We start from the raw sequence: 142,208 nt of genomic DNA, 5'->3' as shown, positions 1-142,208 counted from the left end.
ATTAATACTAAACCCTAAACAATAATCACTAAAACGTAAATTCAAGTGTTGTGATATTTTTGATTTAGTGTATTTTATCCAACTTAGTGTATTTTAAGAAATTTTAAAATTCAAACTGATTAAAATTAAATATATAAAATCATTTCAGTAGTATACATTTTTTAATAATAGTTTTATAAGGATGTCGAAAAACAGTATTGCATTTAAATGATTATGTTCAAATATGACTTTAGATTCTTGAAGTATATAATAAATTAGGTTTAACAATATATTTTTTTGAACAAGGGTTTAACAATATATTATACTCTATAGGTTTATAAACGTGTATTTCAAAAATAGCATTGTCGGGTAATACATATGTGATATAAGAATAAACATCATATGCTAATAGTATACCAATATCTTTTTTTGAAAAAAATATTACAATATCTTTCATGCTAGTATAACAATATATATAGTTCTCTGGTGTTGTTATTTTACTTTTTGAGTATATTATACATACTAGTATAACGAATATAAGCCATCATTTTCGAATATATATCTTGTTTAAATCGTATTATTAGTTGGAAAACAAATTTGAAAAGATACACGCACCACATCACAAAAAGTGCATAATCATAACCACTCATTATGGTTTTAGTAGAAGATGGAGACATGACATTCACTTGTGGGCTCTCCGAATCTAATTTACTATCAGAAGTATCATGGGTCCCCACAAAATTGGGGAAGCCATTTCTTCTCCAAATCTAGCCGAAAATATTATTTCTCCCAAATGATTTTAGTAAATAAAACACTTTTAGGATTCATGATCAGTACTGATTTAACAAATCATCCTTTGATGAATGAAAGAGTATATCTTCATTTCTTGCTCTTTGATTCGAGGTCACACAAAATGGTACATAGCGTTTATGAACCAAAATTTATGGCTCGCTCAAGTCATTAAAGTGACTTATAAAATTAAACACATGTAAACCTAGTCAGTATTAGGTTCTAATCCTGTTAGAAACTACGTTGCTACTGTTTGAGCAGACGAGATGAAACTATGTCTTAAACTTCATTAAAAAATTGGTATCGGATTAGCTGTGAATGTACTGTACTGTCCCATTAAAAATTAGTTTAGCTTGACCCATATATCCCAAAGTTAAAAAAAAGATTAATCACTCGTAAAGTTTTCATACAAATTAAATGTAAGATATAATAATATTTGACAATCAACCGTGAGACTGATGAGACTCCAAGGAGGATCTCTTGTTTGATATGAAATATGCATGGCATTTGTATCGTGCAATAATGTCCGTTCGTTGCAACGTCTAACGGACTCTCTAAGATAATTTATAAAATTCAGTATGCTTTATCTTGCAAGCCGAGATTTATGTAAATGATTGACTGAAGTTGAGAGAAAATGATTGAATGAAATCCAAAAGCAAACATGTAAAATAAAGAGAATTATAATCAACAGGAGAAAAGTTTTCAAAGTAAAATTCTATTGATCCTGTGTTCATATATCTAGCTTTCTTGAATGTTTTACACTTCCAATTTGTCATCAAGAAGTAATTGGTCGTTTCGGTAAACTTGATTATGCAATTTTTTTTTACTTTCCACTATATATGTTATGTTATTTGCTATCGAGTAAAAAGTACGTTCTGTTACAAAAAACAAGTACTTTTTTTTTGCTAAAGAAAAAACAAGTACATTAAAAGCTCCCTAAACCTCTCCCTACTACTTTTGTGAACATCACTACTATTTTTTTGTGGAAGAGAGAAAGAGCAGGAAACCTCTTCGTTTTAGAAACATTATTATTACCTACGAATACGATATTTGTCTTTCATAGATTATGAAACTCATGACCTGTACATAATCATGATATGGCACATTGGGATGAGAAGAGAGAAGAGAGAAGAGGGAAAGAGCAATAAAGTGTCCTCATGTATTTCGTGGGAAGAGTAAATGATATTTCAGACCTCCGTAGTGATTAAAGTTTGAGGAGGACCCATCTCATTCACGTCTTCAGCTACTTCTACATTTTTGTTTCTACTAGAATCGATTTTAATTTTAACCCACAACCAAATAGAAATATAAGATATAAGGATAAATAGAAATATAAATAAAATGTCATCCTTCTAAAATCCTTAGATCCTGCTTCTATAGTACAAAATATTTGCTAGTTTATGGATATTTTCACAGTTTCCCATTGGTATGTAACAGAGATATTTAACTAATTTGACATAGCTAAATACAGTACTATTTAGGAAAAAAGTAAAGAAAAAGACATAGTTAAATACACAACGATATAGCCGTGTCCTAGTGCGTAGTGACTGCCGGATTACCGAGACGCAAAACGTGTAGGCATGTAATACGCAAGTAGGGTGCAGGCAGAAATTATGAAATTAAATTACCGTCATGCAAATGTAATAAAAGCACACTAGATTTTGATCCGCGCTTTCAAAGCGCGGATTTATGTTTGGTGAAAATTTTATATAATCACATTTATATAATACGTCTTGTATATGTATTTATATAATCCGTCTCATATATGTATTTTATATCCAGATTTATGTTCGGTAAAACTGTATTATACATGTATTTTTAGGTTTTTAATTTTGAATTAGATATTTTAAATATAAATTAATATAACAGTTTTATAGTTTTGATCGGTGTTTTGAAATTCGACTGAGACTTGCGGTTGAACGGATTACCGATTGATCAAAGATAAATTCAGTTCGGGTTTGAAAAAAAAAACAAAATTTAAAAATCCAATAAAAACTACTAAAATCGAAATCCGGTTACCGGTTGAACCACTGGTTAAACCAATAAACAATTTTTATTTTTTATAAATAATTTTTGTTAGATAGTTGGGATTATATTTAGGAAAAAGCAGTTTAAAACCAAACTATTAAATAGTTTGAGAAAAAATGATGCAGTTTCAAACATGTCCGGTTGGAAAAATATTAAAATGATGCAGTATCAAACACGGAATAATCACATACCAAAATTGAATTAGAAAACCAGTGGTTAATGACAAACCAAAAACAATTAGAAAAGAAACCAATGCAGAATGTCCAAAATGTCATTAATGAATACAAAAAAAAGCCTCTTTAATAGGAGTAAATAGAGTAAAAATCCAAATGTGCTTGTACTTTAATAGTATAGATATAAAAAGACAAATATGTAATAGAATTAGTTCTTTAAAGAACTTTGAAATTTAAATGGCGAAAAGATTGTTAGCTCCAAAATCCCTTATTTTAATATTTTTAAGTCAAAAAATGATTATCAACTACATTAATAATACACCACTATATGATCGCACATCTAAATAAAAGTAATTTATTAAAACTTATACGAGATACATGAATCACATGACAACACCAAAGAATTAAAATGTGTAATGTTATTAACATCATAAATATAATTTTGATATTGAAAATATGTTGAACTTAGAATTTGGTATTACCAAATAAAATTTTCTTTAAAAACGGATGATTACATATCAAAAGCAAAAATAACGTACATAAATCAAATATTCAAAATGCAATATTATACATCAAAAAGAACATGAGATAACATGTTAAAATATGTTAAACATCATCGAAAACTGACGGGTTCTATATCCAACACATTTTCTTTCTATCGAAATTATATTAACAATATAACACATAGTAGTTCATAAAGTGTTGTCATAAAATTAATATAGTTTGCATAGTTTTTAATACATTATTTTCATTCAAATATCTGGTTAGGTGCCGTATTGTCTGTGTACTAGCAGTGATTTTTCTTTTAGAGTTTGAATTTTAATCCTTTTTTTTTGAAAATTTGACTTTGAGTTTTGTTTGCATGTAATTTTTGGCATTTCCTCTTAAAAGGAGAGACGTCATTTATTTATGATTATAAAATGAGATCTTCATGAAGATGAAGATAAACTAAGAAAGAAAAGAGAGATACAAGCAACTAGAAACGTTTTTGAAGCAGTAATTACAGATATAATCAGGAGGTGCAATAAAGATAGGACAAGACTTAGGTTCACCCCTTGTGGTGAACCTTCAAATTCACCACCTCCCTAATAACCAATCAAAATGCCAACTAGACTAATTATAAAATAATTTAAAAAATAAATAATATCATATTTAATAATACTAATGTCAATATTTAATCCCTAAATTCAAATTATATACCCTAAATCCAAATTCTAAACCTTAAATTTTAAATTATAAACTCAAACTCTATACCCTAAACCCAAACTCTATACCCTAAACCTAAATCTTAAACCCTAAACCCAAACCATAAATTATAAACCAAGAAAACTAAACTTTAAACCCAAAATTATATCCTAAACTCAAACCATAGACCCTAAACCCAAATCCTATACTCTAAAACCAAACCATAAACCCTAAACCCAAACCGTAGACCCTAAACTCAAACCCTAGACAGTAACCCAAACCATGAACTCTAAATCCAAAATTTAATTCTTAACCTTAAATTTCAAAAGAACAACATCAATATTAATCCAAATATTTAGGGTATAGGGTTTGGATTTTGTATTTACGTTTTGGGTTTAGAGTCTAGGATTTGGGTTTAGGGTATAGGTTTGGGTTTAGAGTTCAGGTTTTTGGGTTTATGATTTATGGTTTGGATTTAGGGTATAGAACTTGGGTTTAGGGTATAGAGTTTGGGTTTATAATTTAGAATTTAGGGTATAGAGTTTGAGTTTATGAATTAGATAGTGATATTAGCATTATTAAAATTGACACTATTTATTTTTTTAATTATTTTGATTTTTGAAAAAATTATTTAATATTTTTAATCATTAGTGTAGTTGGCACTTTGATTGGTTATCAGAGAAGTGGTGAATTTGAAGGTTCACCATAGGGGGTGAACCCAAGTCTTGTCCATAAAGATAACAGTAGTTAGTGTTTTTTTTTTTTGCTTAAAAACAGTAGTTAGTGTTACACGTATCTTTTTTTTAAACATAGTGTTACACGTATTATTATTGTTTTATCTTTTGCTTATCTTTATGATTCTTCATTATTCGTATTGAGTTATCTCTTAGGAAATGCTATCATCAACGCACGCCCTTGCGTATATCAAAGAACCATTTAATGCTGGGTTTCAAACTATTTTAGCTCGTATTTGTAAACTTAGGGTTTTGCTTGTTTCGTTCTCTGAAACCGATCGTAGGACGTAGATGTAGCATTTAGCCATTTAAGGCATATTGTATTTTGTTCCACATTGCGACTCTTAATTAGTGTCAAAATTTGCAACTACATGACAAGTGTGCATGTGGGTGAATGAAGAAGTAGAATCTCGGGCACGGAGAAGGCGTGTCCGATCATTGAAAGCCGCCCACCATTTTTCTTTTATTTGGTTCCCAAAGCCCAAGTACTGATCTCTGCTCAGTTTGCAGATATTTTGTTTCGTGAACTACTCTCTTTGCTCTCTTTCTCAATCTCAATCTGTTTTGATTAGTTTCCTTAAAAATCAATTAGTATTTTTAAATGGAAATAAATTTCACCGTTTGTACATTCTTTTAGTCTCTCAAGTTTTATTGTTTGTTTGTTTCTTACTAGTAACTATCGACGCCAACCCATGACTTCTTAATTGGGAGCACATGAAGAATATAATCAGTGTTTCGTTATATCATACCATATGAAATATATTTCTTTCAATCTATTTTTTTGTCTTTGGTGAATTTAAGAAATAAATAGACCAAGACAAAACCGTACGAACATTAGGAGCATGTCATAGTCTCCTTAATATATATCCGTATATAGATGAAACTGAATAGCATCTTGGATCCTTGTCTGTCATATCTAAAATTAATATCATGCATGCATAAGTAACCTTCAGTTACATTACTATGTTTGATATACAAAATTACTGATTCGTACATCTTTCAATTTCGTTTTAATTTGCTTGCTTAGAGTCGAAAAACCAAATTCTACATTGTATAATATATATATATATATATCTATCTAGACCTCTATACCTTTAACAAATGAAACCATACTAAAATTTCGAGATCAGTTCGAAATTTGACGCTAAAGATCATGTTAGTATTAGGGTATAAAAGTAAGAAGAAATAGTCGTTATTTCAAGGCAGTTATTTCATGGGATATATCTTAGGGAAAATTTGGAGAAATACACTCAAATAAGATTATAATTTGAAAACTACATCCTTATTTAATTTTTTTCCGAAAAATACACTTATATATATATATAATTTTACCTAATTGTCCAATCTTAATATTTCTAATATATTGTTTAAAAATTGTTTTTTAAATCCAACTTCTAATATATTGTTTAAAATTTACTTTTTTAAAACAAAAAATCGTTAGAGAATCTAGCTAATATCCTTTTAATATATCTACACAATATTATTCCCATATCTTTTTAATAATATCTTAAAATTTTTATTATTTTGAAAAATAAAAAAATCAAGACATGTATCGTCTTCTCGTCTCCTTCTCTCGTATCCTCTCCATTTCTGTTTTTTTTCCTTTTTTTCTTAGTTTCACAGATTCTTCCTCATAGAGGTTTGTTAATTCATTTTTAATTTTGGTTCTATTTTATTCTTACAATAATTCTGTTTTAGAATATCATGATGCATTTGGCTAGAGTTTCAAGAGAGTGGAAGATGAACAAAGAATCATGGAAATTTAAAGAAACTTCTTTTAACAACGTGACTTGTTTATATAAGTTGAAGCAAATAAATAAAGGGATGTATAAACTTCATGATAAAGTCAAAACAAAATCATAATTTACATATTTATCTTTGTTATTGTAAAATGGTAAAATAACATATTTATCTCAACACACATATTTATTTTAAACAAAATAATTTTAACGATACTATTGTATTAATTACGAATTTATATATTAATTTCAAAATATCTTGGATAAAAAAGTCAATTCATAATTAAGAAAGTGTATTTTTCAAAAAGTAAAATAGAAAATGTAGTTATCAAATTTCATATCCTAAATAGGGTATTTTGCAAATTATCCTTATATCTTATATAAGCATTTCACTAAAAAAATATTATCTCCTTAATTAGTTGATGCTGTTTTTAACTATTGAACTATTTTTTATACAAAATATTGATTTCTATAAATTTCGGCTACAAACAAAATTAAAACGAGAACAGACCCGTTACTACAAAGACATGGTCGGTAAACAATATCTGACAGCCAACATATTAACTTCAAACCTAACGTCTACCTGGTCTTGTCTTGGCTCTATATTCTTAAAGTTTTGTTTATTTTCCTAAAATCCTATTGGATTATTATCATCATTAATATATATAGTATATACGGAGTGTAAATGTTCATGTACAAAATAGTTCAAATTTTTGAAAGGGAAAATTCAAACGAAGAGTGGCTCCCTCAAGAAACCATTTGAGTTTGAAACAAATTGAGGCACCACAAGTATGCCATCAGTTATTTATTGCCTTGGATCAAGTTCCCCTTCTATAACTTTAAAGACAACTTACAAAAGAGGTTCATATATAATATATATACTGTATTTCATTTTGCTTAATAATATATACAGTTCTTAAATTCATATTTTATTTGGGGGTTGCTTTAAAAAAAATTAAATTGGGTTGCCATCTGATCACGTATTTATGAAACAAAGATAGTCATAACCGAACTAAGTATTGGAGTGTAAAAACAGAAAAAAAAAACGACTAAGAAGCGGAGGTTAGTTTTGACTCGGCTGCGACTAGGTTTGGAATTGGTTTATCAACCGTAGAAAGTGTCTAAAGGTTAGTGATGTTTTTTTTTTTAAATGACCTTTATTTTGGTTAAAAAAAGAGACCTTTATTTATTCTTTCTTCTCCACCTCCAAAAGAGACATCGTTTAAAGTTAGTGATGTTAATTGTTAAATAGTCGATACATAATGCGAATGTACAGGATAAGATATCATTCAACTGATTGTCTCACTAGCGAGGGCGCTAAAATAAATGTGAAATCAGTGAATTTCAAACACCCTTTTCTTTATTGTATATGTTTACTCGAAAGACGTGATTGGTCAGACCATTCGCAACCAATATCTATCTTATTAAAACAGAAAATTCTGTTGGACCTAACATTTATTTTGTAAGTTTTTAAATTAAATACACCTTTATACTTTATAGTTAAACTTACATTAAATCATTAATGTTTCTTTCTTTATACTACTATCTATGTTTCCAAACAATATATTTATTTCTTTATACTACTATCAATGTTTCCAAACAATATATTTTTATACTACTATCAATGTTTCCAACAATACAATAATTAATCTTAGTTATGTTATATCTATCATTTTCTTTTTAAAATTTTGTAGAAACGTCATAATTTCATAAAATGTAAAATAATGAACTTTAAAATTTGGAGTATAAGATTACAAATTATGAAATTATTACAATTTAAATCAAATTAGATTACATATCGGTCATCCAACAGTTCAACCGGTTAGTCTCGGGTTTTAGTAATTTTTTTAATATGAATATTTTAAAAACCTAAATTGAATTGTCAGATCTCCGAATTAACCGGTATAATCACAATCGGGTTGAATTTAAAACACTGATTTAAATGCAAAAATATTTTAAATACACACTTTTAAAGATTACCAAAATATTTGTTAAGTTATTAGTGAAATTTTTCATCGTAAAATATTCCGCGCTTCCAAAGCGCGGATCAAGATCTAGTATGTACTTAAACTAAATACAAAAGACGTACATGTCTTATTTTTAATTACTATTAATTAATTAGAAACGTTACATCCTATGTCATACAGTTTTTGAAAGCTTTTACAAAATAAAAGGAAACATAACATAAATCAGAAACAATCTGATTTAACGCTCCTATTGACTTATGTGTTCGCACTCGAACAAGTCTAACCGCGTCCAGAGTAATTTCCACGTCTTTTGTTTCCCCGACCAAGACGTACATATCTGTGTTGTGTGCACCAAGAAAAAGAAAATAGAACATACTTAACGGTGGAGATACTCACTCAAGTATCTCATCAATAGAATATCAATACTTGTAATATTATTCAGCTATATATTTGATTCTAACCTTTTTAATAAAATTGATCATTGAATATATGACATTTGTGTCCCATGGTTTTGTGATGGAGTTCCTAATTGAGATACCGATTCCCACAAAATCTTCATTCTCTTCTTTAGATACTCTAACGTGAGACTAGCAATGGACATGGCCTAATACCGAACTTCTAATTATTCATTATTTTACCCAACAATCCATAAAATAATTTCATAATTAAGTAATTTATGTATCATTCCCTTTGCATATATGCAACCTTTATCTCTCTAATATAAGTATTAATCAACGGACCCTATATTTATGTATATATGTATGTTTAATAGAAATGAAACACCCAAAAACCTAGATTTTCTCCCAAATTCATCCAACGGCACAAACCGCATAATAAATAACCCTAAAAAATATAATACATAAATATTGAAATTTGATAGCGATATTTAGTCCTCTATGAATGCGAGTCCCTCATATTTACTCCTTTTGGCATCCACTGTTTTTTTATCTCTTTCTCTCTCTCACAACTTGATATGTCTCTGTGCGTCTCCTTCTTTCTGTAAATCTTTCTTTTATTATACTTTTTGTATCCAAAAGCATAAGACAAAAAAAAAGAACAAGAAAGAGAGAGAGAAATATCTAGTCACGATGCCGGATTTTCTTGAAGAGTGTGAATTTGTCGACACTTCACTAGCCGAAGATGATCTGTTTGCCATCTTAGAGAGTCTCGAAGGCGCCGGAGAGATATCTCCAACGGCTGCATCTACACCTTATAAAGATGGAACCACAAGTTCCAAAGAGTTAGTAACTGATCCAAACTGCGAAACTTCATCTCCTAAGAAGAAGAGGAAGAGACTAGAAACCGAGAAAGAAGATGAAGAAGAAGAAGAGAATACGCAACAAAAGATGTCTCACGTAACCGTGGAACGCAACAGGAGAAAGCAAATGAACGAGCACTTAACCGTTTTACGTTCTCTTATGCCTTGTTTCTACGTCAAAAGGGTACAGTTTTGTACATCCATACATTTTTCCGAGTCAGTACTTAGGTATACGAGCTGTAACTAGTCATTATTGTTAAATATTTGGTCACTAAATCTTTTTGGTTTACCTATCACATCAGTTCTTAGAAACATCAACTACTATTTACAACAAAGTATCATATCTGTGCTTTTTAGGAACAATGACAATTATAATGATATTTGGTCCCAACTAATCATCTCTATTTTTTTCTCTCTTTTAAGTTGAAATGTGATAGATATATAATGTCTTTTTTTTAACGCAGATATATAATGTCTATATTGACTTATATTATTATTTTTCCTTTGAATCATAACAAAAGGGGGACCAAGCATCGATTATAGGAGGAGTTGTGGAATACATTAGCGAGCTGCAACAAGTTCTTCAATCTTTAGAAGCCAAGAAACAACGTAAGACATATGCGGAAGTCCTAAGCCCGAGACTAGTCCCGAGTCCTCGTCCTTCACCACCTGTCCTAAGCCCGCGAAAACCACCTCTTAGCCCGCGCATCAACCACCACCATCTCCTTCTCCCTCCTATAAGCCCTCGAACACCTCAGCCTACAAGCCCATACCTGGCCTATCCTCCGCAACTACCACTCATCCCACAGCCTCCCCATCGTTCTTATAGCTCATTGGCCGGTGGTAGCAGCTTAGGGGACCCACCTCCATACTCTCCAGCTTCATCTTCTTCCTCTCCTTCAGTTAGTAGTAACCGTGAGAGTAGTGTGATAAATGAGCTCGTCGCTAACTCAAAGTCGGCTTCGGCTGACGTGGAAGTGAAGTTCTCAGGAGCTAATGTGCTGCTCAAAACGGCGTCGCATAAGATCCCTGGACAGGTTTTGAAGATAATCTCTGCTCTTGAGGATTTGTCTCTCGAGATTCTTCAGGTTAATATTAACACCGTCGATGAAACCATGCTTAATTCTTTCACCATCAAGGTATGTTCGAATAATCATCCTAATTAACTTCCACTGGTTTTATTGTTTTTAATTTGTAATGAGTGTATAATATATAGTTGGGGGAAAACGGTAGGGTACTGTAATAAGTAATAAACTAATAATTGATTCAGTCACATAAATTTATACACAGTTCATAGAATATAAGAAAATCAGTGTAAGATAAATTAATAATTCTCATATATTGTATATACACAAAAATTCTCATGAACATAAGGGTGTGTTAAAACTCACATGCTGATGTGGCTTACTGGTTTTGCTTATTGGTCAAGACTCGAAGCATGTTAAAATACTTTAAAACCTCTTTATGAAATTTTTGTTACACATGTTTCTTTATAAATTAGACTTATTTAAGTAAATAAATTATATTAATTATAATATTAGTATTATTAGATGCACAAATTCCTACAGTAAAGACTTGACACAATTGTTGAAAACGAATACTCTATATCAGTTTTATATGTTGCTATGGTATGATTGACAATATATATCTCTCTCACTATTTTCTTTCGATAGATTGGAATTGAGTGCCAACTAAGTGCTGATGAATTGGCTCAACAAATTCAGCAAACATTCTGCTAGTAAAAGAAGGGTTAAATACATCTTCCACGTAAACCCTAACACGAAATCAGTACGTACTCACTTCCTCTCCTTATTATCCTTTAATTTATTTTCAAACCTTTCTACAGATGTATGCAGATATTGATTTTTTTTTTTTTGAAAACATATGCAGATATTGAATAAAATTGTTATTGAAGATTGAAAACAAATATTTACTAAGTATGACTAATATAAGTGAGTTTATAAAGTTACCAGCTTCAAATATAACAGCGTCATCACTTTTTTTTAAGTGTAGAATTATACAGTAACAGTACTCCATGCAATGAAAGAACGACAGTGTATAAGATCATTAATCTTTTTTATTCTCTTCTAATATCGGGTATTCTATATTAAAAATTTAAATCTAAGTTTAAGGGTTTTCTTAAAAGTTACCCACAACTAGACTACTATTGTCCGAACTCACCCGATCTCATCAGAGTTAGTGTGATAAGTCAGTCATTTCATTCAAAACCCTGGTGGGGGAGCGCAATGTGGCCCGATACTGGTGAACTTTCAACTGAAAAAATGATTTGGACAGATAATTTCAGCCCAATACTGATTGATCGGTCGTACCTTGTTATCTAACGGGCTATCCTAATTGGCACTGATTTACTATTAGGCTTACAATTCCGGTTTATGTGTGAATTGTAGGATTTCATATCGGTTTATAACAATTTATATATCTACAAATTTATGTCTAGAATCTCAATTAAATATTAAAATAAATATAGATCTTAAGATTTCGTATATATGTTTTTAGCATTCCAAATGTATACAAACTAGATCGAAATGGAATGTGAGGGCCGTAGCAAACTACATTTTTATCTTATTGCTTTTGAGTATAGTTATGATTTATTGGGCCAAGCCCAAACAATTACAGCAACCTTTATCGTGTATGTGTACATCTTTTTTCTTTTATATATGTCCATCATATGCAACATCTAACTATAATTTAATCCGTCCCCGGGTGCACATATATATTTGATTTAATTTATATTCAACATAAATTAATAAATTACTGGTTTTATAAAAAATTCTCATGTGTATTTTTATGCTTTGTAATTTACATATAGAATACAATATATTATTTTATAATATAAATGTTTGGTAATATTTTTTATTTGTACATAAAATTATATTAATATAACTTGAAGTAATTTGATGTAATTATACTATTCATATATAACCTGTTTTTAATTTGTTTTAAAATAAAACAACATAGTGAATTTTTTTTTTTTTTGCATTAGTTTTCTATTTATTAATTTTATGATATTTTATTTCTTAAAACAAATTGAACTCTCAAAATTTTTATATTTGACTAAAATAAATAAGATAATATTATATTTAAAAATTATTTATAAATATATACTATGTATTCAGTTTGCGTTTTTATTTTCACCATAAAGAAATAAAAACCATTGTAACTAATTAATTTAAATTGATTTTAAATGTTGTGGCAGAATTTTTAAATAAAAGAAATACAAAAAAAAATACTTAACTTTTTGTAAATGTAATGGCTAATTATGTAAATAAAAATAAGTACTCAATGTTTCCAAACAATTATCATTTATCTTGTTATCAATGTTTCTAAACAATGTCAAAAGATACAACAGCTTTTATAATATAGACTAGGGCTATTACGGCGCGTAGCACCGGTTTTTTGCTACATTATATTTTTGTTTCTTTAATACAATGATTTAAATACATAGTTTGGTTGCTAATATGTTTTTAAACTAAGCATATAGTACCACAATATTAAATTATTAAAATTTGTTATATTAATCTTCATTTGGGCAATATCTTTAACGGTTATTGTAGAATCATAAGTATTTACCCAAATATTAAATTGCTTCAATATGTTACTTTAATAAATATTCAGGCTCAATATCAATTATGTTATCAGTATGTAAAAGCTTCATGAAGCTTCTAATCAAATTTTAATTAACATTTCTTAAAATGTTTGACTTCAGATAGAAATAATAATAATTTTATGTGTTTTTAGTATTGTAAAATTAAGAAATTATTTTGTAGCAAAAAAATATGTTTCTACATGTATGAAACATTTGTATTTCTCCAAAATACAGTTATTTAAGTTATAATCATAAAATTTTGAAAGTTAAAGGAGTACACTAAAAATTGAAAGTGTTAATCAAATGCTTTTAACTTTGAACATCACCGACTCTTTACTATTTTTACCTTTGTAATAGTAATTAGAAGTAAATTGTTCTATCTCACCTCTATTCTTCCTCTATGACAGAAATTGTTATTTTTTTTTAATTTTAATTCTGTATATCGAGAATATATTTTAAAAGAATACATCGGATTATAACTCAACTCTATTATAGAATCCATATATTTTAGAGGTAAAAACATTAAAATTTATTGGAAGATTTGTTCCCATGATGGTGGAACTCATGTTGACCGAGTCCATAGTTGGTGTGTTGACAGTGTTGTGATACACAGGATGATTTAGCTAGAGGTGGCCGTCCATAACAAATTGAACTGTTGAGCATTGTATGGGGTTAAGGACGTAACTGGTCTAACAAACACCTGTCTCATTGGGTGTCCATAATTCATTGTTTTGTGGTTTCTTGTTAATGGTATTGTTCTCTATTACTATGATATTTGTGTAAATACAACTTAGGGGTGGGGTTAGAGTCTAAGTTAGCATATGGTGGAAGCATAAAAAAACATATTTATTTTGTATTATTAAAATCTTGTTTTTGGGTTACTCTCAACACGTATATTTTCATTTGAGTAAAAGTTCCATCAGGTTATACTGTAACTCGTGAAGTGATATTTTGTGGTTGGAAGTGAAAATTCGAAATCTGATTGCAGAATGAGTACTTCTCAAGAAATGCAGAATCGATAATTATAATATAGTTATCCAATAACGGCGTCTATCACCGATTGTTGTTGTAAAGTTTAATCTTTTTGTAACTGAGAATGTGGAGAAAACAAAGAAACCAAACATTGCAATACGGAAACCCTTAATGTCTGAGCTAGTAAAGTGTAAACAACTGGATAAAAGTAAAGAACTTAAGTGCAACGAAGCTCAATTGTGTTCTCTCCCATTTGGTTGTCTTCATTTCTCAAACCATACCACGAATTTAAATAGTTTGATAACTTAATAAAAATTTGCCAATGATAAAATGTTTTTATTTATTGATCAAGTTGCAAATATGGAGATTAAACAAAGGCTGAGAGTTTTCTAACAAAGGCACAATGCCAACAAAGGTTGGGAGCAATAGCAGAGTTTTTAGGTCGAGAACTTAAGCAACTAACTCCAGTTTTCCCTGCTATTGGAATCAGGTGTTCATCTGCAGAGCTCCTGTTACAATTTGGCTGGACAGCTGCTGCTTTTGCAGCAAATAGACCTGTGGGGTTCAAGGGGGATGTCATCACTGCCGGTCTTCTGGTCATTAGCACCTGACTTGGTTCCATCATATCAGTTTCTAGAGACACATGTGGCACCATGTTGTCAAAAGGATTGTTGTTTCTTCCATGTCCATGTGCATTAAAAAATGTAAATTTACATTTGGACAAAGAGAAGTGCAAAGTATGAGCTAGATAGGATTATGAAGAAACCGTCCATGTGCATGTGAACATCACTGATGATAATATCGAAACCGCTCTGGTTCTACTGAGGCAGAGACAACACAATCTTTGCTCTTTTACATTTGGTTAATATAATAACAGAAACAGAGTAAAACTTTAGTCAAAGATTAAAGACAAATCAAAATACATTAAAACCGAACTTAGGATCAATCAAGCATCTCCAGATTTTGTGAAAATAATTCAATGAAAATGTTTTTTTTTCTTCTTTTAAAATAGCTCAATGAGTAAAACTTTAATCAAAGATTAAAGACAAAGTAAGATACATTAAAAAGCGAACTTAGAATCAATCACGCATCTCCAAGTTTCTGATAATAATCAGTCATAATGATCTTTTGAAGATTAAACAACAAATCAAAATCTTTGAACCAGATCACAACTAATTATGAAACAGAGCACTGAGCTTATGTACATATACTCGAGTAAGTTTCAAGTGGAATCCGTACGTTTTCCCTAAAATTTCTTGGAGAAACTGTGGAATCTCAGATTTCAGGGGTCTTCCACACATGCAGCCTGCATAATAGGAAACACAGGAGACACGTCAACGTTGAGGGCAACGACCAGACTTCAAATCCGAAAGAAAGATAATAATGATACCATTGTTGCAGGAAGTGTTTATAAGGGTGGTATATGATTGAATCTGGTGAAGCAATGAGCTTTGGAGAGATTTCATCAGTATTTATAGAATCACAAATTATCACAAATAAGGGGTTTGCGATTCGCGATGAAGGTTGAGAAAGAGGTCACTAAAATCAGCGTAATGGGAGAGCATAGTGGAGGTTATTAATGGAGAAACATTATGAAATGGTTTCAATGATGAAGGAAAACGTTACACATGGGTTCTTCAATCGCCAGAGCGTAAAATAAAGAAAGGAGAAGATGAAGACGCTGGAAGAAGGAAAAGCGGTTAGTATGGCCAAATCTTTTTGGAGAAGCTAGGCTAAAATTGGGTTTAGAATTCTTTGGCTTGCTAATGAGGCCGACTTTGCTTGCTAAGGCTTTCCTGCAGAGAATTTGTGTAGTGCTGACGTAGCGCGATTTTTCCTTTTCTCCGTGCTGACGTGGACGCCTGAGGAGAGTTTCATGTCTACTTTATTATAATAGATACGTTAATAACAGTACACAAATATTACCGGCTTATATCATTATTTTCAAACTCAAATTTATGGTTGATTTAGTTTGCTTAGGTGTGCGACCTGTAAAATTATACAATATTAATAATTAATAATTAATTTTCAATATATAGATTATAACCAGTTTCTACCAAAATATAATAATCACTTAATATTATACTATTGTGGAAACTCGATGCAGGGCCGGTCTGGATATAAGACGCCTAAAGGAGACCCAAAAAGTGATGCCCTTTAATTATAACTATTTTTGCTATGTTTTAATTAAATTTTGTTAACATCTACCACTTTCTAACTTTTTTTTTAAAGTTTGCAGACTTCTGCAAGTAGACCTCTGGGAGATTTTTCATTTTGTTAAAAATTTCAAATTTTTGTTTCTACAATCTAAATAATTTTTTTAAATATCAATAAATTTGAAAATTTCCAAAAATTTGTGATGTAAATAATAAGAACTTATGAAATAACACTGGAAAACAAAAAAAGGAGAAGAAATTGTATATGGAATCTGGGAGAGTCACCTATTCCAACAAAACAAGATTATAGCATTCTCACGTTGGAGGTTAGAATAAATGTTAAAGACAGTTTTTATAGCATTCTCACGTTGGAGGTTAGAATAAATGTTAAGACATCTAGTGCGGTCCCATGGACAATAGAGACAAATATACTCTATAACTCCCTCCGTAACTAGGATATATGAGAAGGAGATTCAAGGTGGAATGAACCAACTTTTTAAAAAGGTGTTAGGATATATATACAAGTATTTGCAATATTAGATTATGACATGTAGGACAGTGATTTGTGCTATTATCATCGATGTATCAAAATAATGCCGTGCCACGACTTGCAAAGCTTTGAAACAAAAGAAAGTCGTCTATTACATAATTGTAACAACAATTTTGACTTCAGTTGATACAAACTATTGGAAAATACTAAAATATAGTCCAAACTCCAAACATTACATAATTGTTTCCTATTTCTTTGAGTTTAACAAATTGTAGAAAACGAATAGACCATGATGGAAAATAATTGAATTCACATGAAAAGAAATTAAAAATAAACATTGGACAGTTTATTGGCTGTTCTTAGAAAAATTAGTCTCCTTAGAATATTAACAAAAAATAAAGATAATAAGGGAAATTTTAAAATATAGACTAATTTAGCATGCCTGTTTTAATAGAATAAAATCATTTAGTCTCATATTTAATTTTATTATCTTTTCTATTTATCAAAATTAGTAAAATAAATAGTTTTACAAATCCAAAATTAGTAAATAAGAAATTGAAAAGTATACATATAACGTAATCGTTTTTTATTTGTTTTAAAACTTGTTAAGTAAAAGTTTCAATTTTTTTCTACGAATAAATCAATTTTTATCGATTGTATAAACAAAAATAGAGAAAAAACTAAATTTACTGTCTCTGAGATTTGCACCATTAGATTTATATTTTATGAAAACAGACACAGTAGAAATTAAATTACATGTTTTTGGATTATAAACTTTTATTAAGTGGAAAAACAATTTTGCAAGTTTTCCATATTTTACTTTTTGTATTTTTTTGTACTTTTAAAGTACATTTAATTAAACATAAAATTAAAATTCTACTATATATATGAAATATATAATAAGTAAATAGGTAAATCTTTAACACCTTGAATCCTTCTAAGCCCTAAGTAATCTATATATGATCTTACTCTTTAAAAAGTTCATAATTAATTTTAAGTATATTCTAAGTATATTCTAAATTTTAAACCACAAAAGCTTCCATCTGTCAATTAATTTTGATAAATTTTTAATATCAAATTTTATTTCTTTTCATTTAACGACAACTAATTAATTTTTATACTTTAATATATATATTTTCAAAATAAACCCATTTAATATTTTCATTTTTTATTTCAAAATTTTAGTTTTTCGTTATGTTAGTAATAAAATAAATTAAAAAAATCTCAAAATATAAATTATTTAAATAATTATTAGTTTATTTAAATAATTATTAGTTTATTTAAATAATTATTAGTTTATTTAAATTCGAAAAAGTTATAACAATTTCAAAAATATTTCTTAAAGTTTTCAGAAATTTGTTTTTTGAACATTTTCTAAATTTATAAAATAAAATGTCTGAAAAATTCCTAACTAAATTTTGATAGGATTTATAATACCTAAATTTACATAGTTTAGCATAGTATATAAATTTTTGTAACTAAAGATGGAAAACTATAAGAAGGATTGAATTTGTAGAAACTTTTAATTCTGTTTAACGATTAAGATATTTTAATGGAATTTATTTTAAATTTTTATTTTCTCTCTGAATTTAAAATTGAATGTTTAAATAAATAATTATTCTTATTAATTTTAAGATTTTATTTTTTTTTGAAAATTTTGTTTTCATATAATTAATTAGATGATGAATGTTAACTTTTTAGTTTTTATTAAGGCAAGAGTGTTAAATTGACGCAGTTGTAACAAATTATGTATTAAAATAAGTTAAATAATTAATTTTTTGTCAAGGATTTTATTTCATAACTCTCAAAACAGAGTAATCAAAGAACTTGCTATGCATTGATTAAAATAGAATAATTATCTACAATATCAAAATAAGTAGCAGAAAAGCTTTTAGTTTTAAAAAGTATTAAAATTTAGTTAGCTATTTTATTGATTTTTTCTTAACACGAACCGACTGATTTGTAAAAACTAGAGGCCAGATATTTTTATTTTTATTTTATCAAAGAGGCCTAGATAATTTACGTTATTTAAGGACCTTAAGAAAAATATCTCATTTAATGCAGTTTAAATTCTGTCTTAGTCACTATCCAAGGCATGTTGTTGACAAAAATAATTTTGTAAAACTAGGCATCTTAACTGCTCATACGAAATAATGGAGGTTTGATTTTTGGCAATGTATATATATACTTTTTTTTCAAACTAATATATATATATATATATACTTTGGAGAACTTTTCTACGGTTTTAAGTGGTACTTTGATAGATTTCTATTAAAATATTCATAACAACAGACCCAAATTCACCAGAAATTATCAAAAATCCATTAAAAGCTCAAAACCACACCTCAAGCCCTTTCTTTTTGTTAGTATTTAAACTGATTGTCAATGGATTAAACAACCTTGAGCACACTGATCAACAGATGATTGCTAAATGGTACCTTTTAATTTCTAGATACGAACTGAAAGCTATATTATTAAAACAAGAAGCGCAACAAAAAGACATACAGACATAATAATTTCGTTACGCTAATTTTTGAAAACGTTACCGCTAGATAATACTACAACTAAACATCTATCAATTTTTTTTCGTGGCGGGGGCAGAAAACAGAATAATAAAATATAATGACATCAAAAACTAAGAACGATAAATAGAAAAACGTGGACGGTGTGGTTTGTTTTTTTTGTGATGAAGTTGGCGTCGTTTCTCAGCAAAGCCATCACTATTTCTCATTATCCAATATCTCTCTATTTCTTCTGGTTGTCTTCCTGGCACTCTTCCTGCTATTAAATCCCACCTAATAATAAAAATTATATTTAATTTGTTAGCATTTGAATTTATTTCTCAATTCAGATTCCATTTTAGAGCAAACCAAGCATTTATTCATAAGTACCTAGCGATAAAGAAAAGCAAAATAGTTTTTTTTTTACTTTTTAAATGAATGTATGTGTACGTGTATAATTTAATGAACGCGATAGCTTCATAGCTTTAATTAAACGTTTTAAGAAAATTAGTGGACGCCATGTGCTTCATCTACAACATGGTACACTGTACCACTATAAACTTAAGTAAATACGTACATGCCTAGATTAACGTTTGTTAAAATGGAATTAAGAACCAACCAATGTATACAATATCATTTTCCTTTGTGCCGAGATAATTGATAGAAAAAGAAGGAAGTGTTACCTGTCACCGACAAGTCTATACATTCGACAGATGAGATCTTCTTCTTGTTCTGTCATGTTGATAAACTCCCATTCGATGCTGCTCACTTCTGCAGATATTTATATTCAACCATTTAAACAAATGATGAATTAACAAAAATATACTTGTTTTTTTTTTGTTAAATTAGAAACGCGTGTACTCCTACGATTTTTGTAAATACTTAGCACGAGGTGTTCAATTAATATATAGAAGTGAAGATTGCCTTGTTTTGTACATGTACTCTCCTAAATAAACCACAAGGTCATTTCGGATCCCAGGAACTAAATTTATAGTCGAAGCCAAAAATGCTTTCAAGATATGCAAAAGCATTATTCTTTCTCCCACCCATGAAAGATTACGCAACAAGTAAAATTCGGTGTAGAAAGGGTAGGGAATAGAAGGGACCTTCAGAGTCCTGGAGAGTAACTTTCTGTTGCTTACGACGGCGATGGCGGTTGGTGTTATCCATTGCTATTGAAGGTAGTAAGAAGAAGAAGAAAATAGAGGTAAGTTAAATGGAATTTGAGGTTTGGTTGGAGAATGCAATAAAATAAAAATGTGAGAGATGAGAATTATATAGAGAAAAAGAAGAGAGGAGGAGAGAGAGATGACGACGAGGAAATGCCCAACGAACAGCCTTTGCAAACTAATAGTAAGAAATGTTATGTGGTCTTGTTGACCTATTAGCCTTTATGTAGACTTGTCGTTGACACTTACATGTACACATGGTGAAGTCTTTTTGTTTTGTTTTTGAACACATATGGTGAAGTCTTTTGTTGAGTTTTGTAAGGATTAAGTAAGAATTAACGGATCATAACTCTTAATCTCTAAAGAATGCGTAAAATATATTCTATATTAGAAGTTTAGAAAACTTGGAATAGTATATAAGAGGTGTAGACCAATACAATCATTTTTAACTGGTTTAGGTTAGAAGTTTCATAAAATTAACATGCTATTAGAGTTAGAATACATAATCTAACTCATAAGTCACTTGACGACATGGACCTGGGATTGATGGTCTGTTAAGGGCTTCTTATGGATTATGTAGTGATTATCCGCTCACTGATAATTAATTTCAGGTTGACTTGCAGTTCCATGAAATTGTGTTTATGACGAACTATTATTAGACTTTTATAAAAGATAAGGTAAGTTACAGTTAAGATGCGTAGACTTAAAGAGTAACTAAAACAAGTTAATTTCATATGGCTTATTAATCATACAAAGCGTTAAAAATGAAAATATTATATACCTTTTTCATATTGCACTAGCTATTTATTTCCTATCTTGGATATTCCTCTCAGTTTTTAGATATTTCACGATTATTTATAATTAATAAAATTTGAAACGATCAATCTTCTTTGTTTCCCAATAGATTTGTAAGTATTTAAAAGCCAACTTTTTCTCAATCATAGGTATTGGCAAACTTATTTTTTACATAAATCCAAATTTGTGAACCTTCTTTTCTTATGTATATTTATAGATACAATTTATTGTTTGAGTTTGGCAGAGCAACATCTACGACTTTATTGTAATTTTCTTGTTGTTTCCATCTTTTGTCAGATCTACTTTCTTTTTCTAAGAAATTAAGTTCTTATGAAATTATTGGTTTTCTCATGATTTTCTTTTGTACGGTTAGGCATACATAAAACCAAAACTAGACATAATGATTTAGTCAAAAAAAAACTAGACATAATGATATGATTGTAGCTGTAAAAAATGTAGTGTAGAATTTATCTTGTATAATTTTTTGATGTAGTTGTATCTAATGTAGCTGTAAAAATTAAATAAGAGAAATGATGAAAAAATATACTATTAGAGCAATGTTTTAAAAAGAAAATAGTTTCATACATTCATATTTTTTTTCTTTAGAAAATAAAGTTTCTACAACCAATTTTTTATTTTATTAATTTTAGTTTTCAAAACTACTTAGAACACGATTGATAATTTAAGTAGTTGTAGATAGAAATTAAAATTAAAATCACTAGTTACAACCCAACCAATCACCCCATTGTAACAATTTCTGAAACTCTCGCTTTGTAACTACTTTTGAAACTCTCGCTGGTCTCTCAACACACAACTGGGTGAAAATATGAATTCACCGCTTAGCTCCATCTTAAGGAAAGCTTAATCTGGAAACTTCAGCAATTTATTCTAAACCAAAGAGCATATTGTAATGTATTTGGCTTCTGAAAATGAGTAATTCTTCAACACATGGTTCTGATAGGCATCTTCCAAATTATATTTGTAGCAAAGACACGCATAGATTCTACATATTTTGATTCCTAAACCTCCGTTCACGATTTGCTTTATAAACTTTCTTTCACGAAATTTTAGGTTTCCCCTTCTGATATGGTGAACAATCCATAAAAACGCTCAAATAAAGCTTCAGTCTCATGAAGCTATTTTTTTGGAAAATCCCAACACTCAACACCAGAAGTTTACTACTAATTACTGAATTCATAAGTTGTAAAAGACATTTCTTATCCAACTTAGAAATACAATTCTGGCTTTCTCTACCACTAGTGATGTCTGATATGCAGGGTTTTAAACCCTATAAATTCTTTGTACGTCCACAGACAATAAACAATGAAGTATCAGGGTACCCAAAGTATTATATAGATCGAATCCATAAATTTATTTTTTTAAAGGATTAAACCTAAAATTATTAAAGACACATACTTAATCTGTGGGTGGAAGGTGCAATCTACGATAAGTCGGACATATCGACAACCGTGGTAAGCAGATGTGGCTTAGTTTTCATAGCAGAAAAATTGAATTTCGAATTTGTTTGCATCCAATCCATCTACTACCATTGGGCCAAGACCCGCTCAGAATCCACAATTACCAATGTATCAATATGATATTTTTTAAATACATATTTGAGAAAAAATGAGTTTGTTATTACAAGTATAAAATAAAAGTAACTAAGAATGCAGAATAGAAAAGGGAAAATTGCATTTTAAATCATGAAGTTGGCAAAAGTTTATATTTTAAATCGTGGAGTTTATCTGTTAACATTTTAAACAGTGAAATTTGTTTCAATAACATATTAAACATTGGAACTAATTTACTTGTTTCATACGTTAAAATTATGACCAGTAATATTCATTACTAGATCAAAAAGGTGAAGCGGCAGCTTTTTTTTTCAAAAAAAAATATTTTAACTATTTTAATCATCAAAAACAAATAAAATTAGATAAAATTTTAAAAGAAATTCTAATAATTCAGAAATTTATAAAAATAGAAAAATCAGAAAAAAAATTTAGAAACTAAAACATAGTAAAAATTGATAAAATTATTTTAAAAACTTAGGAAAATTCTAAAAATTCGAAAATTAATAAATTAAAAAAAAAATTGAAAATGACAAAGTACTTAAACCCAAATCTATTTGGTGTTTAGGTCCATGGGCATTTGGATCTTTGGTCGGATTTGGATCATAAAGATTTGGACACAACAAGGTACTTAAATTTTTTTCGGTTCGGGTTCGATATAGCATTGATGGTGACAAATCTAATCATATCATTTTAAAAATATATTATGAGATATAGTAAGATTTTAAAATTTTGATGAATATTAAAATTTTAAAACTTTTTATTTTTATTTTATAAACTATTTTTGAATTTTTAAATTTTAATTTGTTTTCCATTTTCTGATTTGTTTCTAATTTTTTAATGTTTTTAATTTTAATTTTATTTTATTATATTTTGAATTTATAAATTTTTTTATTGATATTTTCTGAATTTGTATCAATTTTAGATACTATTTTGAATTTTATCTAGTTTTATTTGTTTCTACAAATTAAATAATTAAAAAAATACTAAAAAATAAATTACAACGTCATCTATTTTGATCTACTAATAAACAGTACCAGTCACAATTTTGACGTGTGAAATAATTAAATTAGTTTCGATGTTTAATATGTTATTGAAATAAGTTTCAATCTCTAAAGTGTTAATGATTAAGTTCCAAGATTTAGAATGTACATTTTTGCTAGTTTCATAATTTAAAATGCATTTTTCCGATTAGAAAATGTAAAGTAAACCGTAAAAGAATATGTTTAGAGAAATTCACATGAATTATGTATAAGTTGACATGATTGACGGTTATGTATATACGAAATCCTAGATAGACCCTTTGAAACTTTCAATATGTTTTGTATTCTCTCATCCATCTATACAAAAATTGCATCATGTAAGAGTCAAGATCCAAACCTGAAGCAAAAGTTTTTAAACCCTTGACCACGAAACTTCCACAAATACTCGATTTATTAACCTTTGATTTTGGTTCACATTTATTTTGCTATCATTCAAAACCTGAACGACCCAACGTAAATTAACTAATTTCATGCTTCTAATTTTTTATATGAATAATTGTTTTAGAAATTTTAAAAGAAACTTCAGCCAAGAAAGTTAGACTGATGTTTTTAACTATTTGGAAAATTATACAAAATAAAAATGAAAATTTTATAAACTAATAACATAAAATTATTTATCAATAGTATAAATTCACCTAATTATAATTTTAATATTCTTTATATTATTTAAACTTATCAATAGTATAAAATTATTTGAAATGATTGTAAATATTTAGATTTATTTTATTCGTGTTTTATATTTCTTTATAGAATGAATATCGTTTTATTCATATAAATATAAATAGTCGACAATGTCACCACATGTTATTCATGGCATTTTTTTTGTAAAAATGACCCCAAAAAAACTGGATATCTTGGGTTTCATGTATTGTACAAAATTTATGCCAGAACTATGTAGTAATACAAAACGATATATTTCGGCTAAAAATTATTTCAATAAGTATGATACAAACTAAAAGTATTATTTAAATATATTAGCATTACTTTTATTAAAGACCTAAATTTAATTAAAATAAAAGTTCACTTTTGTTAAACTAAATGAAACCAAAATCATAACAAATATTTTTATAGTTTCAAACTTATAACAAACTACAATTAAGACTCTTAAAAAATACAAAACAAATTTCACCTTCAAAAAGAATGATTGTAATCAATATTATATATATGCATGATCCAGAAAACAACCAATTGTGTTTTAATTTTAGAATCTACTATGACTAAGACAGTACATATGACTCAGTATAGCAATATAATTCCTTCGCTGGCGGAGTACTGAAACCACTTACACAAACGATTTACAGTGATTCTGGAGAAATTTAATCTCTCTCATACATTATACAACTAAAATCTCTTGATTTTAAAAATTATTTTCAGAATCTATGATAAGTTTGAAAGGGGCCATCAAAATAACGTATTAAATGATGTAAAAAATAACGTATTAAATTCGAGTGTGAGACATCATATAAGTACGCTTTTCAATAAATTTTGCAAGAACTTCACGATTCCTACCATAGCATTTATGGGCATCCCCTGTGAATTATTATCAAGACAGTTTGCAATTTTGTTTGGAATAAGAATGCTATTTTAACTGTTTATAATGGATAAAGATACTATTATTTATCGAAAAATTTGGACATAATCGGTTTTGGAAGACTTTAAAAATTGTGGCATCTAATTATGTTGACCTACTTTTATACTGAATATGAATTCACATTTATATTGTTTTCATATTAAACAATATTTTGTTGTATATTTATGTGAAAAAGTTGATCTCAAACTGGTTATATATATTTGATAGATAAAACTGGTTACAAGATTACGCACATTTGAATGTACATAAAAGAATGTATAAAAAAAATTATAGGGTATTGTCTTTATAAATCTGCATGTGTTTCATTTCACAATTGGCATTTCTTTTATTAATTATTCAATTTTTGTTGAACAATATTAAAAGACTTATGGGTCATTTTCTCTTTCTACTTTAATATTAAAAGACTTCTGCAGATTATTATTTTCTGTTGTTGAACAATAAATTAATCATCAAAAGGAAAAACTGCTAAAAAATAGTTTTGGAACTAAGAAAGTTCAAATAGAAGAAAATGAACCGAATTGAAACATGGTTGCAGCCGAGATGGTACGTCACTTTAACTAACATTCTTAGAATATCTTCAACCTACATGTATATTTATATATTTTCTTTTAAAATAATTTGTTTTTGTTATAGAAGTAAAATTTGTTTCAATGTATATTCTATAATAAAATCCTTTTATTTTATTGGAAAATATAGAAAAATCTTAATTTTTACATTTACATCTAGAGATGAAAATAACAATTTCTATAAATTTTTTATAAATAGAAAAATTCTATTATAGATGCATATATTCAAATAAATTTATTATTATAATAATTTTTTTTTCTTTCAAAAGAATATATAAAAATATAAATAGAGACGGGTTGAAGACGGTTTTAGTCCCAAATGACTATATCATAGCTTATAACTTATCGAATGAGTCCACATATAAGTGTACGGGCCCCCATATATGTAAATATAGTATTTTACTATTTTGTCAAATCTGGCCACTAAAATATAAATATAGTATTTTACTATTTTGTCAAATCTGGCCACTAAAATACCATTGAAATACCATAAAGTTTTAAGCTATTAAAAAATTGTTGAACTGGAGATGTTTGATTGGTTAACCACATTGTTTACAACTGTTAAAGGTGGTCCATGGCTCCATGCAATGAATGTTTCTGATGTTTTCGGTAGACACTGTGGATCACTTAACTGCCTATATATTTGACAACATATGAGTGAGTAGATTCATTTTCATTTAGCCTCTTCCACTAAATATATGAGTGAGTATATTCATATAGATGTGACCTAGACGCTCTCATTAAATGGATCGTGAGTTATGAGCCTAAACAATAAACATAGATGTGACACAGACGCTCTCATTAATGGGTCATGAGTTTTGAGCCTAAACGTTGAATGACACATATATGTAGTTGAATTAATGTTTCTTTTCAATATGCAAGAAAACATGCCTGTTGTTAAAGAAAAAAATTCATGCAAATTTGTGATATGTTCGCAATGGATTTACGAGAAAAAATAGAAAACTTGCAAATTTCTCGCAAATTTACGAAAAATTTGCGAGAAAAATTACAGAGTCTTCCCAAATCACTCGCAAGTTTGTGAGAAAATGTTTCCCTTGTAAAATTACATAGGATGTGCAAAAATTTTGTATGTCTATCTTGTTTCCTTACAATTCTCTCGCAAATTTATAATGAATTTACAAAAAACATCCATGATATATATATTATTACATTTCTCTCACAAAATCAAATAAAATTAATAAATAAATATATTTAGTTAAAATATTTAGTGTTTAACAAGTACATCAAAAAATACATTTGAAAACTTAATGAATATCAGTCGACAACTAAATATTTAAGAGATAAATATTTTTCGACACTTGAACTAATATTACGAAGTACTAACATCAAAACACTATAATTTATGAAATAAATATACTTCGAATAAATTTCTAATAAAAATTGTAATGTTTATGGTAACTAATTTTTCAAAAAAACAAATAAAATATATATTAGTCCACCAAAAATATAACAAAACCCCAAACGAAATCTTAAAGACATTGACTTATGTATTTGCAAGGAATTTGCAAGGGATTCCTCGTAAATCCCATGCAAATTTTGCGAGGAAATTAAACTGAATCCCTCGAAAATTGCAGGGGATTTTCGAGAGATCGCTTTCAATTTCCTTGCAAAATCATGTTTCAGACACTTTCATCAATGATTTTGGTGTTGGAGAACACATTTTATTAAAACATTTAATGATTAGACTGTATGTCGACATATTTCATGAAAATTTAATCAATTACGGTTATGAATTCCATTCCGACACTTAAATTAGTATTCATACTATTTAACACACATACACTATAATTATGAATCAATATACGTCAAATTATTTTTTGGAAAAAATTTATACAGATTTTTATGTTAACTAAAATTTCCTAAGATTAAATTAAAAAATATATATTTGTCCACCAAAAACGTAACAAAACTTTAAAATATATTCATTTATGAATTTTCAATGGTTTTGCAAGCGAACTCTCACAAATCTTTTGCAAAACCTGGAATCCTTCTCTTCCATGCATCATTTTCTTCACATTAGAAAAATTAAGAATTCAGAAAAAATATATAATTATTACCGTTAACTACGAAATAAATAAATTTTAACCATGCATCATTTTCTTCACATTAGAAAAATGTTTTTAACTATAACTATGAACAAAAAAACAATTAAATTTACAATTAATAATAATAACAATAATAATAATAATAATAATAATAATAATAGTAATAATAATAATAATTCAAACTTCTTTGTTATTTTCTCTTAAAATAAAAAAATTAAGTATTATCTATCAATATTTTTTTTAATATTTACAATTTATCAAGATTAGTTATATACTCCCTCCGTTTTTAATAAGTGTCACTTTGACACTTTTCAGAGAGATTAAAAAATTGTATAATAGACTACTATATTCATATTTAATGCATGATTAATTAAATGAAAATGATTTAAATAAAAATCTATTAGTTTTTCAAAAAGATAAAAATGGATTTAATGTACAAAGCTGCATTAAAATTGTAGAATGATACTTATTTTGAAATGAAAGAAAAAAATCTAAAATGATACTTATTATGAAATAGATGGAGTATTAAATAAAAATTCAAAAGATTAAATCCTTACAGAATAATGTAAAATCCAATCAAGTCATGGAAATGTTTGGACTATTTTTCTTTTATAGAAACATGATTTTTAATATATATTCAATCGTTAGTTATCCAAACATCACTTCTTTGTGTTTTTTTAATATTCAAATATCTTATTTATTTTTTTAAATTATGAAAAATAAAAAATAAGAAATTATAAAATAAATATATACTAATGATAAAAGAAGAATTTCTGTATTGATACATCAACATTTTTATTAAATAAGAAGTTAACATATATGTACTAATATAAAACTATTTTCTTTGAATTTAACTATTTGAAAATTATTAAAATATAAACATAAAATAAATAAATTTATCAGTTATATGATTATATCACATTCCTATAAGTAAAAATACCACATTATAAGATCATAATTAAGAAGAATAGTTTTAAAATAGACAACTAAAGAAGAAAACATTGAACTGTAAAATCATAAACACATAAGTTTGTTCAATAAATAATTAAGAATACATTATTATCAAAAGTAAAAATATGAAAATAGAGAAAAGAACATAAATAAACAGCTTAAAACTAAAAATGAAATCAATAAAACATATATGCAAAAATAAAATGATAAATCGTCACACTAAAACTATTTAATCTAATATTCAAATAAATGATATATGTAATATGTAAATACTTTTAAAGTATATATGAAAAGAGTATTAAAATCATAAAACATTCAAAAAAAAACTCTTAAAATAAAACATAGGAATAGACTGATAATCAAAATAAGCGTATAATACATATTATTTACTACAGAAACTAAAACACGATACACTTTGTTTACAAAAAGATATACATATAACACAATATTTTCTCATAGTTCGGAACAGACCTCTGATGGTATCGTTGTTAAGTGTAATTTGTATGAATATAATATTGAAACTATCTATTCTATTAAAATATGAACATGATCTACTGATAAATGTTATATCCAGTTATGTATTTTGTTTATTTAAAGGACTATTCTATCAAATTAAATTAATATTAAACAAAAATATAATTATAAAAATATGATTTTTTATCAAAAAACTAAAAAAAAAAAATATAACCGTATTTTGAAGGGTGAGTCAGAATCTAGTAAGTAATTAAACCTAGCGAATATATATTTGACCATCCATTATAAGAGAAAAGAAGGATTGTTTTTAATAACTTGAAAGTAACGAAGGTGAAGGCCCGACTATTTGACGTTCTTCGATGATGTAGTTTTTGTATGTGTAACTACTTACTAGATGTTTGGGTTTGCAATTCGCTCTTGTGAACTATATATTTTTCTGGAGATTTTAAGGTGTTTTCTGCTTCCACCAGCTTTTTGAATTTTGCTTTCGTATGTTTTCCAGTTTAATCGATCGAAATCAGATGAGAAAAATTTGACGTCCCATTTTTCAAAAAAAAAAAGAAAATTGGCGTCCTTTATTGTTGGGACATAAGAACAGTGTACCGACTCATTCTTTATCTTGGAACCTTCGAACTTACAACAGATTAGGACTAACTAAGAGCAGCTCTATTGATAGGATGAGATGAGTATATAAGATGGGTATCTGTCAGAAAACAAATTAGAAAAATGGAAAATGGGAAGAGAGAGGGTCATACTGTTTCTGTGCAGAGATTTGATTTGAACATTTTTACATACTTGCTTTACAAGTGACAGTCTCTTATTTGTTTAACTTATTATAAAAAGAGAAAATTTTAATTATTTACTAAAAATATACTAAATAACCATACAAAGACAAGATGAGAACCCTTAACATATAAATATGCTATTATGATGTATCATAATACTCCAACGTCTCACAGTTTGTCAACTCCTTGCTTCTTAACACCTCTCAGTAATGGGATGTCACTACAAAAAAATGATTGAATTGTATCACTTAAATTGTATCAATTATGTAAATGATTTTATATTAAATTACTTATTTATAAATGACACAAATATATAAAATTTAAAATCAGTTTATGTAAGTGATACTAATATTAACATCAATTCAATAAAATGATATAAATTTTATTAAACTGTATCATTTTAAAATAAGTGATGTTAACTTGCATCAGTTAAATAATTGATATATTTATTTTATTGCTGAACGTCATTTATTAAAATGATTACGTAATTTCATACTATATATATATAGGATTATGATGTATTAAGAGTAGTATAGACGTCTTGGTCAAAGATTTGAGTATCTGACTTTCTAAACTAAGACTTCAACTAATTCATTCGTTAACTTTGACCAAGCTAAAAAAAAAACTTTGACCAAGCTTTGTCATGAACATATTATCCCTATATAAAAATATGGTATAACTTCAAACATTCATAACAAAAACATTTTTACAGAAAGCAAAGCACGTAAGGTGCATCTAATCTTAGAGTCAGAGACTCTGCACTCTACAAAGGTACTTAAACATAGCAAATAATGATTTTTTCTAAGATCAGCACGGTGCAGTTAGAGAAGAACACAGAAACTTCCTCTCAACAGACCTGCACCAACACTAGTCATAAACGCTAATATACTTTGTTTTCTATGGTTGTATTTACAACGTTAGAAAGACATGTGATAAAGTGTTGTACTGTATAGTACAATTAGGCCCATGAGAGATCTGTCCGTATAAATTTCATGCGTGCATTCTTGATCCAAGGAGCAAAAGCAAATTTACTACAGCCAAACTAACTTTCACAATTATTTTTTTTAAAAAACTTTCACAACGATCACTAATGATGATGGCGGTAGTTGACGGAAGGTAGGCATGCATGCCAATTTTGCCAACGACATACTTTAGAGGATGTGAGAGAACGGATGAGTTTTAGAGTTAGACCAACCCAAAGAAGGTCTATATCCCAATCCGAGAGCCAAGTATTTCTTATAAACCTTCTCTTTGAGCATTCGACAAGAGGAGAAGGAACTTATAGAGAGAAAATTAATATATTCATGAGTTCTCTCATAGGCAACAGCAACATTCATATATTCAGTTCTCTTTTACCCCAAAAAAAAAAGATATTCAGTTCTCTCGGTAACCTTCCTTCCATACTTTCGTACTCCGTCGGTGCAATACTGCTTCTGTGTTCACTGTATTGGTTTGTCTCATTTCACTAGTGTTCAAACTAAATCTCCAGACTTATATACTGATCATAAAATGATTAAAATCATTTAATGTAGACATTTATAAATTGTTCCAGAACAAAATATATAAACCATAGTACTTTAGTATATTTCAGCATGATATATACGTTGTTCTTTTTTCTTGCTGGAATAGTATATATATCACATACATTGTTGCATCTGTGTGTCTTAAATCTCTATTGTACCAGTAAAATGCCCAGCACTCGTGGGAAAAGGAAATCAGGTTTTTTAGGCTGTATAAATATGGGTTTAAGAGTTTGTAAATTATTATCACATCATTAATAAGAAACCCTAAACGGGTATTTTGCCTCAATACGTTTTCTTCTCTATTCTTCTTCTAACCTAAACGACGGCTGTTCACAACACATATGTATTAAATAATAAAATTGATAAGTAGAACAAAATATCCAATAAGTATTCTATACTAGAAAATAATGCTTTTTACTTACAAATATTAAATAATTAATATTTTATTACTATTTATAGGAAATGTTATTCTATTTAGCAGTTCCATAACAACTTGGGTCATCTGCTGACAAAGAAAAAAAAACTTAGACATCCAGTTGTCGAAAGTTTCGTGCCTGGCCCATTTCAATTGAGTCTTCTATGCTAAACAATCAGGTCCACTCCTGCCAGGATCAGAGGTTTGGTCTCTTTTCTTTGTGTCCCTATATCATTTGTGTGGCATCTTTTTTTCCTGCGTTCTCTACAGGGGCGAAGCTAAGTTGAGTGAGTGCACGTGTTGTTTGAAGAGAAAATCGCACATTGGAAATATGTAAGGGACATGAATGATATAAAATCCCCTATATATTATTTGAGGAGCATTCATTGAAAATAACTTTGTGTTGATGTGTGATTTACATGTGTGCCATTTACACGTGTCAGCTCCACAAGCACTCTCATCCCTTAAATTTAAAGACCCTTTGCTAACTAGAATAATTACAGGAATTGCCATTGATCAATATATTATAACTTTACTAATATAGTATAAGCTACTTTGTTATTGATTAACCAAACAAATTAAAACGTAAACGTTTAATGCTATGACTTTATTATTTTTCTATCTTGAAGATGAATGATTTTATGATCTGCAGATGAATTATTTTCTTATATACACGTCAAGAGGATTGTATATTAAACGTTGACCCCTAGACAAAAATAAAAAATTATGTGCAAAGTCTCAATCCTATGTAGTATATTCACAATGTTAGAGAATTCTATTATATATTCATCCAATTTATCTTGATTTTTACACATTATACATATACTTCACATTCTTTTGTTAGTTGAGGTTATAACATATAGTATATGAATTTATTATATTTACGAGTCTGTTATGAAATTATTTGCAATTTTTTTTATAAAGAGAAATAATTAAAACCAAACTATAACATGGGTTCTGATATAAAATGTCTAACTATATATAAAATGTAACCATCAAGAAGTTCTATATATAGTTAGACAATATATATATATATATATATATATATATATATATATATATATATAAACGTGTTATAATAAGGATGTCTAACTATAGTGTTTACATAGATAGTGTAATGTCTAACTATAATGTCGTCTATATATCAAGTATCAAATAATAATAAAAAAACAAAACAAAACTGTAATTGGACATATACAGAATTCATATAACCTACCAAATTTATTATGTTAACTTAATCAATTTTAAAATGTCTAACCTACAAATCTGGGTGGCATTAAATAAAACGTGATTTGCAAAGACAAATGATATCCCCTATATATTATTTGAGGAGCATTCATTGAAAATAACCTTGTGTTGATGTGTGATTTACATATGTGCCATTTACACGTGTCAGCTCCACAAGCACTCTCATCCCTTAAATTTAAAGACCCTTTGCTAACTAGAATAATTACAGGAATTGCCATTGATCAATATATTATAACTTTACTAATATAGTATAAGCTACTTTGTTATTGACTAACCAAACAAATTAAAACGTAAATGTTTAATGTTATGACTTTATTATTTTTCTATCTTGAAGATGAATGATTTTATAATCTGCAGATGAATTATTTTCTTATATACACGTCAAGAGGATTGTATATTAAACGTTGACCCCTAGACAAAAATAAAAAATTATGTGCAAAGTCTCAATCCTATGTAGTATATTCACAATGTTAGAAAATTCTATTATATATTCATCCAATTTATCTTGATTTTTACACATTATACATATACTTCACATTCTTTTGTTAGTTGAGGTTATAACATATAGTATATGAATTTATTATATTTACGAGTCTGTTATGAAATTATTTGCAATTTTTTTTATAAAGAGAAATAATTAAAACCAAACTATAACATGGGTTTTGATATAAAATGTCTAACTATATATAAAATGTAACCATCAAGAAGTTCTATATATAGTTAGACAATATATATATATATATATATATATATATATATATATATATATATTATATATATATATATATATATATATATATATATATAAACGTGTTATAATAAGGATGCCTAACTATAGTGTTTACATAGATAGTGTAATGTCTAACTATAATGTCGTCTATATATCAAGTATCAAATAATAATAAGAAAACAAAACAAAACTGTAATTGGACATATACAGAATTCATATAACCTACCAAATTTATTATGTTAACTTAATCAATTTTAAAATGTCTAACCTACAAATCTGGGTGGCATTAAATAAAACATGATTTGCAAAGACAAATGATATCGTGTTTGTTAAAAGGAAACTTCTAATAAGTTTGATATTTTTTTTTACGATTTTGGTAACTAAATTTGCTGATTAAACTCTCAATAATCTGTGGTGCCATTAATTGGCTTAATTTCTGTATATTATTAGGGAGTTGATTATGATTATACTCTTTTAACAAAAATATGATTGTTTTATATAAGAAAATTATATTATGGATTCAAATTTTTGTAATCAATTAATAATCGACTGAATTTTTTGAACTTAATTTTTTCATATAAAAGGAAGTTTCATTATGGTGCCTATCTAATTTAGGTTAGTCTTAGTATAATTATCGCGCAAGTTATGTGAAATTAAATAGGTAATATTATCTTTAATTACAGTGATCTGGAGATAATTACTATTGCCCCACATGTATTTCACTTCTTAGTATGAATATGTGGTTTTTATAATAAAATCAAAATTACCACACCCTTCTCCTCAACTCAAATGATTAATACAAACAATTTCACAAGCAAACTCATGGCTTTTTTTAAATTCATGTCCGAATTTTATTTTATAGTCAAGTTAAGTGTTCATAAATATGCTATTATTTTGAGTGCGACTGTCTAAAGTTGTTTTTTGTCTGAAAATATGAACCAAATATTTATGGGGTTGTAGTAGGAATATGATTTCTTGAATAATATATGATAAAACCTACGAACGGAAGCAATGATTTCATTGACCATAAGATCCGGTTCTTTGTAGTAAACATGGAGTAAGTATTTCACATTTGAAATTAAAAGTTATGCATTTAATTAGTTTTATATTTTTTTGTAAATTAATTTGGTAAGCAGCTATGTTTAGTTTGGTAAACTAATTCTTAGTTATTTCTTTGTATATGATTGCAAATCAGAAATTCTAAAGATTTTTTTCGTGGCATTTTGGTTTTATCATTTTTTTGCTTATAATTTGTTTCTTGCGTAATTTATTTTACTACTATCTATGTTTCTTTTAATATTATAATCATACTTTTTATTATGCAAACAATAAATCTATTTTATATGTTTTGTTTTGAATTAAATTCGAAATAAATAGGTTGAAATTATTGCATACTATTATATATTTTAACATAAATTAAATCTAATTAACACATAACCAATTACACAAGTTTGTTCTATAAAAAATATTTGTACATTGTATATACATTCACAATTTCGTTCGATATGTACCATTAGATCTAATATTTGTGCTTATAATTTTGAAAATTTCTAATATCGTTAAATTAAAATAAAAATCTTTCACTCCGCACAGGGTGCGGATTATCACCTAGTATTGCAGTAAAAGATGAAATATCTAGTTCAGTTTCTGTTAAGACAAACATAAACCATATATATCTTCTGCACCTATGCTCGTCTATAACCCACAAAAAATTACTTGTCTACTTCGACGTGGGTGGGTGAAAATGGACCTTTTGTTTCTATAATAACTGATTCATAAACGCAAGTTAACATCAGTCATGTTTCAGATCTCTGGCACCACGAAAACAAAATACAAAACTAGAAGCGACTGAATTGATCAATTCGATGATAAATGCAACAAAAGCCCAAAATCTAAAATAGACTCGAGTTACCACACTTTTCTATATCACAACTGTCCAATTCGATCTATATTATGAAAATAATAATAATTAAAATAAAAGGAACATTTTTATAAAATAGGTAGCTAGACACATAAATTACGAATTATTAAAATAAAGCTAATTCATTTTAATACTTATTTATTAAAACTGAAGTTGCTATATTGATACTCATTTCCAATTACACAGAACGTATAATGATTATTTTACATATTTTATTTATATATTATTATCGATGAAAACAAAATTTACATTATTTATAAAACTAGTTTTATAATGGTGATGCAAAAATTATAGTAGTTTAGTGAAAATATTTGTATTAATCATTGTAATCGATTTAAATGTGTATCGGTTGTAAAAATAGTGTTAATTTTTATATCAATTAATATAAATGTTAATTCTAAAAATATGTTACTATTTTATCATTTATTATAGATAACCAAAATAAAAGTATCTAATTTGCAATATTATTTGATTAATGTGACCCACTCTTTTTGTATTGTGACACTCATCTAAACTAACATGCCATGATGGTGTGTCTTATTCGTGGTCCAAGTTTTCAGGAGTCTAAAATCTACCAATATGAATACAATACCAAAATATTCGTTTTATTAACTGTTTGCATATAAATGACAGCAGTTATCGAATAACATTATCGAAATAGGAGGCAATTATCAAAATCAGGCAACGAATTCATACAACCCCAGAGTAAATGTCAAAGTTAAACTTGAATAGTAAAACTCGAAATCAATTCCAAGTATATAGGCCAAATAATTAAAAACATAATTCAATACTTTGACAAAAAGGATAAATCCAACAAATAAATATAGTTGATTAAAAATTAAAATATGGTTTCAGGATATAAGACGATAAGAAAATAGAAAAAAACGACACAACTTTAACTACAGTAAACTACATGCTAATTGCAATATATGTCTTATGTCTCCATGTATTGTTCCCCTCTCGTCGTTACGGTAAAAAGCTATATATGCATCGTTGCAATTATATAGTCACAAGGCAAATTTCCCACTACGGAAAGAACTAATTTTAAAGAATTCAGTTGTGAATGATTTTGGCGAGAACCTGGTCTGGCATCCAATAATAAGATTATAGCCTAAATCTATAACATTCTTAAAAGATCTTTACCCTCTACCGAAATCAAGCCAACCATTAATTTGAGATATTGTTCAGACAAGAATAAATATTTGTCGATGAAGCTAATTAATGTGAAAGTGTGTGCAGAAAAAAAGTGGTACAGATTAAAAAAAGTTGCTACACCAAAGTTTAGCAAAAAAAAATGGTGTGGAATACACGCTGTTTTACTTGTTATTCTTCTCATTTCTGGCTAGCTCCCTTTGGATGGCCTACGGTTTACTCAGTCATGGTCTCTTTCTTGTAGTTCGTTTTCCTAATACACTCTCTTTCTTTAATTTATTTTATTAATTTAACATAATTTTGTAAAGAAAGTCCATTATGTATAGCCACCTAATATGGTGGAAACTCCATTGGGGACTCTCCAACTTATACGCTATTTTAACTAAAAGAACACGGAGGCACTCGGGATGCTGTATCTGTAATGTTGATGCAGCATGGGATGAAAAAACAATGAACTGTGGCATTGGCGGATTTTTTCAGGCTGAAATAACATACCGAGACTCTCCTCCTTTAGTGAATTTCGCTGCTCTGTTTCATCGGCTCTTATGGCTGCGGCTATTGCTATTCCTTCGGCGGTTATGTATGATGTTTCATCAAATGTCAAATTTTTCATGAAGATGAGTGATTCTCAATCTTTTGTGAAGATGCTGAGGGAGAAAGGCTCATTTCCAGCTTTGTTTGGGATTTTATTTGATATATATCACTTTAGCTTTTCTTTTGATCCATATCTTTTGTTTTTGTATCTCGCTTAAGTAATGTGCAAGCTGATTCAGTAGCAAAGTCAACCCTTTCATTGCTAAACTCTTCTTCCATTGTTAGAGTGTAATCCCTTCTATGAAATGAAGTTGTTATTTGACCAAAAAAAAGAACGAGGCACAATTACAACAATGGTACTGAGCAAATAGGATGAGTTCACTAGAGCCATGTAGTTGATGTTGATCATTATGGTGATGGCAACGAGAAGAAGTTCATTAATACATGTGTTTTTTTTTATAAACCATATCGATTGATTCGATCGGTCCTAAGAAGAACGTACTTAATGGTACATAATAGACTATCCCAAAAACGTATCGGACTGTCTGACTTAAAATTTGAAATGTCCTCTAATTAATACCAAAAAATGAACCAATAATTTATTACGGTCTTGTAAACCACCTACGTCGAAACTCAAACCTAGACTGGCCAACAATAAATGTTAGTTAGGCTCAAGGTCAAAGTTACAATTTTCTTGGATGTGTTTTTTCTCAATAACTCCTTTTGAATCCAGAGATTTCATGTAAACTTCAAGGTCTCGTGGGTTGTGCATGTGCTTGATGTTACATCTCAACTTGTCGAGCATGTGAATAAACACAAGAAGAGTTTTTGTTTCCCCCGACAAAGTATCCAATGTGTCAACGAAATATAAAATAAGAAAAGAAAAACCAATGATAAATCGATAGTCTCTGATTGATATTATCTATTTTTGTAAATTGACTATAATATTAAGAAGTTGTATTGCTTAGTTGTCATGACATTTTTTTTTCGACATCTCATGAAATATTTGTTGATTTGTTTGGATTTTTTGTTCACAGTTATTTTCTTATAGACTATCGACAGTTCACTTTGAACTTTTTTATAAATATGTAAATAATATATAGTTTATCACTTTAAGTACAAATCACTTTGAATATTAAAGTGATAAACTATATATTCTTTATAATAATTTTTTAAAATAAATTAAAATTCAGTGTTATTAAACTTATAATTTTAAAATAAATTCACAGTTACTGAAAATATAAAAAATAAATAATTGTAAAATAAATTCACAGTTATTGAAAATATATAAAATAATGAATTTGAATAGATTTTATAGAGACATGGTTTCATAATTCCAGATTGGATTTCCGAATTTTTTTTACTTATATAAATACAATTTTCTTTAGTCAGAAAGAAAAACACTTTCTTAATTCGCCTAAAAATATTTAAACGCTCATCAAAAATCATAGATCACTCCAAAAAAGTGTTTAGAACAACTATGTGGTAACGAGGACTGCTCTTACATACGACGTGTGTCCGGAAACAGAGGAACATATCTTCCTTCATTGCAACTATGCAAGGCAGATATGGGCATCTGCGATCTTTGCCTCCCAAATGGACCCCTCAACCCCGCCGACTTTCATTGATGCACTGAAGTTTGGTAAGATAGCAGTAGGCCTACCTCCATTGGGTGTAGTTGCTGATATCTTGCCTTGGATTTGCTGGTTTATTTGGCTTGCGAGGAATCAACTTGTCTTCGAGAAAGATATGTCACACCAGAGGCAACGATCTCCAAAGCTATCTGGAGCGCCAGAGAATGGAACTTGGCTCAACCTATAGCCATCAAGCAACCGCAAAGTCCTCCCAAAATGTTGGTCACTCCCAATCTGGATGATCTAACGGTTTGTTTCTCGGATGCAGCATGGAGACATGATCTTAATATGGCAGCTTTTGGATGCATCTTCACCGACAAACAGGGCAATATTATCTACCAAGCATCGCGAACAGAGAAGAATGTCTCAGCACCACGAGTAGTGGAAGCTTTGGCTCTTCGATTTGCACTCCTTACATCCCTCTCCCAGGGCTTCTCAGAAATTTGCTTCAACACAGATTGTCAGGCGCTGGTCTTAGCGCTCTCCTCGACTGCTCCTCCGGCGGATCTCTACGGGATCATCCTGGACATCGAACACCTATCCTCCTCGTTCTCGTTTGTTTCATTTAATTTCCTTGCTAGACGTTTTAATTATGCAGCAGATAAACTTGCAAAATCTGTCCTGTGTAATACTACCTATTCTTTTCCCTAGTCAGAGGCTTGAGCTTTTATCCTAATATATTTGGTGATAAAAAAAAGAACAACTATGTGGCAAGTTTTCGGATCCTCCATTAGAAAAAAAACGTACATGGGCTTTGGCTCGTACTCCTAATTCAAGCTTACAGAAAAAAACTACAACGTTACGTAAGTAGTAACAATAGGCCCACAGCTATTTTCAGCCCAATAACGAATACACCTCTTGAAAACGACATCGTTTAACCTTTCCTCCTAATCCATAATATCCCCAATCTCTCCATCTTCTTCCCAAATCGCGAAACCCTAATTTCTCTCTGCAGAGGCTTTCTTCAGGTAACACTGTTTTTCTCATCATTCTCCAATTACGTTTAGTTATTTTCGATTTTTATTCTATCATCTTTAATTTCATCGTCGCGATATTGATTTTTTACCATCAGCTTTTTTTTTTCTGATTTGATCGTAGATCGCTGCTCTAGACCCGATGTCTTCCGTATCAAGCCAGCAACAGTTCCGTTACACGCAGACTCCTTCAAAGGTTCTTCATTTGAGAAACTTACCGTGGGAATGCACGGAAGAGGAGTTGATCGAGCTCGGGAAGCCCTTTGGCACTGTTGTGAATACAAAGTGTAATGTTGGAGCTAATAAAAATCAAGCTTTCATTGAGTTCGTAAGTAGTCAAGAGAGAGAGAGAGACATTATCATTGTTATTCTTACAAAAAAATGTTACTGAAAGTTTGTTTCTTTTGACAGGAAGATTTGAACCAAGCTATTCAGATGATCTCGTTCTACGCGTCTTCGTCAGAGCCTGCTCAGGTTCGAGGCAAAACTGTGTACCTACAGTACTCCAACAGGCAGGAGATCGTGAACAACAAGACGGCGGCGGATGTTGTGGGGAATGTTCTTCTCGTTACAGTGGAAGGGGAGGATGCTCGCATGGTCAGCATTGATGTTTTGCATCTGGTAAGTTGATTAAAAGAAGCACCTTTCTTTTTTTTCTTTAGAAGAAGTATACATATTTGCTGAAAGATTGTTCTTTTAAGATGTTCTGATAAAACTAGATTCTAGGACTTGGGAACTTTCTTTTGACGTGAATGTAAATGGATCGGCAGGGCCATGTCAAAGGCAATATCTTCAGTGGCAGTCTATTGCATTAGGAGAAAGAGCACATGTGTGTTTGTTTCCTTTCTCCTTTCCCTAACACTGACTCTCTCTCTCTCTCTCTCTCTCTTCCCTACTCTTTTCCCCCCCACTCACACTTCCCTTTTTTTTATCAAATACTTTGATAGGCTTTCTAAGATATGATCTTAAATCATTGTAAATATTATTTTTGTTTGGTACGATAGGGTGCAGCTCTATCTATCTGCACATCTCTGTGATAGTGTAGTTAACATTTATGATTGTTTGATATCTTCGAAGAAGGCACAAATCATTTGCCTTCCATATAGTGTAGACATCCCTCAAACTTTACCACACCATATTATGTTAGTTTAATTTGCTATTCCAACTCTTGTCATACTTTGCGAATTTGATATGTAGAAGTGTGAACTGAGCTTGTCTTGGAATAACTACAAACGTTTTGCACTGTAATCTTTAAAGTCGACCCTTCGTGTTTTTGTTGTTGTTCTGATTACTGGTTTGCAAATGCAGGTATTCTCAGCCTTTGGTTTCGTCCACAAGATTACTACTTTCGAGAAAACAGCTGGATATCAGGTATAATACCTACCTAGCCTTCACTTGTTTCTTATTTCATGGTACTAATGTTGTTTATTGTCTTAATTGCTCTTAGGCACTTGTTCAATTTACTGACGCTGAAACTGCAACCTCTGCAAGAACTTCCCTCGATGGAAGAAACATCCCTAGGTGCCAGTTGTTAATAATTTTTAGACACTGTTTAGTCTGTAACTTGTTATATGACAGGCTTACTTATTACCTACATTTCTTTCTTGGCATTAGTTATCTACTCCCTGAGGAAGTCAGCCCATGCTCTCTTAAAATCACATATTCAGCTCATACAGATTTGACTGTCAAATTCCAGAGCCATCGGAGCAGGTATGTGAATTCACACGGTGTGTTGAAACATGTTTTGGTTTACTTGGTGACTGCCATGATAATAATAAATTAATTGTTTCCTCTCTAATTTTGCAGGGACTATACTAATCCTTACCTTCCTGTTGCTCCTTCAGCCATTGATAGTACTGGTCAGGTAAGCAATTTGGGAACATTCTCTTTATTGGAAATTTATAAAAATATGCTTGCTACTTACCTTGAACCACTTGCTGGTAATAGGTGGTTGTGGGTGTAGACGGGAGGAAGATGGAGCCTGAAAGTAATGTTCTTCTTGCATCCATCGAGAACATGCAGTATGCAGTAACCTTGGATGTTCTACACACAGTAATACTCGCTTCATCATTGAATCTTTCCTTGTGAAAATATTAGTTCGCTCTTACCCATTTTTTTTTCAATATATGAACGAGTAGGTTTTTGTGGCATTTGGAGCAGTTCAAAAGATTGCAATGTTTGACAAGAATGGTGGGGTACAGGCATTGATTCAATACCCAGGTAAAAAATAATAATATTCATTGACGTTGATCTGTAAGAGCAAAATCTCAAATAAGCTGGTGGTTTTATTTATTTCTGTTAAAATCAGATGTTCAAACAGCTGTGGTGGCGAAAGGAGCATTGGAAGGACACTGTATTTATGAGGGTGGGTTCTGTAAGCTACACATCACATACTCACGCCACACCGACCTCAGCATAAAGGTAAGTAGTTTCACAAAAGTATTCTCTCTTTATATATATAGTTTGAAAGTAAGGATTTTTGGATTGCAGGTGAACAACGATAGAAGCAGAGACTACACAATGCCTGACCCGGCTGTTGCGATGGCTCCACAGCCCGGGCATAATCCATACCCGAGTAATTCACCGCAGTACCAGGGAGCAGATGCGAGCCATTACCAGCAGCAGCAGCCACAAGGGGGATGGGGGCAGCAATCAGGAGGGCAAGGTCACAATCCCTACATGGGAGGACCACCGTCGATGCATCAAGGTGGTCCGGGTGGTTATATGCCGCCACACCATTACGGTAGTGGCCCTTCTGGTCCAATGCATTAGAATGAAAAAAGTAAACGAGTCCTTTTTATAAGTCGAAAGACAGAAGGTGTTTAATCCCTCTCTTTTACACATTCCTCTGTTTTCTTAGTTTTGTTGTTGTTCTGTTTATGGAACACGACTTGTACTTCTGTCCAAAAAGATCACTATCATAAGATTCATAACCATTCGGTTTTATCAACAATTTGTCTTCTCAGAAATGTGATCACTTAATCTTTGTCTCTCTGACTCACTCACTAACTATGATTATTGGCTAACATTGAGAATCTGGATAAGGTTATATTTACTAATTAACCCTTATCTTGTGGCTCCCAACTTCCCAAAGTAAAGTCTCTTTTGTCTCTGGTAATAAAAAAGGAGCAAGGGGTAAGGGTGAAGAAGAAGATATTCGAAAACCCCTAAGTAACTAATTAACTCCAATGTCTTGTTCCACTCTTCAAGCTTCTCCACTCCATTCTTCTTATTCCTTTCAACCTCTTCATCGCCCCCTCTCTTCTCATCTTCTTTTCTATGTTTCAATCCTCATTCTCTCTCGACTTTCTACCGTCTTTCTTCGACCTTTATACATCTCTAATGTTAGAAAATTCATAGTTGTCTTCGATTTCTAAGTTATTGTTGTTGTAAATGTAATAATCATCGGTTGCTGTGCAGCTTCAAGAGCTGAAGCATCGTGCATCAGGCAATATGGACGAATCATTTGTGAACCCCGGTATATATGCGAAGCAACCGTTGCATGTTACCATGGTAAGCTTCTCTTATATTGAATTTTTTCCCCATCGTGTGAGGTAATACTAAAGTGTGGATTTTCATATATATTGAAAATGGTCAGATATGTATTTGTGTGTGTTTATCCAGCATGAGAAGCAGCTACACACGTTAGCAAAAGCGTATGAAAACGTCAACCGCAGGTCCGCAGAGGACATAAAACGTATATTCTCCTTCCAAACCAAGAAGCAGAGAAGTTACAGGAGCAACAAAAAGAAGAAGGAGACTTGGTATTATTGGCCTAGTGATCTCATTCATAAACACCCGTTGGGTGAAAAAGTGGGCAAAAAGGGTAAGCCTTAATACATAACAAACAAAACATCTTGTGCAACCAAAAAAAAAAAAGAGCAGGTGAAGTTATTGATCTCATGTTATAAATTAATGTCGTTTTATAAAGAAAAAAAATCATTTGCTCGTTAGTGTCACTTAGGACCTGGAACCTTTTAACCCTATTTTATATTTTGTTCGATTATATGATAAAAATGCTAAAGAGCATTGAAAGGAACGTTATTACTGTATAGTTTTTATCATCTGTTGTGTTTTTTTAAAGGCGAAAATCTAATTACAAGCCCTCTTGATGTCAGTTTTAAAGCGAAACTGGCTGATGAGATTTAGCAAGGAAAAAAATATAAACATCAATTTGTATATGGAAGCATTTTTAATGGAGAGCTACCTGACTACCTGTCCACGTGAGCGATTCGAATATTTAAGTTTCATCATTCCAAACGGACAAACGTATAGTAAACTCATCTACTCATGTAATTACAAAAAATTCTCCTATAACAAAAAAAAGGAAAAAAAACTTTATAAATGTAAAAAATAGTAAATACTAAACAAAGGACTCTGTGTTCCAAAAAAAAAAACTAAAACTAAACCAAGGACCTTTTACAGGTAATGGAACTACGTACATTTCCTCAATCACAAGTCAAGACAAAATCTAAAAAACTATAGATCTCTTTCCTTAATGGTCCTTGTGGAGATCTTTCACATCCCACAGATGCTATTGGTTCAATAAAGTTAGTAATCATAAAACAAAAAAAAATAGAAAATAAAATTAAGAAGAAAGTGTTACAAAAAAGGGGGAAGGAAGAGTGGAACCCCATGATCACATCTTTTAACATGTCTCTCTGCAAATTGTAAAAGATTCCTGCAAGTGGTGGCAATAAGCCAAATCTCCAAAATCATATTTTTGGTTCTTCAGAGAATAAAGAAACCAAAAACATTCATCAAATTAAAAAGTTTAATATAGAAACTTATTATTGTGTAATGGTAATAAAATGGTGATTATTATTTGCCTTGTCCATCCTCAAAGAGACTCTCTTTTCCCTCTGAAAGCTTCATCCACGGCACCAAATCTCTCTCTCTCTCTCTCTCTCTCTCTCTCTTTGACTCCTTATTTCAATAGTGTTTCTTCTTGAATCCTTCTTTCTTCTCGTAGACTCTGTTCATGTGGAAGCTGTTGTGTCTTGAACCGCAAGGCGTTGGGAGAAATCAGCTAAAGATTTAAGATTGCATTTGATCAGAGCCTCCACAAAGTAACAAGTCTCATCCTTTGTGTTCCCTTCCGGTACATCCACCACGAAAGACTCAATCACAAGTGTCCCTATTCTTCCTCCTTCTATCATCTCAGGGTGAAGAGATATGATTGAAGAATAGTTCTTCTCACATAAAAAACAGAGTCACATCAATTAGCAAATGGGTTTTTAATACGAATGAAACATTGAATAAAAGAAAAAAGGCTGGTGCATTTACCTTGAGTCTGTGATCTCCACCAACGATCCTCATGCTAAGAATATGCTCGTTGTCATCAAGCAACTCCAACCTCTCAGTGCTTCTAGTAGCTGGTAATCCTGACTTCACATCAACTTCTCTTACACTACCAATCTCCATGTTTCCTTTCACCACACATCTACTGATAAATGGTTTGTACTTCTGTGGCTGATCGAATCTCCTCACAAGTGACCATACCTAATATAACCAAACAGATAATCAAAACCTAATGCACAAAAGTTTTTTCCTAAAAATTTCTAAATCATCTCTTTCCCTCTACTTCACTTAGATTTATCATAAGAGATTGAGAAAACCGTTATCATAACCAGTTTGTAGATCATATAATCAATTATATTGGCCCCAATCAAGCATTAAATGAGGAATAAAACTTGAAAAACAGATGATAAATGCAATAAATTAAATAACACAAATATATAATGTTATTTAGCAAATTAGTTATAGAGATCTTGTTATTAGAGACAACTTCAAATTTTAGAATATTATTAGAGTTATAAAACAAGCAAAAATATACTTACTCCGTTTCAAAACATACATGTCTTTAGAATTTTTAGACATATTAATAAAATCATATTAAATCTTAGTTATAAATTCTCGATTTTTTATTATCAATTTCTTATAATTTTAAGCCAGTGAAAATTTAAGAAATGTAATCAATATACTTTGAAATTTACAATTGGTCATTATTAATCCATAAAAATACATTGAAAATATAAAAAATATATTGTTTTGAAACATTTCTTTTTAAAACATACATTTTTATGAAAGAGAAGGATTATGTAAGAAATAAACAAGATCGGCTAACTAATGCAACCGGATCCGACAATATTCAAGACAGATCAATAAAAACTTCTATAACCAGTTAAACTCGGTAAGACTAAAACAATCAGTAGAACTATATGAGAGATTCATATATCTGGATAAGGATTTGACCAAAAAAAAGAACTAATGAGTCAGCATATATGCATTAACGACTTAATCACAGAGAGAAAAAACAGAGTGCATGTAGAATAAAAAAAGAAGAAGAAGAAGAAGGTTTTACTATATGAACAGGAGCTTGGATGTGTTTAACCAGCGTAGAGCTGCACTGATTATCCAAAAGCGCATGCTTATGGTGCCTCCTTATATATTCTCTCTCCGTCCCGTTAGCTTCCATCTTCTTCCTCTTCCTCCAATCTCTAAACACCCTCTCGCGTCAGGAGAGTGGAAGCAGAAGACACACAAAAACCAAGAAAGGTAAAGATCAAGCTTCTCTGAAGTAATCACTGCTGCGATTCCACTCGTCGGGAGATTTGATCTAGATCCTCCTGTAAAGGCGTGAATGTGAAGAAAGATAGATTTGAGTCGCCGTCTCTTTCTATCTCTCTCTTTAGATGAAGAGAGAAGACTCCTTCCAACAAACTTTTCTCTCTCTATCTATCTTTCTTAGTATTTTTTAAATCTTAACTAATTAAATAGTCTGAGAGATATTTAAACAGTAAAATAAAAATAAAAGTAAAATTGATTGATTGGATAGACGAAGGTCTTTCACTACTCTTATTGGACAGATTTTTAATCCCCCCAAGTTCAGAATTTCACAGAAATGCCATTCTCTTGTCGATTTCTCGATTGTTTATTGACGATTTTACCCCTTAAATGTGTTAAATTATTAAATTGCTGATTGGTATAAAACCACGATTCTTAATTGTTTTACCTACGAGCTCTGAGTCAATTAGTGAAAACCTTTTTTTCTCTTTGTTTGAGATCGATAAAAAAATATTTTTTATAGTTTAGAATTGATCGGTGAATCGAGACTCAACCGATTAACCTTTGAAAAAATATACACCAATATCATACAAAGTACAGATAAATTTGGTTAATCGCAATAAAAATTAGATATTTGTGTTGGTCGGCCACACAAAAAAAAATAATATAAGATGACATGTTTTGAATATGGAATACTTTCCACCATTTCAAATTCGTGATACCACTCGACCACGATTACAGAGTTAAAAATTACAACTATTACATCATTTAATTTGAAAATTTTCAAGATTTATTGCTCTTTTTGTTATTTATTTATTTATTTTGTATAAATGTTCCAAATTAAGATTTTGGTTAAACCACAAAGTAGAATCCGGACGAATTGGCGATATAAATTATTTTTAACTTAATTATCTACGGTTTCTAAAATTATCGGTTATACTTTGTATAACATTTTAAAATTAAAAGTGTAATATGATTTATATTTATTACAACTTTTAAGATGTAACAAAATATGAATATAATTTCTTTCTTTTAATCCTTACAATTGTGTCATATATATAACTATGACAAAAAGTTATACAGGTTCAATTATAAAACAAAATTTCTATTCACAGTCTAACTAATCATCAGCATAGTTATTTGATAATAAGTGTTCAAACATACACACATGTATATTTTAGTTCTCTTGTATAAATATATTACAAATTGTTGATATATTTGCTATCAACCCATGCCATATACAATTATGTAGAAATAAAACTTGTAAATTTTAACCTGGCACAAACAAATAACGCGTTTATACATATAAATTTCATGAATTTTCTCTATCTTTATATGTTATTTCTTTTTGTTATCAATATATTTTCTTCGTGAACACTGTGTATTATGAGAACTCGGATGGTGAATGGTGAGACACATGACATCACTAACACGAACAAGTAAGTAAGACTGTAATTTGAATTATAACTCTATATTATAAGTTGTGCTTAGATTTTCTTCTAATCAAAACTTAAGACTATAGCCTCCTAAAAATATTTTCTTTTTTTTTTGTAAAAAAACTCCTAAAAATATTTTCAACAAAACACAAACCATATTGACAATGATGTCTCCAATCTCACTTTATGTTTTACTTTACAATGAAATAAAATAGAGTATAGAGTAAAAAATGTTCTAGTTCAACTTTATATTTTATTCCATATATAAAATAATCTATTTTTATTATTCTATTAAAGTAAGATACAGAGTTAAATTGGAGTAACTTTATTTTATTTTTTATTTTATTTTATTTTAAAAGAAAAAACGGAGTTTTTACATTGGATATGCTGTTATCTTGTAATATACCGAATGCGAATAAAGAAAAACTAAGGTTTATGGTAAAAAGAGCAAACCTACAGTTATTACTCACTCGAGATAGATTATAAAATTGATTCACACATCTTGTTGGTATAAATTTTTGTTTTTTTACGTACAAGTGGTTTGTAAATTAGAATAGATTTTGTAAATGATCATTTTAGGGTTTGCTTTACGTCTTTAACTTTTCCTGACTCGAAGAGCCAATAGTCCCACGTGCTTTCTCCAACACTCTTTACGCCACAAAGGGTACGTTTATAACACAAAAAGGTTGGGCTCTTATTATAAGTCATATCTAGAAGAAAAACAAGAATATTCATTGCTAACTTAGTAACGTGCCAAAAGCATTCTCTCGTTAATACTACTCTGACACTTATAAATTACACAAGTTAGAACACATCCATCCTGAAATACGTAATGGTTATTTAAATAAATAAAATAGACAACAAGAGTTTTCAAATGAATTTTTTTGAGATAATTGTACCAGAAAAAGTTGAAATAGGTTTTAGAAATTATAATAAGACAAATGACTCAACTTATTTAAACGCTAAAAATTAGTTAAATAACTAAATCATTAAAATATGAACTACTTTTTTGTTTACAGTCTCATTTAAGATATTGTAGGGATGGGTTGCTTTAAAATATTTGTAATTTATTTTTAGTATTACCTTTTTGTAATTTATTTTTAGTATTGTCTTTTGTAATCTATTTTTAGTATTACTCGGGATATATTAAGTAACTTTCTCTGAACAAAATTGTCCAACTATACATTTTATTAAATCAAATTTTGAACGATAATAAAATTGTTTCAAATAGATACTATATCCGACTATGTCTAATTTACATGAGAAACTAAGATATTATATATATCATGCTCCCTTTTTAACTAGAAAGTCGACAGGGACATTGTGAATTCTAAGAATTATGCCAAACAAATTAACATTCATGCAAAAGACAAAAAAACTAGCTTTGAAAAGAAAGGCCGGCCAATTTTGACATCCCATTTAAGATATTGTAGGGATGGTTGCTCTTAGATTATCTGTTAGGCTAATATCTGTAAGTGCTTTCTAATATTTGCTTCGTGATGTCAAATAATTCTCTGAAAAGAGTTGTAAGCAACCATAATATTGCATAATGTGTCTTCCTCTTTTCCAATTTCAATTGACGCCGACTCTAGGCGCCATGCCAACCAGAAGTAACTCCACACTATCTTCCTGGTACGATCATCCGGTGTTATCAAGTTGACATCTACAATGACATTGTTGTTATTAGCAGTCATCCGGTGATCATTCAATCAACGGTTCTTTGATGCTACTTTGACTTGGCCGTTCTCTCTAAAATATCTTGGTGCATTATCAAATCGTCAGTCCTTTTTATATTCTTTGGCATCATTGATATTTATCTACCTTATAGGTTCTTCATAACTATGAAAATATTTGATATTGACAAGAAAAGACAATGTTTTGATGTAAAATAAGCTGATTGTCGTTTCAGAAATAAACGACAGGGTACTCCATAGTTTGGATAAAATACTTTTGAAAAACACTTTAAAGTAAGTTTCTAGAGATTGCTTACCTTACATTCGCCTTTGATTTTTATTCTTCTAAATTTGAAATCTTCAATCGTTGAACCAACACTTAATTTTATAAAAATATATTCTTTCACATAACTGAATTTAATAAACTCAGAATGAACCGAAATCGTAAAATAGGTGAGGGCACATAAATTAAACCAGTTTCATCAAAGAAACAAAAAACTTAGTTTGAAATCATATATTTTAACAGAACAACTTTTGAATTTTGATTTCGCCTAAATTACATGGACCCCTAATAATAAATATGTAGTGACACTTGACTAATAGGCTCTAATGATATCGCTTTGAACCGCAATTAATGCAATTAATAGTAATAAATATCGTTATATATACATTTTTTTGAAACATCTATATATATATATATTCATATATTTTGTTACTATTAGAATTGCCACAGTTTTTCCACACGTTAAATACAAACGAATAAGCTACCAAATAAATTTTCTAAAATGATCGATAGAAAATAACTATAAACAAAATAGATAACAAAAAAACATTTTAAAGTAGTGTTTGCCGCTATGGAAATAAAATTGGAATTAGTTAAGGTTCTTTAATCCTCTCAGACAAGTCACTTATTTGATTGCTACCACTCGAGAACCTTAACGACAAGAAGAAGTAAGTATCGCATAAATAGTAAGTCCATTGATTTGATGTAAAACTAAAAGGACAATCACCTTTGTAGAGTGGGAATGTTTAGATTCGCTTCATGCGTTGAATATATAGTATAAATACAGAAAAATAGTGGACCCAAAAAATTACTGTGCAAATTAAATTGAAAAGAAAAAGAGTGGACCCAAAACAAGTTACAAAGGTGAGGTAGAGATGAATAAATAAAAAAGGACTATAAAGAGAGAAGCAAGGATCATGTGTGTAACTGAACGTGAATGCCCTTATAAGTAAAGACTGCGCACTTCTCCATCTCTGTTCTTTATTCACATAATATAAGCCCATCAAACAACACATGATAACAGAATTCATTAACCTCAGCCACGATATCAAACTTCAAACCGCACACTATGGAAGCACTATCTAATACCACCACCAGTTTTTTGTCCAACAATGTAATCTTTCCAACAACAAACGCAGATAGGAACGAGGTAAGGCAAATGATTTGGAAGGAAATACAAAACATTGTTTATTGAATGATAAGATATAAATAAAGTGAGAGGAACACAACAAATGGTGTGCTCTTTTTTTTTTTGGTGTGAGAAAGCACCAACCAAACAGAATAGAGCGAAATGAATAGACAAAAATCGAGGACAGGTTCAAAGCGGCGCCGTCCTTATGGCAGACAGGCAGGCATGTGCCATATGCAACACAAAACCAAAAATAATTAAAATCCTCACACGTTACAGGTAGCCACAAAGCACACAAACTACTAAATCAATTTTAATATTTTCTCTGTCTGTCTGCACATGCCTCAATTTCGACCCCAAAAACATCTCTCTCTCCCTCCCGCTGGCTGACCACATTACTCACCCGCTTTCTCACCTTTGATCTCTGGTTCGGTTTCCGGTTTTGGTTCCGGTATAGCCTCGGTAACCGGTTCCGCTTCAGCTTTGGGGCTTGATTCGGTTTCCGTTTCATCATTGGGGTTTGATGATTCGGTTTGGATATCATCTTCTGGTTCAGCCTCGGGGTTTGGTTGGGATTCGGTCTTATCATGACGGAATTTAACAACAATGCAAGTGATGTTGTCTGCGCTGCCACGAGCAAAGGCAGTGTCGGTTAACTTGCGGGCAGCTGCCTCAGGCTCCTCCTCACTTTGAGCAAGGGATACAGCATCCTAGATCCAAAGCAGAAACAATAACACATTCAAAACTCGTCAACAATACGAAAACAGGTACATGGACGAGTTTATATGTGGAGTTATACCTCATTTGGTACTACATCCCATAAACCGTCACTTGCGAGAACAAGAAACTCGTCCTCGTGATCAATCTCTAGATCCTGCCAAAATAAACATAGACAAGTGTGTTCACAAAAAAATCAACACTCAAGGATTTTACATGGAGACTTGGAGAACAACATAACACCCTCAGGGGATAGCATTATGCTGGAGTTAGAAGCGGTTACTTGAATCTCGGGTTCAGCAATAACGAATTGCTTCAGCATTCTGTTTCCAAAGGCCCTGGACATTGCCAGTACTCCACCTACCCTCCAAGTTCCTGTCAAGGCAAATCCAGATTATATTACTTTAAACTCAGGCCGATAAAGAGATCCAGAGGATATACTAAAAGGACATGCCTCAGGACTACTAGTTTTTTTTTTCCAGACAGTGATTCTTTAACCAGACGGATAGAATGCCTCCAAAACAACATGGTTTGTGGGGGTCAGTGTTCCCTAGGAACTTAATAATAGTTTAGACTTAAAAGCAAAGATAAAAACAAAACAATGACATTTTATCATCAAGCATTATGAGTAGGAAGTGATCTAACTCTAACTCAGAAAGGAAATCTCTACAACCATTTTGGCGGATGATTTCTTTTAAATATCAGATTACCTGCCCACATGATAACACCGCCAGAGCTTTCAATTCTCTTTCTTTCATCGCTTCTATTTGGCTTATGGTCATCTGATAGCGCGATCGCTGCAGATTACATAAAACACTCAAGTTTGGAAAAGACGTACTTATGAAAAGAAACAACAAACGCTTGTGACCAATCATAAAAAGTTTTTCACTATTTACTCAAGATTTCATTTCCTGAACTCAATTCTTGACAGAAGCTCACAAATTTTCGTTTACATGATATGCCACACTGTATTAGATCACAACGAAGTACTGACCTTTCCCAGCTTTAGAAACTATTGTCCGTGAGTCTCCAACATTTGCAACATACAAATGGTTCCCCACCAACACAGCAGCAGATGCTGTGGAGCCATCATCTCTGTAAGTATCCTTTTCCGACTCGAGGAATGCTACATCAGTTTGTTTGTATGTCTCACCTGCGAAATTCTTCAAGTTAGAAAATATGCCAATGACTTGTAACAAGCAGTATGAGCTCATACTTCTGAGAATTATAACAATTATGTCTAGAGATATGGAGCGCACTTAATGCCAGCTTGGTGTCTGTCAAAAATTGTGGATGCGTCATAAGATTGCTAAAGAGGTGTTTCTTCAGGTACTCAGCAGCACGTGAACCACCATGACCTGTGATGATTAAGGCTTCAGAAGTTAGAGGGCTATTAACGATACATTACATATATGCTTCTCCATCTGAGTATAATACATAAGCAGATTGAGAGTTCAGCTCGGCACTGCAGACATTAACTTCCTAATCAGTCTAATAGAAAACCCAGAAGCAGCAGTAAGGATGTACAAATACAGACTCTAACTAAGGCAGATAGCAGGCAGAGCAAATAAGGTATGGCCAGTTCTATGTAGAACGAACAACCTAAACTAGCAAATGAAGCTGGACAGTACTTCAGCTGAGCCATGTCCACATTGAGATGGATACAATGGTGATACGGCAAGTTGAAAACCAGACAACTTCCAACACAGACCAAATATATTCCACAGTTCAACGCTAGAAAAGAAAGGCAGGATATAGAATCAAACCATCAAAAATTCCAAACATGCAAACTGTTTGGCCTTCCATCTTAAACGCCTTGACATCGTAGAAGTCTTCCATCGTAGACCTTTTCCCTCTGAAACTGCAGTACCCACAGCTCAAGCTTCCATCATCACTGCCATTTACACATAATAACCTCATTAAGCATCACTTAAAAAAAATGTAAAACAACACTATCACATTAGTCCAAAAAAACCACACTGCCCTACACACAGCAGTCTCAATCTTCAACATATAGTGGTAAAATCAGTTTCTTCAGTACATGTAAAATAATTCAACAATCTTTTCCAAGAACTCTTAAAACCATAACAGAGATCAAATCTACTCACTTTTTCCAGCCACCACCAATGTATCCGCCGTCATCAACTTTCCCAGGAGGCATATCAACCATCTCAACTCGTTTCTCCCCAGCAGAAGAAGAAGAAGAAGAAGAAGAATCAACCATCATCATCTTTGCAGCAGTGGTTGTTCTAAACCCGAAACCAACACTCAAGGTCTTGTTAATTCGGTGAAGCTGCTGATGTCTTCCTTGAGCAAACACCCCAATACGACCAGCCTGAACAATGAGACTCCTCCTTATGAGACTGCTGCTGCATACCATCAGGCAGGTCCAATGTAAGGAGCTGTAGAACAAACAAACAAACAAACAAAAATCGATCTGTCATTACTCATTAGTTAAAAGTATATATCTCGAGAGTGATACGAGCTATATCAGATCATCGTCAACATATCAGATCCCTAAGATAACCAATCCGAATCTACACGAATTTCAATTACGATCCAAATCTTAGTTCGTCAACAATCCGATTCGAACTAACAAGACGGATCAAAGTAGAGAAAAACTAACAGGTATCTTCTCGAATCTACGGGAAAGAAAAATCCAAACAAATCAACGGATCCTACGATTCTCAGAGCTGTGACGAAGAATCGAATCGGATCGGAGAAGACGTACCACGGATCGGAATCTGAGAGACGAAGGAAACAAATTGATTACAGGAATCAGCTTTTGGGAGCTTCCATGGAATCTGAGAGAATCCAAGAGAGAAAGGAGATAGAGCTAGAGAGAGAGAGAGAGAGAGAGAGAGAGAGAGAGAGAGAGAGCACCGAACAGAAGATGCAACGTGGCACTAGTACTCATGCGTTTTAGATTTTTTTTTTATATACTGTAGTTGGATTAACCTCACTTCACAACTAATCAACTTTCTCATCTAATTCCTGCTAACAAATCATCTTTTTCACTTTATTATTATGCAATGCACAATCAATATCACCTTTGAGATGTTAATATACACAATCAATATCTCCTTAGTAACATGGTGTGAGCAGATTCAAAGAGAAAGAAGTAAATTTACACAAGTGTAATAATTAACGAAAAGTGTATTCACAATTAACTCTATTGTCTTTTCCCAAACTTTGTTCGATGTTTCTACATTATGAGCTTCCTCTGAAGAATTTGTTGGTTGGCAACTTTGAGATATGTATGCTCAGACGGATTTCTTTATCGGTTTTTAACTTTTCACAGTATATTTGAATCTGAGAATCTGTCGCTGAGAAAACTGAGCTTCTACAACCTTCTTGTGGCGAATAGCCGATATAAGGCACGGCAGAGTAAAGATCTTGAATAAATCTTGGAAGATCTCTAGTCTGCAAACTATGTTAGATATGGAAATGTTACTATATATAATTAATTTATATATATTAAAAATTTGAAAATAATTTTTTAAAAATAGTTTGAACAAAATATTTTCAAAACTTCAAAAAAAAAAAGTTCGAAACAATTTTTTTTGAAAAAATCGATTTTTTATAAACAGTTAGAATTTGAAAATATATACCAATTTAATAGAAATTATGATTAAATTTTATTAGTTAATCTTAAAATTCTCAAACTCTATACAAATTCTTCTCTCGGTTCAGATTGATAACCGGATCCAAACCAGAATTAAAGAACACGACCGGAATTGTAAAAGAGTTTATCTATATAACCAAAATATCAATCAATTAGACCCTATAGCTTTTGTGTGCCAAAAAAAAAAAAAAAGATCCTGTAGCTTTTTGAACACGATGACGAAAGAAGAGACGAAATCCTCGGAGTCTCCTCAGATGTCCTCGTCGTTCTGGTCGTTACCAAACGACGTCGCTCTCAACATCTTAGCCAGAATCTCAAGAACCCATCACCCATCTCTATCTCTCGTCTCCAAGCGTTTCGGATCCATCCTCTCTTCGCGTGAGCTCGACGCCACACGAACCCTAATGGACAAAACAGAGAAACACATCTATCTCCATTTAAAACTCCCTCTCGATACCAAACCTTGCTGGTTCGCACTCACCCCCTCAGGCCCCGACCGGGAACTGAAACCACTCCCTCCGTTTCCTTACAGACACCATCCGGTTTCCCCGACCGTGGTGTCGACTAGTTCCGAGGTTTACCTCGTCGGCGGATTAGTGAATCGTAAGAAAAACAGAAGAGTGTTTGTCCTCGACTGTCGTAGCCATCAATGGCGTAGACTCCCTCAGATGAGAGTGGCTCGAGGAAGATACCCCGCGGCTGGTTTGGTTGGCGGGAAACTTCACGTGTTGGGAGGTTGCGAGAGCTTGGGAGAGGTTTATGATCCGAAGACCGGAGCTTGGGAGACATATACGATGAGTATCCAAAACGGTGTCGTTGTTGAGAACTTAGGATACTTTATAACCAACACTTGGTTCATAGCTGAAGAGAAGATATTGTGCAGAGCAGTTAATCACGTAGGGAGTAGGGTTTTGACTTGGTGTGATCTTGGGGAAGAGATGGTGTGGAGAGAGGTTAAGGGACTTGAAGGAGTGTTGCGGAAGCCACTTGATTTTGCGTCTGTGGCGAGTCCGGACGGAGGAAGAAGACTGACGGTTTGGTGGGTTTCTTCTCGTCGTGTTCTTGTTCGTGAGAAGATTTGGTGTGCTGAGATATCGTTCCAGAGACGAAGCAGAGAAGAGGTTTATGGGGTCGTGGAATGGTCCAAGGCTTTACATACTATGAAACGCACGGAAACTGATGGAGTTGTTTCACTTTTGTCTGCTGCCATTGTGATGCGTTGATTTATGAGCATAGGCATAGCGTTCATTTTCTTTTTCAATTTTTTTTTCCGGATAATTTAGTTTATAAATAGAATTTTGGGATATTTGTTAATTGTATAACTAAATAATATTAATATTTATAGGTCCATAAACTGTATTTTATATTCAGTTTTGTTTTTTTCCAAAAATATTTTAAAAAGGTTTGTCTCCTAAACTTAATTGAACTTCTTATCTTTCATTTCCATCTCCTGTTGAGAAAACACACCTTCTTCAACTAAATTTCTACATTACCACAACAATAGAGAATGAGGAATTTAACAACCTTTAGTGAACTTGGCATTAGCAAGGAAACACATGGCCATACCAACTCTTCCATCTCTTCTCTCCGGATGTCTTCTTGTATATATTTATAATCCTACAAGAAAAAAGATTTGACCAAAACGATCCCATAATCTGCTTCATCAGCTTTACCTTCTTTGCGCAAAAGCTTAAAAGGACTCTGTTTCTAATGTCTGGCTCAAAAGACTCACCATGTCAAGGAATGCAGGAACAGGTCTCAAGTCTCCAATAGCCGTATACCCTAAGGCAATGATGTCAAGCACAGCAGCTTGTTCGATAAGCTCATGCATGTCTTGCATCATAAACCAACCTTAACGGTCTATAATTTCCAATAAATCATACTGTATATTTGCTATTTGTTTGTAGAATAATTTAATCTACAAAGTTAATCATGAAACAATTCAAATTTCATTTTTGGTGGTGGCTCTTTTTATGGCAAATATAATGACAACATAGCAAAATAACAAATTGCAATCATGAGCTGCCATAGAATTCAGAATCCAAATAGAAAAAAAACAACAACAAAAGAAAATCATTATGGCCTTATACAACTTAGAAACCAACCCCTTGAAACTAGTGCGCATATTCACTTTGTTATTCCACAAAACCTCGCTATGCTATCCAATCAACGAAGACGACTTCACATTTGGCAGAGCCTCTTGGGATTTTGAGGAGTTTCTTAACCAATTCATCTTCTGTTGAACAATCTTTATGCAAATGTAGAGTGAGTTTCTTGAGGATTGCCGAATTATCAATGATATACCTTACTAGCATTTCTCCAACAACTCTTGAGAGTGGGACATGGTGGAGATCAACAAACTCTAGAGACGATAGCAAACACTGAGGCACATGTGAAAACTTGATTTCATCCACATCCTCCAAGGGCAGTACTGCCTCAGGATGCTCAGCGTAACAACATTCCTGAGGAAAAAAAAAGGAGGAGTAAAATGCAACAGAAAAAAAGATAAAGCAAAATCTTCATGGAGATAATTTTATTTAGCAAAAAAAAAATCTTATTAGAGTTTAATTAGCAGATCATCACCAAGCTGAGGGATTTTAGGTTTGGGCAGCTTTCAAGAATGGGTGGTAACCATTTGCACCATGAATATCCCTGTGATTTTTGTGCAACAAGGGGAAAAAAAACAATTAGCGTGGGACTTTTTGATTGAAAATGTTCGCATGAATTGAGATATGTATACAGTGTACCTTGAAACTGTTTCCGAGTATCGTTATATCCCTGACTTTGGAAATCCCAGAGAGAAAACTGGAGAATCTATCACTGTTTGGTAAAAGACTTGCTTCATCATAATCCTCAAAATTATTTCCGAGGTGAATAACTAATTCGACATTGGTACTATCCATATTGGTTATCACATAGCATTCTGATAGGCTAGAATCGATGCTCAAAAACCCTAGTCGAGGAGCATCGATCACAACTTTCGAGCCAGTGAAAAGTGTTGCTATAGTGAGATCCTTCAACGACTTAGAGATCACCCGAAATACTTGTACATTCTCATTCCAAAATCCACAAACGTTCAACTCCTCAAGGACAGGGGAGGACGAGACAAGTCTCTCAAAAGTGGCCTCACTGGGATTCCACAGAATTGATAAGTGCAAAATCTTCAGACAAGGTAAGGAAATAAACTCTGAATCAGGCAGTTGGACCTCAAGGAGTCTTAAAGATACCAATGTCTCACAGATATAAAGGCTTAAGGGCATTTGATGAAGATAACACTTAACCCACCCGTCATGATTAGAACTACAACTACCAGCTGGAAAATTCACAACAGCTAGATGTTGGATCTTACGCTTAACTGCGGCATCAATCCATGGTGTGACATAAGAAGGATCATCTCCACCTTCATGCTTTTTATAAGAAGGAACAAGTAACTCGACTTTGTCTATGCATGAAACCCTATGGGAATGGAAAAACCTGTCACCAAAATTAACCAAGGCATCTAAATCGTCTCGGTAAATCAAGTCCAAACTAGGAACCCAAAGCCAGAGAGTCCTCCATCTGGTGGATAGAACACTTGTTCTTACAGCAGCTCTTGTGCTAAGATGATAAAGTATCTGACAGATCAAAGGATCAGGCAACTCGCTTATCCTATCTAGTTCATTCATTATCAAGCAACTCTTCAGGTTTCGCTCTACTAGCCACCTGTCTTTTGTTCTGATATTAGAACCCTGTTCTGTCTGCATAACAAAAATTGAAAACCAAAGTTTCAATAAGGATCGATTCCATGGTAGCTAAACATCCATACTAGGAGATGATTCAAACATTCATCGTGACAGAGAGAAACAAAACCACAACGAGACTAGTCACCCAAGCTAGATTTTCTTTTCTCGTAATCAAAAAGGAACGTTCGACCAAAAGAAATGATATCACTTACTACCGTAAGAATCGCCGAAGAGAATGGGAAGATTGTCTGGAAGTTTGGAATCAGTTGCCTATAAGTTGTGTTGCATGGCTCCAAAGAATGTTTTATTAGGTCATGTCCGTGTGTATCTAACCCTAATATATAATAAAGTGTTTCTTTAAACAAAAGCCCAACAATTAAATTAGGCTAATTTATAAGTATTTAGAATATAAGGAAGGAAACTCATGGTTTGTTAGTTTGTTTTAGATCACAGGTTAGGCCCAATGTTCTTCTTGTTAGGAGGAAGGGAGGATTCAGTGTTGACAACCTCTTATCATTTGCGTATTTTTAATGCCTCGGTATAACTAGAGCTCGTCATAAAATCTAGATCCAAAATCCGAACCAAATCTAAACCAAAAAATCCAATCCTTACTCCGGTTCGAAATGTAAAAAATACCTGAATGAATTTTATAGGGTTTTATAAAACATATCTGAATCTGATGTGTATTGGCCGAACCCGAATGAATAATCCGAAAAACTGAAAATATTATCCAAAGAAACCGATCTAAACGTCCAAATTAATATACAATATAAATATTTAAAACATATATATATATATATATTTCAAATATTTAGTTTCATATTTATTTGGATATGATATCTACCAATAATTATTTAAAATTTCGATAACTATCTTAAATACTCTATTATATAAAAATATAAGTACATATTTCTTATATTTTGTTTTTAAATTTTAAATTTTATTTTGGGCAGATCTCAAATCCAAATGATACATAGTTACTTCAGATATATCCGAATCAATCCGAAACCGATGTATTACATCCAAATCCAATCTTTACTTATAAATTTATTAGAATGAGATACGGGAGGTGTTATAAAATAGAACTGAAATCCAAAATGTGATCTGAATTTGAACGGTGCAGGAACACCGCCTAAGTATAATATTGTTATGGGAAACTCAATAGAATAAAACCAACGCTAGAAAAAGAAACCACACACATTATCATATTTCTCTCCATGAGAGAAATATTTACAAGATATCATTCTCATCATGTATACCTATTCTAAAAATTGAGAAAAATAGAATAAACTTATTTGGTTTCCAATATATCCTCTGATCGCAGCCGAAGTAGATTCAGTATATCCATTCTAATCACATGCTTTGAGCAACAAAGTTTGAGTGCGTTTCATGTATAATACCAATTAGCCGGTGAGAAACCTCCACCAAAAACCATCCTTTTGCCGATACTCCGACACTAATCCAGAAAATCTTCTACCATCGAATGTGTTTTTGCTATATTTTCTGTTGAGTTGTTGAGAATATGTTAAGCTCAAGTCAACGGTTTGTAAGAGCATCAGCAACGGCGTAACTCTCAGACTCGATAACCCAGGTAAGTGTTTGTATTATTTTATTATTTTTAATTTTGTTCAGTTAAAAAAAAAAACCAATCGCGGGGTTCACATGTGGTGTAGGACCCGCGCACAGTAACGAATTTGTCAGAAGATTGATCCTTCGCTAAGAATTAAAATGGCACGTATTCTTAAATTATATGGATCCTACAGATTATTATAATGACTTTAATACTAAGAATTTTGTCAAAAATGAGCGTTGTGGATGGTCTAAGAAGTAACACTGGTGATTCTGATTGGAATTTAAGTGTTTCACTAGGGGCGGGTATATTTTTTTTTACATTTTTTTATAAATTTAATTTTTATATTTATATTTTTATTTACGTTTTTTCATTATATAATATCAATATACTAAAACAGGAATATGACCATTGATATATGTGTGGTCAAATTATTTTATGATAATTATTAAAACCTTTTATTAATTATTTAAAAGAAATATTATACAAAGAAAAATATAAATATGATTAAAACATAAATACAAAAATTAAATTTCTAAAAATATGTAAAACAAAAAAATATACCAGCTCTTTTAAAGGCGAATCCGAATCTAGTCAATACTATTAAAATAGAAACATAACATATTGATATATGTATGGTAAAACTATTTTAATACAATGATTAAAACCTCCTATTAATTATTTAAGAGAAATGTTATACAATAAAAAACACAAATATGACTAAAACATATAAATATAAAAATTAAATTTCTAAAAAAATATAAAACTAAAAATATAAAAAGGCGGGTCCAAATGTAGAAATCTATTTAAAACCCGTTAAACTAAAATCTGTAGAATATCGGATCATGATAATAATTTTTAATTTTAATTTTAGTTGTTTAGTTTTAGTTTTAATTTTATTTTTTAAAGAAACATAATTTTTATGTTTGTGTGTTTGTATAATCATATTCTGTATGATATGAATTTAATAGAATAGATAAGTTTTGTAAGTATGTACATGTATCATATGGTAAGGCTTCGTCTTTTTGTCAATATTCAGTCCAAATTATTTGTTTTTTTTATTTGAACATAAAAACAGGAATATAGGGAAATTACGAACGGTTAACAATATTCGAAGCCCAAATTATCGTTTCATATGCCGAGGGAAGTTACGAACGGTTAACAATGCTCTAAAAGACCTTTTATTAATTGGTCATACATGATAATTAATAGAATAGATTTTGACCCGCCATTAAAAGGGCGGGTAAATTTTTTGTTTTACATCTTTTAAAAGTTTAATTTTTATATTTCTGTTTTTAATTATTTTTGTTTTTAATTTGTATAATATCTTTTTAAAATGATTTATAAGAGGCTTTAATAATTATAATCTTTGTATAATATCTTTTTAGCCAGTTACGTGATTAATGACCATAATTAAGAAATTAAAAAATATAATTATGCAGTAATGGGCGTTCACAAAAAATACGATATCAAATCATATTGAATCATACGCCCTTTTGGACTGTTACGTGATTAATAACCAGTTACGTGATTTGACAGTTATATTAATAAAAAAAGTATATTAAAGATGTATTTAGTGGCAGTTATAAAAATTAAAAAGTGGACATAACTCCATATCAATTGGATATGTTGAAGAATTAATAGAATAAATAGATAGCCAGGTTCGAAATTGAACAGGCTTTATGGTTCTGAGTTTGGACGATCATGACCATGACAAGATGACTTTAGCTGTTTTGCGTTTTCAGCAAATTGGAAAGATTTAATATAATTAATTTACGGTTCTTAACAACAGTTACGTTTGTCTGTAAAATGTTCAGCAAAAAATGAAAAAATGATTCTCTAGTAATAAACTAACATGTCTATAATTAATAAGCAAGTCCGCTAATTTCTCAATCTGACTAACACCATGAGCTGAATATTCAGAATCCAAATAGCAAAAAATCATTATGGCCTTACAACCTAGTAACCAACAGCATGAAGCTACCACGCAAAATCGCTTTGTTTTTACACAAAATCATCACCAAAACCTTACTTGTTCTCTGTTCCAATTAAAGACGACTTCACATTTGGTAGAGCCTCTTGGGATTTTGAGGAGTTTATTAACCAAGTCATCTTTTTTTGCTGAACAGTCATTATGCAAACGTAGAGTGAGCTTCTTGAGGATTGCTGAATTTTCAAGGATATACCTTACTAGGTTCATTTCTCCAACAAGTCTTGAGAGTGTGACACTGAAATCAACGAACTCGAGAGACGATACTAAACACTCAGGCACATGTGAAAAAGATATTTCATCCATATACGGCAAGTGCCGTTTCTGATCAACCTCAAGGTTCCACTCCTGACGAAATAAAAGAGAGGATTAATACGCAATGAACAAAAAAAGATAGCAGATCATTTTCATATAGTTAATTAGAGAGGGAAGAAAAAATCATGTAGGGTTTTTTAGCATATCACCACCAAGATGAGGGACTTCAGGTTCGAGCAGCTCTTAAGAATGGTTGGTAACCATTTGGAACATAAATAGCCCTAACAAGAAAGAAAATTAACTTGGGCCAAAAGAAACTTTCAGGATTGAAAATGTACAGGAACTGAAATTGTATATACCTTGAAAGGATCTCCATAAAACATCATATGCCTAATCTTGGAAATGCTGGAGAGAGAACTGCAGAATCTATTTATATTTGAATACAGAGTTGCTTCATCAGAATTACCAAATATTGACATGGGATAAATAATTAATTCGACGTTGGTATCGATATTGGTTATTGTAAATCTTTCGAATAGGTTAGCTTCTATGCTCAAAGACCATAGTCGAGGAGAATCGATCACAACTTCTGACCACCCGCTGAAGTAGCCGTGTACACTGAGCTTCTTCAACGACTTAGAGAGCACTCGTAAGACTTTTACATTATCATTAAGACATCCATAAATGTCCAACTCCTCAAGGACAGGGCAGGACGAGACAAGTCTCTCGAACGTGGCCTCATTGAGATTCCGCATACCCATTAAGTGCAAAGTCTTCAGACAAGGTAAGGAAATAAACTCTGAATCAGGCAAGAGCACATCGAGGAGTTTTAAAGATATTAGTGTCTCACAGATATAAAGGCTTGGGGGCATCCGATGAAAATAATTAGTCGCTGCGTAGTAAGTATTTAAGTTTTTGGACAACATTGAACATCTAGATTACAAGATAAAAGGAATGAACTTTAAAACAGAGTTTAGTACAAAAGCCCAACAATCAATTTTGGCTAGTTTATAAATTACAATTATTCATGATAAAAGGAATGAACTTCACGGTTTGTTAGTTTGTTTTAGATTACAGATTAGCTAGCCGCCAGAGTTTTTAGAGCTTTTTATGTTTAGCTCCTCGTGTTGAGAAGATTTTTTTCCTCTCGTACTTGTCTTTGTTTCATGTTATGAACTCCGATTTTGTCTCCGGAATGTTAGATCTGTGAACTTGCCGGGTTTGATGTCTAACTTGTTTCAAAATTTCAATAAATTTACAGACGACCAAAAAAAATCTTTGCTCTGTTTCACTCTCTTTTTTTTCTGGCACAATTGCTCTGTTTCACTCGTAAAACTGAAACAAGTCAGAACCGATGTTCTTGAAAACCATGTCGAAACTCAATGAACATTAGTAGAGCATAAATGATTAGTCTATTGGTAGTGAGTGACTAGCGGCTATTCCAACAACTACCCAAAAGAAAAAGTCCAATGTTATCTCTTAGACCGAGTGCTCCCTTTGTATGGAGTTAAAATATGTCCAATAACTGAAAAAACGCGTTTGAGCACCAAAAGAAAAAGATCAGCACAACATTCCTATTGAGAGAAATTCTTTTTTTTTTTTAACAACTATTTTATTTATATAAAATGTTACATTACAAAGGAAAAAAAAATACAACTGCAAATTTAAAATACAGAGAATAGAGTACAACAAATAAAATAAAACCGAAGAAGCTTTCTTCTGAACCATCTTCTTCGATTAGAAATTTCGATGCGATTACCTTCAGAAATCTTACAATGATGAAATTCCAAACTTTCCTTTGAGACTTCTTTTGTTGTATAACATTGGCCAAACTCCAATTTAGATCTATAGATATCAATCGATTAAGAATCCAATATATTGATTCTCTCAAAAGAAATAGAAATTGGATTTGCCATTTTCAACGATTCTAAGAACATCGCCATACAACAAAAGAACCGTTCTTCTAATCTTGATTACTGAAACCTCTATCCATGATGGTTTCCATGACAATTGTTTTCAAAGTAAAGCGATTAGGATAAGTTCCTTACCACTTAAATCTGGATACAATGCAAACATGATCACTGTTTTATCATCGACCATGGCTCCATAATCCATGTCGGAGATTGAACCGTTGAATTGAAAAGAAGAGAAACCAATTTCCAATCCATCGCAAATACATATTTTCTCCACAAGAGAAAAGATTAATAAAGAGAAGAGTAATAAATATAGAATCATCACACCTTGATCAGTGTTACTGTTTGGGCGATTGAAAGTTGACAATCGCCTTTGCCATTGCCAATAACCGTCTCACGAGACAGTTTTTCTTTGTTATCGTTGATGACATATCTTATGTTATCTATTGAGAGAAATTCTATCATGATTATTCTTCGTTTAAGGGTTTGATTTTTTATTTTTTAATCATGATATCCCATAAATAAAAAGAATAAAAAAAAGTATTTTCTCATCAAACAGATAAGTCCAAATATTAACAAGAGTTTTATTAAAATAGTTTTAAATAATACAATTTATAAATGTTTGTAGATAATGTTTTTCAACATAAAAAGAGCAAAAAGAAAAAAAACAAATTATATTTGTTTTGTAAAATATTATGGTGGAGAATCTTTGCATGGATAAATTCTCGATTTGACGTAATAGTAGTATATTTCTGGTGTTACTTTTCACACGTGCTATTTTTCAAACACACAAAAATAATTGTCGTTAACAAAATTTGACCTATGACTTTCTAAGACATTACCCGCCATCCCAGCCGACCAATCTTACGTGGCAGTCCTAATCCATCGCCGTCCAATCTCTCTCTCTCTCCCTCTTTAAAAAATGAAAAATCTCTTCATTTTCATCTCCTCTTCTTCTTCTTATTCCTCTTGCTGAATCCAAACCCCACCCAGATTTTCTCAGGGAAATAAACATCATCGAGCCAAAAAAAAACGATGCCGTATTGCGAGGTTGTGAAAGAACACGTCGACGCAGAGACGAAGCTGAACAATGCAGGGGTGAAGATATTCTACAGAACGTACGGTCATGGTCCTACCAAAGCTCTTCTCATCATAGGTACAACTCTCTCGGAGCTTGATTTCAATTTTGGTTTTCGATTTGAATGCTTAAAGGTTTGCCCTTTGGTTCAGGTTTAGCTGGAACACATGAATCGTGGGGTCCTCAAATCATGGGATTAACAGGGACTGATAAACCCAACGACGAAGATGATGATGATGGAGTCGTTACCGATGATTCAGGAATTGGCCAAGGTATCGAGGTCTGTGCTTTCGATAATCGTGGTATGGGTCGAAGCTCCGTGCCCTCACACAAATCTGAATACACGTAAGTCTCAATACTGAACACAGCCTTTAGTTAGAGCGGTAGGAGCTATAGACGATTTAGTAAGAGTTTTAAGTATATTTTTTTATAAATGTTAAGTAAAATTTTCCAAACATTTTGGAGCTATAGGCTAATGTTTCACCAGTCTATGTTCAGGCCGGTCCTGTCTTTGACTTGGATTCATTAATTGTGAAGTTGGTTTTGTTTGGTTTTTATTTTTTTCTACAGCACAACTATAATGGCAAAGGATTCAGTTAGTTTGTTGGATCATTTGGGATGGGAGAGAGCTCATGTAATTGGGCATTCAATGGGTAAGTTTTTTTCCGACAAATGTTTGTTCTTACAAAGAGTCTTGTTTTCTTCCTTCTTAGTTCTTATTGTTGTTGCTTTTGGCTTTTTTTTGATAAAAAAAAGGAGCAATGATAGCTTGCAAGTTAGCTGCAATGGTGCCAGAACGGGTTCTCTCTCTGGCTTTGCTTAACGTCACTGGTGGAGGTTTCGAGTGTTTCCCCAAGGTAACACTTGAATGCAACACATGGCGCTGTTTCTTGAATCTTCCTTCTTTGATAGCTATGGTTTTGTTCATATGGATAATGTTTTTCTACTTGGATACAAAAAGAAAAGATAGAAATCTAAACTATTAGCCTTTTGTTTTTTATGTGCTACAGCTTGACAGGCTAACACTTTCCATTGCGATACGTTTCTGGATGGCAAAGACCCCTAAACAAAGGGCTAAAGTTGATTTGGACACACATTATTCACAGGTGGGAATCTTCAGTGTGGTGTGCTGAAATTCTATAAGAACCAAATGGGCAATGAACAGTTCTTTAATAAATTTGATGATTGGAGCTCTTGAAAATAGCCTGTATTGTTGGAGGAATGTTTTTTACAATTTTCTTTTATATGTAAAGTTTGGCGCTGTCTTTTTCTTTGTAATGAGCGATCAGATGATTGCTTTCGTTGATACACTGAATCATATTATGGTAGAAGAGTGATTTGGTTACTAAATTCTATGTATGCAGGATTTTCTAGCAGAACGAATAGGAACTAATACGAGGAGGGATGTCTTATATGAGGTGAGCTATACTGGTTTCATGCGGGAGAAAATAATGATAATGATGATCTAAAGAGAAACTAATGTTTCGAGTGATTGGCAACGTAGCAATATGTAAAAGGAATATCAGAAACTGGAATGCAGTCCAAGGACGGGCTTGACGGTCAACTTAATGCGTGTTGGTTACATAAAATCACAAAACCGGAGATCGAACGGATCCGCTCTGCTGGATTTCTCGTCTCAGTCATTCATGGAAGGTATGTGACAACAGATGCAGTTAGAACAGAGAATCATCTCATGTTTAAAAGAATCTTTTACCTATAGCCAACGGTTGATATTTTGAGTATTGTTGGTGGGGATTTATATGCAGGCATGATGTCATTGCTCAGATACGTCACGCGAGAAGATTGGCGCAGAGACTGTATCCCGTTGCTAGAATGGTGGATCTTCATGGAGGTCATCTTGTTAGCCACGAGAGAACAGAGGAGGTACCCTTTAAATTCTCTGTCTCTCTTGCGTCTGATGTATATAAAGACTCGAACACAAATGTTTTTCTTGCTCTTGTCAGTATCTCTCTTATCTCCTCGTAATCTGGAAGAAAAGATTAACATTACATTACTGATCAATTTTTTTAGGTAAATAAATCTCTTATGGAGTTAATAAAGGCGTCAGAAATGAAGAAAACACCAACCGATTGGACTAACCTCACCCCTGAAACTCCCGGTATAGATAATTCACACGAGTTATCCATTCTTGTAGACCACTCTACTTCTTCTTTGAAGGTTTGTTCTGAGATTAATATCAATGTTTCCTTTCAGGTTATTTCGAGAGGAGAATAGCATTGATTAGAACCTCATCAGAAGGCAAGAATGCGGTCTCTCCTCCATCTTTCATCATGGAAAAGTTTCATCGATGTCTGCTTTTCCTCTTAGGTCTTCTGGTTTTGGCATTTGAGCATGCAAGAAGAGCTTTCAGAGTTGTCAAACCCGTCAAAGTTGGGCCTTGTCTCACATAACAACAACACACCTATCACACATTTCAATTAGTCAGACCGGTAAGCTCCTGACTGTTTTAACTACGACTGGTAGAACTTTAGCAAAACTAGACTTATCCTAAACAGAGTTTTAGTACATGCAGTTATGCAGTTCTTCAATGATCAAGCTGATGAAAACATAACAGATAAGTTTGCTGCAAACAGACGCTAGAGAAGGAGTCCACTGCTTGTACATGGAAAGAGATAGTAATAATACGAAACTGTTGATATATACATACATGTGTAAGAGGAATCATTCCACGAGGAACATTTGTTGTCATTGAGTACCTCGATCTAAATGTAATATGTAAAGACAAGACATATAAATCTCAATTGAAACTTTACATGTTTTTTACAAGTTTCATATGCTGTGGTTTTATCTCTATAAAGGATTGAACTCTTAAGATACTAGACTAAAATTAACCACCAAAAATAATAGATTAAACATTATATGTTTCATGAATCTTCGCCATGTTACATGTATGAAGGTTTATAGCTTTTACAAAACAATCTTTTTATTATAAGTTCATGAACAAAAACGAGCTAATTCTGAAAGTAAATACAAAGAAACAAAACAAAGAGGTAAGAAGAGGACATGCCTGGTATTGCGTCTGTCTGAAACCAAAGCTTGAAGATCATCTTTGGTGAATGATGTGTGTTTTTTCTCCTTGTAATAGCTTTGGTGAATGATCTTTTTTTAATCTGCGAAACCAGAGAAAGAGCTTGAGAGAGAGAGAGAGAGAGAGAGAGAGAGAGAACGAAGTAATATTCCTTCATGCAAAATATTCCCATAGGCCATAGCATATACCTTTTCACGACCATTGTTCACGGTTTTAGAGTCTTTTCTTTTCCTCGATTCATATCGCAATATGAAAAGTCATGGGCCGGAATTGAAGCCCATTAAACCCGTTTTGCTGACTCTCTGTTTTCATTAGGACCCTTGTCGCCAAAAAAAGAAAAAAGAGGTTTCATTTCAATTCGTTTTTTTTAGCTAAAACCTCACAACAGCCAAAACATGGCTGCAACTGGTCCTGTTAACCAAAATTGGGATTTCAGCTGGTATGTTCATAACGTTTTTTACTCTGTATCTGATGATTAAACATACTGATTCAATTATTGTAATATTGGGTCTGCCACGTGTTTGAAGGAATCTCTTTGATTTTGGTTAATTCGCACTTACTTACTTTTGTAGGGGTTTGTAGTTAGACGATCACACTGTTATAGACCTATGAAATTTGGTTTGTTTTCAACTAGATATATATATATATATATATATATATATATATATATTTTTTTTTTTTGGGTAGAAAATTAGGGGTTGTGGTTATCTTGTAAGAGTTTAATTTTCTTTTGCAAATTTTTTTTTGGATTATTCTTTTGCAAAATTTGCAGTAACATGGATGTGGATTTCGAAACGGACCAACATGCTTTCATTGCTTACAAAGCATTGTCTGTTGATAAAGAGGTTTGAAAGTTTCCTCTCAGTTCACTAACCATTTGACTCATGTTATAGTTTCTTATGTTGTGACCGTTAATGCAGTTGCAGCCTGATAAGGTGAGAAGAGCCATGTCCGTATCAAACAACAAGCTTTCTGTGTAAGTTTCTTCAAAATTAATCTATCGTGCTTAAATCGTTTTAAGACTGATTCCAAATTGGAAATCTTTCGTGTCAGATTACTAGTTTCTTTTCTTTTTTTTTATATTTGCTCATTGGATAACTTTATAGGAACTTCGAGGCAATAGAGGCAAGGCTTCTTCGAGCATCCTTCTCTGCGTTTGTTGACGTTCTTTCTCTAGCCACAAGAACAGTTCAAGAGTTTGGGCAAGACTAAAACAGCAGTGTGAAAAAAGAACTTTAATTTCTCTTTGCCCCTTCAAGAACTCAATTGTTGTAGTGTTTATCAAGCAGTGTACTGTTATGTTGTGGCCGAATCAGATTAGTGTAAAGATATTACATTTAAAGCTTTATGACTTTGGCTAGGTTTGCGGGATCGGTTTGAACGGTTAGTTTGGTTCCGGTAATTTGATTTTTGGTTAGTTTGTTCAAACAAAACCTTACCGAATTAAACTAACGAAAATTCGGTTTGGGTCTTGGTTTAGTTTGTGAAATTTCTACCAAACTAACCAATGTTTTCGGTATTGGTTTTAGTTCCGTTAAAATTCCTTAGAGTTTTGATTAATTTTGGTTAGTTTGGTTAGATTGAATGATTTGGTTATTTTGGTTTGGAATTTTGGTTAAAATTACATACTTTGGTAATAATTGTTTTAGATGAACGAATTAACCATTTGTCGAACCGAACCGATAAATGATTTATGTAATGTGCCGAGCTAAACTAAACCCAAATAAGAATTTGAACCAAATCCAAACTAGGCAAGGATATAATCTTATGTGGAACTCACGTGCATAATTCACCATCTCTCATGTTGTTTCCCTTGTAAATAAATAGACACATCCATGTATCAATTCTTCACCATCTTTTTGCGCTTTTCTAGATCATTCTTAGTCTTGACATCACAAACTTGGATCTCTTGTCTCAGGTTTGTAGATCCAATTAGTTTACATGTATAAAATTTATGTTGAACTGGTGGATGCGCCAACACTAATATTAGGTATTTACATGTATAAATCAATTTTCAGTTTGTTAGTACAATTTTCTTTTTTGGTCAGTGTTAGTACAATTCAATATTAAATCATTTCATAACTTGTCATATTGTTTCCAAAATCTACTAGTTTATTTTTGCTAAACTGTAAATGTTATTAATCAAAATGGAGGTTTGGTTACAATTGAATCATTCTGCTTTACAGCCATTTTAAACACATCCATTTAAATTCAAAGTTTCAAGCTAAATATGTTTCAATTTTGCTGTAACAGATTTTAAATTTTAGAAAATATTAATCAAATCAAGCTGTTATGGTTAGAGATAAAAGAGAGTAGTTATAGCCATGTTTAGATATTCAGCGGGTTATGTACTTCCTTTAACACTTGAAAAGTAAATAGTGAAAATTTTAGCATTATATGTGGAACTGGAAATGCAGTAAGATATTCTACATAACTGATGTATTATCAAACCCGCAACTGGCTATAACTCCAGCGGGCTTTTAAATTCTAATCGGTTAGTTTTGGTTGAATTGGAATCTAGTCATCGAAAAATTTCATGTCATAAGTAATCATATTGTTCTAAAATAAAATAGTTTGATACCGGTAAGTATTCCATATTAAATCATTCATAACATTAGATAAACAAGAAAAAAACTATACTTTAGATTTTTTAGCTGAAAAAACAATCGACAATGTTTCTTCAAAGACATGCATAATTTTATGGCTGATACTGATTCGCGGCGTGAGGAAGAGCAAACTTGCGGGCACTCATCCCAGAACTCATCTCAGGCAGGTAAAATAGTGAGAAACAGTCTCCATCCTCCCACGTCAATGGCGTCACTTCTGTCGATTGCCAACGCCTTCTATGATGCACGTTCACCACGGAGAACCACAGTAGCACATCTAAATAAAATCAAACAAATTGTTATTAGCAATAATGAAATATTTAAAATGAACAGTAAATAAAACGAATACAAATCTCCTGGTAGCATAGATTAACGGGTGACTCAACACCTCCACATTATCCACATCTCCATATGGCTCAAAGAGCCTCTCCAATGTTAAAGCAACGCAACAGGGGAAAATAAGTGTTGTATCCCTCAACAACAATCCTAACACTATAATGAAAAACCAGTAATTTAGAACACTCAGAAAAAACCAGTAATGTAGAACACATCTTTAGAATTTAAAAGCATACACATGTTTTGTTTAAGGCTTTACGAAATAGAGGAAATGAATCAAATCTCTCACTCTGTATAAAAAGCAAAAGTTAGTTTATTAATTAACAAAAACTTTTCATACAAAAAAAATAAAAAAGTTATTTATATAGAATTTTTAAACCGTCATTAAAATCTTTGCGCTAATAGAAAAATGCAAAACACAAAAGCCATAAGTAAAAAGTAAATCATAAAAAAGAAAGTTGCCTTTAAACTCTAGGATGCCGCTGCATCAATTAGCCTCGCTATTAATAACTTCCGATCTGATTTTCTCAAGACGGTGCTTCAAGTTTGCTTCTTCGACACGTCTGCCCTACTTCTTCTATCCTCTCGTCTTTTTCTCATTTTTCATGGGCCGGGCTTGTATGACGTTAACGGGCTTCTTCTCAATCTTTTAAAGTCAATTTGATATTGTTAAACCGAACCAGTTTAACAAAATCGAAAGGCCCATTCTAATCCCCTGAGAAACATTTCGGAAATTAGAACCTTAGTTTTGTATTAATTAAAAAAGTCCCTATCCTACGTGTCATTCAATTAGAATGTTAATTAATCTTATGTAGCATCATTACATTGAAATTGAAAAAACAAAAAGGTCCAATCGATTTTTATTTCTCTCTAGAATCAATCAATACAAAACTATATGATATAATATAGAACAATACTTAGGTTCACCCCTGTGGTGAACTTTTTAAATTCACCTCACCTCAATTAGCCAATCAAATCGCCACGTAGGATTAATGACAAAAAATATTAAATACATTTTTAAAAGCCAAAAATCTTTAAATGTCAATTCTAACAAAATTAATACCGAAAACTAAACCCTAAATCCAAACCGTAACCCTAAACCCAAACCGTAACCCTAAACCCAAACCCTATACTCTAAACCCAAACCCTAAGCCCTAAACCCAAACTCTATACCCTAAAATCAAAACGCTAAATTCTAAATCTAACTGTAAATTCTAAATCCAAGGGTTTGGGTTTAGGGTTTAGAGTTTGGTTTTAGGGTATAGAGTTTGATTTTAGGGTATAGGGTTTGGGTTTAGTGTTTGGGTTTAGGATATAGAATTTTATTTTAGGGTATATAGTCTAGAGTTTAGGGTATAGGGTTTGGATTTAGGACTTAGGATTTGAGTTTATGGTATATAGTTTGAGTTTAGGGTTACAGTTTGGATTTAGAGTTTAGTTTGCGGTATTAATTTAGGATTTGAGTTTATGGTATATAGTTTGGGTTTAGGGTTACAGTTTGGATTTAGAGTTTAGTTTGCGATATTAATTTTGTTAAATATGATATTTAAAAGATTTTTTGGCTTTTAAAAAATGTATTTAATATTTTTTGTCATTAATCATACGTGGTGATTTGATTGGCTAATAGAATTGAGGTGAATTTAAAAAGTTCACCCTGTGGTGAACCTAAGTATTGTTCTATAATATATATAATGTAGATGAGAGTAAAATTACATAAATGAGAGTTAACTTAACGGAGAAAAATATTTACTTTCCTTAAATAAAAGCTACGGAATTATCTAATATGATTAACATATATATGACAATTAATGGTTATGAATAATAAATATTTGATAACATTTTTTGTATTTTAGTTTTTTGTTTGATTTTATATTATTAAAATATATTAAACAATCACATTAACCATATAATAAAAAAATTAGATTTTTTCTTATATGTTATATTTTGAATTTTTAAAATGACTATAAATTAATATTAAATATAATACCGGATTTTAAATTTTATATCCGACTGTACACAAAATTTAGGTATATACTTTGAAATAAATTACAGTGTCTTAAACCCTTTTTACATTTTTACAGTATCTTATATATATATATATATATATATATATACTTCGTATGAAATAAATGCATTTTATATGTAAATACATATACGTATGTAGGGCTAAAAAAAATTTTAATAAAAAAAAACAAACCGAACCCAACCAAAGATAATATTAATTCTGAACCGGAATTGATTAAATATCCAAACAAGTTATAAATTTTGGTATTTAGAAAACCGAAATCGATACGAATTGAAATATTTTGGGTAACCGAAATATCTGAAATATGTTTATATACCTAAATATATTAATTATTTTATATTTAATGTATACTAAAACATCCAAAATAGATAAGATACTTTTAAGTTGTCCAACATACTTAAAAATATATACAAATGGTCAAAAATAAATGTGCGCTAAATTTAAGTATACTCAAAACACCAAAAATACTTACAATATCTATTTATTCTCTATCCAAATATTCAAACCGAACCAATATATATACTAAGTTTAGGTATTATGACATATGTTATTCAAGTTTATATGTAATTTTATTTTGTTTATAGATTTTTAGAAATTTAATGTATTAAATGAATTTTAATTTTTTAAAAATAATTTAAATTATGATAAGATCCGCGCCTTGCACAGGATGAAGTTGTTATTTTTATTATGTTTTGAAGAATGAAACAATAGTTCGATTTTATTTGGATTAGGGGTGTTCAATTCGAATATCGGGTTGGTTTCGGTTTGGTTTGGTTTTTTCGGTATGTCGGTTTGTAAAGTATAACTAATATTCTAAATCCATATTTACTTCTTTTCGATTTGGTTTATATACCGTTGTTTGCATTTTATTCGGTTTTGATACCAAAAAAATAAAATTATTTAGTTTGAGATCATATTATATATTATACGAATTTTGGAGTCATGGTGTCAAAAAGTCATTTATTAAAAAAATATTATATATTTAAATAAAATAATAAAAACAAAAAATGCTTCTATCATCTAATAAAATAATCAAATCTAAAATTAATATCAAAGCTCTAAATTTAAAAAATAAAAGTAAAGAAGAGAAGCATGAAAGAAAGTTTTTATTATTCTTCCATATTAGTGTTCATCAAATTAATATGTCTTCAATTGAACACAACTTTGTTTGTTTAAATATAAAAAAAAGTTGTAAAGAATTTTACTGATTGTTATCCATCAAATTTATAATCTTTACTTCAACTTATAGTTATTGTTAAAATAAAGCAAAAAGATCAAAAAAACTAAGAAAATAAGAAGCCTCAGTTGTAGTAAATTGTTACTTAATTATAGTTCAAGTGATTCAAGTGATTTAATATATAGGGGATATGTTGGCTGAACATTTGTAATTGTAATTGTGGACCGAAATCTATTTTTGAATTTATGATGAGTTTGATCGATTTGGGCTTAAATTTTTTACACACTATTTATATCTATAAAAACTGTAATGTTTTCAATGGGCCGATTTTATTCCAAAAACAGGTTCTACAATTTTTTTTAACTTTCACATCATTGAGAACCATTTTAATGATTTTAGAATCAGCACCTTATTATTTCTAAAATCGAATTACTTTAACTTTAGTCTTTCACATAGGTTTGAAAGGTTTCAACTGGACGACTAAATTGATGCAACCAATTTTGTTGCTTTAAATATATATATATATATATATATATATATATATATATATATATATATATATATTATAAATTCAAATATTTATTAAATAAAAATTCGTATTAATACAATTTTATGATCATTTGTATCTTATTATAACAAAACTAATTAAGCTATTGATCACAAAATTTTTAAAGTGGGATCTTCAAATTTCTAATAATTTATAGACGTTTTCAAAAATTTAAAATATAACATATAAGAAAAAATCTAAATGTTTTTTATTATATAGTTAATGTGATTGTTTAATATATTTGATAATATAAAATAATTAAAAAGGAACTAAGATACAAAAAATGTTATCAAATATTTATTATTCATAATCATTAATTTTCATATATACCTTAATCATATTAGGTAAATTCGTAACTTTTATTTAAGAAAAGTGCGAGATTGTTTTTTTGTACATTATTTCATCAATTCAATAGTTAGTTTAATAAAAAGTGTAATATAAGTTAAGATGGACCAACATATTTTTCTAAGAATAATATATTTTATATAGTTATTTATTAAATGAGACTTCATAATCATTTGGTTCTATGATCAGCGCTTATATAATAAGTTTATAATTTATAAATGCTCTTGAAAATTCGTTGAAAGTATTAATATCAAAATATTTATGTAATATTATATGGTATATATTTTAATCTCTATATATATATTTGTTTTATTATTAAATGATATTTTTTATTCATATGATTTTAAAATCATGTGTATCTTTTTATAACAAAAATGTTAAACCATTGTTCATTAATTTTAACATAATAATTTTATTATTTTTAATCATTTAATGTCATTTTTTAAATTCAATATATAACATATACGAAAAATTCAAATTTAAAATTTGTATCTAATTTGATTGTTTAATTTATTTTAATAATATAAATTAAACAAAAATGATTGAAGATATATAATTTGTTATCAAATCTTTATTATTAAAATCATTAATTGTCATATATATATAAGTCATTTATGGTGATTTTTTAGGTTTTATTTAAGGAAAAAAAATAAATAAATCAAATTAGAACATTCACTTTTTCAATTTCAATGTAATCATGACACGTATGATTAATTAACATCATAATTGAGTGACATATATGATATGGGTTTATTTTAATTACTAACAATTTGAGGATCTAATTTTTGAAATGTTCCTCCTTCAATACATAGGGGATGGATTATCCGAACACATATCGAATCTTCAAAGATCCAAACCAAATCTGAATCGAAATTTATAAATACTGAATATGGATGAAATTTTTGATCCCAAAAACTTGAAAACCGAATAGATCTGAATCAAAGCCGAATGAAACCCGAACAACCATTCCTATATGTATGTAACATATAACTTTATAAAATACTTTCCTCCGCGCAAGGCGCGGATCGTCACCTAGTATTTTTATAATTGAGAACCAATTTTAGAATTTAATCGTATCATAGAATTTACAAGTAATGAAGTGTACTAGCTGAGAAGGTACCTGCTCAACAAGTATAGTAGTATACAATCATTTAAATCATACAAAGACTCAAACACCATAAAAATATAAACAAAGAGCGGTGATATACATACAACAAGCCCATTACGCTTTTGACAATAGATTGAAACTCATCATCAGTGTATTCGCGGGTTGGAAATGGAACCATTCTTTATCTTTGACGGGCTAAACATAGTCCATGGCAGCTCAAAGGGTAAAGCTAAACCAAGAAATGAATGTGAGATAATGGCAAGTCTCTGTTTTGCTGAGAAGCAAATATAGTGAAAGAGTCTACCACCTGCAAAAGGGTACACGACCAATCAAACCCAAATTTTGCAAGCTTCCAAAGAAAGAAAACAAGAAAAAGTAAATGATCATACAGTCAAGAATCCGCTGAAGCTGTATTGCATCGTTGGTATGGTTTTAAATATTAATCCCCATTTCCAGATCATTGATATAAGGTCCATGATCGACCTAACATTAGGGAATCTAGCCAATGCCCATGTGTGTGTGGTTCAGGCGAATGCTATAATCATATATACATGAGGTCCTTGTTCATGGAATACGACTGCTCCTTTTAGTTTTGGATTCAAACAATTCCTAAGCAAGCAAGCATGACGAGGCTTTATCAGCTCAACATAGAAGACAGAAAAGCATAGACATCTAGTTGAAGAGCATGATCTCGAACAACTATAAGACTCTGTTACTCGTCAAGATATAATGCACAAGTGCTAATAGATAATATTGTTGTGAGTGAAATGCTGCATTACTCAAGTCTAAAGCGAAGTCCCTTTTAACATCATCATAATCCAGCAGAGAAAAATTCACCAGTCTTGTTTAGTCAGTACAATCTGAGGCTGTGCAGTTACAACATACTCGTTATGCTCTCAACTATAGTGAGTGGTTCCATGTTTTCGAAACTCCGCAACAGGGAGGGAGTAGAGTTGATGTGGACCATCGATTCAAACTATGTGGACCATCGATTCAAACATTTTAGGTAACGATTTTTAACTGGAAACACTGATTCGAATCAACAACACAGAGGAGATAATCTAACCCTCGGCGATAGAGATAGCGGAGAGTCAAAAAATAAGATGCTTCTCTTAACAATACCTTAGAGTCAGCATGGGTTTGTCTTCATCCAATTCTCAATCCTCTCCATGTCTTTATCCAATTTATAGGTCTTGACACAGTTTCGGGGTTAAATGAGAATAACATTTATTGGCGAGGTTAAGACAAATACGTTGAAAGATAGGGGAGTCTAATAGTTGAGAGAAGGATTCATCGTCTGTCTGTCTCTGGAGTGAAAGATCAGCAGAGAACTATATTAGAGTATATATGTATAGTTGGTTAGTTGGTTTGGTTAGTTAGAGCCGGTTTGTACCGGATGGTTTACTTTTGTATATAAACTCTTTGTAGATCAACATTTACAATTAACAGAAACAATTCACTTAATCCAAATCCTCTTGTGTATCATCTTCTTCATGAGAGCTGAGTTTCTGTTCAACTTCAATTCCTCTAATCTATTCTATTAATTCTGCAGTGTGACCTATTGATAAATATTTGGTCCACTTATATTTTTCACATTTCTATCTAACTGCCATTGGTCACATAACTATAGTTTACAGTTATCACTATAACTTCCTGTTCGTCACTTTCTATATTCTAGGGCCATTATTCCTTTTTTTTGACTAAACCATTATTTTAAGGGCACTTCATATGTTTATTGTTATTGAATTTTGATGAACATTCAATTCTCTAAGAAATTATTCATGAGATAATTTCTCAAAAACAGTTATGTTTTTCGTGATTTAATTCAGTCCCAAAGAAACCTAGAAAAAAAACAGTTCTATTTTTCAACAGGTATTTGCGTTTGAAAAAATTTCTGAAAAATTCTCATCAACACTGTAAAAAACAGTTATATTTCTCTACAGGTATTTATAATTTCTGAACATTTATATTTCTCAATGTTTTATTACATTGAAAAATGAACATTGGCAAAATTATTATATATTAGATAAGTATGGATTGGTGGATTTCTGATCGTGGCTACCCGTCGATCCATAAAGTATTTAAAAAATTAAAATTAAAAAGGTAATTTTTTAAAAATACAGAAATTTAAAAATAATAATTTAAAATTTAAATCATATATAATCTTTTATTATAAATATATTTTTATAATAATTAAAGCGAAGCAGGTGCGAATACAAAGTTATTTGTTTGCGGGTTGTGCGGATCATATTTATTAACCAAACCAAAACTGAAAATCCGCGGGTTGGCGGGTCAACAGGGCAAGTTCGACCCGAAATCCAGCTTTAACCGTGCCTTGACCGGATCAATTTTTAAATTGCTATTATTTAATAAATATATTTTGATTAAAATACATAAATATGATTACAAAAATACAAATATAATCAGAAAGAAAAAACAAATATCAAAAATTTAATTTAAAACAAAAAAATATATCCGCTCTTTTAGGGACGGGTCAAAATATATTTCTCAACAGGTTGACTAAACCCGCGGGTTTCAATTTTCAACCCGCGGGTTTCAGTTTTGGACGAAACAAAATTGAAATCCACCGGTTGGCGGGTTCGACCGGCAATATACCGGATCAATTTTTAATTTGCTATTATTTAATAAAATATATTTTGATTAAAATTTATACAAAAATATGATTATAAAGAAAAATTATATATATAATCACGAAGAAAACACAAATACGAGAACTAAATTAAAACAAAAATATACCCGCCCTTTAAAGGGCGGGTCAAAATCTAGTAAACTATTAATCCCTAATCTCAATCATAAAACCCCGAGTTTAGAAATGCAACAAATGATTGAACCAACACGGAGTAGAACCGTAATCAAACTGTGAGAAATAAATCACCAAAACAAACCGTACGTAGGGTCCACAAATCTGCTGACATAAACTGCCTAAGGAGTTATATGATTTTTTTCTTTTTTGGTCCATATCAATGGTTCAATAATTTTTGGAAAGTGTTCAATGTGAAAGTAATAAATATACACTAGGATAAGATCCGCGCCTTGCGCGGAGTGAATTTTTTTTTTTTATGTTTTAAAGAATGAAACAATAGTTCACTTTTATTTGGATTACGGGTGTTCATACCACATATCGGTTTGGTTTTTCGGTTTTCGGTATTTCGGTTAGTAAAATACTAAAATATAACTAATATGCTAAATCCATATTTACTTTGTTTGGTTCGATTTATATACCGTCGTTTCGGTTTATTCGGTTTGTGCCTAAAAACATAATTATTTAGTTTAATATCATATTATATATTATACAAATAATCATGTTGTCAAAAAGTCATTTATTAAAAATATTATATATTTAAATAAAAGAATAGAAAAAAGACGCTTCTATCATCTAATAAAATAATCAAATTTAGAATTAAAATCTCATGATTTTTATAAAATCACATTCGGTTTGTATGGTATATACTAAAAATACATATTATATATTCTGTCAAAAATACTTGAAAGTATATATAGAATAGTCAAAAATATGTTTAAAATGATTTTTCTACAGATTTTCCAAAAGTACATGTAATATATATTTTGTCTATATTTTGAGATACTTTAAGTATATAATGAATTTTAAAAATTTTAAAATTATTTAAATGGGTTATTCGAACCCGAACCAAACCCGTAAAGATCCAAACCGAAATATAGAGATATCCGAGTAAAGCTGAAATTTTTGAACCCGAAAATCCAAAACCCGAATAAATCTGAACCAAATCCGAATGAGTATTCGAAGCCATTTAAATACTGAATTAAATACCGAATTAAATACTCGGGTATTTAATACCGAATTAATGGAAAATTAAATGCCGAATTAAATGCAATTCATTCTCGAGACGACACGTTAGCATATTTATTGAGAATCATTGTGGGAACGACACGTAAGCAAGATTCATTCTCAATGCTTCTCAAATAATATATAGGGGATATATCTAATTAAATATTAATTATTTTTATGTGTCTAAAAACTCTAGAAAATCATTTTAAACAGTTTGAATATATAACAGGATCTTTTAAACAGTTAGTTTTGGGGAATTCGTTTCCTTTCTTTGCTTATAACAGCATCTTAGCTAAAAGACAAATTTGAATTCTCGTTCTTCTCAGTGGGAACAAGCAAAACCGTCTTTGTTTCCGGAATCTTCTCACCACTTTCAGCACATCTGCAAAAATTCTTTTTAAAAACATTTGTTATTTTTAGCCAAAATAGGATAGGATAGTTCGATGGGTCAAGAGAATTATACACTACATGTTTTTGTTGAGATATTGTTCTCTTTCCATTTATTTCAAATTTTTATAGGAATTCCTTATGAATGATCTTTTACTATATAACTGGTGTTATCTTCTTGGAATCAAATAAAATGACTCATTCAGACTTATTCCAATTTCAAAGTTTGTTGAAACAATTACAGCTTTATCTATAACTAATTACAAAATATAACACTTTCAACTTGATAAACACTTTCTACCAATGGCAAAGCTAGAAATAGTTTGACTGGGATCATAATATATAAATTTAATATTTAAATTAAACATATGAATATTATTATTATACAATTTTTTTACAAATTAAAGGGGGCAAATAAATATTTATACATAATTAGTGGGGTCAAATGCCAAATTTTAAATAAATACTATAGTAACTTTTTAAACTAAAGAAAATTAAAATTTTCAAAAAAAATTAAAATTTTCAAAAAGAATTAAACAAAAATATAATCTCTCTTTCAAATGGCGGGTGATCTAGTATCCTAATTAAAGGCCTAAACAATCTAAACACATCTAGTTTCATTTTTTTTTTTTTGACGGCCATCTAGTTTCATTTTTTCTTCGTTATCTCACCGTAAAAAACTAAGATTTTCTGAAAGTTGAGTAAATCCGTTATTGATCTCCTCAACGTGATGACGCAATGCCCCGAGTCGTGACCTATGTAAGTGCTTTTGATCCAGAGGAGTTCGAGTACTTAAAGTAACATAATTAACTAACTGGTTATTCTTCATCATTACATCATAAATCAACAAAGAGAGAGTAGTGCTGTCATTTTTCATAGATTTTTTAGTGTTAAAGAGTCCTTCAAGTTCAAAGTGCAATTTTGTGTAAAAATCTTAAAAAGTGTTTATTAGTGAAACACTCTCTTTGGTGAACAGTATAACCATATAAATTTATTTGTACGAATTTATGTCATTGTTGTATAGACTATTTTTTTTTGTGTTGACTATATGTTAGCATAAAAATAAAACAAATATGTAGACATAATGTGGAAACATCGTTATTGATATTTTGCAGTATGTAGTAGTAGTAATAAATTATAAACTAATCATATGTGGATTTATATTGTGATTTTGAATTGATATTAAACAAATGTTGAATTCTACTATGGTTGTATATAAATTTATACTTTGGGCCATTGGAAGGAAGCATGGCGAATCACAAGATGAACAGAGTAATTTTTTTGCTTTTGATGATGCTTGTCTTTATGGGGTTGGGACTAGAATCACTATACCCAAAACTTGGCCTTCTTTCAGATCCAATGCATAAAAATTATTATGGGAGTGTGTGGTAGAGAGGTTTAGAGTGGCGTATGACAAAAAGGTAACAAACAGTAGGGCATTTATCAGGTGACACTATCTTATATATGTTGCTACCAGCTACCATTCATGATTGAAGGAGATCTTTGAGGATGAGAAAATTTTCACCCTCGGACTAGCTATTATGTCGGAGGGGAGTTTTGGCATTTTCATGTTGATGGTGGTTTTTAGGCCTTGGAACTAAATGCTTTGGGTTTTTTGGTTGTATGTCGTCAATGTTCCTATCGTTATTGGTGTTAAGTGAGAGTAGGCTAGAAGTTTTTTTGGGTTAATGGATGGCTGTGTGCTAGTGTGTGTTTTGTATTGTATCTCTGAGGTTTTCCCTATAAATAAATATTTTTATGTATATAAGATTATAATCAACGAAAAGAATTAATAATTATATTAATCAATTAAAAACAAAAAAAAATGTGAACGTGTATAACAATGTAATGAATCCAAAAATTAATTTTTGGATTCATTACAAAAAAACAATGTAATGAATCCAAAAATTAAATTTTGGATTCATTACATTGTTTTTTTTTTTTCAAAAAAAAACAATGTAATGAATCCAGAAATTAATTTGTTTAAAATAGTTAAAAAGTGAACGTGTATTAGTGAGTTTGAAAACCAGAAAAGTACTAACTCAAACCTTAATTAACATATATCACGTTTTTTATATTGAGTTATAACTTGATTTATCAATTTTTCGAAAAAGATATCTCAAAACTATAAATTAAGTATAACACATTATAACTTAAACATTAACTCAAAAACTTAAAAATAAGATTTTAATTACATGTAAAAACTTAAAATACTAAACAAGAAGAATATCTTCTTCAACGACTCAGACACCAAAAAATGGCGCTGACTTAGGTGATGCAGCTCCCACAACTCATTCATCTCATACCAAAACTCCTTCTTCAGTCAAAAAAAAAAAACTTAAAAATAATTCATGACTGGTTAGATTTGCTGAATTATATTTTTAATTCAAACTTTATCAATGATAATTCAATAACCAATCAAAAAATTAACAGACCTCAAAAATAAAATGAGAAAAGATAAATCTTTTTTTAAAGGGAGAAGAGAGTAGAGAAATCTTTACCAACGACCAGCCTTCCGGATTTCATCTCTTGGTATATACCTGAAAGAAATTACAGAGAAACTACAGGATGCATATCTCGTATAGCATTAAAATCTAAACACTAAACCATAAATGCTAAATCCTAAATCCAAATAAATAGTGAGTTTATATTGATTAGTGTACGATAAATATACACACTAAACATTATTCATGGACTAGCGAGCAGGGGCGGATCTAGAAAAATATTGTATATGGGGCACAATATATTTTTACATATAACTGATTTAAATAATTTTAAATTTTAATTATATTATTGTAAAACACTATATATCTTACAATAAATTTTTTAACTATTGAAATTTTTTTTTCATTTCTAAAAGATAAATGCTATAAAATTATTTTTTCAAAGATATATTATACATTTACATACATTTTATATGAATTAAAATGGACAATATTAAGCTTTTAAAACAATTGTATTCTTTTATAAATATTAAAGTAGTGAATCCTACAAAATAGTTTATTATCATCATATTTTAGTATCTTTTAATATGCATAACATATTTAAAAATAGAAATAGAGAGAGAAAAAAATAAAAAAAAATTGGAATTCAAGGTTGATATTTATACCAAAAAAACTCAACAAATTAGACATATATAACTAATTTAACTAGAAATTATCAGAACTAAAATATGAGAATGAAAATTTATTATGAGACATATAAACATAACAATAACAAAATAGATAAAATAAAAGATAGGAGAAGAAAATGGTCGAATATAAGAGGTTGTGGCACTATTGTCCCAATTTAACCAAGTATGCTAGAGTCACATTGTGTTACAAATAAAATTTTACAAATCTTGTATGGGGTGCCCCACCTTTAGATATAAGTAGATCCGCCCCTGCTGGCGAGCCAAAATTGATTAGTACTGTACGGTAGACTATCTATAAAAACATATGACTAAAGTGAACCCATAAATTATTCTAGTAATAGAACCTACTAAACACGATGTCTCAATTACTCAACATCATAAGTTAGTTATCTAATACATTAATAATCGAAAAAATTACTATAAACATATTCATAAACTTGTACGAGTTAACCCTGGAACTAATTACTATCATCTTTACAAATTACACCATAAATCTTTCATAACTTATTACTACAAAACATATTTATTAATTCATAATTTAATACGCGTGTGTGTGTTTTGAAGAAAAGCATCTACCAATTTGGGATGACTAGGACACAGCAACTTCCCCGAAGTTGCCTTTTTGCTTTCGATTACAACCCGGGCATCTGACCCGTTTAAATATCCCTAAGAGGTGTCTCTACGTTGAAAGAAGAAGAAGAAAGACGTGCTAAGATAAACAATAAACGACCTTGAACCGTTTTTTTTTAATGTTGGCTTTAACTTCTCGCCGGTTAACGGCCGACCAAGGTACTGTCGCAGCAACTGATTTGCCAATGTGCAGATTCTCCGACTCCGAGAGACCATCCAAACCGGAAGATCAGGAGACCGTCGACTTGGAAGCTGGTACTAATGTTCCAGACGGCGACTCTGAAGCTGTGAGTGTTTTTTTTCTTCTCTTTCTCCCAGATAAATAATCTGTTCATCTTGTATACTTGCTTTTAAAACTCAATGCTTAGAAATCTCCGCTTATACTACTAGTGTACGTCGTTACTCGTTAGTATAGTTTAATATATATGTTTCTAAGCGTAACATCTCTCGAATTTTGTAAGCTGTTTTGTTATAATCACAGTGTGTTTCTTCCTAAGTTTACTTTTTGTCTTGTGTGCTAAAGTTCGTACGTGAACATCCAGAAACAGAACCAGCAAACGGTACACATATGTTCTTGTCTTATTTCCCTACTGTTTTAAAGATTGGGTTTTGATTAACAATTCACAGTGGATTGTTTTTGTTTCTTCGGTTCAACCTCAGCTACTGGCGGGTTTGAGATTGGACTGGACGAACTCGTCCAAGTGGTCAGAGATCGAGACCTTCAAGTTCTGAATCACTATGATGGGGTAACTTCTTTGATCAGTTCTGCTCTTGTGTGTCAGTGAATTTCTTTGCTTATGATTTGCTCTGATAGGTTAGAGGGTTGTCAACTCTGCTGAAGAGTGACCGTGAAAAGGGCATAGATCCGCTCAACGATGAGATACGGCAACGTAGGCAGGCATTTGGGTCAAACACATACCCTTGCAAAAGGGGAAACACTTTCTGGGTATATTCAGCAATTCTTAGATAACAAGAATGTTTTGGTTTTATTTGGCAATAAACTTTTTACTTTGTAATGAAAACCTCCTTTTCATTTTTTTATCAATTGTTTGTTGTTGCAGAGCTTTATCTGGAAAGCTACCCAGTTTCCTCCTTATAGGGTTATTCTGATTGTGGTTGTTATAAGTTCGCTCCTGCAAATAAGTGGAAAGGTGAGTTGTTTCTCCACAACATGAGATTTTAGTTAATCACCTTTCTTTCTTTGGTAATTATGTTTTGACATAAGATTTATCTGCTCCCTTTTGACTGCAATTAATGTATCTTTTTTTTTTGTTTTTGCTAAATTAATGAATGTATCTTGTCTCATTGGTTTCTTGTCTCCAAAAACAACTGGCCTAAATAAATAACACTACTGCTTTGGTGTTGATTCATCGTTCTATTTGGCCACCCATGGCCATATATATCATGTAGCTCGGCTCTCTTTAGGTTTTGCTTTTTGTAAAGGGATTCTTTTTGATACTTGCAGGCTATATCCGATGGTTGGTATGTCAAAGCTTGCGCCATTTTGGCCATTGTCTTTTACATCATTGTAACAGGTATTGTGTGATACTATCTTTTTGATGCTTTTGAGTTGCCTAGCTAAGTTCTTTTTTTTTTTTGTGAAACACAATTTACTTCCATTCATACAAACCTAATGAGAAAATGACAGCATATATTTCAGTCTTTGGCTACAGTAAAAGAGGAAATTAACCATCTTATAAGATTAAAAACATAAACAAACCTAATGAGAAAATGACTTTGTAATCAAATATGAAACTGATGCTCGATAGTGAAACCAAGAAGACATCTTTCATAAAAAGTAAAAGATAATAAGGTCTCAGACACACTAGCCCGCCCAGCCATCAAAAACCCACCCAATAAGGTCTCTGAGCTTTGACAGAATTAAACTTGGGCTGCGAGGCTTTATAGCACATATGGGCCAGGCCCAGTGAAAATGATCACACAGCTCGCTCACCGGATAAACTACCCCGGAGGTGAACCGTACAGTCGCTGGAGATAAGCCACACCGGGGAATAGAGCTTCACTTTGGATCTGGTGCTCGGTTTGGTTGAAAGGCTTGGACAGAGTCGAACAGCCGAGTCCTACGGCAGCCATAGATAGGTTCGAAACCGCTTCGCCGAAGAGCATTGTTCTTGAGGGCGTCTCCCGAGTTCTTCTGTGCCTGAGAGGCTTGCCTAGCCAAGTTTTTTTTATCTTCTAAATATGGAAACAATCTGGTTTATTTTTGTTTTCGCTTTCATTTTTTTTGCAGCTATCACTGAGCACAAGCAGTCTCGTCAGTTTGAAAAACTTGGCGAGGAGATGAGAAACGTACCCCAAGAGGCATGTGTCATCTTTTTTTTTTTTTGTCTTTGTTTTGGTGTTTGCCCCACTGAACGTTCGTTTCTGGTTGCAGATTATTAGAGGTGGAAGAAGAGTCTCGGTTTGTTCTAGCGATATTGTTGTTGGCGATATTGTACCCCTCAAGAATGGTTTTCAGGTATGCATTTTTTTTGGACACTTTTTGTTTTCTTGAGCTTCACACTTAAAAAAGCTTTCTGAATTGTGGTCTCAATAATGGTGCAGGTACCTGCAGACGGTGTCCTGTTTGTTGCAAACTCATTGAAGATTGACGAGCAAGAATTAACTGGCTCACACTTGATTGTAAGATGTGCCCCGTGTTAATACACTAAATGATTACCTCTCTCCTGTATTTCTAATCAACCTTTCCAACATTATCAGGTTCAAAAAGATATTCTAAAGGACCCATTCCTGTTATCTGGTTCCAAAGTGATAGAAGGCATAGGTTCAATGCTGGTAAGCTCTCAAGACACGTGTTATCTAGTTTTGTTATATATGCTTGAACATCCTTCTCATAGATATTATTTATTACCTGATAAGTCACATTCACATGGATGAGACTATAACTATTATAGTATTCTCTTCAACAATACAATACTTCACTGGAAGCTTTTACGTGTTTCTGCAAAGTAACATCTTCTCTTTCTTTGCATCAATGTTGTCCATTTTTGTAGTGCCAGATAAGGTAACCAAGGCATTAAAGTTTGTGTGTTTTCTATCAGTAAATGGATTGTCTTTTGGGCGAAAACATAATTTCAACTCTTGAACTTTACATCCATTGCTTTCTCTGTACAAGGTTCTCGATCTTCCAATTCACTTTATTCTTTCCACATGTACTTATAAGGTTACAAGTGTTGGAATAAACACTGAATGGGGGAAAAAGATTGAGACACAACCTGAGACGGATGAAGAAAAGCCCTTTCAGGTATGTTTCATTGATTACTAATTCCTTGCTACCTTCTATAGTTTGCGCATTTACCACCTCTTATGTTTTATAATAGGCATACCTGAAATGGCTTGCTATTTCTGCTAGCTTGTTAGTCATTTGGCTCGCTTCAGTTGCCTGTATTGTTCAGTTATGCCGGTAAGTCTGTCTTTTTTTCTTACAATGTACCCACCGCGCGTAATTCTGCTTTCTGTTCTATAGCTCCATCCTGGCGATAGTGAGGACCTAACGACCCTTTTCATTACAGATACTTTTGTGGTCGGACCAAAAAATCAGATGGAACTCCAATGTATATGCCCGGAAATACCAGTTTCGATGAAGCAATGGAATTTGTGATCAAATCCCTGAGTTTTGGGGTATGGTGCTTCTGAACTTTACCTTCGTTGCTAGAGACCTATAGGAGTGGTAGTTCAGTGTAACCTTGTCTCTAAAAACAATACTTTTGCAGATCGAGACAATCATCGTGGCAGTGCCTGTTGGACTTTTTATAGGTGTTGACTTGAAGTAAGTCTCCTTTTCTTTTCCAAATTTTCTTAAATAGGATGCATACTAGAAAAAAAAATTTCTCAAGTATGCATACTTCTAGTTTTGTTATGACAGTAACATCTTCTTGTTTCTCATCTTATCATTTTCCTTGCTACACCAGTCTTGCATATACTACGGGGAAAATGATGATAGACAAGGCTTTGGTACTCTACCTTTATATTCCAAATTCTCCAAGGTCGTTAGAGCATCAACATGTGCTAAACTTCCGTAAATGTCTTTCAGGTTCAAAAAGTCTCTGCATGTGAGCGAATGGTATATGTTACAACTATATTGTGTCATAAAACTGGAATCTTAACTAAGAATAAGGCAAGCATTTTCTTTTGTATGCAATTAGCTTTTCCTGCGGCCTCTTTTAATTCCTGAGTACCCATTTAAGCATCTATTTCTTGCTAAGCAGATGTCGGTGGTTGATGTCTGGGCTGGAGGAATAAGAATGCCTGTTTCACAGCTGCCCTTGATTCTTAACGAACTAATAATAGAAGGCATTGCCCAAAACACAAATGGCAGTGTTGTTTTTGAAACAGTAATTTTATCCTAGAGCACGGTGTTCAGCTGGAGATAATCTGATAATCATTATTCTTACTAAGCTCATAATATATTATAGGGAGCCACTGAGCCAGAGATGTATGGATCACCAACAGAACAAGCCATTCTGAGCTGGGGGAATAAGGTTTTGTTTCTTTCTAAGCTTGCATTACTACTTGCTATTAAGTTTATAACTAATGACTATTAGTTATACATGTTTGACATTGTTTGTAGTTGGGAATGAAGTTTGATGAGGCTAGGTCAGGATCACCAGTCCTTCATGTTATACCATTCAATCCAAAAAAGAAATATGGAGGCGTGGCATTAAAGGTTACATTACCTTTTCTTTGTTTTGCTGAGCATCAAATATCGATATACATATCTATATATCCCTGTTTTCACTTGACATTTATATAGTTGTGTGCTATGTTTGATTCCTATACAGTTGTTTTTTCTTCTTATTATGCATTTATAGGTTGGTACAGGACACCACGTTCATTGGAAAGGATCTGCAAAAGTTATTCTTAATTCATGCAAATGGTATATGGATGGGGCCAACAACCGCATAGCTATTGATGAACAGAAACAGGTAGATTTTATGAACGTATATTACTAATTCACAAACCTTTCTTGTTTGATTTTTTTTATCTATTAAAAGTCCAATTCTCTCATTAGGAGATGAAAAGAATAATAAAAGACATGTGTATGAGAGGAATGCGTTGTGCGGCACTTGCTTATCAATCCTATGAGCTGGGGAGTCTTCCAACGACTGATGAGGAACTTTCTACACTACCTCAGGACCTTGTTTTGTTGGCTATTATTGGTATAGAGGTAACATCTCAAGCACCCATTTCGAAAGTTAAGTTTGTCTCAATGATAATCGGTACCTGATTCCATTTGATTCAAAGCCAATGAATTGAACAACGTGCAGGATCCTTGCCGGTCAGACACAAAGAATGCGGTCAAGTTGTGCAATTCCGGAGGTGTTAAGGTACCTGTTTTACCATTCCTCTCGTCCTGAATTGTTGTTATCTCTAATATATATTCTGAGGTTCTATAAATTGTATAGCAACACCAACCTACCATTAAATACTTTTGGTGACATGATTGACCTAGTTAAATTAACCTGCCATAGAGTAATTTTATGGCAGCACCAACTTTCTTTTTACATGACATTTGAAGTCTTATCAATTTATATTAGTAGTGGATTTTTCTTCTCTCTAAATAAGTTGTGGCGTAGTTATGTGGTGAAAGATGTTGACTTTCAGGTCCGCATGGTGACTGAGGATGATGTTTTGACTGCTCAAGCAATAGCAAAGGATTGTGGGATACTGGAGAATTTAGATGGCCTTGATACAATGACTGGAGCTCAATTTCGTGTTCTTTCCGATCTAGACAGAAAGCAGAGCGCCCCAAATATCTCGGTATGAATCCATTCTTCAAATATTTATGCTTAACATGCAAAACTATATGTCCACGTTATGATACATTGACAAGTAAAAATAATGGCATTGGCATGTCCACCTATATGTCTAAGGTCAAGAACTTGAGTGAGACAAAAATTCACAGTACCTACTCTATGTGAAGGTTTTGGCTCAAGCCTCTCCCGAGGACAGTTTTTTGTTTGTCGAAGCGCTGCAAGGAAGTGGGAATGTAGTTGCAGCCACTGGGATGGGAATACATGATACAATGACACTAGGCGCGGTCTGTCATTATTCTCATACTAGACAATTGAAACACTTCAAAGACATATCCAAAATTACATTACAAGTAAACAACAATCTAAGGTTTTGTTTTCTTTGCACAGGCCAATGTTAGCCTCGCAATGGGGATTGGAGGGACAGCAGCAGCTAAAGAGAATGCCGATATTATTATATTGGATAACGATTTTAATACGATTGTCAAGGTTAGTTATATGATATGCAAGGTTGAAATGAAGAACTCAGTTTATAGAATGCAATGCAACAAAGAGAGCAAACAATTTATCACAGTTCTCAAGGCTTATTTGGACAATGCAGGTTATCCAACGGTGTCGATTTCTTTACACCAATATCCCGAGGTATGTCCTATTCCGGCTCAAAGTGAGTGTCTCAGCCGTGGCTAACTGTGTGGTGGAGGTTGTATTCTATAATGCATTTCCACTTTATGCCGTGAAGGTTCGAAAATGTTATCCCTTTGTTACATCATCTTCTTGTAATCATGTTTTGTCAAAGACTGAAACCTTTGTCCCTGATGCAGTTTCTGTTGCATAATCTCATTCTCGACATCTTTGGACCACTAGCGTTAGCTTATAAACCATTAGCCCGCAGCCTAATGGAAAAGCCACCAGTTGATATAAGGTACACAAAATTTGAATGGTATCAAGGATATGTTCATTGATTAAAAAGAGTTGCCTTGGAAACATATGCAAACTGATCATTTTTTTGTTTGTTTGTGTTTTTGCAGTGAGCCTCTCATAACCAAGAAGATGTGGTGCAAGATGGTGATACAAGTATGTCCCCCTGAAAAATCTTGATTTGTCACTGATGACTGATGTCCAAATAGTCATATAACTATTTAGATTAGCAAAAACTAAAAACAGAAACTTGTTAGACCTCTTAATAATGTTTACCTCCTCCAGGTGATTAGCATAATGCGGCGGGCGCTCCTAGATTCTGATAGTGTAATGAAGCTGGATCATGGTCATACCGATGCTGAAAAAGTGAAGAACACATTTAAATTCAATTGTTTGGTCTTCTGCCTGGTAATGTTCTTCGACTTCTCCCACTCACCTTTAATTATTAGCGCTCATCTGAGAATAAGTTGATAATTCTTTTTTTTTTATGCAGGTATCCAATGAGTTTGAAATCAGAAATGGAGACCAAACCTTGATAGAAGTTCTTAAAGACAACATGTTTGTCTTAACAATAACCGCGAGCATCATAGTTCAGGTAACTCCTTTGCACAAAATAACTACAGCACTTTCTCTTTTATATCCCTAAACTTTCTTTTTGTATCAGATAATCTTGGTAGAGTTCCTTGGCAATTTCAATTCTGCCGTTAGGCTTGACCCGGAAAAATGGCTCATCTCCTTCCTTGCGGGAACACTTGACCAGGTTGCCGGTCGCTTCCCTTTGGAAGTCGATCGATACTAACCCAACTGATGTTTTTTTTTTTCATTTTTTCCGTATAGGCACAATCACCTAAGAACCTAATTTGTTCTCACATCATTTAAACTGTAATGTTGAATACTTCATATCCTTTTCAAAGTTGCAATTATTTTAGCAGTTACTTATGATACTGTTCTTTTTTTTTTTCTTGTCTATTCTTCTCAATCCTTTTACCCTGAGAGCGCATAAACTTGCACTTTCCTAAACACGAGAAACATGGAACGGACAATTGCTTTCATTTGTGCTCCTACAAAGATCGATTGTTTGGTACTGAAGGTTCTCTGAGTGAAGTATATAGCATATACCACCATCAGCACTTGGCATCCTGGTGCAGTTACATGTACATGTACAAAAATCGATTCTTTGGTTTTTGTTAATGTTGCTTCGTTGCTTTCTTACTCCGAGCTAGCTGCGGCTCATGAAGTCAAAAAGACCTACTTATAGCCGTTCCCCCTGTCTATTTTTACTCCATTAAAGAGTCTTAGAATTAATTTTGTATTCCCAAACTATGAAGACTTGCTAGGATTTTGAGTTCTTTGTAATAATAACATTGTTGCTATTATAATGGTAGAGGGAACATATAGAAAATTCACAGTTATCCGTTCTTGTAGATCACTCTTCTTTGAAGGTTGTTCTGAGACTAATATCATTGTTCAACGTTTCCCTCCTTTTTGTGTGTTTGGAGGTTGGTTATTAGGGTTAGGCTAACAGGTTTAGGACCTTTGTTTATTTTCTAACCCTTGGGTGTAATTCACCGCAAGCAAGTTTATTAATGAAAAAAAAGATTAATGAATTACTTTCTAAACAGTCTGCAGATGAGGAACTCTTGGTGTAGCCGGAAACTGACATAGCTTTTCCAATGAGACAAGGAGACAAGTCCGTCACCATCATACTTGTAAAGCTTGACACTGGGATCCATGGGAATAGAATATGGTTCTGAACCGAGAAAGCATGTTTCTGTTAAGAGATCAAGAACATATTTATAGAAATTCCAGCAGAAGATTTGCTATCTCCTAACCGAGAAAAAGGCCTGCAACACAGTTTTAAGAAGCTCAGTGGCTTTATCATAACTGCTTGCAATAATTATATCATTTACATACAGTCCTAGATATCACCAGACTTCTTAGTAAACAGAGTATGGTCCCCTGAAGAAGCGTTGAAGCCCAGTTGAAGCGAGTATCCAGCGCACCACACCTCTTACATAGTCTCTCCACAGCAATTTCTCTTCTCAATAAACTGTCTCCAACTGGAATGGCATTGTTCTTGATCTTCCAAAGGAAGTGCTTTAACTTGGGAGAAGTTTTAACCTGCCCAAACATATGTTTTCCAGTTGAAAGTTACATCATCTTGGACTCCATTCACCTTAAGCAGAGCATAGCCTTTAATTCTTTGTTGAGTAAATGCATGTCCATTCGAGGAGCCAAACTAATTCATATTCCATCTTGAAATCACTAGGAATCAAAGCTCTAATATGCTCCTCATACTGAGGTAAGTGTAATCTTTATTGCAGGCAAAATTCCACTCCATTGAGTGTTCATCTAACAGGTCCGAGACTCTCAAGTTTTGATTGTTCTCAGTTGGACGACCCATAGGAGTTAGGGACTTTCTTGTTGAGAGTCATGGTTCAGACCAGATGTTAATGCTTGTTGCAGAAACTCTTTTCCCCGCCATAACTTCTCTCCAAGCTCTCTAACTTTCCGGTTTGCTTGATAAACGTCTGTCGTAACGAACATGTTTCTTTTTTTTTTCCTGTGCTTGTTGTCTAGGAACGTCATCAACTGTCTATGATATTTAAAAAAACTCTTGAGCTATATACCACATGCACATAAATCTAAAGCTCCTGGAGGCTGTTCATCTCGTCCAAAACATGGCACAGCAAACTCGCTTGAAAGCAGACGCAGTGTGATTAGCAAGAATCTCCGTTGTCGCAGCTTGAGAGAACCTCTGGGTTTGGCATCGGCAAATCATATCTACTCAGCCTTCTCCTCAATTCATCGGTCTCCAGTGATGAGGAAGGCCTTGTTTGGGAACCTATGCAGTTGCTTGTGGTTTAACTTGTAGCTCTAAGGTCTGTTCATTGGCAGATTAACCTTAGTAACTTTGTGATTCAATGAGTTTTTTCTTTATCTTTTTTTGCGACTCCTTGAATCGGAAATGCTTTCGAGCATATCAGATTACAAGTTCTTTGTAATGAGACTTTCATTATGTTTTAATGATATTTACACCTTTTAGCAAAAAAAGAAAAGAATTTTTTGGAAGTGGTCATGATCTAAGTTCAAGGAGAAGGGACAGCAATCAGGACTATTGCAACACTGCTACATCTACATACCCAAATAATTGAATCCTAAACCTTGGCATATCCCGTATCTTTACTCGATTTCACCATAGCAACACAGCCACCACTTGTACATATTCGTATAGAAGAAAGTCCTAAACCCAAACCCGTTTTGGACATATCACATATTAAAGATCTAACATTTTATCTTCTGACGCAGACCTCAGACTTGATTCGATGGACCCGTGAACATGCGGTGACATTATAATGCGAATTGGTTTATAATGCCAGAAAAATGGCCAGTTTACGATTTTAAACCAAAATCGTGTATGTCTGATTTTGACTCAGCGTAGATAGATTATGACCAAAATACTTTTAATTAAACTTTAGAAATAAATTTATTTTCAGTGCCAATTTATCTAAATAACACATTAAACAAAAGGTTAGTTATAGTGTGTAGTGTTTTCAAGAATATAATAGATGGTTACATCTTTAACTTTGGGCTGATTTTAGTGATCAGGCTAGTTTACTCTTTTTATATATGACTAACGAAGTTTCCGAATTTTTTAAATAGATGTTAAGATATAAACTTAAAAATTAAATGTAACAGAATTAATATATAAGAACTGATTACAAAATAGTCCCAGTTACATAGCCTTTATTTCTTTTATCAACAAACGAAATGAATTTTCAGAAATACAATGCCCCAAACGAAATGATTTTTTTCAGAAACGTAATGCAACAAACGAAGTGAATTTTTCAGAGGACACAATGTCACAAACGAAATAAATAGTTCAGATACACAGTGCCCCACACGCGCTTTCTCAAACCATATCCTTTCAGTTCAAACAAAACTGTATTAAAGAAAGGGTAAAAATGAATACCTAAAGTAAAACTCAAACTATACATGTTTCATAGAATTATCATGTGATAACACTTTTTCTCTAGAAAAAATCCCTCTGATTTCTCTCTACCTTACCGACAAAAATCTCCAACTCCGGCTGCTGATTTCGCTCTCGCCATCGTCGGTCCGGCCAGTGACCCTCGTTTGGATTTCATGTACTTACATTTCGTGTTGTCACATATGCACTACTGATAGCCTGATAGTAATAATGATTCCCTTAGTAGTTTTAAAAGTAACATAATTTATAGACTCAGTTTATTGGTGGATGTCAATTGACCTGCAGAAAATTTTGGCCGCATTAAAAACTAAACCGAGTTAGAAATGATAACTGGGTCTCGCTGGTTTAAGAATAAGTATATGGAATAGGTTTTTATTTTGTGATGTTAAATAAGGAAAAAGACATTAACGATGAGTAATATTATTTTCAGTGGCAAAAAGTGTAATATTAAACATGAAATGAATGTTATTTCTAAAGTGTACTTCAGTTTTAATAGATTAGATCTACTCAAATACGAATCTGACTTGTTTTCTTTTTGTAAACCAACCGGAATTGACTTGTTTATATTCCCAATCACGCCGTTTATTTCTTCCCACATCCTCCCCTCTCACCATAATCGTGCGGACACTTTCAGCTGCCCCAAGAAATAATTTTTTATAAAAAAATTATGAATATATATATATCGTAATAAAATTATTATACTTTAGTGTGAGCGAATCACAGGAAAAATAATATTTTTGTCATCTTGAATTTGTGGGCAAAATCTTTTTAATTTACACAATTTTCTTAGAAATTAACAATCGTTTCCATATTTTGTAAATGATTTCTTGAAAAATCATGTTTTCATTTTAATCTAAAACTTTGCTTACCATACCATAAAAGGGAACTTCTCCAACGTCGAGCTGCTGATTTCTAATATTTTTAATGAATAATTTTATATTTATTGGAATTTAATGGGTGTGATGTGGAAAAGATAAAATAAGAAAAAATGACGGCTTTGGTTATGTGATATGATTTGTTCAAAAAAGAAAAAAAAGGTTTTGTGATGTGATTTGATCGAAAAAAAGGGTTATGTTATGTGATTTGATCCCAAAAGAAAAAGGTTATGTGATGTGACAAAACCCCCCATTGCGACACCCACCCTATTGCCCTAAACAAGTGTTTTTTCCCTCGAGTGAGAACGGCTCTGCCTCTACAACACTGATAATACTACGTAGTAATCAAAGGCAGCTTCTTAGAAGTTGCTTTCTTTGAGAACGGCATCGCAGTTGCCTTTGTAGTAAAATCTTCGTGTCAGGTGAACTCAGAACAACTACTAACGAGGCCGAAGTATTGTCCAATGTGCGGATTCACAGAAGATCCGAAAGCCGGTGGTGCCTCTGCTCCTGCCCCTGAAGTTGACTTGGAAGCCGGTACTAATGGTCCATACGACCACTCTGAAGATCATGATCGCCGTAGGTCGTCGTGGGTGAGTGATTTTTCTTCCACACATCTCGTATAAGTGCTTTTAAACTCAATGCTTAGAATCTCCTCTTATACTTCTTAGTGTACGTCGTTGATGTCATGGAGAAACAGACCAAATGATGAACCAGTTAGTAACATGACATCTCTCATAATTTAGTAACATTTTTTTTTCTAATCTGTTTTTTTTTTTCTTTTCTTTTTTCTAATCTGTTTTTTTTTTCCCGTCATAAACTCCGCACATGACCACCCAGAAACAGAACCACCAAACGGTACGGATTGTCTTATAAATCCCACTGTGTAAAAAAAAGATTGGGTTTTGATTACCAGTTCGCAATGGATTGATTTGTCCTCAGCTACTAGCGCATTTGAGATTAGACTTGAAAATCTCATCCAAGTGGTCGGAGCTCGTAGCCTTGAAGCTCTGAATCAATATAATGGGGTAACTTTATTTTACTAGTTATTCTCTCGTGCTATGAAATTATATGATTATCATTTGTTGCGCTGATAGGTTGTAGGGCTGTCAACTCTGCTGAAGACTGACCTTGAAAGGGGCATAGGTCCGCTCGACGATGAGATACGGCAACGTAAGCAGGCGTTTGGGTTGATGTCTTGCATATTTGTATTGTTTTAGCTATTCATTCATAAGTATTTGCATCATATAGATTAGGATTTAGACATGTTTAGGTTGCATTTGGCATACATATGTCTCTATCAGGTATTGGAACACCACATGGAGTTCTTGGAGACATTTGGAAGCAATGTGATCAAAAAGGGGGTGAAAGATGAGCATGGATGGAGGCCTTATAGAAATCTTCTGTTGCTAAGATTTTGTGGAGACACAGGAAATTGAGTTAGCTTTCTAATGGAAGTGGTTTCAAGTCATTTGGAGATGTGATGAAGGAGTTATGATCAATTTACTAGAGGCATATCCACCCTGGTCGAGAACCGCAGAGTGACCTTCTGGAGCGACCCCCTAAGGTAGCTCCCAACCAGAGCGACCAACCAGAGCGACCCACCTAAGTAGCTCGCGTTTTCATCGCCCGGAGACACAAAAATGGAGGCTGGAGCGACCTCTCAGAGCGACCCCCCAAGGTCGCTCCAGCCCCTTTTGCTACACGATTTTATGTTTTTTCAAGGACCTTTTTGCAATTTCTTATGCACATTTTTACTCTGAAAAACCTAATGTTTAAGTATGTTGTAGCCACCTTTTGGCAGATTATCTTTGATTGATTGGAAGAACACAAAACTCTCAAGAAAAGTTGATCTCTTTTGGATTTTGATTTGTTATGTTCTTGTGTTTCTGTTGATTTCTTATCTATTTCTCTACATGATTAATCTGAAATCCACCATGGGTTCAAGAGGAATCATGGAGATTAGTGAGTAATCACCTTTTGAATTCATGGGTTAGGGAGATTAAGGGTGATTAGGCTAGTTCTAGGATGTTTTAGTGTAGATCATTCTTGTTCCTTGCTAGTAGAGTATTCATAATGCATCTTTTGAGTTAGCTACTTAAAAGTTGATCATTAGGCTTTTCCCACCCAAAAGGTGTTTGATGAAATGTCTGAGACAACTCTCCTAAGCTTTTAGTGTACTTTGCCAAAGACATTTGTTGTTAAAGATGCTAAGATAGCTATTAGACTTGTTCTTAATGATTGCTTTCATATTATTCAACCAAAGACATTTGATGTTTGAGATGTGTTAGCAAATGAGCATTCATCTAGACATAGAGCTTGCTTAGAATTGTGTTTAGGCTTAAGGTTGATAGTTTGATTGATCATTTGCATTTCTTAGTTCGAAACTTGATCACCCAAGGTCAAATTCCCTACACCCATGAGTTCTCTTTTACATTAGTTAAGAAAGTATAATTCTTTTATTGCATTCAATCATTAGTAGTAATTTAAAATCATTCAAATCTCTGGTTGCACTTAGATTAAATAGGCACTTGCATTCTCATTGCTTTAAATCCCTTAGAATTGGTTCGACAACTTACTTCCACTTTACTATCATTTGACTTAGGAGCCTCAAAACTCCTAGCATCAAATTGGCGCCGTTACCAAATTTCTGAGTAGATTTAAACATTGAGATTTAGTAGCTTGTTTGAGACTAAGTCATTTTTATTTTCGCTGATTACTGATTCTTTATCTTCACCTACTTTTGATTTATAGGTGTATGCACTTGAGGAGCAAGGGTCCAACAAACCCAGTTCCAAGAGCAGAAGACATCAGAGCTTTAGAGAGAGAGTGTGCTAGAAAGAGAAGACAAGAAGAGCAGCTAGCTCACACACAAGGGTTGAACATTGACATGGCTGACCCACAACCACCAGCTCGCCCTATTGGTGCTTATGACCGCCCGACCAACAACGGTCAACTGTTAGGAATCAGAGCACCAGCTGTGGCAGCAAACAACTTTGAGATCAAGTCAGGGTTGCTGAACCAGATTGAGAACAACAAGTTTCATGGCCTGGCTGCAGAGAACCCATTCGACCACTTGGACAGCTTTGATAGATACTGTGGCCTATCCAAAACCAATGGTGTATCAGAGGATGCTTTCAAGCTTAAGCTTTTCCTTTTCTCTTTGGGGGACAAGGCACGTCAGTGGGAGAAGTCTCTGCTAAGCAGCTCCATCACCACTTGGGATGACTGCAAGAATGCTTTCCTAGAAAAGTTCTTCTCTACTTCTAAGACAGCTGACTACAGGAATGAGATATCTAGTTTCAAACAGAAGAACTTGGAAGGATTCAGTGAAGCATGGGAGAGGTTCAATGGCTACCTAGCTCAGTGTCCACACCATGGTTTCAACAAGGGAAGTTTGCTCAGTACATTCTATAGAGGTGCTCTTCCTGAGTACAGAGCCAGATTGGATACTGCAAGCAATGGGAACTTCTTGGACAGAACTGAGAGAGAAGCAGCGCAGCTGGTTGACAACATGGTTAAGAGTGATGCAGTCTACAGTGGAGATCATGACAGAGCCAATAGGACAGATGACAAGCAAACAAGAAGGGAGTTGAAAGCTCTACAGGATAAGATTGACATCCTCATTGCTAATAAAGCTACTCAAGAGCAGGTTCACTTTGTTGGTAACCCACAGCAAGAGACACCACCTACTGTCAATGAAGTTGAAAGTTTGGAAGGTCAAGAGGAACTGTGCTTCATTAATAGCAATGGTAGCTGGTACAAAAAGGAGCCCAACTTTCAGTACAACAACTACCAGCAGAAATCCTATCCCAACAACCAACAGAGTGGTTATCAGCCTAGAAACAACCAGCAAGGCAGCTATCAGTCTCAACAAAACCCTTCAATTGGTTCCTCTGCTCCTCAAGAGAGCAACACTGATGCCTTACTGAAGCAAATCTTAGAGTCTCAGACTAGAAGTGAGAAGCATGTAGGTTATGAGTTGAAGAACCTTCACTCCAAGATTGATGGGAGCTACACTGATCTGAACAACAAATTCTCACACCTTGCTTCTACAGTCAAGACTTTAGAGAATCAGTTTGCTTCTATGGCTTCCACCTCCAAGCAGCCAATGGGAACTCTACCAGGGAAACCAGACCAGAATCCCACAAAGTACTGCAATGTTACCCTCTCTACTACTTCTTCAGAGATTGAGCTGAATGAGCACAAGAAAGAGGTAGATGAGATTGAAAAATTGGTGTTTGGAACTGATATTGGACAGGTTGAGCAACAGATTGTGACAACAAGTGGGGCAAAGATTGTGGAGAAAGTATACAAGCTGGTTGCAGCTAAGGTTGTGAAGAGAGATGGACACAAGGTTGAGATGGTCACGCAGGAGGACACCACTGAGGTTGAGCAGTCACCTTATGATAAACTCCCATTTCCACAGAGGGTCCTCACCAAAGCTCAGAAGAAGGTCATCTCCAAGTTCAGGAAAGATCTTAGTGATGTTGGGGTAAAGCTTCCAGAGATCTCGGGTATGCGAGAGGCTCGTGTACAAATGATGCTCATCAAGGACATTCTAACTCACAAAGATAAGGTAGCAGAGCTTCTGGACTTCTCTACTCTGCAACTTGACCCACAAGTCCCACCAAAGTCTCTCTCTAAACAAGAGCACCAGGGGATGTTTACCTTGTCTTGCTCCCTTGGTAAGCTCACTTTTGATGATGCTCTTGTTGATTCTGGTGCAAGTGTGAATGTGATCTCTATAGAGATGGTAAAGACTCTAGGGATTGAGAGCATGGAGCCAACCAGATCTTTACTACAGTTTGGGGATTCTTCTTCTACAACCCCAATTGGTCTCATCAAGGATTTTCCTATGAAGATTGGAGCATGCACCATCCCTGTTGACCTCACTGTCCTAAAGATGGCAACTGCAAAGAGGTTCCCACTCATCCTTGGCACTCCATTTCTCACAACTGTAGGAGCTTGCATAGACTTTGATAACAAGAAGGTCACACTCCTCAAAGTGAACAAAGCTGTCTCATATCCTCTCCAGCCCCTAGAGATGAAGTCTGTGTATTGTGGAACAATCACTTGTGAAGCATCATCCATTGAGAAACCAAAGGCTGAAGTGCTGTATGTTGAGAAAGAAACTCTTGCTGGAGAGTCTTCTACAGAGATGTGTGATGAGCACTTGGAAAGTGCTAAAAAGGAGGAGGTGAGTAGAGCTGCAAAGGCTACTCATGTCAAGAAGAAGATGATGAAAGAACCTCACCCTCCACCTCTTGATACACTGCCACACACTCTCACTCTTCACCCAATGAAGCTTAAGGATGGAGCTATTGAGTACAAGATCAGATGTAAAGGAAAGACTACATCATTCTCAAGTGCAAGGGCCATCATCACTCATGAGCTCCAAGATGATCCAATCAAGCTTCAAGAGCTCCTCTCTCAGGTCCTGAAAATCACTCTTAATAGTGGGAAGGACCCCCCTTCTCCACTCTCCATTTGAGGTACCACTCCACTACCTTACCCTTGTATATACCAGTTTTTCTCTGCATTTTAGTTTTCTTTTGGGTTTCTCTCTCTCACTCACACAGAGACTGTGTGATTCAAGTGTGGGGGAGGTACCAAGTATTTGATCATGTTTGCTTTGATGATTTTGAGTCTCATACATTACATTTTACATTCTTATTTGCATAGAAAAACCAAAAAAAAAAAAATTTGAAAAACACAAAAAGAATCATTTATTTGCATCATTTGCATTTTTAGGATTGAGTCTAGAAGCATATAGGTTGCATTCATGCATTAGGGGGATTTCAACCTTGTAAAGAGCTCATGCTAAGTACTGAATTTGTTGACCTTTGTAATCATGACAAGTAGCTTGAGCACCCTTTGGAAAGCTTGTAAACTTCGCGCCTTGAATGCTCCTCTTGAAACTCATTTGACTGTTGATACTCTCTCTTTGAAGCAAGCTCCTGTTTTAATGTCTCTTGCATATGGTCCCTTGTGTACTCAGTCATAGATATACACACTTGAGTTGTCCCATCCTTTTTACCAATCTTCATGACAAACTCAAGTGGTACTCCACTCCCAAAACCCATACCTCCTTTTTAAACCATCATTATTTGTTGAGTGAGGCCTCTTTGGAAAGCTTTACATGTGCATAATGTTGAGAGTATTGGGAACGACAATGCTTAGTCTTCATTCCTGCTAGATTAGCCACTCTATTGTCTAGCTATAGGAAAGGGGTGAGTGTTGTGATTGTGATTTGGGAATATGAAAGGTTTGACTCTTTGTACTTAAATGATTAGTCTTTTTGGGATAAGTGGATAAGTATCTAGCTCTTATTGTGAAAAGTCTTGGCCCCCAAATATAAAAAAAAAAAAAAGAAAAAAAAAAGAAAAAAAAAGAGAAAAGAAAAAAAAAGAATAAAAAGGGGGCTAGCAAAGTTGTTAGGAGCTGAGATTTGTTTTAAAATTGTGAAAATCCCTTATTGATTTCAAAAAGAAAGAGTCTGATGTGGAAAGAAGTTCTTGGGATCTTTTGGTGAGAGATGTGAGTTGGGTTTGACATTGATGAATAATTGAATATCTTGTGTGTTTGGGAAAGGGTAGAACAATGGAGATTGAGCATTGTATGCATGAGTTGATCCCTTTCTTAGATATATTATGTATAATGTCAAAGCTACTTTGTTTTGAGAGTAAACCACCTTAAAAGATCATTTTGAACCTCTGATTTCACTTTCATTAAAGCCTTTGTCTTACCAAACCAAATGACTTGGACCAGTTGACCATTTGTGAGATGTCTATTGAGTTTGCTTCCTGAATGTTAGAGAGATGTGGACTTGTAGGAATGCATGATGAATGTAGAGATCAAAGGAGGTGTGATAGGCCTAGAGAAGTTAGAGATGGATAAAATATTTGCTCTTGCTATTTGGTATGATTATGCAAGGTTGTTAGGTTGAGAACTAAGAAGAGTTTCTTTTGGTTATGAGTCCCCATCTTCAAACATTTTCTCCTTGGTTCTTGAAAGTTTACTTGTGGACAAGTAAAGGACTAGTGTGGGGGAGTTGATGTCTTGCATATTTGCATTGTTTTAGCTATTCATTCATAAGCATTTGCATCATATAGATTAGGATTTAGACATGTTTAGGTTGCATTTGGCATACATATGTCTCTATCAGGTATTGGAACACCACATGGAGTTCTTGGAGACATTTGGAAGCAATGTGATCAAAAAGGGGGTGAAAGATGAGCATGGATGGAGGCCTTAGAGAAATCTTCTGTTGCTAAGATTTTGTGGAGACACAGGAAATTGAGTTAGCTTTCTAATGGAAGTGGTTTCAAGTCATTTGGAGATGTGATGAAGGAGTTATGATCAATTTACTAGAGGCATATCCACCCTGGTCGAGAACCGCAGAGTGACCTTCTGGAGCGACCCCCTAAGGTAGCTCCCAACCAGAGCGACCAACCAGAGCGACCCACCTAAGTAGCTCGCGTTTTCATCGCCCGGAGACACAAAAATGGAGGCTGGAGCGACCTCTCAGAGCGACCCCCCAAGGTCGCTCCAGCCCCTTTTGCTACACGATTTTATGTTTTTTCAAGGACCTTTTTGCAATTTCTTATGCACATTTTTACTCTGAAAAACCTAATGTTTAAGTATGTTGTAGCCACCTTTTGGCAGATTATCTTTGATTGATTGGAAGAACACAAAACTCTCAAGAAAAGTTGATCTCTTTTGGATTTTGATTTGTTATGTTCTTGTGTTTCTGTTGATTTCTTATCTATTTCTCTACATGATTAATCTGAAATCCACCATGGGTTCAAGAGGAATCATGGAGATTAGTGAGTAATCACCTTTTGAATTCATGGGTTAGGGAGATTAAGGGTGATTAGGCTAGTTCTAGGATGTTTTAGTGTAGATCATTCTTGTTCCTTGCTAGTAGAGTATTCATAATGCATCTTTTGAGTTAGCTACTTAAAAGTTGATCATTAGGCTTTTCCCACCCAAAAGGTGTTTGATGAAATGTCTGAGACAACTCTCCTAAGCTTTTAGTGTACTTTGCCAAAGACATTTGTTGTTAAAGATGCTAAGATAGCTATTAGACTTGTTCTTAATGATTGCTTTCATATTATTCAACCAAAGACATTTGATGTTTGAGATGTGTTAGCAAATGAGCATTCATCTAGACATAGAGCTTGCTTAGAATTGTGTTTAGGCTTAAGGTTGATAGTTTGATTGATCATTTGCATTTTTTAGTTCGAAACTTGATCACCCAAGGTCAAATTCCCTACACCCATGAGTTCTCTTTTACATTAGTTAAGAAAGTATAATTTTTTTATTGCATTCAATCATTAGTAGTAATTTAAAATCATTCAAATCTCTGGTTGCACTTAGATTAAATAGGCACTTGCATTCTCATTGCTTTAAATCCCTTAGAATTGGTTCGACAACTTACTTCCACTTTACTATCATTTGACTTAGGAGCCTCAAAACTCCTAGCATCATGGGTCAAACACATACCCTTGCAAAAAGGGACACACTTTATGGGTATATGCTGCAATTAGTTTAGATAACAAGAATGTTTGATTTTATTTGGCAAAAAGCTTTTAGCTTTAAAATGAAAACCTCCTTTTTTTTCTCAATTTGTTGTTGCAGAGCTTTATCTGGAAAGCTACCCAGTTTCCTCCTTATATGATTATACTGATTTTTGCTGTTATAAGTTCACTGCTGCGTAGAAAAGGAAATGTGAGTTGTTTCTCCACAACCTGATCTTAGTCACCTTTCTTTCCTTGTAATTATGTGTTGAAACTAAGATTATCGATTAGATTTGTCTGTATCCCTGTCTCATTGGTTTCTTGTCTTCCGAAAAACAACTGGCCCAATAATAACATTATATCATGTGGCTCTATTTAGGTGTTGCCTTTTTTTGTAAGGGGTTTTTTTTTTTTTTTTTTTTTTATAGATTTTCTCTCTTCTAAATCTTCTCTATATCACACTCTCATGATACCTGCAGGCTATCCACGATAGTTGGTACGTAGAAGCTTGCCCCATTTTGGCCATTGTCCCTTTGATAGGCTCAAGAATGTATTTTACAGAAAGAAGAAGGCGGGAGAGTGTCTGAGTGAGCAAGAAGTTACGAGTGGAAGTCGTTAAGAGTCATTTGTTTGTAAAGGTCATGAGGGAAACCTCTGATTCGTTTAGAGTCTTTGGCCGTTATTCATTTACAGTCATTCGAAAGTAGTATAAAAGGGATGTGTAGAGTGAAGTCGAGTCTTATGCTTTGTTGTAATCGGTTATGGACGTTATGAGTCTATACGATACGATCGTCATGAGATCGTAGACTGAGAGTGAAACTCGATATGAGAGTGTAGCTCAAGGTCACTTCAAAGCTTATCATCTTGTACTTCGTTCATTGAATAAGAAAGAGTTTGTTACAGAAGATAGATCTATAGCCTATCATTGGTGCGGCGAAACTTGATCGAACCACCGCGAAGAAGAGCGATGGTGGAGACGCGTAACGGAGGTGATCGGGAGAAGTTTATCACCGCAGAAACATCTAAAACGATGGATCTGCAGCTGATTCAAGAAGAGATGGAGCTGACGAAGCTCAATTATGAGAAACTGGCTCGGAGTGATCGAGCGACGACGGCGAAGTTTGATTCGATGGAGAGGAAGATCGATTCAATCGGAGCGGAGTCTACAGCAAGATTCGAAGCTCTTGAGCAGAAGATGACAGCGATTACTGATTTGCTGACGCGATTCGAGTCGACGGCGGTGCTACCACAACGGCCGGGGAAAGAGATAGCCTCGGGATCGCAACCTCCGTGTATTCAGGTACCGATATCGATTTCTGAACCGGAACAATCTCCCACTCAGTTAGGTTATCGGCGAATTCAGGATACTATTGCGAATCGTGATAAGATGTTGAGAAAAATTGAGATGCCTGTGTTCTCTGGTCCTTTGCCTTTCGATTGGATTTCTCGTGTGGAGAGATTTTTCAGGTACGGGAACTACAATGAGGAGGAGAAGCTTCATTTGGTATCTTTGAGTTTAGAAGGACCTGTGTTGCAGTGGTTCAATGGAGAGGTTATCAGTGAGCCATTCATCAGTTGGGATCAGTTTACTCAGCGGATGTTAGACAGGTTTGGAGGACCGATTGATAACGATCCAGCAGCAAGGTTATTCCGCATACAACAAGAGGGAGAAATTGAGGAGTACGTTAACGAATTCGAAGCTCTGAGGAATCAAGTTACTGGGGTAGATGAGAAGAACCTGATCAGAGTATTCTTTAACGGGCTAAAAGCTGATATGAAAGAAGTGATCCGTTTGAAGGAACCTGTTACACTAACTCAACACAAGATGGCGGTGTTAAAGATGCAGAGTACTGCGTTTTGTCGAGTGATAAGCTCGGCTGCTAGTGAAGGGCGGGGAGGCTATCAAAGACAAACGTCAGTAGCTCGTGCTTCTTCGTATAACACGAAGCCACAAGCTGATACTCTAAAGCGGGAATCAACGGCAAACAAAGAAAACGTAGCGCCTCAACGCAACAATGAGCGCTTACGACTGCAACATTCAGATGCAGAACTGGATCAGATGAGAAGGGATAAGGTCTGTTTCAAGTGTAAAGCGCCGTGGTCCCCTGCTCACAAGAAAGAGTGTCCAAACAAAATGTTACGAGTTCTAACTGTCATTAATGGGTTAGAAATGGAAGTATTGGATTCAGAAGATGAAGACGTCCTACATGATCAATCGAACCGACAAGTTCTTCACACACTGTCTCTGAATTCATACTTAGGCATTGAATCTCCAAAGACAACTAAGATGAGGGGATTCATTTGCGATCAAGAGGTGATAGTCATGCTCGATAGCGGAGCATCTCACAACTTCATTTCACCTGAAGTTGTGGACAAGCTGCACTTGAAAGTTTCTGTAGATAGCAGCTTGGACGTGTTGTTGGGTAATGGAGTGGCAGTCAAGGCTTTGGGAACTTGCCGAGACGTCATTTTCCAATTAAACAAAACCAACTTCACAAGTGACTTCATCTCTCTTGAACTGGGAAATGTGGATGTGATACTGGGAGTTCAGTGGCTTGAAACGTTAGGCACTTGCGAAGTGGATTGGAAGGAGCAGATCCTTTCGTTTGTCTATCAAGGGAACAAGGTGATCCTGTTTGGGGATAAATCATTACACGGCACCAAGTTCTCCTTCAAGTCCCTGACACCGGTCTATAAGAGTAGTAAGCTTGGAAGGGAAGTGCAACTTACTACTTCTATAGCTACATCTACGATTCCGGAAGTTCGTTCAAAGTTCTCTCTGTTACTCGACGAGTTTGCGGATGTGTTCGCTATTCCAACGGCATTACCTCCTTGTAGAGGAAATGAACACGCAATCATCCTCAAACCGGGAGTTTCAGCAGTCTCTGTGCGACCATACCGTTACCCTCATGCGAGTAAGGTCGCAATGGAGCAAATGGTCAATGATATGCTCTCTACTGGTATCATTAGACCAAGTACTAGCCCCTTCTCAAGTCCAGTATTATTGGTTAAAAAGAAGGACGGTTCTTTTCGCTTCTGCGTTGACTACCGTGCTCTCAACCGCTCTACAATACTGGACAAGTATCCAATACCAGTAATTGATCAGCTTCTTGATGAACTTCATGGAGCTTCAGTTTTCACTAAATTGGATCTCAGATCGGGCTATCATCAGATCCGTATGGCAGAAGAAGATATACACAAGACTGCTTTTCGGACAGTAGAAGGACATTACGAGTTTCTCGTGATGCCTTTCGGCCTCACTAATGCTCCTGCAACATTTCAAGCCCTCATGAACAAAGTTTTCAAGCCGTTTCTTCGAAAATTCGTGCTTGTGTTCTTTGATGATATCCTCATATTCAGCAAAGATGAGCAGGCGCATGAACATCATCTCCGTCAAGTACTCCAGGTGTTACGAGAACAAAAGCTGTATGCTAACTTGAAGAAATGTACATTTGGAGTAGCTGAGGTTGATTATCTGGGTCACATGATTTCAGCGAGAGGTGTAGCCACAGATTCAGACAAGATTGCAGCAATGAATAATTGGCCATCTCCGCAGACAGTCAGACAACTCAGAGGATTCTTGGGGTTAACCGGATACTACAGACGTTTTGTCAAAGATTATGGCGTCATAGCTCGACCATTGACGTCGTTACTGAAGAAGGATCAATTTTGTTGGTCACAGGAAACTCAAGCAGCGTTTGATAAGTTGAAACACGCTATGGTCCATGCTCCAGTATTGACTTTACCGGACTTTAATCAAGTCTTTGTGATTGAGTCTGATGCTTCTGGTTTCGGCTTGGGCGCAGTTTTAATGCAGAATAAGCAGCCCATAGCTTACTTCAGCCATGCTCTTACTCCTCGAGAACAACTGAAACCAGCGTACGAAAGAGAACTAATGGCAATTGTGATGGCTATTAGGAAGTGGAAACATTATTTGATTGGTCGCAAGTTTCAAGTTCACACGGATCAGCGCAGTTTGAAGTTCTTATTGGAGCAAAAAGAAGTAAATATGGAGTATCAGAAATGGCTTACAAAGATTTTGGGATTTGATTTCGAAATTTTTTACAAGCCAGGTCCAGAAAACAGAGTGGCTGATGGATTATCGAGATCTTTAGCATCTTCATCGCTTCTCTTTGCGTTGACTGTTCCGATGGTTTTGCAGTGGGAAGATTTGTATAAAGAAATTGAGAATGATGCAACCATACAAGCACTGATAGCAAAATTAAAGTCAGGAGCTCTACTTTCTCAGAAGTATCAGGTGGTGGAAGGAAAATTGTGGTCCAAGAGGCGTTTGGTGTTACCGAAATCCTCTAGATTCATTTCCTTAATTCTACAGGAAGCTCATGATAGCAAAACGGGTGGTCATTCAGGGGTGTTGAAAACGGTCAAGCGTGTCCAACGTTCATTCTTCTGGAAAGGGATGCAGAAACAGATTCAAACATATGTGGCAGCTTGTGAGATATGTCAGACTCATAAACATTCTACATTATCTCCGGCGGGTCTACTGCAACCACTACCTATTCCTGAGCGTGTGTGGGAAGATGTCACCATGGATTTCATAGAGGGGCTACCGACATCAAATGGTTTCAACGCCATTTTGGTGGTCATTGATCGATTGAGCAAATATGCCCACTTCATTGGTCTCCGTCATCCTTTTACGGCGTTAGACGTGGCAAAGAAATTCATCAATGATGTTGTCAAGCTTCACGGATTTCCGAAGAGTATAGTATCTGATCGTGATCGCATTTTCTTAAGTGCGTTTTGGACCGAAGCATTTCGTTTGGCAGGAACAACTTTGAAGTACAGCACCGCTTTTCACCCTCAGACAGATGGGCAGTCTGAAGTGTTGAATAGATGTCTTGAGACATATTTGAGATGTTTTAGTTCGTCACACCCGAGGTCCTGGAATTCATATCTTTCGTGGGCAGAACTCTGGTATAACACTACACATCACAAGTCTCTACAGACAACACCTTTCAATGTGTTGTATGGTCGTGATCCCCCTGCTTTGCTACGTTTTGAGGAGGGATCAACATCAAACTTCGAGTTGGAAAAGGCTATGCGTGAGCGAGATTTGATGTTGGAGTCGTTGAAACTCAACTTATTGCGCGCTCAGCAGATTATGAAATCCCAGGCCGATAAGTCAAGACGTAATGTGGAGTTAACTGTTGGAGATATGGTGTATTTGAAGTTACAACCGTATCGTCAGAAAACGGTGGCAAGACGATTCTGTCAGAAGTTAGCCGCAAAATTCTATGGACCTTATAAAGTCTTGGAGAGGATTGGAGCTACAGCTTACAAACTTCAATTGCCATCAGAGGCTCGGGTCCATCCAGTATTCCACATTTCTCAACTGAAGCGTGTTATCGGTGAGTATGATCAGAGTCAAGTTCTCCCGCCTGGGTGCATCACAGAAGTGGATGAGGTGATAATGCCCGAAGACATCTTAGACAAACGTTATGGTCCAAAAGGGAAGTTGGAGTTGCTGGTTCACTGGCAGGATAAGTCTTCGTTAGAGGATTCATGGGTGCTTTATGAAGAATTCCGTCAGTGTTTTCCATCTTACCAGCTTGAGGGCAAGCTGGATTTCGTTGGGGGAAGTATTGATAGGCTCAAGAATGTATTTTACAGAAAGAAGAAGGCGGGAGAGTGTCTGAGTGAGCAAGAAGTTACGAGTGGAAGTCGTTAAGAGTCATTTGTTTGTAAAGGTCATGAGGGAAACCTCTGATTCGTTTAGAGTCTTTGGCCGTTATTCATTTACAGTCATTCGAAAGTAGTATAAAAGGGATGTGTAGAGTGAAGTCGAGTCTTATGCTTTGTTGTAATCGGTTATGGACGTTATGAGTCTATACGATACGATCGTCATGAGATCGTAGACTGAGAGTGAAACTCGATATGAGAGTGTAGCTCAAGGTCACTTCAAAGCTTATCATCTTGTACTTCGTTCATTGAATAAGAAAGAGTTTGTTACAGAAGATAGATCTATAGCCTATCACCCTTACATCATTGTGACTGGTATTCTGATACTATATCTTTTTGTATGCTCTTGAGTTTCCTAGCCAAGTTTGAAACTTGGTTTTGTACTTCAGTCCACAGACAAGAGAATATGGAAACAATCTGGTTTAATTTGTCTCTCTTCCATTTTGCAGCTATCTCTGAGTATAAGCAGTCTCGTCATATCGAAAAATATAGCGAGGAGAAGAGAAACGTACGCCAAGAGGTATGTTCTTTTTCTCTTTGTTTGGTGCTTTGCCCACAGTATGTGCTGAACGTTTCTGGTTGCAGATTATTAGAGGTGGAAGAAGAGAATCGGTTTATACTAATGATATTGTTGTTGGCGATATTGTACCCCTCAAGAATGGTTTTCAGGTAAGCAAATTGACACTTTTGATACTAACTGTTGCTTGCTTTCTTGAGCTTCACACTTCAAAAAAGTTTTCTGAATTGTGGTCTCCAATAATGGTGCAGGTACCTGCAGATGGTGTCCTGTTTGTTGCAAACTCATTGAAGATTGATGAGCAAGAATTAACTGGCTCACACTTGACTGTAAGATGTGCCGGTGTTAATGCGCTAAATGATTACCTCTCTCCTTTATTCCCAACCACCTTTTTCAATTAACAGGTTCAAAAAGATCTTCTACATGACCCATTCCTACTATCTGGTTCAAAAGTAATAGAGGGCATAGGCACAATGCTGGTAAGATCTCAAGACACGTCTTTTCATTTCGCTATATATATTATAACTGATATTAGTAAAAGCGAGGCCTATCTAGAAAGTGATAAGTCAATTTGACATGGATGAGACTGTATCTCTTAGCAACAAAAGAATACTCCAATGTTGTCTATTTCTCTAGTGCCAGAAAATGTAAGCAAATGCATTAAATTTTGTGTGTTTTCTTTCAGTAAATGAATTGCCTTCTGTGAGATACGGCAAAAAAAAAAAAACATAATTTTATCTCTGAACTGAAAACTGCATTTCAAAGTTTTTACATCCCCTGCGCGAATCGTGATTGCTTTCTCTATACATGGTTTTTGATCTTCTACTTTGCTTTATTCTTTCCCCAAGGTTACAAGTGTTGGAATAAACACTGAATGGGGGAAAAAGATGGAGAAAAAACAAGAGATTGATAAAGAAAATCTTTTTCAGGTATGTTTTCTTTATTAATTGATTACTAATTCCTTGCTACCTTCTATAGTTTGCGCATTTACCACCTGTGATATTTTTTTTACTAGGTATACCTGAAACGGCTTGCTATTTCTGCTAGCTGGTTAGTCATGTTGCTCGCTTCAGTTGCCTGTATTGTTCATTTATGCCGGTAAGTCTGTCTTATTTCTGCTTTCGGTTCTAATTAAGTTCTATAGTGAGGACCTAACGATCCTTTTGATTCTAGATACTTCTATTTTTTTTTTTTTTTTTTTTTTTTTTTTGATAACCGTGGTGTGATCCCAAAGGCTTTCTAGGCCCAAGGACTAATCACCACGAGGCCCGCAAGATCCGCGTTTTCTTACCACTTAAGGCGCTCCGGGTGGCCAAGTAGAATCGAACCCAGGGCGGAAGCTCCAGCCGGAGCCCCTTTACCACTAGGCCAAGACCACTTGGTTATTCTAGATACTTCTATGGTCGGACCAAAAAACCAGATGGAACTTCGATGTATATGGCCGGAAGTACCACTTACGATGAAGCAATGGAATTTGTGGTCAAATCCCTGAGTTTTGGGGTATGTGGCTTCTCAACTTTACCTTGGTGGCATAGACCTAAAGTAATGGTAATTCTGTGTGACTCTTTTTTTTCCGCAAAATACTACTTTTGCAGATCGAGACAATAATCGTGGCAGTTCCTGTTGGACTTTTTATAGCTGTTGTCTTGAAGTTAGTTTCCTTTCATTTTTCAAAATTCGCTTTAATTATAAAATGCATACCAGAAGAGAAGCAAATCCTTAAGTATGCGTACTTCTAGTTTTGGCATTGCAGTTTGTTTTTCTTATCGTCATATGAGTCATGACATTAACATCTTGTTTCTCATCTTATAATTTTCCTCGCTGCACCAGTCTTACGTATACTACGGGAGCAATGATGACAGACAAGGCTTTGGTACTCTACCTTAATATTCCAAATTCTCCAAGGTCGTTACAGCATCAACATCTGCTAAACTTCCGTAAATTTCTTTCAGGTTCAAAACCTCTCTGCATGTGAAAGAATGGGACATGTTACAACTATTTTGTGTCATAAAACTGGAATCTTAACTTCGAATGAGGCAAGTGTTTTCCTTTATATGCAATTAGCTCATTCCTGCTTCCTCTTTTACTTCCTGAGTACCCACCCTCTTAAGCATTTATTTACTTCTAAGCAGATGTCGGTGGTTGATGTCTGGGCTGGAGGAATAAGGATGCAAGATATGGATGATGTTTCACATTTTCCCTCGATTCCTACAGAACTAATAATAGAAGGCGTTGCCCAAAATACAAATGGCAGTGTTGTTTTTGAAACGGTAATTGTGTGCAACCAGATCACGTGTTCAGCTGGACATAATTTGATAAGCATTATTCTTTTTTTTTTTTTTTTCTGAAGCATTATTCTTATTACGCTCATAACAAATTATAGGAAGTCACTGAACCAAAGTTGTATGGATCACCAACAGAACAAGCCATTCTTAGCTGGGGGAATAAGGTTTTGTTTCTTCCTAATCTTACATTACTAGCTATTAAGCTTATAACTACATGACTATTAGTTACTCATGTTTGTAGTTGGGAATGAAGTTTGACGAGGCTAGGTCAGGATCACCAGTCCTGCATGTTATACCATTCAATCCAAAAAAGAAATTTGGAGGCGTGGCATTACAGGTTACGTAACCTTTTTTTTTGTTTTCCTGAGCATCAGATAATCGATATACATATGTATATAAATCCCTGTTTTCACTTGACACATGCGAGGGAAATTCTACTAGACTTTGTATCACCCAACAGCTATCACTTAATAGTTATGATGCACCTTGTTAAGTTTACCCATACACCTAACTTCTCTATTTGTTCACCTAGTTCCCTTAAGGTATCTCTAGGATGGGATCCTTCTCCTGCAACTTCCACTGTAAAACAAAGCTTACAAGTTCCTGTCACCTTCACTTCTTTAAGAATGATAAAATAGATTACAGAAAGAGAGTACAATACCAACACACTCTAAGAACACAAAGATTCGAACTTTGTTTCTTCTCTTGTCTCTGGTAGCTTCTCACTCTCTGACTATTTCTCTCTTGTCTTCTTCTTATCCTTTGCTCAGCCTGCAGTTTTTCTTTGACTGCTTTAAACCTTTTACTTGTCTCTTTCTTGAGATCTTGTGGAGTTCTTCTCTTTGTTGTCTCTCTCTCTCTCTCTAGATCTTGTAGAGAGCTTCTTCTTCTGTATTTTTGAGATTTAAAAGCACGAATTAGGTTATAGAGTTTTTATATATGGTCTCTCAAAACCCCAATACGAAATAGGCTTTAGCCACTAAGACCTAAACATAACTTGGAATGAGGCATCTATGAGAATGCATCCACGAAATTGCATCTTTTTCCAAGTACACATAATCAAACTCATCCACGAAGTTGCATCCATGGCAATTCCATCCATGACCAAATGCACATTTCCAACAACATATACAGTGGTTCTATGTTTGATTCTTATACAGTTGTTATTTTGTTCATTTATAGGTTGGTACAGGACACCACGTTCATTGGAAAGGATCCGCAAAGGTTATTCTTAATTCATGCAGATGGTATATGGATGGTGCCAACAACCGCATAGCTATTTGTGAACAGAAACGGGTAGTTTGTTTATGGGCGTATATTACTAATTCACAAATATTATTCCATATATTTATTTACAAGAGTTCATTCTCTCTTTAGGAGATGGAAGGAATAAATGGAGACATGTGTATGAGAGGAATGCGTTGTGCTGCACTTGCTTATCAATCCTATGAGCTGGGAAGTCTTCCAACCACTGAGGAGGAACTTTGTAGACTACCGCAGGACCTTGTTTTGTTGGCTATTATTGGTATAAAGGTAACATTTCCATCACTCATTTCGAAACTTAAATTTGTATCAATGAGAATTAGTACCTTTCAGAACCTTTGAAGTCTTATTAATTATTATTATCACTACTTATCCAATGTCTTGACTAACGTGCAGGATCCTTTCCGGGAAGGCACAAGGGATGCGGTCGAGTTGTGCAACTCCGGAGGTGTTAAGGTGAATGTTTTACCATTCTTCTCATCTTGAATCTTTTTCTGATAATATGCGGTGACATGATTTGCTTAATGGACTTTCAGGTTTGCATGGTAACGGAGGATGACGTTCTGACTGCACAAGCAATAGCAACGGAATGTGGGATACTGAGGGATGCATCTGGCCGCAACATAATGACAGCAGCTCAATTTTGTGATCTTACTGATCTAGGAAGAGAGCTGATCTCCGGAGACATCTTAGTAGGAATCCATTCTTCCCCATTTTTTGCTTAATTTCATCTATACATATGTGTGTCCCATGATACATTAATGGAAATCACAGGATAAGATAATTAGATTCAGTCTGAGTTATCATAATGTCACACCTTGCAGGGTGAACTTGTTGTACTGTAACTGGATTGAGCCAAAAAAAAAAAAAAAATTAATTAACACACTACTCTATGTGAAGGTTTTTGCTCAATCTTCTCCTAGAGACAACCTTCGGCTTGTCGAAGCGCTGCAGAGAAGTGGGCATGTAGTTGCAACCACTGGGATGGCAATACATGATACAAAGACACTACTCGCGGTATCTTACTATTATCAAATCAATACGCAGAAAGACATCAATAATCACTACAACCCACGGTTACTGTTTTCTTTGCGCAGGCGGATGTTAGCCTTGCAATGGGATTCGGAGGGACCGCAGCAGCCAGAGAGAACGCTGATATTATCATACTGGATGACAGTTTTTATACGATTTTCAAGGTTAGTTATATGATATGCATGGGTGAAATGACGAACTCGGTTTATAGAATGCAATGCAACAAATTGAGGAAACATTTTTTGGCCGTGAGATTTCCTTTAAACAATCTTGCCACTCTTCTCAAGGCTTATATGGACAATGCAGGTTATCCAATGGTGTCGATCTCTATACACCAATATCCAGACATATGTCCTATTCCGGCTCACTGTGAGTGTCTCAGCCGTGGCCATCTGTGTGGTCGAGGTTGTGTTTTATGATGCATTTCCACTTAATGCCTTGCAGGTTCGAAAATATTATCCCCTTGTTACATCATCTTCTTGTATTGTTCCAATGTTCCATGACTGAAACCTTTGTCCTGTTTACTTTTCCCTGATGTAGCTTTTGTTGCTTAATCTTATTGTTGACATCTTTGGAGCACTAGCGTTGGCTTACAAACCGTCAGCTCGCAAGCTAATGGGAAAGCCACCAGTGGGTATAAGGTACACAAAATCTGAATAGTATAATTGATTAATATGTAGTTTCCCTTAGAAATATATGCCAATAGATCATTTATGTGAACCTTTTTCCGTTTGTGTTTTTGTAGAGACACTCTCATAACCAAGATGATGTGGTTCAAGATGGTGATACAGGTATGTCCCCCTGAAATTTCTTTGATTTGTCACTGATGTCCGAGGAAGTCTTTTATTTCATAGTTTCGAGAGAGCAAATAAACACCAAATAGTCATAACTATTTAGATTAGCAAATATGAAAAAAGCAACTTGTAGACCTCTAAATTATGTTTCATTCCTCCAGGTGACCTACCTTGTGCTGCTGGCGCTCATGCATTCTGATAGTGTACTGAAGCTGGATCATGGTAATACCGGCGATGCTGAAAAAGTGAAGAACACATTTATATTCTATTCTTTTGTCTTCTGCCTGGTAATCTTCGATTTCTCCCAATCCTTTGATTACTAGCGCTCATCTGAGAATAAGTTGATCATTGCTGTCGTCTGCAGGTTATTAATGAGTTTGAAATCCGAAGTGGAGACCAAACCTTGATAGAAGTTCTTAGAGACAATATGTTTATCTTTACAATAATGTCAACTATCATAGTTCAGGTAAATCCTTTGTACAAGTAACTACAGCACTTATCTACAGCACTTATCTTCTCTTTCTTTTTGTTCCTTGTGTATCAGATAATCTTGGTAGAGTTCCTTGGTATTTTCAACTCTGCTCTTAGGCTTGAAAGGATAAAATGGCTCATCTCCATCCTTGTGGGATTTCTCGGCCAGGTCGCCACTCGCTTCCCTTTGGAAGTATACCCATACTGCCGCAACTGATGTTTTGTTTTTTTCTAGTATAGGCATAATAACGTAAGAACATTTCACTCCCTAATCTATGACACATGAATATCTATCTTAGCTTAGACTTGACAGTTAACTTTTCTCGTATAGGTAAAAAGTGTTGATGCATCCCGGTAGAGTTGGACGTTGGCAAGCTGTTTTGTTGTCTGTGTGAACGTTGAAATCTTGTATTGCGTTTGTGTGTATAACCCGATCATGGTGGTTGGGTTAGTAATTATAAAGATTCACTAATACCATATATATTGGTAGTGTTGAATCTTTATTGCAACAGTTGAAAGCTTACATTGAAGGTGTTGAAAAAACTTAAAAACAGTACATGAATTATTTGCTGTTGAATTTTTTCAATATGTTGAAAGCTAAAATGTTAATGTACATAAATAGTTGTATTTATCTTGATTACTGTAGGTCACTTATATTATAGCAAATTATTATTGTGTTCTACAAAATATATTAATTTCATGTGTTTTGAAAAAAAAAAATATATATATATAAGGGTTAATTGGTAATTAATACATAATATGTAGGGTGTATTCTAACTTCTAAGTTGTTATGTAGATTTGGTGAATTATAACTTTTTATATCACTGAATCAAATTTTCTAAAAATCAAACTAGTGTTTATGGTGTAAGGATAATATAGTATATTCTTTTTTTGAAAGAATGTTAAATTTATTCAAAAATAATTTTTTTTTACAACTAGTGTGCTTCCTTTCTAAAGTTGATAAAAACTTCGAATCATAAATAACAAACTTGACTACATCTTAGATGCAAACCAAGCTTGCATTGTTCCTTCGTAGTGTCGACTCCCATTCAGCCGCAGTGATGAAATTCGATTTCTTACCACCTTGTCTATGTATCTCGACAGTGAATCTGCTGATTGATGTGTCTCCCATGTCTCCTTCCATTCTTTTCCCTCCATATGGTATGTAAGGAAGTCTGAAACACATATCTAAGTAAGAAAGATTGGTTTCCATTCCTTCCATTCTCCACCAAAAGTTCCAAAACTGCATTCCAGTCCGTTGTGAACCGATTACCCAGCAGATTCTTTGTTAACACCATCCATATCCGTTGAGAATAGGGACAACTGAAATAGAGGTGATCCCTTGTTTCCTTCTGAGCCGCACACAGAACACATTGAGCATATGCGTTCTATCGCTAAATCTACTAAATTCTTGTAATTAGAAATATAGATGAAGAAACAAATAAAAATTCATTCAGATGATTCATCTAAATGAATCATTTGGATGGAGATATAGATAGTCCCGAATAACATTCAAATGGATTATTTGGATGGATCATCTATATGAATCATCTATATGAATATGTAGATGGATATACAAACAACATCTAACTAAAAACCTAACTGGGTATCCATTTTCACTCAGTCTAGTTGTTTGATCCAAACATATTTTTTTTTTCATTTTTGACCTATTCTTTCCTTTTTTTTTTCCGACCACTTGTCACCAATTAATTTTAAATTAGTGAAGATCTTTATTTGTCTTTTAAGTCTTAGTTTAGTATTATTCTTCACGCCTATGTAAACTTAGTATTCATAACTGTAAACTGGTTGACCAAACCGTTTGCTAAATAAATATATGGATATTTGCTGACAAGAAAAAAAAACCAAGGACCATAGTTGTCTTTAACGAAATTCAGTTCGAATATTTTTATGAAATTTTCCTATAATTAATAACATTGAGACACAAGTATCTCCAGACATTAGAGAGGGTTTTCATAAAAATACCTGAACTAAATTTCGTTAAGTCTTTTAATGTCTAAACCTTTTTTGTTACCCATTTTAATACTCAAACTAATTATTTTGCTCAATTTAATACCCAAAAATTTAAAATTGTGCTCCTTTTAATACCCAAATTTTTTTTTTATTTTAATTAAAAATACTAATAAGTTTCAAACGAAATTTTAAAAATCTATAAAATCTAAGAAAAATAAAAAAAAATTCTAATTTTATTGTATTATTTAGGAAAGAATGTAAGTAATATATGGAGAAATTTTGAAAATTTTGAAAATTTAATTTTGTAAGAAAAAAAAATGTCTTTTATTTCAGAAAATAAACTAAATTCAAAATTTAAAACATTTATTACAATATTTAATATTACACACAATTTATTTACTTTTGTTTCTCAAACAAAAAATAAAATTAAAATTTTCTGAGATTTGTTTGAAATTTTAGAGATTTTTTTTATTTTTATTGAAAATAATTAATATTTTTTATTAAAATATATAAAGTTTGGGTATTAAAATATACACAATTTAATAGTTTGTGTATTAAAATTAGTAAAATAATTAGTTGGAGTATTAAACTGAATAGAGAAAAATTTTAGGTATTAAAAAGCTTAATAAAATTTAATTGAGATATTTTTACGGAATTTTCCCTTAATTATACCTCGTGTTGTGATCATTAGACGACCAACAAAACATTCCCTTCGAGATTCATATCATTAAATGCACTGCTCCAAACTACACTAATAAAAACCTTATTTCGAGTATCTCAAACGTAACCCATAAAAAGACCATGCAAAATGGCCCAAAGATAAGACTTCGATGAGTCTCCAAGTCACTTTCTTTTTTTGGCTTTTGTCCCCTAAACTTTCGACAATATTCATCTCTCACCCCCACACGTCCTGGGACCTCTGTCTCTCGACTCTCTCCCCTATCTTTCTCCTCCTCCCCCATTTTAATATTTTTAACTTTTCTTATTTATGAAAATGACTTCTTCTTTTTAGTTTTCTTTCTTTACCCTCTTTTCTTTCATTTCAAACGCGTGGTCCTCTTCATCTTTTTTTTTTGAATTTTTTTTGTTTTAGTCTGGTTGAATCCAGGGAAGTCGCAAGCCCGTGGTCCTCTTCATCTTAAAACGTATAATACAGCTATTTTATATGTGCTTCATGTATATTATTTTGTTTTCTTGTCTTCCAAATCAATTATTCCCATGAGATATGCGTCAACATGCATCCTTCTTTTTTAATGATTCTTCACAACAAATTAAAAATAATCATGTGTAACGTTTTGATTAGGGTTGGGCGTCCGGGTACCCATTCGGGTTTCTGTTCAGTCCATTCGGGTTTCGGGTTTTCGGGGTCAAAGATTTCAGCCCCATTCGGATATTTCTAAATTTTGGTTCGAGTTCGGTTCGGATCTTTGCGGGTTCGGTTCGGATTTGGATAACCCATTTAAAATGTTTTTAAATTTTCAAAATTCATTATATACTTTAAATTTTCAAAATCTATAAGAAAGATAATATATTACATATAAATTTTCATAACATATATGTCAAAATACCTTAATTGAACATATAAATTGGTTTTCTTTGAGTATTTGGATAAAGAATCAATAGATATTTAACTAGTTTGGTGTTTTCAGTATACTTTAGCTATTTTAAACATTTACTTTTGACTATTTGCATATATTTTCCGAGTATTTTGGAAAATTTAAAGGTGTATTATATATTTTTAATATTTTTAATATTTTTAATATACATTATATATAAAAATAATGTATATATTTAAGTATATAAATTTATTTCGGATATATTCGGGTACCCAAAATATTTCGGTTCGGATCGGGTTCGATTTCGGTTCTTTAAATACCGAAATTTTGAACCCGTTCGGATATTTAATCAATTTTGGTTCGGGTTCGGTGCTACTTTCTCGGATCGGATTCGGTTCGGTTTTTCGGGTTCGGATTTTTTTCCCAGCCCTAGTTTTGATATTCCTAATTAAAAGATAAATATGTTGCCACAATGGAATAAATAACTAAAAGAACTTAGTATATGGAAAAAGAGTATAAACTAAACTAAATGAGAGAAAAGGGGTGAAGGCAACAGCACATAACGAGAGGTAAGTATGGGCTCACGAACTCTTATGTTTCTTTTCCAAATATTAATATCTATTGTCTTTTACCAAACAAACCACATAAATATAATATATTACCGTTATAAAAATTAAAGTATATTATATCTTTGCTTCTATATATGTATGTACGTCCCTTCCTCTCTATATATACACTGAAACATATGTTCTCCACTCAAAACATATTCCTGTCTCCAACAAAAACCTCTGAACACATCAAGACCATATATACATATCCCTCAGACTTTTATTTTTATATCGGCCATGGAAGAAAATCAACAAGAAGCTTCAATGCAACTAGTTCCCATAGAGAGCTTCTCTTACAGTTGGTTAGTTAACTTTCCTTCTTTAGAAGCTTCCATCGATGATTATCATCAAAACTACGAAGATTCTTCTTCCTTCATCGAGATGGATCCAAGATTGCCTCCTTCTAGAAGATTCTTCATCAACAAAGCCCATGAAAGTAGCTTCAAGTTCGATACCTTTTTCTCTTTTACCGACGAGGATCACACTTTAGTTCACGCTGACGATATTTTCCGTGACGGGTACGTCATGCCTTATCTATCAAAAGCCACGGCAGCAAATACTAAGGAAAAATATGAGCCGTTGGATACGAAAACAGAGAAGAAGATGGTGACACGTGACATTCAGAGCAAGTCTCCTTCTTGTAGAAAATTGAAGAGAGTATCAAAGTGGGTTTTGTTAAGGTATCTTGATTTTTTGACGCCATTGTGTAAAAGATTGAGGAGATGTAGATCCGCTGGATCACATGGAAGTACCGGTTTTGACGCTAGGATCCGTTCAAAGACGTTGTCTAGAAGCAGAGTTTATTCTGAGGAAACGACGTCGTCGCCAAGAATAAGTGTTGCAGATGATTGTTATTGGAGAAGGTCTTGTGACTCAGAGAGCTCCATTTACGAAGCCGTTCTTCATTGCAAGAAATCTTTCGGTACGTTACTAGCTTACTATAAATATCATTAGTTGTTTAATTATGCAATTTTTGATTATTTGTTAATTATTTTTTGTTAATTTTAACAGAGAAATAAGAGTCAAGAATCCATTGAGAAGGAGCGGGTAGGAGTAGAGGTGGAGAATATTAAGATTGAGAAGAATAAGCAAATTGCATTTACACGTTACACATGGCGTGGGAGAGAGAGAGCAACTTGTGATGTGTCTTTTTGTTGTTTCTCTCTCTTGAATTAAGGAGACTGATGTGATGTTCCATGTGAATGTGTCATCTGATAAGGATCAAGAATGTCTTTTTTACATGAGTGGGCACATAGGTTATATGGGCAGCTAGCAGAATCAAGAAATTATTTTCAGATTTGCTTTGCTGTTTTTCTACATATATGTAAGTTGAATAGTTTCTTTTTATATATGTAATCCTATGTGCCTACCCATGTTTTACTTTCTGGTCCAATTGTGTTTGAATATTCTCACTTTTTGTGCCAATTTTGTCTTTTCTTGTCTTTGAGGTCATACAGGATGTCATCATATATTTGCATGATCGAACTCCTTTTCTTATAATAATTGAACTTAAAGCAATTACAATCAAACAAAGAGAAGAAAAAGAGGGAATTGCAAAAACATGTCCAGAACTATATATTTACTACTTTGACAAAAGATAGTCCCATGGTTCTAATGGTTAAGGCCAGTGATCGATTTTTTTGCAAGCATAATTTTAATTTTCTTATTATAAAATCAAGACCAGGTACGTATGTTCCAAATGTTAGTTTTGATTTCGGAATAAATTTTAGAAATAAAAAGGTTTTTTTTGTTAAAATATAAAAATAAGTAGGTGGATTTCGTGATCTATATATTCTTTTGTTTTGGTATGATTGTGCTTGTCATTTATGAACCTTTAGCATTTTCTGTAGGATTAGTTAAAATACCGGACAATCTACAATCTATCACATGTTTAAACATACCAAATGGTAATACATACATATGCAAACATATATTGAGAATCTTTGAAAATCCATAACAGGATATTTAAGATCTATACTTGTATTTTCTATTTTTTGAATCAGAAAATATGACGACTAGCTAATTATCCAAAACTGACAGAACTTGGTGTTTAGAACATCTATATCGCCGAGGTATATAAAATAAGTAACTAAACTTACTAATATTAATATTTAAATAAAAATTGTTTACTTAAATTATAATATTTTCTCACAATTAAACCACTTGCAGACTTTATTTTGTTTTCCTTTCCTTTTTAGAATTTAAGTAAATAACAAAATTAAAACCATATCAGATACTTCTCTTATATTAATATTCTTTTACAAAATTAAACAATCTCAAATCCCTCTTGTGTTTTCCTATTCTTAGTTTGTTTTAAGTGAAATTGAGATACTTTTTTTCAACTTAGGCTATGCAAAATATTGCAAGTATTAGAGGTACATCAAGGTCGATCAGGTTGTAAAAGTATCTCTGGTTCATTGCCGTTATAAAAAAATATATTCCAACTCATTTTAATTATTTTCTAAAATAAAAATATTATTTTATATATTTAAAAGAAGAAATATATTGATTTATATTTAGATAAAAATAAAAAATACTATTTATAGATATTTATATAAATTAATTTCACATATATTATAAACTTATTTATTTTATTTTAATAAAAATATATTAGAAGTGCTCTAATGTGTAATCTATTTCAAAATTAGATCATGCCATTTATCTGGTTGTTAAAAAACGTGAAACGTCATGTTTTGGAGAGGGAATGCAATATAGTAGAGAGAAAAAACGTGATATGCAAAATAATCCATGCATTATAGACAATCGATTAAAAAAGTAAAGGTTAACTAATTATGTTAATCACATTGAATTAGCATTAAATTCTAACTATATACTATGCTATATATCTATCACATTTTAACCAAATCTGCATAAATGTAGTCTATATATAATTGAAACACCATTTTAATTTTTTGGAAAACATCATTTTGGAAATTTAAAATATTACATTCATAATTTATATTATTTTCTTTCACTTAGATTTACATATATTGAATAAAATAATAAGAGATAAATTTATCAGTGGAAATTTTGAAACAAAATCGAAACACCATTTTAATATTTTTTGAAAAACATCATTTTTGAAATTTTTTTAAAAATATTTGAATTTAGTTAAAATTATTTGTGAAAATTTTGTAGCAAAATATGTGAATATCAAAAACTTACGACTAATTAATAGAGAGAAAAGGCTTGATAATCAAAATAACCCATATATTGTAGATAATAGATCAAAGGTTAGTTAAATCTGTAAATCACATTGAGTTGCCATTATATTATGACTATATATATATCTATCACATTTTAACTAAATCTGCATAAATGTAGTGCTCTTAGAATTTATACTATTGTTTTTTAGATTTACAAATACTGAATAATATAATAAGATTTAAACTGATCAGTGAAAATTTTGAAGCAAAATCGAAACACCATTTAATTTTTTTGAAAAACATCATTTTAAAATTTTAAAAATATTTAAATTTAATTAAACTGAAGTATATTTTGAAGCAAAATCTGTGAATATCAAAAAATTATGATTAACCAATAAGAGAAAAAGCTCGGGAAGCAAAATAACCCATGCATTATAGATAAACAATCAAAGGTTAATTAATTTTGTTAATCACATTGAATTAGTATTACATTATGACTATATATTGTTCCATGTATCAATCATATTTTAACCAAAGCTGCATAGATGTAGTCTATAATTGAAACACCATTTTAATTTTTTTGAAATCATCATTTTGAAATTTTTAAAAATATTTAATTTAGAATATATATTATTGCCTTTCACTTAGATTTAGAGAACTGAATAAGGTAACAATATTTAAACTGATCAGTGAAAATTTTGAAGATAAATTGAAATACCATTTTAATTTATTTAAAACATTATTTTGAAAAAGAAAATTTAAAATTTAAATTTAGTTAAAATAATCAGTGGAAATTCTGAAGTAAAATCTGCAATTTATCAATCGACAGACAAAAAATCTCTGGAAATAACCTTTGTATTATAGATAATCGATCAAAAGTTAATTAGTTCTGTTAATCACACTGAATTAGCATTAAATTATGAGAATATACTATTCTATTCTACCGCATTTTAACCAAAGCTGCATAAATGTAGTCTGTAATTGGAAGGGGACAAGCCTATCGGTTTCAATGCTGCTATAGACGTAAGAAAGTGCCTTAAGGACCGATTTAAAGTAATCTATATTATTAAAATAGAAGTACACTTTGAAAATACCCCTAAGTTTTTGTAGTTATTTACATTAGAATGCCACTAAAGTAATAAATTAATTTTCCTTAATTATAGTTGTCTTTTCTGATTTATAAATGCATTTTCTTTAATTATAGTTGTCTTTATTGAACCTATATTTAAGTATGCTTGTCTTTTCCTATATTTAATTATACTTGTCTTTATTGAACCTATATTTAAGTATGCTTATCTTTTTCTGATTTAAATAATAGATTTAAGCATTAAATGTATTTTCTTAATTTAAATAATAGATTTTCTTAATCAAATATTTACGAAAATAGATTTCCCAAATATACTTCGTTTTAACATGTTAAATATTTTTAATATTTATTGGTATAAATAATAAAATAAAAATCACACATCATAATCAATTTATATAATATATAAATAAAATATAAAATAATTTATTCATATATTATTAGTATAATGGTTTCATAATATAAATATAATAAGTTATAAATATTGGATTTGTTTATATGATACACAGTGATATAATAGACGATCAAAATCACAAAATATAATTATTCAACTTAATAAATAAAATTGTTATGTTTTAAAATGTTTAATTAATAATTATGTAATACATTTTAATTTAAATATATATGTATATATATATATTATACCATTAGTACAAATAAAAATTTAAAATGAAAGCAAATATTTATACGGTCACAAGTCAAACTCTAGAAACAAACAACAACATCGCTAAATTATTTTTCTTTAACAAATTTATTTTGATAGAAATATTGTTCCAAATATGGTTTATATATTTTATGTATTTATAAATTTATTTTATTGGGATGCTAAGATTTTGAAATTGGAAAAAAATATGACCCACCTCTATATTATTTTTATTAAGAAATTGAAATTATGTATCAAAATATTTTATTAAGCTTTTAATTTTAAGTTTTATTATAACTGCAAAAATTAATTTTCAATTGGAATTTATGTGCAAATATTACAAATTCATCATTTAATATAAACACAAAATTTAAAAACAGAAAATAAATACCCGCCCGGTCGAGCGGGTCAACACTACAAGAAAACAAATAATTAACGAGGGCCATTTTCCTCGTTAATTCCTCGTAAAAGGAGATTTACGAGGAATTAACGAGGAAAAGCCTTTCGTCGTTTTTCGTCCGTCGTAAAAAAGGATTCGTCGCCATTTCCTCGTAGAATAGCGAGGTTTCTATTTCCTCGTAAAGACGAAGTTAATATTTCGTCGTAAGTTCCTCGCCCCCTTTCCTCGTAAATCACTCGCCTAGTTTCTTCGTACAAACCACGTGAACCACGCGTCGTTACTTACACGTAAGATCCTTGAAATCATATCCTCGTAAATTCGATGTAATATCCTTGAAAGGATTTCCTCGTAAAATCGATGTAGAATCGTTGAAAGGTTTTCCTCGTAAAAACCTCGAAAGCCTTTCCTCGTAAAGACCTCGAAAGACTTTCCTCGTAAAAACCTCGAAAGCATTTCTTCGTAAATTTCTCGGAAACATTTTCGTCGTAAATAACTCGTAGACTTCCATTTTTCGAATTAATAAAATATTATTTGATAAATATAATAATTATTAATTTAACAAAATAAAAATATTTAAATATTGGATTTATAAATAAATTTTAAATAAAATTCACAAGCAACAAAATATTTTATACATAATTAAGTTTTGGATTTTATAATACATAAACCGAAAAAAACTAAAAAAACTAAGGCTCGTTCATCGCCTCGTAGAATTCCTCGCTCCTCCTCGTAACATCCTCCTCGTTATGTGTGCCCGATGACTCGCCTGGAATGGGATTTTGTTGTTTCATGTTCCTCAACAAAGCTTCCCATTCCGGATTTGTGGACGCTATAACGTCGATGAAGGCTTCGAGTCCACTCACACGGCTTTTGGTCGCGCCCAGCTCGGAACGCAGCTGAGTGACTTCTTAGGTCTGTCTCTGAGCATAAGATGATGTCGCTCTCGGGACATCATTGACGGAACCGATCCCCAACGTACGTCCCTTTTTCTTAGGGACAACCTTAAAAACAAAAAAATTATATTTGTTAGTTAAATTTAAAAGGGAAATTTAATCAATTAATAATTAAAAAGATATAATGTTAAAAAATTTACCTCCTCGTAAATCTTATGTTGTCTTTTGTCTTCCCCGGGACATTCAATATTGTATTCATGATGTTCTCAAAGAAATTCTTCTCTATATGCATCACATCGAGGTTGTGGCGCAGAAGAAGATCCTTCCAATATGGCAACTCCCAAAATATACTCTTCTTGTGCCAGTTGTGATGAACACCGTAAGAATCAGGCATATTAGGGGGAACATGCCAATTACCACCACGAGGAACTGTTTCCAAAACTCCATAGTAATCGAGTTGCTTTTCAGTTTCTTCTCCAGTTAAATATGGAGGAGGAGTGTCTCTCACAACCCTTTTGTGCCTAAACAATGTCTTGTTTCTTCGGTACGGATGGCCAATGGGAAGAAATCTACGATGACAATCGAACCAACTTGTCTTCCTCCCATTCTTCAGTTGAAACGCATCTGTCGCTCCATTACAATATGGACAAGCTAATCTCCCATGTGTAGTCCATCCCGACAACATCCCATAGGCAGGAAAGTCACTTATGGTCCACAAAAGCATCGCTCGCATCGTGAAATTCGTCTTCGTTGAGCAGTCATACGTCCTCTCCCCTGTTGACCACAAATCCTTCAACTCTTTTATCAGTGGTTGCAGGAAAACATCCAGCGACCTTTTAGGATGTTTCGGACCAGGTATTAATATGGTCAAGAATAGCAACTCCCGTTGCATGCACATCTCCGGTGGCAGGTTGTATGGCGTAAGAAAGACTGGCCACAATGAATATTGTCTCCCTGACATTCCGAATGGACTAAATCCATCTGTGCATAATCCGAGATACACATTCCGGATATTGCTAGCGAATTCCGGATATACTTTGTTAAAATGTTTCCAGGCTCTTGCATCTGATGGATGTGTCATCTCACCATCCGTCTGAGTATGCTCGGCATGCCATCTCATCTTTCCAGCAGTCTGCTCTGATTGGTACAATCTTTTCAATCTGTCTGTAATTGGTAGGTACCACATCCTTTGGTACGGTACCCTATTACGTCCCCGTCCTTGCGGCTTGAATCGTGGCTTCTTGCAGAATCGACATTCTTCTAACTTCTCATCATTTCCCCAGTAGATCATGCAGTTGTCGATGCAAACATCTATCATCTCCGAAGGCAACCCAAGACTATACACCAGTTTCTGAATCTCATAATAAGAATCAGCAGACACATTGTCTTCCGGCAAATACTCTTTGAACAAGTCTGCCCATTCATTCATGCAACTTTCAGGTAGATTGTGATCAGTTTTAATATTCATCATTCTAGCAGCCAACGACAATTTAGAGAGACCTTCTCTACAACCACTGTAAAGTGGTTGATTCGCCGCATTTAACATTTCATAAAACTTTTTTGCATCTATGTTAGGTTCTTCATCTTCATCATGAGCTACAAATGCATCAGTTACCATATCATGAACCCTATCAAAATCTACCATCTGCTCCTCCTGATGGTAACTAGGTTCATTATGCAAATGAAGAGCAACCGGTTCTTCCTGAAAATTGCTATTACTACTACTAGCTTCATTCTGATCATAATTATTATAACCTTCTCCATGTTGAAACCAGATATAGTAATTTGGCGTGAAACCTCTATTTATTAAATGCTTCCAAACATTTTCACGATTTGCCAATTTCGAATTGTTGCATTTCCGACATGGACAGAACATCTTACCGCTTTCTAGGGCGAGCGGTGTGGAATCTGCTTGATGCATAAATGTCTCCAGTCCCGCAATGTATTCTTTCGTCACTCTCCCGTTAGCATCTCTATGCATATACATCCACCTCCGCAACTCGTAGACATTCCCAGAGCCTGACATTTTTTTCCTTTCACGTTTTTCTTTTTTTTTCTTGTTGGTGTGTTTAAAATGATGTTGAAACTTCCATATTTATAGAAAATTTTCGAATCTGGTAGTTGAAGTTTTGCGATGAATTTGCGAGGAAAAGGTAGGTAGCAAAAAAAAACGTGCTTTAAAATTCTTCGTTAAGTTCACGTATATCATTTCCTCGTAAAGGTGACGTAAATTTACGTTGATTTAACGAGGAAATTATATTTCCAGTTTTCCTCGTAAAGATAATGCAAGCTTTACGTGGTTTTTACGAGGAAAATGTATTTCCTCGTAAAGACCACGTAAAGTTACGTGGGCTTTACGACGAAATGTTATCTTCGTTAGTTTACGAGAAAATAACGAGGTTTATTTCTTTCGTTGTAAATTCCTCGTAAGTTCCTCGTACATTTACGAGGATTATATTTTCTCGTTAACTTTCCTCGCCAAAATGCTGTTTTCTTGTAGTGCAAGGTCTAGTTCTCTTTTATAAAACAAAATTACTGGCCATGTTTTTTGGGGAAACTTTGTTGCAGAAGATTGGCTATCCATAGATAAATGTAGAGTTTTATGAATTTAAAAACTTATAGACCTTATACCATTACAGACAAGAAAGATTCGAAACTGTAATATTTATGTAAAACACCTATTTAATGCTTGCTTGAAACTATTGTGGCACAGGACATATTCACCCAAAAAGACAGGCAAAAAGATTTGCCTAGGCATCATTTTTCTTACTTTCTTATTCTTCAAATTGATAGGTCCTAGAAGATTTGGGTACATGCACATATAGACTCAATTGGTTACATTGCATCTGGATCCAAATCTTACAACCAAAATATAATGAAACTCACAAAGCATTTACATATTTAATGTAACTTGTCTTGTAAAGCGAGATAATAATTTTGGAACGATAGAAAAATAGCCTTGATCACCTGTCTTTTTGAGTTATGAACATATTCCTAAAGTCACCATTTGAATTATGTGTAGTTGGTTCTATTGGTCGTTGTCATCCTTTAACTTTCTGAAACAGGTTGCATTTAAAAAACTTTGTTATAGAGGAGTTTTGGTTCCCATAGGAAGATGTATGGAAGTCATATATCTCTTTCCGATAACCAAATAAATAAATAAATAAAAACAAAATTTAACTCCATAGCCAAAAAAGACATATCACTTCGTAGTACCACGTCTTCCAAAAATTTGATGTAAGCTCACTCACGTATTATATGATGAACTCCAAGTGTGACTTGAAAGAACCAAACAACTTTTTGTTAGAATCATATTACTTACTATCAAGATCTAAAGGACTTCTCAACCCAATGTCCATAGCTCTTATGGCCGACCATACGAACAACCAATTGGACATTTCGATCAATTTTTACCGAAGTGGACCAACTGGTGACAAATTTGTTTTGTTGAAACCCACCAATTAATTCAATTTATTTATCTTTTTTAAAAAAAATTTATTTATCTTACTCCTGGCCATTTTTGATATTTCAGGTCATCTGACAATTGCTTATTTCATATATGATAAAAGAAAGCAAAACTGTAAACAAACTTGGAAACAAAATTCAAACTGATATTGTTTTGTTTGTTTTTTTTTAACATTTCTATTAATTTGCTTGATTCTTATAATAGTGGCGACATATAGAACCATAATAATTTGTTCGAACACTGTATAAACTATATATACTAACAAAGGACCACAAAAATATCTTTCTCTTCAATTTAAACCACTCCATTGTGGAGACAAATTCAAAATCAAGATGTCCGTAACATCATGCACCTAGGAACTGTTATCCCTATACCGAATTATATCCGACAAAAATGCAAATAGAGAAATATTAGGCAACAAAGCTGGAGCTTCGTGAGGATTAGCCGATTGTATATTTGAATAGTGTCACAAATTAACGAAAACTTTTTTAAATGAGAAAAATATAATTGAGTAAGCGATGAGGAAGAAACTATAGTCTCACGTGCTAGTGAGACAAAACAAGGAGACATGGACAAGATATGTTCCGAGAAGATCCAAAGCATTCCTCGTGACACTGTTCCCATCTCCTATCTTCATTTCCTTTTCATTTTCTTCTTCTTGGGGGACCAAAAACACTTCAAAAAATATAAGGTCATTTCTCTTTTGTCATAATCTGTTGAAAGAGATATACTAGATTGATTGTATTTAAGCTTCGGCATCTGTCTTCAATTTTAACGCTCGATATGTTTATATCAGAAATATATGTTGGTTTCTTTAAGGCTAGCAATGGATGCATGTCCAATTACTAGTAAACAGTTAATTGTTACAAGATATTGAACAATGTGAAAGAAAAGGATGATGACCTAGCTAGACACTAGCTAGGGTGATATAAACTCGTTGATGAGTGTGAAAGAAAAAAAAAGTTTCATACCGAAAGAAAGAGTTTAGTACTTTTGGATAAATTGGACCAGGGTCGACAGATACCAGATCATTTAGGTCTTACATTTGAGGACCAGTCGTAAGATGGAAAGCTAAACACTTAATTGGTAGATCAATACTAGTGACTCGTTTCTTCTTCCATTAGTTTTATAACTAGGAAGTAGCTATGACAAGAAAAGACCCCAAAAACGTCAAATCTCTCCTTAGTCAATGGTTAGCTTAGTTAGGTTGCATCAGTCGAAGTTGGACTATTCACATTATTGCAGGTAATGTATTTGTTCCGGTTGTGTTGTATTTGTAAGTTGTATTTGTAAAATAATAAATTATACGAAACCACCAGTTGTATTTGTATGAGCAGGAACATCCCAGCTAATCAAGTCCCAGAATACAACAATAAATATTTGTCACAGACCAACATTTTTTTCTTGTAAAATTAAATCAGACAGACACTAGCATCTACAACACTAGCCATTCGTCGTCCGAATCATTAAGTAAATGACTTTTCATACAGTGTATAGTTAAGTAAATAAACTGTCAGAAGATTTTCTTAAATAGGATCTTATAAATTATAAACTGGTCTATAAGTAATAAGTGAACTCGAGACTACAAGTCTACAGTGACCTAATTTTAACATATCTATGGACAGAACAAACAAAAACAATCAATTTGTGAAGGAACAAAATGTATGTGTTGTTATAATTATGCCGATAATCCCGACAAGAAAACTAGAACTAGCTAGATCATCATCATCATTCGTCGCGTCAATTTACTTGAAAGTTTATTAATCGCTAATCAAAAGAAAATTGTTTTCTTTGTCAAACATGAAATGCGTAAATCTTTACTTAAAATGCTGCAAGGGTTATGTTGCTTACTAGTCAAGTCGTGTTTTACTAACTTAAATTTGGCCGAAAAGATTTGATTATACTCAAATAATAGGCCAACAAAAAACCATTATATTAATACATGCCTTTTGTCGGGCGAGAATCAATTCGTTAACTTGTCATAATATTCGATTAAGCAACCTTATATATACAATTATACATACATGTATACCATACATTCTCACAGCTTTACGTGACTTATGAACTCAGAAATGTGCAACGGCATACATACATAAAAGTTCATTATTATAGTATGCAAAATATTAGACCAAGGGAATCGGTTGACAGGAGATGTGGATAAGATATTAATTAGTTTTGGCATATATTCTGCCAGACAAATTTACATACTTTCTCTCATTTTCCCCAACTTTTGTTTTTTGGAAATCCGAGCATCATCTACACCAATTCTTTAACGAATCATAGATAAGGATGTGACAACAATATATGAATGACTCTGGTTAGTTTTACATGATGTCCAAATAAATAATGCATTTCGAGTGATTTATGATACAAAAAAAAAGATTTGTAGTTGCAGCCACTGAGATAATCCAAAAAAAAAAGAAGTTGAACCCAATGACAAAGATACTTTATTTTTCATTAACCTTACATAATGTTTATTTTTCATTAACCTCATTTTAAACACAATGTTTAAAATCAGTCCGCATAATATATAATTTGTAAAATGAAAAAGAAACCTTAAAATCATTCATTCTACAATACATTCAACGAACTACATCAAGATTATTAGTATTTTTTTTTCTTACGCTTCATACACACAATCACCATAGCTTGGATCGGTAGTAAGGTACATACTCGAATTTTTGAAATAACATGCTTAGTCGTTTTGTCCGTTAAATTGGTAATACTCATTCATTACAAACGATGCATGATTTCTAAAGAGTATTTGGCTCAAAACAGGGTCCACCAGATTTGATTGGGTCACAGTCAACTATTGTCTCGCCACACAGCCAATCAAATTTAGCTTGCATTTGTGCATACGTCGCCGATAAAGATGTCACACACCACTTAGGCTCTGAGAGGTTTCTTACTCTGGAACTTGCAAGAGGAAAACAGTCGATCACAACGACCGATAGAATGACGAAGAGAAGTGTTAAGACCGTCTCCAATGGTGCTTTATTTTTTACTTTTTGCTTTATTTTGAAGCAACTTTTATTCTAATGGTGCTTCATTTCTTGTTTCAAAATGAAATAATGAATAGTACTGCTTCAAATTTGAAGCAATACGGTTCATTGCTTCATTTTTGAAGCTGAACTTTATAAATTATAAATTGATCCTTAACTTTTGTTTGTTCTTACATTTTGTTAAAATAAAATAAGTTAATCAATATAATCCAATTAACTTTTTAATATTTATTTATTATATAATTTTATTTTATTTATAATATTAAAATATTTTAAAAACATATATTAAATGAAAGATAACATTAAATTATTAATATAAAAGTGAAATACATGATTGATAACACCAAACTAAACATAAAATATTTATTACAACATAAAATGATACTTAATAATCTGGTAAATCATTTCCTGATCCACTAAGATTATTAAAAAACTGCCCAAATGAAGTTGAAGTTTGAGGAGGTTGTTGAGCTTGTTGTTCTTCACTCCTCTCCAATAAAATCCGATTTTTTTCAGATTGCATGTAAGCACGAACTTTAGGATCTTTTATGGAGTCAACATCACAAAACAAAATTTTGTTTTCTTCTTTATGTTTTTTCAAAACATAATTCCTACTTTGAATCTCCAAATGGTGTTGTCTTTGTCTTCTTCTCGTCTTTTCTCCAATCTTGCTCAAGGTATTGCACATCCTGCTCATTTTATCATTCAAGGAAACAATTATAGTATGAGCTATTATTTGGCCGATGGTATATATCCAAAATGGTCTACCATAGTACAAACTATTCATGAGCCAATAGGTATAAAAAAGTAATATTTTGCTACGCAACAAGAAGCATGTCGGAAAGATGTGGAACGTGCATTTGGAGTGATACATGATATAATGACTACATGTATTATTTTACATAATATGATAATTGAGGATGAGCGTGATCTCGAAGCACCAATTGAAGTTAATAGAGAAGTTCCACCTACGGAGGTTGATACCGAAGATAATGATCATATTCGTTTCCAAGAGTTTTTTGGCGCGATTTAGAAGAATTAAAGATAAAGACGCTCATTTCGCACTTCACAACGATTTAATTGATCATTTGTGGGAAAGATATATGGCTGATGCTTCTTTATAAAATCTAGTATTGTTGTTCTATATTATGTGTAATAATTTTATATGACAATGTTGAATCTATAACAATTATGTTGGATTATTGTTAAAACAAAATAGTTGGGTAAAATTAGTAAATATAAAAAAGTATAAGGTGTTATTAATAATTAATGATAAAAGAGAGAGAAAATATTCTTAAAATATTCCTTTTACAAAAAAGAAATGAAGCAAATCATTGGAGAAGATGTGCTTCATTTCTTGCTTCATTTTGAATAAAGTGCAATTTTGAAGCAAAAAATGAAGCTAACCATTGGAGATGCTCTTACGGCTGATATAAGTGATGGATCAATTTCACACCCAAAAACTAGCTCATAAGTGGAAGACTAACCATACACATATATATTGCCCAATGATACATATTTTAAACGATGTGAGACTCTAATGGCAGACATAATTTCAGTGATATTCTTTGTTAAAAAGTTGTTGAATATTTATATGAATCTGAACAATTATGCTCATTCCTTTATATATTAAAATAAAAGCACTACAATATTTTTTGTGGTGTCACAATCATTTTTATAATTCTTAAAAAGTATGTTGGTTCATCTAAATATATAATAAATCTTTTATTAAACTGACCATAAATTAATTATTAATGTTCTTCATTATTTTCTTATAAAAAATCACGGAATTGTCTAATGTGGCTTAAGTATATATGACAATTAATGATTTTGAATAATAAAGATTTGATAAAAATTAGTCTATTCTCTATCATTTTTTGAAATTATAATTTTAAAATAAATTATATAACCACATAAAATATATATGAAAATTTTATATTTTTCTGTATATGTTATATTTTTAATTTTCAAAACAACTATAAATTACTAAAGTTGTTAAAAAAACTCACAATGAAATTTTTGGTATCCATGGTTTAAAATTTATGTTATAGTAAGATACAAATTATTACAAAATTAGATAAGTAGGAAGTCTTATTTAATATATATATATATATATATATTATATTGTTTAAGTAAATTATATACCATATAAAAATATATAATTATTTTAATTTCAAAATTTTTTTTGATTTTTTTTAGAAAATTTTTAAACAAATATTGGCCATTTAATATTTATTTTAAACTTTGCATTGAATGTTTTTAAAATTATAAATTACTCAAATTTTTAAACATCCCACAAAACTTTTTTGTTATCAGTGAATTTAAAATTTGTTATAAAATAATACAAATGATCAAAAATAGAAAAAGTGTTTGTTTGGATTAATGAAATTTATCTATGTGTTTATACTAATTTAATTATATACATATCAGTTACTAAATTTTTAATTATTCAATATACATATATTATATCATAATATGTAAAATCATAAAATACATAAGAATAATTTATATATAATATTTATTCCGTGCAATGCACGGATCTTAACCTAGTTAGTATATTATTCCTAAGACTTTAATTTATTTACATATGTATAATATATAATGAAGAAAAATAAATATTCAAAGTCAAGCTAATCTATAACATATGTTTCATTTCCTTAAAATAAAGTATAGTCAAATGTATTTCCTCAATTATACATATCGTTTTATCTCTTCTAATAATATAACACATCATCATACACATATATATCATATCACCTTTTATTAGTTTTTAACAATATGAATAAACATAATATATCCCAATATATAAAAAGGATTGGGATTGAGCTCTGAGTCTACCTACCTCATCAAATATAATCAACCAATGGAGAGTTGAGAGATCAGCGAGATGATAGGTCAATAGAAAGTTAGAGCCCCCAAACCTGCTATTGAGCTTTACAATATGCTTTTCTTTTATCTTCAGTGGGCCCATTTTTTAGTCCACATACACACCTTTGTTATCTTCTCCGGCTCGGGCTCGATTTATCCTTTTTGGTTTTCATTCCTCAATGCCTCCGTCACACTATCAACACTCATAAATTCCATTAACTATTCAATCATTAATCAAGAGGCATGCAACAGTTTCAATCAAACCATACATACATATATGTATCCTCTTACGCTCTTTCTTGATCCAAAAATATTAGTTCTTCACACCAAAGCTTCTCAGTTATAGGCCACCATCGCAACGACTACGTCTACGCGTACAGAAGAAAACATTGAGGTATGTATTTTGTCTCCTGCTTATTGATTCTTATACGCTGATTGTCCATTGTTAATGACATAAGTAAGATTTGCAAGTAGTCCGATAGTTTTATGTTGATGATATAACTTTGTTTAAACTCTCGAGGTTAAACTGTTATGATTGAAACTCTTAGATTTCACAAGTTTGTTTTTCCTATGCTTCATTGAACATTCAGATTTTCTTATTGATCGTTGTGATTTCCTTAAATTATTTTTTCAAGGAAGGACAAAGGTGACAAACTGAATGCATCGTACGTACTACCACATAATCTATGTCGATCGAGAAGAGTGCCAATGTTGGGTTTGCTTTCGCTCTCAAGCTTTGAGAAGAATCCAAATGAACCCTTGTGGATGGGTAACTTAGTTAGTTCATCTTCTTGGATCGGTGTTGGGATTTGTAGAAAATGAGAAGAAGAAAAAAACTATTAAAAGGATCGTCTCGAAGATGAACTATACAAATCTCTTTCCTTACTATTCTAAAACACTATGTTCCACTTGATTTGGTTATCTGAGAGATTCTTACGTGAAATTTATATCGGTTACATAAAATTTTCATTAAGTTTTAATGTTAAAACTATGAATATTTAAGATTATATCTGAACTAGGGTCGGCCCGCCCGTATATTTATGATCTAAGTTATTATTTTTATGATTTTGTGATTTATATTTTTCTTTTCATTTGTAAGAGATGTGTATAATAATGACTTTTTGTCTTTTAGAAAATTTTAGGTGAGAAAGAATTATATATAATAAGATATATATGCTTGTTAGCAATAGTTTTAAATGTTTGTTTTGTATTATGTGTAAACTATCTTTTATACATTTTCAATTAAATTTATTTACATTTACATAATATAATCACACACACATATATAAGATCTTGCAGCTATGGCCGATTATCTTGTAAGATCTTTTGTATCAAAGACGTATATAAAAGAATGATAATATTTAGAAAATGTAAAAAGAAGAAGCATTGGCGTATGTAAGCATGGCAAGGCTAAGCACAACCCGTGCTAAGAAAGATCTCACACCCACGTCCCACGGTGTCTCCAACATATTATCTCAAATAAAGTTTTTCTTCTTCTTTATTATTTACTACAGTTTTGGTTTAATATTTTAATAAACATTGATTTATCATGGTTGGCAGATATACTAATTAGTTAATTAATATGAGTGTAATATAGTTTACTCAATGAAATATATATGTTTACCAAATCACAAAAAGATGTTTTGAAAGGTAGAAACAGGCGTGTAAATATTAGTACGACTCCGTTTTCTTATTATATTGTAACAACGTATTCACATTCACTTGCTGAGAATCTCACTTCTCACATTCAAACATTTTTCACTTAGCTAATAACATCCGTAAATAGGAATTATGTAAACCAAAACAACGTTGTTCAAAAGAAAAAACATTTAAGCAAAGGAGAGTAGTTGACTATGCAAATTGGTACATTAGAAGAAAAAAAACACTAAAGAAAAAAAAAGTTTCGCTTGTAATAATTGGAATCTAAAAATATATAGTACGCTCAGGAATCTGAAAATAAATTTGGAAAATTAGAATCTTCGCATACATATTAATGCATGTATTTCATTTGCATATTAAAAAATACGAATCTCTGGACCTTTCTCATCTATAGCTTCTCATGTCCTTCCCACCTATTAAAGATCGCCGATCCAATCCAGGTTTTGATCAGAATCACCATCCAAATGATTGCCTCCTTTGAATGATTGCCTCTTTTTTTTTTTGATCAGAATCATCATCTCTGAAAATATCATTAAAACATCAGAGAATATTTGCCTGCGGTGTAAACTTGAGAGAGAGCCTTCTTCTTCTTTTGGTAATCCGAGTGTGAGAAACCATTTTCATTGCTGAAAGTTTCATTCAAATGTAACCGACCAACCCAGTTCCTTGTCCCTTGGATTGAAGAGGGAGGAAACCAAGCAAGAATTAAATTGCAGAGAAGGAAGAAAATATAGGAAAAACAACGCAGCTCTTATGACATGTGAGATTCATTTCATGGCATGGCATATAAGACATCAACCTCAGTGCTATGAAGGCTGCACCATGTGGTCGTGCGTGAGAGCTTGTTGCAGCTTTGGTACCTCCTACTGTTGTTATGGCGTAAGGTTCACTACTTACGGGAGCAATGTTGGACTGAATGTCTCCGGAAAAGAAGTGCCTAGAGGAAAGATAATCAAACACGGAGCCAATATAATAGATTTAATTAAGCTTCCAACTTATATGATCAATATGAAGAAAAGCACTTTGAACCAATTGAAGAGACTAATTCTAGACAAAACACAGATATACAAATATTGAATATTGATATTACTCTATCAAGGAGTATACTTCTTCCTAATAATCAGCAGAATTCTAAACTGATTAGGTACATAGATAGTATAAGGAGATGCCTGATGATTTAGTCCATAGACTTTTTTTGTTGTTTCTCGTAATGAAATGTCAAGAGAACTAATAAAGAGCTTATCTTTGCTTAGGTGAAAGTCTAGTGATCTCGTGCAACAAATTCCTGTTACTATCAATTCTCCGCAACACAATTTAAAATAGGTTAATCGTCAACTAACCTACTGGGGAAAAAAATCGAGGTCGTCCTAAGCTGGGGATCTGACATAAGGAGTAAGCCTGCATATCCTATATATATATATCCAAAGTAATTTAGTCTATGACAAAAGAACTTAAAAACAAACTAAATGATATACATCCTACTTTCAAATCTCAAAATAACAGATAGAAATCGATTGAGAAAAAATTTCATACCTAATACGTACATAACAGTTTCATAATGTATAGTTTAAGAACACTATGAACATCATTTAATAACATAAAAAGACTATTAACAGAATCTTAAGAACACTTCTAACATCGATTAAAAAGCACTTTGAACATGAGTTTAAGAATGGATTTACCTTTAAATCCAGTAAGAGCACATCAAGATACATCAGTTCCACTCCATGTTTCACATTCTTGGCTTCCCAGAATCTGACGTTGGAGGAGCAGCCACCAGATTTCAAATCAGAAAGAAAATTTTTGTGTTTTCACAGATTGTGAGAATGTCTTTCAAGTGAAAAGACTAACCTTTTATAGATAAATAATAGACCGACATAAGGCACAATCAATGTCAAGATCGTGCTAAATGTGAGTTAAGAAGGCGATGATGGCGCTGAATCTGTAACTCGGACGGTTTTGGTTTAGTGAAAAAGAAAGTTAAACGACGCATGTGGAGACAGACGAAGAGTTCTCCATCTCGTTTCGGTCATCGAATCGGATCTCATCGAATCACCGTTGACGGTATGAGAGAACGCAGAAAAAAATATCAGACTTGGAAGAAGAAAGAAACCCTATAGCGACTTATGTGAATAATCAGACTTGGGCTTTTTCTTTTGGGCTCTAATTATGAGGATTAGCAGAAAGTCCACACGCATATCTTTAAATGAAACGGTGCACTTTGCTTACTCGGACACGTGTCGACTCCTGGAAGCTCGAATTTCTGAGCTGGAATCTGATGTGGCACAACAGGAGGGATGAAAAGGTTTTTTTATATATAAAGACTAGGGTCGGCCCGCCCTACGGGCGGGATGTGAACTATAAAATAATTTCAACGGCTAATATACAAATTAAAAACATTAAGATCTGGATACTGAAATTTTAGGCATGTATATCCGGATCCGGACCAGTTATATATTTTTAAAATATTTAAACATAATTATATCTATATATGTATACTATAAATATTTAGTTTAAAATGTTTATTTTTATTTTGTTTAACATTTAATATATACTTATTTTAATGTGATGTGTTCTAATTTTTATTTGATGTATATGTTGTGAGACCATACTATTATAATTATTATTTATATTTTTTGTTGTGGGTTTTTAGTTTGATGAAAACATAATTTTATTACAATTGACCAATTTTCCTATACATTATAGTTTTATTTTAGAAATGAGAATATCCAAATATGTTTTATTTGTTTATTTATATTTGATCTAACTTGTATTGTCAATGTTTTTCCCTTTTATATCATCTATATCATTCACAATGTGTAATTATAAAGATTTATACATCATATAAGTTTTTTTATTCTACTTCATCTATTCCTATTCTTAGAAGAAATAAGATTAATCTTCTATGTCATTTGATTGGAT

The 142,208-nt window shown here is 32.6% G+C and overlaps 15 protein-coding genes, 1 long non-coding RNA gene and 1 other non-coding gene across 21 annotated transcripts; 10 read left to right on the top strand and 7 right to left on the bottom strand.

Moving 5' to 3' along the window:
- The first annotated feature begins 9,489 nt into the window (after window positions 1–9,489).
- On the top strand, window positions 9,490–11,943 carry LOC130509774 (transcription factor SPEECHLESS-like). 2 transcript variants are annotated; one of them, XM_057005968.1, is made up of 4 exons: window positions 9,528–10,036; window positions 10,374–10,991; window positions 11,526–11,640; window positions 11,743–11,943. In XM_057005968.1, exons 1-3 carry the CDS (start codon window positions 9,683–9,685, stop codon window positions 11,589–11,591), a joined length of 1,038 nt encoding a protein of 345 aa, XP_056861948.1. In that variant the 5' UTR covers window positions 9,528–9,682; the 3' UTR covers window positions 11,592–11,640; window positions 11,743–11,943. The 2 variants fall into 2 exon arrangements, with proteins under 2 accessions (XP_056861949.1, XP_056861948.1); XM_057005969.1 differs by lacking the exons at window positions 11,526–11,640; window positions 11,743–11,943 and having other exon boundaries at window positions 9,490–10,036; window positions 10,374–11,018.
- Window positions 11,944–19,501: 7,558 nt separating this feature from the next.
- On the bottom strand, window positions 19,502–20,954 carry LOC108846319 (transcription factor TRY). Its single transcript, XM_057004844.1, has 3 exons — window positions 20,685–20,954; window positions 20,262–20,349; window positions 19,502–19,872 (listed from the first exon to the last, which is right to left on the bottom strand). Exons 1-3 carry the CDS (start codon window positions 20,746–20,748, stop codon window positions 19,713–19,715), a joined length of 312 nt encoding a protein of 103 aa, XP_056860824.1. The 5' UTR covers window positions 20,749–20,954; the 3' UTR covers window positions 19,502–19,712.
- Window positions 20,955–39,959: 19,005 nt separating this feature from the next.
- On the top strand, window positions 39,960–40,419 carry LOC108845469 (uncharacterized). Its single transcript, XM_018618676.2, has 2 exons — window positions 39,960–40,297; window positions 40,395–40,419. Exons 1-2 carry the CDS (start codon window positions 39,960–39,962, stop codon window positions 40,417–40,419), a joined length of 363 nt encoding a protein of 120 aa, XP_018474178.2.
- A 231-nt stretch (window positions 40,420–40,650) lies between these two features.
- Window positions 40,651–43,709, top strand: LOC130509235 (polypyrimidine tract-binding protein homolog 2). The gene is made up of 11 exons (XM_057004982.1): window positions 40,651–40,711; window positions 40,842–41,045; window positions 41,129–41,338; window positions 42,026–42,088; window positions 42,165–42,238; window positions 42,332–42,427; window positions 42,524–42,581; window positions 42,665–42,769; window positions 42,856–42,937; window positions 43,026–43,138; window positions 43,208–43,709. Exons 2-11 carry the CDS (start codon window positions 40,860–40,862, stop codon window positions 43,487–43,489), a joined length of 1,269 nt encoding a protein of 422 aa, XP_056860962.1. The 5' UTR covers window positions 40,651–40,711; window positions 40,842–40,859; the 3' UTR covers window positions 43,490–43,709.
- A 128-nt stretch (window positions 43,710–43,837) lies between these two features.
- LOC130509236 (uncharacterized) lies at window positions 43,838–44,769 on the top strand. The gene is made up of 3 exons (XM_057004983.1): window positions 43,838–44,061; window positions 44,138–44,230; window positions 44,342–44,769. The coding sequence occupies exons 1-3, from the start codon at window positions 43,906–43,908 to the stop codon at window positions 44,552–44,554; spliced, it is 462 nt and encodes a 153-aa protein (XP_056860963.1). The 5' UTR covers window positions 43,838–43,905; the 3' UTR covers window positions 44,555–44,769.
- Window positions 44,770–45,278: 509 nt separating this feature from the next.
- LOC130509614 (abscisic acid receptor PYL8-like) lies at window positions 45,279–47,468 on the bottom strand. The gene is made up of 3 exons (XM_057005770.1): window positions 47,082–47,468; window positions 46,004–46,219; window positions 45,279–45,909 (listed from the first exon to the last, which is right to left on the bottom strand). The coding sequence occupies exons 1-3, from the start codon at window positions 47,193–47,195 to the stop codon at window positions 45,697–45,699; spliced, it is 543 nt and encodes a 180-aa protein (XP_056861750.1). The 5' UTR covers window positions 47,196–47,468; the 3' UTR covers window positions 45,279–45,696.
- A 4,383-nt stretch (window positions 47,469–51,851) lies between these two features.
- Window positions 51,852–55,396, bottom strand: LOC108847940 (probable protein phosphatase 2C 76). Its single transcript, XM_018621319.2, has 9 exons — window positions 55,254–55,396; window positions 54,631–54,924; window positions 54,289–54,416; window positions 53,782–53,880; window positions 53,517–53,675; window positions 53,233–53,319; window positions 52,806–52,897; window positions 52,605–52,679; window positions 51,852–52,515 (listed from the first exon to the last, which is right to left on the bottom strand). The coding sequence occupies exons 2-9, from the start codon at window positions 54,900–54,902 to the stop codon at window positions 52,201–52,203; spliced, it is 1,227 nt and encodes a 408-aa protein (XP_018476821.2). The 5' UTR covers window positions 54,903–54,924; window positions 55,254–55,396; the 3' UTR covers window positions 51,852–52,200.
- Window positions 55,397–56,362: 966 nt separating this feature from the next.
- LOC108845468 (F-box/kelch-repeat protein At5g03020-like) lies at window positions 56,363–57,370 on the top strand. The gene has a single exon (XM_018618675.2). The coding sequence runs from the start codon at window positions 56,363–56,365 to the stop codon at window positions 57,368–57,370; it is 1,008 nt and encodes a 335-aa protein (XP_018474177.2).
- Window positions 57,371–58,115: 745 nt separating this feature from the next.
- LOC108845467 (putative FBD-associated F-box protein At5g53635) lies at window positions 58,116–60,164 on the bottom strand. The gene is made up of 4 exons (XM_018618674.2): window positions 60,082–60,164; window positions 58,895–59,884; window positions 58,731–58,799; window positions 58,116–58,609 (listed from the first exon to the last, which is right to left on the bottom strand). Exons 2-4 carry the CDS (start codon window positions 59,810–59,812, stop codon window positions 58,301–58,303), a joined length of 1,296 nt encoding a protein of 431 aa, XP_018474176.2. The 5' UTR covers window positions 59,813–59,884; window positions 60,082–60,164; the 3' UTR covers window positions 58,116–58,300.
- A 3,157-nt stretch (window positions 60,165–63,321) lies between these two features.
- On the bottom strand, window positions 63,322–64,610 carry LOC108845466 (putative FBD-associated F-box protein At5g53635). The gene is made up of 3 exons (XM_018618673.2): window positions 64,044–64,610; window positions 63,897–63,965; window positions 63,322–63,762 (listed from the first exon to the last, which is right to left on the bottom strand). Exons 1-3 carry the CDS (start codon window positions 64,608–64,610, stop codon window positions 63,457–63,459), a joined length of 942 nt encoding a protein of 313 aa, XP_018474175.1. The 3' UTR covers window positions 63,322–63,456.
- A 1,937-nt stretch (window positions 64,611–66,547) lies between these two features.
- LOC108844395 (uncharacterized) lies at window positions 66,548–69,462 on the top strand. Of its 3 annotated transcripts, none has more exons than XM_018617652.2 (12): window positions 66,548–66,753; window positions 66,828–67,020; window positions 67,246–67,328; window positions 67,432–67,532; window positions 67,686–67,781; window positions 68,040–68,093; window positions 68,180–68,328; window positions 68,442–68,559; window positions 68,707–68,794; window positions 68,890–68,934; window positions 69,004–69,125; window positions 69,209–69,462. In XM_018617652.2, exons 1-11 carry the CDS (start codon window positions 66,633–66,635, stop codon window positions 69,084–69,086), a joined length of 1,131 nt encoding a protein of 376 aa, XP_018473154.1. In that variant the 5' UTR covers window positions 66,548–66,632; the 3' UTR covers window positions 69,087–69,125; window positions 69,209–69,462. The 3 variants fall into 3 exon arrangements, with proteins under 3 accessions (XP_018473154.1, XP_056860961.1, XP_018473153.1); XM_057004981.1 differs by having other exon boundaries at window positions 69,200–69,462; XM_018617651.2 differs by having other exon boundaries at window positions 68,890–69,125.
- Window positions 69,463–70,075: 613 nt separating this feature from the next.
- Window positions 70,076–71,084, top strand: LOC108846773 (uncharacterized). 2 transcript variants are annotated; one of them, XM_057005156.1, is made up of 4 exons: window positions 70,076–70,163; window positions 70,497–70,569; window positions 70,651–70,700; window positions 70,831–71,084. In XM_057005156.1, the coding sequence occupies exons 1-4, from the start codon at window positions 70,120–70,122 to the stop codon at window positions 70,934–70,936; spliced, it is 273 nt and encodes a 90-aa protein (XP_056861136.1). In that variant the 5' UTR covers window positions 70,076–70,119; the 3' UTR covers window positions 70,937–71,084. The 2 variants fall into 2 exon arrangements, with proteins under 2 accessions (XP_056861136.1, XP_018475481.1); XM_018619979.2 differs by having other exon boundaries at window positions 70,645–70,700.
- A 14,868-nt stretch (window positions 71,085–85,952) lies between these two features.
- Window positions 85,953–93,482, top strand: LOC108845465 (calcium-transporting ATPase 8, plasma membrane-type). The gene is made up of 32 exons (XM_057004980.1): window positions 85,953–86,135; window positions 86,372–86,408; window positions 86,509–86,594; window positions 86,663–86,794; window positions 86,910–86,999; window positions 87,314–87,383; window positions 88,100–88,170; window positions 88,244–88,327; window positions 88,414–88,491; window positions 88,570–88,644; window positions 89,033–89,113; window positions 89,190–89,272; window positions 89,382–89,490; window positions 89,583–89,638; window positions 89,781–89,823; window positions 89,903–89,986; window positions 90,078–90,203; window positions 90,285–90,350; window positions 90,440–90,535; window positions 90,681–90,794; window positions 90,881–91,036; window positions 91,137–91,196; window positions 91,474–91,629; window positions 91,793–91,909; window positions 92,013–92,111; window positions 92,224–92,361; window positions 92,444–92,544; window positions 92,651–92,696; window positions 92,826–92,948; window positions 93,034–93,135; window positions 93,205–93,300; window positions 93,378–93,482. Exons 1-32 carry the CDS (start codon window positions 85,968–85,970, stop codon window positions 93,417–93,419), a joined length of 2,985 nt encoding a protein of 994 aa, XP_056860960.1. The 5' UTR covers window positions 85,953–85,967; the 3' UTR covers window positions 93,420–93,482.
- A 7,200-nt stretch (window positions 93,483–100,682) lies between these two features.
- Window positions 100,683–100,790, bottom strand: LOC130510216 (small nucleolar RNA R71). Its single transcript, XR_008943899.1, has one exon. It is a non-coding gene; the product is annotated as a small nucleolar RNA R71 (small nucleolar RNA).
- Window positions 100,791–111,639: 10,849 nt separating this feature from the next.
- Window positions 111,640–118,625, top strand: LOC108845464 (calcium-transporting ATPase 8, plasma membrane-type-like). The gene is made up of 28 exons (XM_057006435.1): window positions 111,640–111,690; window positions 111,805–111,943; window positions 112,078–112,148; window positions 112,214–112,297; window positions 112,397–112,474; window positions 112,550–112,624; window positions 112,994–113,074; window positions 113,161–113,243; window positions 113,537–113,645; window positions 113,741–113,796; window positions 113,976–114,018; window positions 114,098–114,181; window positions 114,278–114,415; window positions 114,529–114,594; window positions 114,672–114,767; window positions 115,613–115,726; window positions 115,808–115,963; window positions 116,090–116,149; window positions 116,230–116,385; window positions 116,594–116,710; window positions 116,791–116,889; window positions 117,032–117,169; window positions 117,266–117,366; window positions 117,471–117,516; window positions 117,681–117,806; window positions 117,884–117,985; window positions 118,064–118,240; window positions 118,322–118,625. Exons 1-27 carry the CDS (start codon window positions 111,640–111,642, stop codon window positions 118,205–118,207), a joined length of 2,613 nt encoding a protein of 870 aa, XP_056862415.1. The 3' UTR covers window positions 118,208–118,240; window positions 118,322–118,625.
- Window positions 118,626–122,246: 3,621 nt separating this feature from the next.
- On the top strand, window positions 122,247–123,567 carry LOC108845926 (probable membrane-associated kinase regulator 6). The gene is made up of 2 exons (XM_018619126.2): window positions 122,247–123,047; window positions 123,137–123,567. The coding sequence occupies exons 1-2, from the start codon at window positions 122,363–122,365 to the stop codon at window positions 123,142–123,144; spliced, it is 693 nt and encodes a 230-aa protein (XP_018474628.2). The 5' UTR covers window positions 122,247–122,362; the 3' UTR covers window positions 123,145–123,567.
- A 15,849-nt stretch (window positions 123,568–139,416) lies between these two features.
- LOC108846589 (uncharacterized) lies at window positions 139,417–141,361 on the bottom strand. The gene is made up of 2 exons (XR_008943588.1): window positions 140,969–141,361; window positions 139,417–140,223 (listed from the first exon to the last, which is right to left on the bottom strand). It is a non-coding gene; the product is annotated as an uncharacterized LOC108846589 (long non-coding RNA).
- Between the last annotated feature and the right edge of the window lie 847 nt (window positions 141,362–142,208).

The sequence above is a fragment of the Raphanus sativus genome, chromosome 3 (assembly GCF_000801105.2).
Source record: "Raphanus sativus cultivar WK10039 chromosome 3, ASM80110v3, whole genome shotgun sequence".
Lineage (NCBI taxonomy): Eukaryota > Viridiplantae > Streptophyta > Magnoliopsida > Brassicales > Brassicaceae > Raphanus > Raphanus sativus.
The sequence above is the reverse complement of the archived record's forward strand: the minus strand, read 5'-3'. Positions and strand labels throughout refer to the sequence as shown.

Coding starts and splice junctions, on each gene's coding strand:
- LOC130509774 (XM_057005969.1), top strand. CDS start 9,491: ATGAATGCGAGTCCCTCATATTTACTCCTTTTGGCATCCACTGTTTTT. Junction 10,037..10,373: donor CTTGTTTCTACGTCAAAAGG/GTACAGTTTTGT, acceptor TCATAACAAAAG/GGGGACCAAGCATCGATTAT.
- LOC108846319 (XM_057004844.1), bottom strand. CDS start 20,748: ATGGATAACACCAACCGCCATCGCCGTCGTAAGCAACAGAAAGTTACT. Junction 20,350..20,684: donor TACTCTCCAGGACTCTGAAG/GTCCCTTCTATT, acceptor AAATATCTGCAG/AAGTGAGCAGCATCGAATGG. Junction 19,873..20,261: donor TATAGACTTGTCGGTGACAG/GTAACACTTCCT, acceptor TTTTATTATTAG/GTGGGATTTAATAGCAGGAA.
- LOC108845469 (XM_018618676.2), top strand. CDS start 39,960: ATGTTGGTCACTCCCAATCTGGATGATCTAACGGTTTGTTTCTCGGAT. Junction 40,298..40,394: donor CACCTATCCTCCTCGTTCTC/GTTTGTTTCATT, acceptor TCTTTTCCCTAG/TCAGAGGCTTGAGCTTTTAT.
- LOC130509235 (XM_057004982.1), top strand. CDS start 40,860: ATGTCTTCCGTATCAAGCCAGCAACAGTTCCGTTACACGCAGACTCCT. Junction 41,339..42,025: donor GCATTGATGTTTTGCATCTG/GTAAGTTGATTA, acceptor TTGCAAATGCAG/GTATTCTCAGCCTTTGGTTT. Junction 42,089..42,164: donor AGAAAACAGCTGGATATCAG/GTATAATACCTA, acceptor AATTGCTCTTAG/GCACTTGTTCAATTTACTGA.
- LOC130509236 (XM_057004983.1), top strand. CDS start 43,906: ATGTCTTGTTCCACTCTTCAAGCTTCTCCACTCCATTCTTCTTATTCC. Junction 44,062..44,137: donor GACCTTTATACATCTCTAAT/GTTAGAAAATTC, acceptor GTTGCTGTGCAG/CTTCAAGAGCTGAAGCATCG. Junction 44,231..44,341: donor AACCGTTGCATGTTACCATG/GTAAGCTTCTCT, acceptor GTGTTTATCCAG/CATGAGAAGCAGCTACACAC.
- LOC130509614 (XM_057005770.1), bottom strand. CDS start 47,195: ATGGAAGCTAACGGGACGGAGAGAGAATATATAAGGAGGCACCATAAG. Junction 46,220..47,081: donor TCCAAGCTCCTGTTCATATA/GTAAAACCTTCT, acceptor TGGTTATATTAG/GTATGGTCACTTGTGAGGAG. Junction 45,910..46,003: donor GTGGAGATCACAGACTCAAG/GTAAATGCACCA, acceptor TTATGTGAGAAG/AACTATTCTTCAATCATATC.
- LOC108847940 (XM_018621319.2), bottom strand. CDS start 54,902: ATGGTATGCAGCAGCAGTCTCATAAGGAGGAGTCTCATTGTTCAGGCT. Junction 53,676..53,781: donor AGACACCAAGCTGGCATTAA/GTGCGCTCCATA, acceptor AGAATTTCGCAG/GTGAGACATACAAACAAACT. Junction 53,320..53,516: donor AGTTTCTAAAGCTGGGAAAG/GTCAGTACTTCG, acceptor TGTAATCTGCAG/CGATCGCGCTATCAGATGAC.
- LOC108845468 (XM_018618675.2), top strand. CDS start 56,363: ATGACGAAAGAAGAGACGAAATCCTCGGAGTCTCCTCAGATGTCCTCG.
- LOC108845467 (XM_018618674.2), bottom strand. CDS start 59,812: ATGAATGAACTAGATAGGATAAGCGAGTTGCCTGATCCTTTGATCTGT. Junction 58,800..58,894: donor TACTCGGAAACAGTTTCAAG/GTACACTGTATA, acceptor CAAAAATCACAG/GGATATTCATGGTGCAAATG. Junction 58,610..58,730: donor ACCTAAAATCCCTCAGCTTG/GTGATGATCTGC, acceptor TTTTTTCCTCAG/GAATGTTGTTACGCTGAGCA.
- LOC108845466 (XM_018618673.2), bottom strand. CDS start 64,610: ATGTTGTCCAAAAACTTAAATACTTACTACGCAGCGACTAATTATTTT. Junction 63,966..64,043: donor TTTATGGAGATCCTTTCAAG/GTATATACAATT, acceptor CTTTCTTGTTAG/GGCTATTTATGTTCCAAATG. Junction 63,763..63,896: donor ACCTGAAGTCCCTCATCTTG/GTGGTGATATGC, acceptor TGGAACCTTGAG/GTTGATCAGAAACGGCACTT.
- LOC108844395 (XM_018617651.2), top strand. CDS start 66,633: ATGCCGTATTGCGAGGTTGTGAAAGAACACGTCGACGCAGAGACGAAG. Junction 66,754..66,827: donor CAAAGCTCTTCTCATCATAG/GTACAACTCTCT, acceptor CCTTTGGTTCAG/GTTTAGCTGGAACACATGAA. Junction 67,533..67,685: donor GTTTCGAGTGTTTCCCCAAG/GTAACACTTGAA, acceptor TATGTGCTACAG/CTTGACAGGCTAACACTTTC.
- LOC108846773 (XM_018619979.2), top strand. CDS start 70,120: ATGGCTGCAACTGGTCCTGTTAACCAAAATTGGGATTTCAGCTG. Junction 70,570..70,644: donor CATTGTCTGTTGATAAAGAG/GTTTGAAAGTTT, acceptor CCGTTAATGCAG/TTGCAGCCTGATAAGGTGAG. Junction 70,701..70,830: donor TCAAACAACAAGCTTTCTGT/GTAAGTTTCTTC, acceptor ATAACTTTATAG/GAACTTCGAGGCAATAGAGG.
- LOC108845465 (XM_057004980.1), top strand. CDS start 85,968: ATGTTGGCTTTAACTTCTCGCCGGTTAACGGCCGACCAAGGTACTGTC. Junction 90,795..90,880: donor CTATTGATGAACAGAAACAG/GTAGATTTTATG, acceptor TTCTCTCATTAG/GAGATGAAAAGAATAATAAA. Junction 91,910..92,012: donor ATACAATGACACTAGGCGCG/GTCTGTCATTAT, acceptor TTCTTTGCACAG/GCCAATGTTAGCCTCGCAAT.
- LOC108845464 (XM_057006435.1), top strand. CDS start 111,640: ATGAGGGAAACCTCTGATTCGTTTAGAGTCTTTGGCCGTTATTCATTT. Junction 113,797..113,975: donor TTTATAGCTGTTGTCTTGAA/GTTAGTTTCCTT, acceptor TCGCTGCACCAG/TCTTACGTATACTACGGGAG. Junction 117,517..117,680: donor GGTTCAAGATGGTGATACAG/GTATGTCCCCCT, acceptor TCATTCCTCCAG/GTGACCTACCTTGTGCTGCT.
- LOC108845926 (XM_018619126.2), top strand. CDS start 122,363: ATGGAAGAAAATCAACAAGAAGCTTCAATGCAACTAGTTCCCATAGAG.